Below are 144,179 nucleotides of genomic sequence, written 5' to 3'. Positions count from 1 at the left end.
TGAGAACAAGTCACAAGTTGAGTCTGACCGCGAGGGAGCTTGGGCCGGATACAATGATCTAATTAGGCCTGGTGAACAAAGTGCCTTCGCTCACACATAGAGAATGTTTTGCTCAGTGGTGGTTCCGAGGAGCTACAGGGCTGAAATGCGGAGTCCACCCTTGTCAAAGATGCCATCGATGAGGGGCTTGCGATGTGAAGGTCTGTGTTGGAGATGTACTGTGCACCGGTGGTTCCGAAGCGATGCAGGGCTGCAATACAGAGTACTATCTCGTGTTAAGGTTACCGTCGATGAAGGGCTTGCAATGTAAAGGCCTGATGCATCACACAGCTGTGGTTTTGAGGAGACTATGAGCTGCAATGTGAGGTTAGGGATGCAGCTTTCTGCTGCGGTTTCGCTGCGGGTGAGAGGAGATGCATTGCAGTGCAGCAGTTCTGCTTTACAGGATCATAGGTAGGCTGTCAAAGAACCTTCAGGCCCACTTCCACTAGTCCAGGACTGGGGTGGCACCAATTGGGGGGTAGGACTTAAAGCAGACAGAGTTCAGGTGCCGGGTTCAAGGTGGTTGCAGGGTTTTCTGTCCCTGTGCTCTGATCAAGAGGCCAGCCAACTAGCCCTTGGAGTCACTTTGGTGGTCCTAGGTTCAAGATGCAAATCCATTCCTTTCACTTAGGCAGCAGGGCAGCAGGGCAACATAGTAGCAGTCTTTCCTGTAGAGTCTCCACAGGTCCACAGGTGTACTAAAGATTTAGGTCAGAAGGTCTAATAATTATACCTGGGTCCTCATTTGAAGTAGGAGAAGCTTTTTGACGTTTTCACCCCTGAGGTGTCTGACACTTCCTGCCTCCTTGCCTTGCCTGGCCCCAGCTTGTCTGGGGCTCAAAATACTAGTGTCAACCCCTTGATGAGTGTGCTCAAGCAGAGCCTTAGTGATGTGCAGTTGAGAAAGGTGACATCCACCCCTCATCAAGTCAGAGATAGCCCACTCTGCTAACACCTAGCTCCCCTTTGTCTCACTGTCTAGCACCAATACACAAAGACCAACTGCCAGCTACACGTAGTCACATAACCCATGTTTTAGGCTGCAGGCGCCAAATGGTTCGGACAAGAAAATGCCAACTTTATAAAAGTGGTATTTTCAGAATTGAGACTTAACATCCACCTTTACAATTAAAGAGGATTTTAAATTACGGTTCAGTAGATACCAAACTATATTCCTACCTGCTCCCAATTGTATGTTACCACTTTATAAATGTAATGAGGAAACAGAATGTTATCCTTTAGGAGAGGTAGGCCTCACAATAGTGAAAAAATGAATTCAGGAGTTTTCACAACCAGGACATTTAAACTTAAATGTACACATCCAACCTTTCAAATACACTGCACACTGCCCTCTGGGCTGTGTATGGCCTACCCCTCAGGGTGACTTATACTTATAAAAAGGGTGGTTTGGGCTTGGACTAAGTTCTATCTTGCCAAGTCGAAATGGCAGTTTAAAACTGCATACAGGCTGCAATGGCAGGCCTGAGAAATGTTTAAATGGCTACCTAAGTTGGTGTCACAATGAGTGCTACAAGCCAACTAGTACCAATTAACTTACTGGTGCAGAGTGCATGTAGTACCATTTTAATAGGGACTTACAAGTACATTAAATAAGCTTAGTGGGTATCTGCCAATGCTACCAAGTTTAAAGGAGAGAGCACAAATAATTTAGCACTGGTCTTTAACCATGTTGCTGTATTGATTCCTCTCAACGTGGTCCCAATCATTACTTCTCCTTCAGAGCAGCATTTTCCTCATACAAGGGCAGTTCTTATGAACTTCATGTGTTGTCAGTCAGATTTCTCCATCAAATCAAAGCCAGGCAGTCCCTGCTGGCAAACACATCAACTTTCTCCAGCTTAATATTCCAAAATCTGGAATGGAGAGTTAGCTCAACAGAATCTCCCAGCCACCATTGGTGTGGGACCCAAGGTTTCTGATGATGAAGAAATGTCAACACACTGGCTGGAGGTTTCGGTGCCATTTTTATACTAAAGCTGCAGATGGCAGCTGTATATTTCAATTGTCACTTCTGAGTCTGATTCTATTCAGTTCTGCCCGTTTGCTTATTTCGTTCATACTGATGCAGCCAAGGTCTTTGTCACAATGTGTGAGCAGGAAGGTGTAGTGGAGCTGGAAGTTTCCTTTCAGGAGCATCCCAAAACAAGGGCACAAACACTAGAGAGGGTGCCCCACTTAACCAGCTGTTAAACGGTTGGATGTTGCTCTTCCAGAGCGCAATAAACCAGGAAAGTGAGAGAAACACCCTAGCTTCAAAAGAGCCTACTGTCTCCTCTCCTTTATAGTCCTTAGTCTGACCCACTACATATCAATATAGCGGAGCCCTGCAATTCACATATGCTGTCTGGCTGTCCTTCCAACCCTCCATCTTCGGTACCACCTGAAAACAGTGTGCACCACGTGGAACCCAGGGTTTATTTACATGGCCCTTGCGCCGCCCATACATCACTTTTTCCCATGTTCAAAGTGACGGACCTGTGGCGCAAGGGGCTTGTAAATAAGCCCTCCAGTGTGGTCAAAGCCACGTGTTATACATGCTCCACAGACACCCTCTGCACACAAAAATAGTGTATACAAATGCAGCATCCATATCCCAAGCAGATAAGCCAAGAACCCCTTTAATGGTAATGGCAGAACAATTTAGAAAAATACGAAATAGGCTAGTTGGACATTCTGTTTAGTAGGTACACCCACCTGCCCAATTATAACAAAATAGTATAGTGTGACCTTGGTGTTCTGCCTGGAAATGTCAATATTCCCTTTAATGTGAATTCACATGCAAAGTGTAACCTTTTACCAAGAGAGGGTGGGGTTTAAACACCCAAACAATTAAATAGACAGTTACAGGTCTTAGGATGTGTTTGAGATTTCAGAACTGAACTAGAAGGGCTCATCTTCCTAAAACTATCAAATGTATCTGTTGGCAAGGGAAAGTCCCCTGCTTGATAAACGAGCATGTAATACTGCCCTGAGTGACTGGAATGCATTTAAAACTGGTGCCTTACGTTTGTGTTTCCCATCTAACATGATATGGACGAGGCCTAGACTTGGAGGGGTGCATAAAGCCTTTTCTTTATTTTGACATGGGGCTACTGTCCATGACCTAGGTTATCGACATAAAGTGGCAGTGGCAGGAGTTGCTTTGGATGAAAATACTGAACAGATTTTTCTCCTATACTGGATCTGGTGGCTTAGTGGACTAATGCGTCCACTGTAAGAGCCTGCGTTCGACCTCATGGTTAGAAATTAAAATTCATGCTGGTTCACTCAGTCTTTCATCCTTCTGAGGTCGATAAAATGAGCACCATTGAGTTGGATAACAATAAACATCTTTATTTCAGTGCCAAGATACCCTTGGGTGAACGTGCACTTTACAAATGAACATTTTATTTCAAGTTGTGGTACGTTATGTCCTGATTCAGCAGACTCTTTTGGGTAGTGGTCCCACCCTTGTAACTTCCATACACCCAGACCCTTGTGCTGACATCCAGTGTGCAGGTTGAGTGTATGCATGTAAGCTACCTATGGTAGCAAGGCTCATTATTGTGGTGAGAGTATGGTTGCTTCGGCTAGCGGGATTCCATTTGGAGTACCCCTAGTTTGACATGGCACAAGATGGAGGATGAAGAAAAACTTCCTTCCCCAGACAGTGGAAGTACATAAATTGCCGACATTCCTGGAGTTGAAGGAAGAGGCACCAGACAGTGAGTGTGGAAGGATGTCGACAGGGCTAACGTTGGGACTGGAGTAGTCCCTACATAAAAAGCGGTTGACCGTGTGTGTCCCTGTCCTGAGTGACCCGGCTGGATGTAAAACTGGTATTCTGACTGTCATTTACCACTGTAATATGCCATTCCCACATGTGCGCTAAAGCCTATGCCTATCCATGGTAATATGAAGGTCCAGAATCTGTTCTGTGACTTAGAGGGATGCACCAACAGTGTTTTTTTATTGATATAGGCCTACTGCTCATTTCCTGGGTTGTAGACATGAAGAGGTGTGGCAGCATATTGATTTTAGTAAATCCAACGGAGCAGATCCTTTTCTCCTGTATCATGGAAGTGTGGCCTACCAGCCACACTCATGTAAAGCTTTGCTTTGATGTCAAACCCACACCTTAACCTGACATTCCATGCGCATGTCAAATGCATGTCTGCATTGTGTATGTGTGGCACATATATAGTAGTAAGATTCTATGTGTGGGGAGAATATAATTGATACCAGTAGCATTTTTTTTTCAGTAGAGTTTTATATGGCGCGAACTTGACCCAACTCGGGTATCAGAGCGCTTTACATATCACCAGTTACGTTACATGAGGACACACATTCATCATTTTTTGTTAGGCACGGGGGGATTAAGTGATTTGCCCAGAATCTCAGGATGTTTAGCGTCGTTACCGGGACTCGAACCCAGAGCCCCAGGTCGGAGGTCGAGCGCCCTAGCCAGGGGCGTAACACAGGCCCCCGCAGCCCACGCGGTGCGGGGGTCCCCTAGCTCCAAGGGGCCCCCTCGGCACTGCACTCTGTCCGGAGAGCTCCTGATTGAGCCCGGAGGGGGGCCCTCTAAGTACCGTGCAGGGAGGCCCCCTCACTTTTCGTTACGCCAGTGGCCCTAGCCGTTAGGCCAACTCTGTTGGATTAGCATGGCACAAGATGGAGGGTCGATACAGCTCCCCCTTGCAGTGGAAGTGTATTGCATGCCTTTTTTAGCTGGAGGTAGGAGACCCAGGCACTAAAGTAAGGGAGAATGGAGACGCAGATACCCTTAGATGTTCTATCAGGACTGCTTTACAAGGGATTGCTAATTTGTTTTTCCTGAGCACTAGTTGGTGGACGACAGGGGAGTGTCAGCAGATTATGTTGTTAAAGGTGAGAAAGGTTCAAAGTAGGGACTGCATTTTTGTCTGCCCATAATTTTTACTTGAGGAAGAAAAATATCAGGCCGGTGCAGTGTTTTCAGACTTGATGGTGTTCATGTTTTCGATATCCCTACTTTCACCATCATTAACAAAAACAAGAAAGGGTCCCTTTTGTGTCATTCACTCTCTCTGTCAATATCATACACCATAGTATGTTGTTTTTATGCAAGTCTATAGAAAATCACCCTTTCACTATCACACACTGCACTGTCTAGTCACTGAATACTGTTCTAAGTAAAAACGTATCTAATTTATTCAAGATTGGTAAATATTTGCAAATTCAAAGTAAAAATGTATTGCATACAATACTTTTTCACAATAGGTATAAAAAAAAATATTAAAACCAATATGCGTATTCTATCAAAAATATCATACCCAATACATCTCGGTATTCTGCAAAACCCATTTGTTTGTTATAACAATTAATCTGATTTGTAAAACTACAAGATTACAGGCATTACAAATCGATCTTTGTTAATGGCCTGGGATGCATTAAGACAGTTGTCACTTTCCAATTAGATGTCAAGTCAGGATGTACACAGAGATGCACTATTAATCCCACTGCCAGCACAAGTAAGCTGGTATTATCTATCACTGATCCACTACACCTGCAGCCCAGTGTGTTGGTGAACCAGTCTAAAGAACATGATTGGAACTATACCATACCAGAGAACCTCAGGAGAAATTGATCTTCTCCTGTCATCTCTATTATACCATACAGGGAAATTCCACAGAAAGGATTTGGGTGCAGCCTTTTCAAAAGTCAGTTTGGGCACCCAGATAGTGGCCCATGAACATCATTTAAGTCTCACCAGGGGTTTGCCCATTAAAACCCCTGGTTGAACGTCGGTTGGGAATTCACTCTATTTGTTATCTCACAGTTTGTCCCAGTTTTTTTGTACACTAACAGTCAATAATATGTCATTATTCACTAGTAGTGTAAAACAAAAAATGGAGTACTATTAACTGGAATGGCCTTCCTTGGCATCTGAGATAAGTAAAAACAAATGAGTGTTTACACGATAGAGAGAGTAAGTGTAAGTGTGAATGTGGGTGTATGTATAACCATGTGTTTGTGAGTGAAGTATGTGTAACCAGGGGTTTGTGAGTGAAATTGAAGGTCAAAGGGTATGTGATTTCACTTTTGCTACCCTTTGGAACTTTAGTGAATTGACAATAATGAGTGGCCCACTTGCCTTAGTCAGAGAAGGCTGTGAAACAACTTCCGAGTCTCCCCAGGAGGATGTGATAAACTGTATATAGGTCTCAAGAAGCTGATGACACAGTGCATGAGTTATGTGAAGAAAGTAACACTTTCAGTCAAACCAAGAGCTAAGGAAGGAATCATATGACCACAAGGTGACGCTGACTGGGTACCCGGAGGATCAAGCAACGTTGATGCATAGGTCCACTTATGTCCTTCGGATCACCTTATAAGCTGATGACACACTGTTGGACTCGGCCCTTTTTGCAGGACCTGTTGTGGCTATTTTATGACTCTGGGCACTTTACCACTGCTGATCAGTGCTAAAGTGCATATGCTCTCCCTACTGTAAATTAATGTATGTATTGATTAGTGGTTCCATGATTTGAAATTTTGTTCACTTGTCAGACCCTAGTACCGTGCACTGAGTGTGCCCAGGGCGTGTAAATCCAAATGCTGCTAGTGGCCTTGCAGCACTGGTTGTGCCACCCACAGAAGCGGCCTTGTAAAATGTGTCTATGGTCTGCCATTGCAGAACCTGCACGTAGTCTGGTACTGTCATGCTGACTGGGCAAGTGCACCCACTTGCCAGTCCCTAAACCTTTCCTTTTCTTCATATTAGTCACCCCTATGGTATGCCCAAGGGCAGGGTGCATTGTAAGTATAAGGTAGGACAAGCCCTGATGTGTGTGGCATGTCCTAATAGTGAATTACAGCCATTTTCGTTTTTCACTATTGCAAGGCTACCTGTTCTCCATAGGCCTGAATAGGCTGTTAGACTTATTACACTTTCTAATCCTAGCAGACTCAGAGAACATGGTAGAAATTCGAGTTTAGTATGCCTGGACTCAGAATAATAAAATACTTCTTTTAGTGAAGTTTATTTTAATATTCTGTGTTTGCAAATGCCACTTTTAGAAAGTAGGTATTTGCTTGCCTAACTGTTTGAGCCTGCCCCTGCGAGGTTGTGTATTCCTTTGCCTGGTTTTGTGAGTGACAGGGCTGGGGGATTCTAAGAGACAGGCTGGGGCAGCCCGGTGGTGAATAAGGAGATCTGCATCTAGATGGGAGGGAGGAGTTGCATCTGGGACCTGAATAGGTCTGGGCCTTCCCTCTACAATTCTGGCTCCACCCCCTGTGGTGCGTCTGATGTCTCTGCCCTGCACACTGAAAGAAGAGAAGGAAGACTGTCAACAACGTGCTCCAGGACTGTACTTGCCTTCCACAATGCTCCTGTGGGGCGTCTGATGTGCTTGCCCTGCGTTGTGAAAGGAAAGGTGAAGTCTGGTAAACAGAGTGCTTCAGAACTGGCTTGAACTGGGCACAGGCCCCTCTCCCCTCAGAGAACAAAGGATTTTAGGGTATAAATATTGGGACCCTGATCCCAAGAAATTAGATCACTTCTGGACTTACAAGGGGAAACCTCTGCTGAGGAGAAGGAACCTGGAGAAACTGAGGAGAGACTATTCCCAAGATGAAGTGCTGCTTGGGGGATTGGCCTGCAGTGGTTGCCTGACTGCCAAAGAGAGGAGAAAGAACTTTGTGGACTTTTCTTTCAACTTGTGCAAAGATCTCCAAGGGCTTGGAAGAGAGCTTGCCCCCTGACCGAAGTCCCAGGACCAGTGGACTTCGCCAGCCTTTGTGAATTGCTGCTGGAAACAAGCCCTTGGAGATCTTTGGACAAGTTGAAAGAAAAGTCCACAAAGTTCTTTCTCCTCTCTTTGGGGTTATTTTGAGAGAGTAATTCCCTTGCCCTGATTAGAGGAGAGGGTCCCGGCTTGTCACAAGTACCTACCTGGGCCAGCCAGAGACCCCCAATTCTAACACACACAAATTGTGTTATCAGCATTTAACAACATTGATAATATCAGAGCTAACTTTCATGATTGAATGCTTGCAATCAACTGTTGGATGAGCAGTCATTGCCTAAAACTGAACTCGGGTAAGACCAAGGTCATTCTGTTCAGGAACAATCCCTTGTTTTGCACAATGTCCAGCTGGCCACAGGAGATGTGTGCTCTTCCGGATCCAGTTAAAGGCAAAGAATCTGGGAGTTATAATTGAGGACAAATTGAATTACTCCGGTAAAAAAAATCCAGTCATTTCATCATCCTTTATTATTTTAAAACTGATCAGGAAAAAGTTGATTTTTATTCTCGCACTCAAGCCCAGAAGGCACACTGACTGTGTTAGATCCTCTCCAAACACCACCCAAGGACAGTTCTCATGCAGAAGCTGCCGCAGATCCTTCACCTTCGACAAGACCCCCACTTATGCACCAACACCCTGATGTGCATCCTCCTCAATGCACGCTCCCTCCGCCAACACGCCTTAGAGATCTGGGACCTGATGGACACAATCTCGCCCGATGTCACCTTCTTCACTGAAACCTGGACCAACGCCACCTCTGGCCCCGATATCGCGACTGCCATCCCCGACGGCTACAAGATCCAGAGAAAGGACCGACACCAACGCCCAGGAGGAGGACTCGCCATCACTCACAAGACCTCCCTCTGTCTGTCCACGTCAAGCACAAGCGACCCCCTCTCCAACACAGAACACCTGAACATCCAGTTCCAGACTAGCCCCAGGACCACGCTACAGGGCACCCTCATCTACAGACCACCGGGACCTCGCACCCAGTCCGCAACCACCATAGCCGAGCTCACTGCACCCCACGCAATCACATCCAAGGACTACATTCTACTCAGGGACCTAAACTTCCACCTTGACAACACCAACCATCCCGACTTCACCACTCTCATCGACAACCTCGCCAACCTCGGACTGAAGCAACTGGTCAACACACCCACACACAGAGCTAGACACACTCTCGACCCTATCTTCGCAGGGGAACAAACATCGGGTTCAGCCACACCACCCAGCCTCTCTGGACTGACCACCACTGCGTCCATTTCACCTTCAACACCACCACTGCACCCAAGCCCGCACCGCGACTGCCACAAAGAAACTCGGGCAAAGTCACAGAAGAACCCCTCACCACCACCCCCCTCCAAGACTCCACCCCAGCACCACAACCAACACCAACTCTGCGGCCACAGAACTTAACTGCTGGATCTCCCGCTGCGCCAACTCCCCGCCAAATAATGCCCGATGAAGGCTGCCTGGTTCACCACCGAACTACAGGAAGCCATAAGTTCTTGCAGACACCTAGAGAAAACCTGGCGTAACCAGAAAATGACGGAATCACAAAACAACCACAGGAGCGCCCTGAAGGAATACCACAGCGCATTAGAGACACCAAACTGACCTTCTTATGAGACAAAGTCCAGACCAACGCAACCAATGCCAAGGAACTGTTCAACATCATACAGCAGTTCACAAAACCCCCCTCCCAGCAACTCTGCAACAAGCTCAGCTCCTATTTCCACCTGAAGATCATGACCCTCTATGACAATTTCAACGTCTCAATGCCAGACAACACGTCCCCCCCAACGCTGCCGACAAGCCAACCATCATGACCTGGAATCCCGCTACCATCCCGCTACCATCAAACGCATCACCACTACCATGCAGAAAACCCACTCAGGAGCCCCTACAGACCCCTGCCCACTGCACATATGTCACAAGGCCACTGCCGCCATTGCACCTGATCTAGGACGGACCAGCAACACCTCCTTCATGTCTCGTACCATCCCTGACGACTGGAAACGGGCAGAGGTCAAACTCCTCTTCAAGACACCAACAGCCGACCCAACTGACCTGAAAAACTACCGGCCCATATTTCCCCTCCCTTTTGCGGCCAAAGTCACAGAGAGCCTAGCTGACCACCTTCGTCGAAGAGAACACCATCCTAGACGCCTCCCAGTCTCGATTTTGCAGCAACCACAGCTCTCTTTGCCGCCACTGACGACATCCGCATGCTGCTCGACCAAACACACTGCGACCCTCATCCTTCTAGACCTCTCCGCAGCCTTCAACGCTGTTTCTCATCGCACCTTTGCAGCCAGACTCCATGACGCAGGGATACAGGGAACCGCCCTCGACTGGATCCGTTCCTTTCTCTCTGGCAGAACCCAGAGGATCAGACTCCCTCCCTTCCTCTCCGAACCCACCAACATCAACTGCTGAGTACCCCAAGGCTCTTCTCTCACCCCACGCTCTTCAACATATACATGGCTCCCCTCGCCACCATTGTCAGACAGCATGTGCTCAGCATTGTATCCTACGCTGATGACACCCAACTCATTCTCTCACTCACGAAGGATCCCACAGACACCAGACTTCGCTTCCAGGAAGGAATAAAGAATGGGGCATCCTGGATGAAAGACAGCTGCCTAAAGCTCAACTCAGAGAAGACTGAGGTCCTCATCCTCGGACCCTGCAACTCCGCCTGGGACAACACCTGGTGGCCCTCTGCCCTCGGGACCCCACCCACTCCTACAGCCCACGCACGAAACCTCAGCATCACCCTCGACTCTTCCCTCTCCTTGAACCGCCAGATCAATGCTGTTACCTCCACTACCTTCAACTGCCTGCGCGTCCTCTGCAAAACGTACAAGTGGATCCCCCGACTGCAGAAGGACAGTCACCCACGCACTCATAACAAGCAGACTGGACTACGGCAATGCACTGTACGCCGGAATCAACAGATCTCTACTACACAGACTCCAGACCATCCAGAACGCCGCGGCCAGACTCATCCTCGGAACGCCACATCACATACACATGACCCAACACCTGCAAAACCTCCACTGGCTCCCCGTCGAGAAAAGGGTTACTTTCAAATTCTTCACCCACGCCTACAAGTCTCTCTACAACATCCGACCCAAATACCTCAACGAGAGAGTATCTTTCCACGTGTCCAACAGGAACCTCTGCTCCACTCCACCGACCTTGCTCTGGCAGAGGTCCCCCGCATCCGCAAGAACACAGCAGCTGGTAGAGCCTTCTCGTACATCGCTGCGAAGACCTGGAACGAGCTCCCAGTGAACATCAGATGCTCCCCAACCCTGCACATCTTCAGGAAGGACCTCAAGACCTGGCTCTTCGACTGATCCGGAGCTGCCCCCGCAGCGCTTTGAGACCCTCATGGGTGAGTAGTGCGCTTCATAAGCCCCTGGTTGATTGATTGATTTTCATTAGTGCAAACAAAACAGTTATTAACACCTCAGTGTTGTCTAAAATTGATTACGGTAATGATCTAAATCAGAATTTGCAAGAGCAATACTTAAATATATTATAGACTCTGCAAAATGCGGCTTTCTTAAGTTTTAATCCGTTTTTCAGGCCACTAAAGATCTACACTGGTTAAAGGTTAGAAATTGTATAAAATGTAAGGCACTTTGACTGGTCTCCAAGGTGTTTCATCAATCAATCAGGGGATTATAAGTGTGGTACTCACCTGTGAGGGTCTCAAGGTGCTGAGGGGGAGCTGGGGGTCTGCAGCTCTGTTCTGACGAAAAGCCAGGTCTTGAGGGTCTTCCTGAAAGTGTTCAGAGAGGGGGCGCGTCTGATTTCTGCCGGGAGCACGTTCCAGGTTTTGGCCGCAATGTGAGAGAAGGAACTTCCGCCTGCTCCGCTCTGTGTATGCGGGGGCTTTCGGCTAGTGAAAGGCTGGAAGATCAGAGGTTTCTTTTGGGTATGTGGAAGTTGACTCTGTCTTTGAGGTATTTGGGTCCGGTGTTATGTAGGTATTTGGAGGCGTGGGTGAGGATTTTGAAGGTGATTCTTTTTTCCACGGGGAGCCTTCATAGGTGTTGGCTGATGTGTTCTTGCCGAGCGATGCCGAGGGCGAGTCTGGCGTTTGCAGAGTAGGAACTTGTTCATGCCGGCGTAGAGTGCATTTCCATAATCCAGTCGGCTGGTGATGAGTGCGTGGGTGACTGTTTTTCTTGATTCAGAGGGGATCCATTTGAAGATCTTGCGGAGGATGCAGAGGGTGTTGCGGCAGCTGGAGGTGAGGTGACGGCGTTGACCTGTTGGTTCATTTTGAGGGATGAGTTGAGTATGATGCCGAGGTTTTGGGCATGGTCCACTGGGGTCAGTGGGCTTCCAAGGGCGGTAGGCCACCATGTGTTGTCCCATGCTGAAGGGGAGATTCCTAGGATGAGTACTTCTGTTTTATAGGGGTTGAGTTTTAGGCATCGGTTGGTCATCCAGACTGCGACGTCCTACATTCCCTTCTGGAAGTTTAGTCTGGCGCTGGTGGTGTCTTTGGTGAGGGAGAGGATGAGCTGGGTGTTGTCAGCGTAGGATACAATGTTGAGGCCGTGTTGTCGGACGATGGTGGTGAGGGGGACCATGTAGATGTTGAAGAGGGTCGGGCTCAGTGATGACACCTGTGGGACGCCGCAGAAGATTTTTGTGAGATCGGAGAGGAGAGGAAGGGTGGCAGTCGAATTCTTTGCCTTCTTCCGGTGAGGAATGATCAAATCCAGTCTAAGGCTGTTCCTTGCATGCCTGTGTCATGTAGTCTGGTGGTGAGTGTGCATGGGAGAGGGTGTTGAAGGCTGCTGGCGGTCGAGTAGCATGAGGGCTGCGGAGTGGCCTTGGTCAAGGAGGGTGCCGATAATGTCTGTGGTGGCAAGTAGGGAGGTCTCAGTGCTGTGGTTCGGAATATGGTTTGGGATGGGTCGAGGATGGCATTGTCTTCGATGAATCATGTCAGTTCCCTGTTGACTGTTTTCTCTGCGACTTTGGCTGTGAAAGGGAGGAGCGAGAATGGCCAGTCGTTTTTTAGGTTGGTGGGGTCGGTAGTGGATTTCTTGAGCAGGGACCCGACTTCTGTGCTTTTCTAGTCATCTGGGAGGGTGCCTGTTTTGAAGGTGGTGTTGATGGTGTGCTGTAGCTGGGGGGTGATGGTGGGCTGGCTGGAGGTCGAGCTGCCTGTGGCGTACGGTGGGTGATCGATGACGTTGTCATAGAGGTTCTTGATCTTGAGGTGGAAGTAGGTTCCAAGCTTATCGCAGAGGTCTTGGGAAGGGGTAATGTCTGTGGATTTACTGCGGGGTTTGTGAATTCTTAAATGTCACTGAAGAGTTCCTTGGAGTTAGTGGAGTTGGCAAAGATTTTGTTGTGGATAAAAGTCCTCTTGGTTGTACTGATTTGGTTGTGATATTCCGTCATGGCATCCTTGTAGATGGTGTATCTTTCGGGTGTCTTGGTGTTTCTCCAGTTCTTTTCCAGGTGTCTGCAGGTCTGTTGTGAACCATGTGGCTTTTCTGGGGCATTGCTTGTCGGGGTTGGAGATTTAAGTGTGGAGTTTTCTGGCTGCTATGTTGGCATTGGATGTTGGGGTGTGGAGATCTTGGGTGCGGGTGGCGTTGAGTTGCTCGTCGGTGACCTTGCTCTAGTTCCTCCATGGTGGGCGTGGGGATGGTTTGGGTGTCCGGGTCTGTTAACGGTGAAGTGTACGCAGTGGTGGTTGGTCCATGGCGGTTGGGTGGTGTGACTGAAGCGAACGCTGTTTCCTGCAGCGGAGACAGGGTCGAGGGTGTGTCCTGCCCTGTGGGATGGAGTGGAGACGAGTTGTCTGAGTTCGATGTTGGTGAGGTTGTCCGGTAGTGTGGTGGTGTTGGGGATGCTGACGTTGTCAAGGTGGAAGTTAGGTCTCCGATGGGTATGTAGTTCATTGAGGCGATGGCGTGTGGTACGATGAGGTAAGTGATAGTGGTGGCGAAAGGGTCCCATGGGTCTGTATAGGAGGGTTCCACAAAGTGTGGAGTTGGGGCTAGTCTGTATCTGGAAATACAGGTGTTCGGTGTAGGGGAATGTCTCTTTGGAGGTGGTGAGGCAGAGGATGTCTGTGTGTGATGGCGAGGTTCCCTCCCGGGCAGTTCGGGTGTTCCTTCCTCTGGACCTTGTACCCGTTTGGGATGGCGGTGTTGATGTCGGGAGGGGAGGCGGCGTTGGTCCAAGTCTCGGTGAAGAATGTGATATCGGGCGAGAGAGAGTCGAGCAGGGTCCAGATTTCAACAGCATGTTTGTGCATGGAGCACACGTTGAGGACGATGCATCTGAGGGTGTCGCTGGTGTTTGTGTCGGTGGTGATGGTAGCCGTGGTGGAGGTGAGGGCAGCAAGGCCTGATGGCAGACTCTGAGTCTTCCGGGGTTCAGTGCGTGGAGGGTGGTTGCGCTGTAGCAGTGGCTGGTCTGAGATGCAGGGTCCCTGGTGCTGCGGTCAGGTCACCGATAAGCGCAGACAGGCTTGCCTTGGGTGCATCTCTGGCACACGGCCGGCGCAACCGCGCAGCAACCACCATTAAGAAGGGGACGATCAGCTGGGAGGCGGGAATGGGTGGGAGCAGGGAGGAGGGGCAGCGGCGGTAGTGGGGAGCGGGAGAAGAAAACAACTGGCACAGAAGAAAACAATACAAATGCAATACAAAAAATATAATATAACTACCTATATGAACAATAAGGTGCAAGACAAGCAGGAGGCAGCAACGGGTGATCCACGGGCCTACAGTGGCCTAGAAAACCTCGCAGGAGGGGCCGGAGGGCTCAGCGGCAGGGAAAGTAGAGTGGAGCTGCTGGGAAGAGAGCAGGCCAGTGACCGAGGGTCAGTGGTCTTACTCGTGCTCCCCTGCAGCAGCTGCCATTAAGAAGGGGAGGGACGGTCAGCTGGGAGGCGGGAACGGGCAGGAGCAGGGGGGATGGGCCGCAGAGGCAGCAGCGGCGGGAGTGGTGAGCGGGAGAAGAAAACAGGCGCAGAAGAAAATAATACACATGCAATACAAAAAATACAATACAATTTCCTATGTAAACAATAAGGCGCAAGACAGGCAGGAGGCAGCAAAGGCCGGCCCACCGGGCCAACAGCAGCCTAGAACACCTCACAGGAGGGGCGGGAGGGCTCAGAGGCAGGGAAATTAGAGCAGAGCTGCTGGGGAGAGAGCAGGCCAGTGACCGAAGGTTTCATGGTACAGGCCCTCTTTTCCTAAAACAATCCTTAAAGTGGTACAAGCCCAGTAGAATTCTATGATCTCAAGGAGCAAAGAATTGTGTTTTTCCCAGATTCAAGAAGTCCAAGTGGGGTTAAAGCAGCTTCATCCTTGGAGCAACCAGAGGCTGGAACTTGCTCCCACTCCACATTAAGGCTGCTCCTCCACTGCTTGCATTTAGAAAACAAGTCAACACTAGGGTTTTTAATGACTACATTTAATGTAGGTTCATTCAGTTGTGATCATATTTCTGCTAGCGCCAAGACACTCCTGGATAATCACATGCTTTAAAAAACTGCTGAACATAGCATAACACTTACCCAAGTGTTTTGAAGAATAAATCGTGTGGACATAGAAGGTAGTGCAGCAATTTCTGAGGTGATCTACTTAGTACACACAGGTACCACATTGGACCAAAGACAGTGTTTCATGTGAATTGGCTGTAGCCAAATTTCCAAAGAGACTTTACCATGTGCATTCATGGAAATGACTGAACAGGTTGAGGAGGGCACTGATACACAATGATGAGAAGGCTACCTCTAAAGAAGGGGTACCTTTTAACCCTGACCTGGCTCCTAAGCAACAAGAAGAGTGTTGAGTGGTACTAGGATGATTTTCCCATTTCCTTTCTCTGACCCTAGGGTTGATACATGTCTATGTGCATGGCATAGACCCAGAGGATAGCGTGTCAGTGAGCTCCAAGTTCTACAGAATGTCCGCACAGGTCTAAAAATCATCAAAGCAGAGTTTACAAAGATGTTGCAATTAGAAGTGATTGAGCATTCGCATAGTCCTTGGATAGAGTTCAATATGTTTGGTTCTAAAGCAAGTTTTCACAGACCTGTGCTTTTGTGCAGACAATAGAGCCCTCAATGTGGTAATGAGATGACTATGACTGAGTCACACCCTGTCAACTTTAGTGGTCACTTCCTGTGATGTCATCCCTGTAAGAGGCTGTGAAATTCCATTTTAAGATGCCAGTGAGAGAAAAGTAAAATTACTTTAAGTCCTGTGATCTCATTGGGAGATCAAGTAGCGCATAATGTTACCTCTGCTACCTCTAGCAGTTAGGTGAATAGAAATCCTTGCTGCAAACTGCAGTTGATTTTCATTTCTATTTTTATGTTCTCACTTTTTTAGTTTGTTTGAATTTATACCAAATAAACGGTGTTACAACTATTTTTTATTTTTTGTTCAATCAGTATGTAGTCTCTTTCCCTGAGTCTCGATTCAATAGAGCATGCATCCGTCTTTATGGTATCACAAGTTTCATTTCTGAAGGACCAAGTGATTATACAATTTCCATTTAATTAATAAGCATGAGTCACTGTGCATTTTGTGAGATGTTTAGCACTGCTGGTTGTACAAATGTTTTCCGATTTTTATTGTATGTGAAACTACATTCCCCTTTAGTGCAGCCTGTGTAGAAAGCACTCCTAGAAGTATGCCTGGAAAGTTGCACCAGGCGTGGGTTTCCAGTTCCTCTACTGGGATTGACATGAGATGTATTGCCCTGTTTCATACTCCCTCTTTGCATAATTCTACATAGCATAGAATTGCACACGGGGAGAATGCAGCAACTATGTACCCACACGTTCTGTTTAGATTGGATTAGAGTTTGTGAATGCTCACAAACATACATTTGTGAGCCTTCTCAAACTTACATGGTAATCAGCGCCTTTTAATGCCCCAGGCCTGAGATTTACAACTGTGAATTCCACTCTTAAGACAGAGAAATCCTTTGTAGGAAATCTACTTATGCCTGCCAGATAACGTTATGTGAATTGCTGCCAAGAGTCGATAAAGTATTTGTGGCCATTAACAGACATTTAGACCCCCAAAACTCTTTTACAGCTCTGCAGCACACGTAGAACAAGGAACCGATAAGGAGAAATAAAGATATTGCTTCTTATTGCGCACCTATCACGAAGGAGTACAGTCTTGACGCATTCCCATTTACTACTCTTCGTAAATCTGGAAATGTGTCGAAAAGGATGGGTGGATGCATAGGAAAACCCACTCTTCGCCCTTGTATCACCTTACTGGCACAGAGTAGCCCAAGGCAGCAACTTGCACTGCCTTGCATTACCCCAGATTTACCAAGCAATGCAGCGGCCTGCAAGGTGGCTTTGAGTGGCTTGGTAAATAGTACATATGGATTGCATTTCCTTTGCATCACTTTGCGTGAAAAATCTGTCCGCAGTTTTATGTAAATTGCGACCCAAATTATTTCAGTGAATCTGAGATATGCTTGAGCTGCTTGCGGTCCTGTTCCTTTCTCTGCATGACAGTTTATTCCTTTGTATTCTGTGTTCCCGTATTGTTTTCCATTGCCTGTGGTGTCCCGAGTATTAGTATCATTTACTTTGGTGATCTAATCGAGAGGAATGGTTTTTATGTGTATATTTTGGTGAATACTCTTTTTTTTCAAACAGTTTTATACAAATAAATTACATTAAAAACATATTTTTGACTGTTAGAAAATAATAAACTTTTCAAACAATCAGATTGCTTTGTTAGACATTTTTCCAACTGATTTCATCTATTTGGGGCCCTGGAGAGCAGATGAAGAGAGAAAGGGTCAAAATAAATGACAGGAGGATATAGTGAGATTGACGAAAGAAGACGGATGGTATGTCACCATTCTGCTTGAAAGCTTGAGGGGTAAATGAGAAGAAAGGAGGGGACAGGAATTTAAGGATATAATCCGCATAAAGATAGCATTGTTTCACTGTGAAAGGCAACCTTACAAATATTACACATTTCATTGCAAGGTGTTGTTCAGGGCTGCTTTGCCCCTGAGCAAATACATGTAGTGTGAAATGCCATTATGTTTCAAACGCAAGGCTTTAATGCCCTGAGAAAAGATGATGCCATTTGATTCCTGAGAGCCACTGGCTGTGGAATATCTCAATCCTGAACAAGTGGTAACCTGCAGTAAATTACAATGCAGCTGATAGAGGACAAATTTACTGCTCAAAACAAGGGACTACAAGAATGAAATGCAATTATGGCACAGATATGTGGTCCCCTTGTGCCTCGCAATGTCATTTTAGGTCTAAATATTTCTTGTCACTTTATTTAGTTATTTTCCCATTTATTAACCTCCGGCATCCGCACATGCTTTTAGTGTTTCTACTCCTGAACTGTGCAGCACCTGGTAGCTCAATTTCCATCATAATATTGAGAATTTGGGGCCGGATAAACAACCTATCTGGGTGGTACCTATGGGCACCGAGGTGCTACCTATCACCATGTTATATGTTGTAAGAGAGTGCTAGTTTTTTATTAGCAGTTTTTTAGTTACAGCCTTACTGCAACAGAGCTTCAATACTCTTCAAAAGGACAAGAAGAGAATAACCAATTTGGAACAGGGTATTAAAAGGTAATTGCTCCCACTGAAAGTGAAATCTTCACTTTGGGACTTGAAAGAATTAGTGACCAGCAGCGGCACAGAAGTTGTGTTGTGGGCCTTAATGCAAGCCAGTAAAAGAGGACAATTAGCTGTGGTTGCATAGCAAAATACAATCAAAATTAGGGATGGGTGATTCTTACAACCACGGGCCCGGGAGCCACTGCACCTGCTACACTAATAAAATATCTATACCTCTATCTATTAGGTAAAGAATGAAGAAAATACAGTGATAAAAATAAATATTAGCTCAGAACTACTAGACTCATATTTGAATATTTCACTGCAGTGTTCTTCAATAGATAACTGTAAGACATTGGTTTATTAGTTGAAAGAAGTGGAAGCTCTTCTCCAATAATAAACACAATCCCTGTCAAGGTTAACCACAAAAGTCACTAAATTATCTTGTGCTTAACACTCTGGTAGTTTGACACAAAGCCGTCAGACTTTTATTTTTTTGAAAATTTGTTTATTTGCATATTAAGTAGAGCATAGCGCGGTACAGTTAACATACAAGCAATCGCATATTGATACGCCCTATGTTGGATAATAATGTCAGATGTTATATAAATTTTCTGTTTCGTTGTATTTGCAGTTAACCAAACAGAACCCCCAAGAAACCTCCCACCCATCACCCCTTTCAAGCCCACCCTAGGCACTCATAATTCGTAGCTGCGTATATACATTGGTATTTGGCTACTCCCAAAAACAGCTCTTGTCTAATACAGTAGTTTTTGCAATCAGTCAGAGACACAATCAAAAGATGTGTGGGTAACCCCAATGCTGTGTATCGTGGTGCACCATTCACGTCCGTGGCAATTTGTAATGTATTGTGGACAGGTTGCAATTCAAACAGCAGAGAGCGAGACATTAGATTCATCATCTCTCTCTGCCTCGAAAGCCCCTAGTATTGTAAACCAGTCTAGCGATATCAATGTCTTACTATGGCCCCTACGTTCCTCGCGTTGTAGCGCCTCCCCTTCTGCCCTGCCCCATCGTATAACCTCTGTCCTCCACATGTCATGGTCGGTTGGTTTGGGCGATTTCCATCGCATGGTTATCGCGCGTTTCGCAAGCAGCATAGCCATATCAGTGAAGCGTGTCGACACACTCCTTTTATGCGTTGCTGGCCCTAGCCCCAATAGTGTATGTTCCAAGGTAAGTGCTAAGTAGGGGCGCACCCGCTTTGGTGAGCGAATCGTGTACAGTGGTCCAATAGTAGCCCAGTTGTGGGCAGTCCCATAACATGTGTAGCAGTGAAGCATCATCCGTTCTGCATCGGGGACAGGTGTCTGCAGCGTTAGGGAACATAGTGTGTATACGGCGCGGCGTGAGATACGCCCTGTGCAATATCATCAATTGAATAAATTTTAGCTTCGGGTTTCTAGCCACTTTTTTGGGGTATTGTAGGATACGCTCCCATTCTTTATCGTCGAGCGGCCTTCCAATGTCGCCCTCCCATTTGGCCTTTAGGGGCAACAGTGATGTCGCCCTCCCCGCCCTGATGCCAGTAGTAAGCCATCTAGTCAGGTGGCTTCCTGTTCCCATGAGGTATTGCATTATTAGTAATGGGTTTATGGGTGGCTCTTCGCCATCCCGCGCCCATATCGTTGTCACGTAGTGACGTAAACCAGCATGTATGAGGAACGAACCTCCCGGTACATTATGTGTGGTTCTGAAGTCCTCAAAGGACAGTATGCGTCCATCCGCGAAGAGGTCCCCAATGTGTGTTACCCCTGCGTCGTGCCATGGTGTGAGTTTGTGGGCCGAGAGCGTTCCCGATTCCAGTGGGATACCTAGTAGTGGAATTGTAGGGGCGTATGAAGTCGTTGGAGTCGTGTACTTCACTGCCTTCCGCCAGTATTGCACTGCAAGTCGGAGAAGAGGGGGGGTGTCCCTAGGCAATTCCGCTCGGGGCAAGAGCAATACATGGATCTTCCCTTTGGAACGATCCTCCTCCGTCATGTCGATCTCATGTAGGTTCCGGCCTGCCAGCCAGTAAGCCAGCCATTGCAGTTGACAGGCAAAATTATAGGCCCGGAAGTCCGGCACCCCCAATCCTCCAGTCCCAGAGGTAAGCTGTAATTTAGCAAGTCCTATGCGTCTCCGCCCCGACCCCCATATTAGCTCTGTCAGTAGCGTATCCAGTGCCCTGAAAGTTGACGCTGGGATCAGGAATGGCAGGTTAGTGAAGAAGTAAATGAGTTGGGGGAGCACCACCATCTTGGAGACTGCTACTCTGTCCACCACCGACAAAGGCAGCGATAACCAGAATTGTATCTGCGATTTTAGCGCCCGTATTGCTCTGCCCAAGTTGCCGTCTATCATTTCCTCCGCACCTCTGTATATTTGAAGCAGTGATGTAGATGGTCCAGTGGCTTTAAAGCAATATCCATACGACTTGGGTTCGCTTATCGTGAGACCCGACAACAATCGGTATTCTTCGAATAGTGTGGGTATTGGGTCTAGATCACCCCGCAGGTCACGGAGGTACAGGATTATATCATCCGCATATGCGGACATCACGTGAGTCGTCCCGCCTCTTTGAATGCCACGGTGAGAAGTGTCCTTCCGGAGCCTACAGAGGAGCGGTTCGAGCGCCAGTATAAATAAGAGCGGGGAGAGAGGGCACCCCTGTCTGGTACCCTTGGAAATGGCCAAGGGTTCAGAGATACATCTAGACGTACGTACCCGCGCCGTAGGCCGGGTGTATAGCAGCCGGACCCATGCAACATATTCCGGAGGTAGCCCGAATTTTGCAAATGTTGCAAACATGAAATACCATCTAAGGGAGTCGAAGGCTTGTTTTAGGTCCAGCGAGATACAGCCCTCTGTGCCCACATCTTCTTGGTCTCGTAGCATCAGTTGGGCTAGTCGACGAAGGTTCATAGCTGTACTCCTACCAGTCACAAATCCGCATTGGTCGGGGTGGATCAATTGGGGGATGTACTGCGCTAGTCTAGTGGCCAATATCTTGCTCAGTATCTTGTAGTCAGTGTTAAGCAGGGACAAGGGCCTGTAGTTAGCCAGGTGCATTCCGTCTCTGCCCGGTTTCAATAGGGAAGTTATCAAGGCCTGGAGGGACGATTGTGGCAGGGAGTTAGTCCGTAGTACCTCTTGGTATACAATTTGCAGTCGTGGGGCGAGTAGGTCGGTAAATGCCTCATAAAATTCTACGGGTAAGCCGTCTGTCCCAGGAGTTTTATTCCTCGGAAGGGTGTGTATTGCTTGTTTAATCTCTGCTGTGGTGATATTACGTTTCAGGTCGTCTCTCTGCCTGCCAGTGAGCTGGGGCAGATCTAAGTCCCCCATGAAGTTCTCCAGTGCTGCTTGTGATAGGGGCTGGTGCTGGCCATATAGTGTAGTGTAGTAGTTCTTGAACGCAGTGTTGACTCCTAATTGAGTCGAGGCCAATGTGCCTTCTTAGTCTATAATTTCTAAGATTGGGAGGTATGTCGGGGAGTCCCGTATAATGCGAACTAATAGTGGGCCGGACCGATCAGCCTGCGTGTGCTGTCTGTTAGTGTATTCGCGATAATCCAGTAATCGTAAGTCCTCTAGGAGCTCAGCATGCCTAATGTGTGCTTCTTGTAGAGGTGTGAAGTGTAGGTTCGTGCCCACTGCTTCGTGCTCTAACATCGCCAGTTTACCCTCTATTTTTTTAAGGCCATCTATCACCTCCCTTTTCATGCCCACCCGGGTTGCCATCGCCTCCCCTCTCATGAAGATTTTGAACGCGTCCCACTCTATTCGTCTGGAGCTGGCAGTGTCAGTATTCGTAGCAAAGTAAGTCTCAATGGTGGTCCCCATTGATGATTTAAAGACAACGTCTTCCAGCAGTTCCGTGGGCAACCTCCAGGTCGGTATCGGTGTCTGTATCCTACCCCATTGTATCGTCAGTTCTACAGGGTTATGGTCTGAGAGTGTCTTCCCCATGTGTTGTGCCGTAAGAACCGCCCCCAGGAGAGGGCGGGAGCAGAACACTCGGTCGATTCTGGTGTGTAATTGGTGTGGTGGGGAGAAAAAGGTATATTCCTTGTCAAGTAGGTGTGTGCTGCGCCATGCATCCGCCAGATCCCACCCTTCCGCCCATTGCGTTAGCGCAGTTGCCTGTTTCCTGCTTTCGGTGGCGTGTAGTGGCGGGTGTGACCTGTCCAATGTAACATCCAACACAGCATTAAAATCCCCCCCAACAATCCAGTGATATCCTGCCCAATCCACTAATACACCATTAAGTCTAGTTAAAAAATCTGATTGACTCGAATTAGGTGCATACACACAGCCGAGCACAACAGTGGCACCATCCAGTATGCCCCTCACGAATACATATCTTCCCTCTTTATCAATTCTCTGTTCCACGGGCTTAAAGGGCACAGAATTGCGAAGCCAAATAGCCGCCCCCCTTGAGAATGCAGAGTAGGATGTAGCAAAGAGTTGACCCCTCCACTTCTTTAACAGTTTCGAGTTCTCAGCAGTGTTCAAATGTGTCTCCTGGAGGCAAGCTATCATGACTCCCCTGCGGTTGACTTGTGCCAGTATTCTGTGCCTTTTGTGGACCGAACCCATGCCCCTCACGTTCCAGGTGCACAAGTTGTAAACATTAAGTGGCCCCATAACTGATCGCATATTGCGGCAATGTTGGGCTCGTGGGTGAGCATGCCAAGTATACCCTGTAGTAGTAGTGGAGTGCCAAGTTAACAATTAACCCCTGAACATTGAGGTCCCCAGATGAACAGACCCGGGGTCCAAACCACGATACCCAACGTGGGTAACAGTCAAACACAACCATGTTCATATGATGGGGGTGTAGTCTAATCGGTTCCGATTCGTGCTGATCTGCGGTGACATAGCAAGCCCTGAGCACGTATAACCCCCCCAGGCCACCCACCTGCGTGTGGCTATTCATGCAGTTCATACATTACCACCCAGGTAGCGTTCAAGGCGCTTGTGTCAAAACTCTGCAGCCATTTGTGCCGTGATCTTAGGGAAGAGCTGTAGGCTGTCCGCCGATCCCGACACTTCGGTATGTGTGTCTGAAATGCTGGCGATGTCTCTCGCCGTGCCTGCGTCGTGAGCCGCCAGTGCTTCCTCCGTCAGTTGTACTACCTTTGTCCGCTCCTCCCAGCCGATCGCCATTTCTCGTCTAGTCGGAGAGTTCCGTGTTGCGGGGCCTTGACCAGTGTCAGTGGTAGGGCGTCGGCGGTCCGGCCGATTACGATGTCCGCCGCTCCCGCCATCGACAAATGGGTCCTGTGAGGTTGTCGGCATGAGTGTTACTTCCATCCATTCCTCCGCTTCCTCTGGTGAATCGAAAAAATGTGATCTGTTGCCATGCAGGATCTTGAGGCGGGCGGGAAATAGGAGGGCATACTTCAATTCTCGCTCGCGCAACTTGCGTTTCACCCCTATAAAGGTTGACCTGGCCCGCTGCACCGCCAGAGTGAAGTCTGGGTATCAAGATATAGTCTTGTCTTCATATCAGAGTGGCGCTTTTTCCCGGGCTGCGCGTAGCACTGTGTCGCGATCTTTGTAATGGAGGAGGTGTGCGATCAATGGGCATGGTGGTGCTCCTGGCTGCTGGGGTTTGGAGGGCATCCTATGCGCTCGTTCCACCATGTACAGAGCAGTTAGATCTTCCGGGCCTACCATCTGTTTGAGCCAGTCTTCTACAAATTGAGTAGGATTCCTCCCTTCGCTGCGCTCCGGAATGCCCAAAATGCGGACGTTGTTGCGTTGGGCTCGTCCTTCCGCATCCTCCACCTTGTCCCACAGCTGTCTGAGTTGTTTTTCCATGCCTTCCAGCTTCGTGGAATGTTCCGTCTGTTGGGGTATTAGATCATTGAGCGCTATTTTCTGCTCCGACACCCTCTCTGCCAGCTTGTTGTGATCTGCTCAGAGCAGGGAGAGGCCTGTCGCCATGCTGTCCATACGTGATTCAAGCGCCTCTCTTGTAGCCCTTATTTCATTCAGGATGAGATCCAGTTTGGCGTCCTGTGTTCCTTTCCCTGTCGGCGGGATAACGTCTATATTGGAGGAGGCCAGTGGGTCTTCCGAGCCGGTGGACTGCATATCCGTCGATGCGCCCTGTTCCTGGGCCTTGCCCCTGTGTCTCCCCATAGATCTAGTGTGCAGGGCGGCGCTGTGCCAGTCACATGCACCGTTCACAACCTCCACTGCACGGTGGCACACAATATCCTAAGTCCGGGCTTTCTTTGTAGCAGGTAATCCGCTAGGAGACGGGGCGCCAGCAGTACAGTAGCTCGTGAAGATTGAGGGGGGCCGTTGGTTCTGTGTCGACCGAAGCGCCTAAGGTGAATGCAGCGGCGCTATTAGTGGCGTCTTCCGTGTAGCAGTGGTGCGGGCTGAGGCGGCGGTAGCAGGTATTGTCCGCTTCGTTGCACAAGGGGTCAGTAATGGGGGGGGCCAGTAGCGCTGTGCAGCAGCCCCTGCAGAAGTGCTTCCAGGCGTGTCGTCCTCACCTATGTGCCTCGACCCAGAGGGGCTCCGAGGTCCGTCTCCATCAGGGTGTATGCAGGGACTCCACGGGTGTCTCGGCGTGCCCCCTATGTCGTGGCTCAGTGGTCGCGGCTCCGGGCTCCGCTCTTGGCAACACCCCACGCTGATGGTTTGGTGTTCCGGTGGCCCGGAAGACGAGGCAAGATGGCGTCCGCCAGTGTATCCGCGGAGTCGGCCCACGCCGTGTAGCCGCCGTCCGTCTCCGGTGCGGAGCAGTGGTCCTCCGGCCACCCCAGCACCCGTTAGTATTCGGCAGCCTTCGCGCAGTGTTCTGGCCCCCAGGGGTGTGCGGACCGCGTCGCGGAGGGGCCGCAGGCGGCCTGTCGTTCTGGGTGCGCCGCCGGCCTGGATCAGTCCCGGGAGGTCAGGGTCGGTCCCCCGAGGTGTCTCGGAGGGGGAGCACCTAGGCGGGGGGAGCAAGTGTAGGGGGTCGGGCGTGCGTTTGTGTCCCGTGTCACGAGGTACCTCCGGTATCCCCGCAGAGTTCCGCCGGCCTCATGCAGCGAGTCGGTCTGTCCACAAATCGAGGTCGCGGCTTCACTCGTGGCCACAGGCCCCGATAAGCACCGAGTCTTTCCAGGTCCCAGACGGCGTCGGAGGGTGGCTGTTCTTCGTCGCCGTTTCTCTTTCCTTTGTCGAGGCTCCTGGGGTTGATTTCAGGTGGGTGGTGTTACTGGGTAGCAGGATAAACAGCTAGTATCGTGGGCTACGGACGGAGCTCAACAACTACACGTCCGCCATGATCGGCTCGTAGCCACGCCCCCCAAAGGCATCAGACTTAACTCAGAGGTGTAAAGTATTTAAGCTGCACACAAACAGTAATAAAGTGAAAACACCACACAAGAAAATTCCCACACCAAACTAGATCAATAGAGTACATTTTAATAAATAGATTGACACCAAAAGGAACAAAAGCCAATCGGTAGAAAGGGTAAAATGTTGGGCAAAAATCAGAAAATGCCAACTGGGGTTGTCTAGTTGCATTGATCAGGATAAAGTCACAAGCTCAAGATGGCCACGATGGAGCAGGGGCCAGGTAGAGGACCATGTTCTGCCCGCTGGAATGTGTACTTGGTTGTATTTGTGATAAGATGTGAGGTCCTGCTTCCTCCTGCATCGAGTTGCGTCACACTGCATTGGCTTTGATGAAAATATTGATCAGGAGCTGAGAGGTGCCTCGATGCAACTTGACGCAGGACCTAGCATTGCACTGCGTCAGTTCCAAAGAGGCGGGCGATCAGGAGCTGCATGGTGCTGTGATGCGAGCTCCTACGTCAAGCTATATCGCTCTGTCTGCCCAGGTGGACAACCCTTAGATGGACAAGGAGAAGTACACTCTGATGTCAGGCAATGGTCCAGGACCTAATGGGGCACTTTTCGGCGATCAGGGCTCATTCTAGCAGAGGCCAGTAGAGGCCAGCAGCAGGGCACATGCAGGTCCAGTTGGGTCTGTAGAACAGAGACAAGTAGCACAACTGACATCCTGCCGAATACCCTACAAGTCGCAGTAAAGTCCCTAAATTGCCACTTGGCGAAGCTCGACACAGATCTTCCTTAAAGACACTCTTTTGCTGTTTGTCTCCAGTATTGATGAAAAATTAGGACAACTAAATTTGCTCATCGTCAGAGCCCAGTCCGAAAATGACCCCAATTATATTTCTTTCCCCCTGTTCGCCCAGCAAAGATAAATTGAGTGCCCTATCCAAGGTCTTAAATAGTTTGATGATGGAATTGAAGATAAAAAGGTGTGCCCAGATGCTCTCCAGTACAAGCAAGCCCAACTAGGAGTGAGGAGGAATGCCCTGCAAAGCTTGAAAGTCCATGGTGGATGATTCATCACCTGCAGGATGGCAATTGTATTGAAAGTCGAAGGTCTACACCTCAAATGTCATGGGCTAGAGTAATGAAATTTTTTTTAGTAATGTAGGGATGCACACCTCTTTGTCACCTTTTTCTTATTCCTCATTTTTAAATCTCTCCTTCGTATAATTGCGTGCAGAAAGGTAATAGGCATGCCCAACTGCCATAAGTTAAGAGTAAACTATATGTAGGATAGGACTCCAGAGCCCCAAAACCTCTCGCACAGCTTCATGCCGCCACTGGCGTGCATGTTTTTTCCATAATTTTATTTCTCTATGAATCTTTTCTCAAATGTTCCATCAATCCTCTTTAATCTTCCTTTTTGCTCGTGTTTCTCTTTTTTTCTCCCAAATCCACATCAAAGGTATATTGCCATTTTTCAAATTTCTAATATTCAATCTGTGCCAATCCAGGCCTCTTCAAAGAATACGAATGATGCAAAAGTTCATCTCAAGCAGTCTTTTATTTTGCTTAAAAACCCAATGCATTTCGGGCTGTGTGCCCTTCGTCGGGGGTTACTACAATTAAAATGAACACAAGAATTAATGCTATAAATCATCAAAAATGCGTCATCTGCAACATGATTTCATTAACATATCTTTTTTGTAAAAAGTAAAACATTGCGATTACGTGCATTACATCATCCTCTGTTTTAACTCCACCCCGCAACAGTCTATTCAAACCCAACCACAGTCAAACACAACTCCAACAGCCTATTTCAACCCACTGCAATTGTCTAATGGTTTCGGAATCTCTCCCTCCCTTCCACGTGTTGTTGCTAAATACCTCCGTCCTATGTTCAAAAACGTCAGAGGAAGCCCATTTTTTACTTTTAACATATTCCGATGTAAAGACTTTATTTATGCTTCAAACCACCCGTGGTGCTGTGTTCTTTTCACCCTATTACAATAGCGTGTCTGCCTAAAATGTTCCAAGGCCTACCGAAGCTCTCAAGTACAAGTAATACGTATCTTGCATCCCACCCTTAGGCATACCTGCTATGAAGTTAAAAGCCTGCCGTCCTCATCCTCTTCCTCAACCAGTTAGCTGCTCCTCTTCCCTCCTGCGCTCTTAAATCCCTCCACCTGTGAGCCCATAAACCCTCATGATAGGCTGTAACCCACCCCTTCCCACCTGTTGCGCACCCCGTGCGTCGTGCAAACTACATTGCCCAACAAACACTTCGTTCGAATAATATGCAATTTTCTTTCGTAGAAATAGAAACATGCCGCTGAACTTTTCTGTGTTCATTTTCCTATGAATGTGTGCTTATCCGCTTGCGATGAACTGAGATATCCCGCCAACCATGTGGATCTGAACGTTTGCTTCAGTTTCCTTATTTATCAGTCTCTTTTTTCTCCGCGGGTGCAGTCCCTATAAGTAGGGCTATAGTTATGAACATTTTTTTAGTAATGTAGGGAAGCACACCTCTTTGTCACCTTTTTCTTATTCCTCATTTTTAAATCTCTTCTTCGTATAATTGCGTGCAGAAAGGTAATAGGCATGCCCAACTGCCATAAGTTAAGAGTAAACTATATGTAGGATGGGACTCCAGAGCCCCAAAACCTCTCGCACAGCTTCATGCCGCCACTGGCGTGCATGTTTTTTCCATAATTTTATTTCTCTATGAATCTTTTCTCAAATGTTCCATCAATCCTCTTTAATCTTCCTTTTTGCTCGTGTTTCTCTTTTTTTCTCCCAAATCCACATCAAAGGTATATTGCCATTTTTCAAATTTCTAATATTCAATCTGTGCCAATCCAGGCCTCTTCAAAGAATACGAATGATGCAAAAGTTCATCTCAAGCAGTCTTTTATTTTGCTTAAAAACCCAATGCATTTCGGGCTGTGTGCCCTTCCACGTGTTGTTGCTAAATACCTCCGTCCTATGTTCAAAAACGTCAGAGGAAGCCCATTTTTTACTTTTAACATATTCCGATGTAAAGACTTTATTTATGCTTCAAACCACCCGTGGTGCTGTGTTCTTTTCACCCTATTACAATAGCGTGTCTGCCTAAAATGTTCCAAGGCCTACCGAAGCTCTCACGTACAAGTAATACGTACGGGATGCAAGATACGTATTACTTGCAATGGAAGGGAGGGAGAGATTCCGAAACCATTAGACAATTGCAGTGGGTTGAAATAGGCTGTTGGAGTTGTGTTTGACTGTGGTTGGGTTTGAATAGACTGTTGCGGGGTGGAGTTAAAACAGAGGATGATGTAATGCACGTAATCGCAATGTTTTACTTTTTACAAAAAAGATATGTTAATGAAATCATGTTGCAGATGACGCATTTTTGATGATTTATAGCATTAATTCTTGTGTTCATTTTAATTGTAGTAACCCCCGACGAAGGGCACACAGCCCGAAATGCATTGGGTTTTTAAGCAAAATAAAAGACTGCTTGAGATGAACTTTTGCATCATTCGTATTCTTTGAAGAGGCCTGGATTGGCACAGATTGAATATTAGAAATTTGAAAAATGGCAATATACCTTTGATGTGGATTTGGGAGAAAAAAAGAGAAACACGAGCAAAAAAGAAGATTAAAGAGGATTGATGGAACATTTGAGAAAAGATTCATAGAGAAATAAAATTATGGAAAAAACATGCACGCCAGTGGCGGCATGAAGCTGTGCGAGAGGTTTTGTGGCTCTGGAGTCCCATCCTACATATAGTTTACTCTTAACTTATGGCAGTTGGGCATGCCTATTACCTTTCTGCACGCAATTATACGAAGGAGAGATTTAAAAATAAGGAATAAGAAAAAGGTGACAAAGAGGTGTGCATCCCTACATTACTAAAAAAATGTTCATAACTATAGCCCTACTTATAGGGACTGCACCCGCGGAGAAAAAAGAGACTGATAAATAAGGAAACTGAAGCAAACGTTCAGATCCACATGGTTGGCGGAATATCTCAGTTCATCGCAAGCGGATAAGCACACATTCATAGGAAAATGAACACAGAAAAGTTCAGCGGCATGTTTCTATTTCTACGAAAGAAAATTGCATATTATTCGAACGAAGTGTTTGTTGGGCAATGTAGTTTGCACGACGCACGGGGTGCGCAACAGGTGGGAAGGGATGGGTTACAGCCTATCATGAGGGTTTATGGGCTCACAGGTGGAGGGATTTAAGAGCGCGGGAGGGAAGAGGAGCAGCTAACTGGTTGAGGAAGAGGATGAGGACGGCAGGCTTTTAACTTCATAGCAGGTATGCCTAAGGGTGGGATGCAAGATACGTATTACTTGTACTTGAGAGCTTCGGTAGGCCTTGGAACATTTTAGGCAGACACGCTATTGTAATAGGGTGAAAAGAACACAGCACCACGGGTGGTTTGAAGCATAAATAAAGTCTTTACATCGGAATATGTTAAAAGTAAAAAATGGGCTTCCTCTGACGTTTTTGAACATAGGACGGAGGTATTTAGCAACAACACGTGGAAGGGAGGGAGAGATTCCGAAACCATTAGACAATTGCAGTGGGTTGAAATAGGCTGTTGGAGTTGTGTTTGACTGTGGTTGGGTTTGAATAGACAGTTGCGGGGTGGAGTTAAAACAGAGGATGATGTAATGCACGTAATCGCAATGTTTTACTTTTTACCAAAAAGATATGTTAATGAAATCATGTTGCAGATGACGCATTTTTGATGATTTATAGCATTAATTCTTGTGTTCATTTTAATTGTAGTAACCCCCGACGAAGGGCACACAGCCCGAAATGCATTGGGTTTTTAAGCAAAATAAAAGACTGCTTGAGATGAACTTTTGCATCATTCGTATTCTTTGAAGAGGCCTGGATTGGCACAGATTGAATATTAGAAATTTGAAAAATGGCAATATACCTTTGATGTGGATTTGGGAGAAAAAAAGAGAAACACGAGCAAAAAGGAAGATTAAAGAGGATTGATGGAACATTTGAGAAAAGATTCATAGAGAAATAAAATTATGGAAAAAACATGCACGCCAGTGGCGGCATGAAGCTGTGCGAGAGGTTTTGGGGCTCTGGAGTCCCATCCTACATATGGGCTAGAGTATGGCAGGAAGCTTAAATTGGAATTCACCACCCAAAAATGTATTTTTACCGGAGAGGACAGCAGCCATCAAGGTTTCTCCCTGACTGCTCCGGGACACAACCATGATCAGGGAAAGGACAGACAGGAAAGGCTAAAAGCCACTCTCCTTATATAGCAAATACACTACTGGTACTTTAGCAGCGAGCAGCTTACTGTGCTCTCCTCATCAATATGGACTAAAGAGATGCAGGACGCCACTGCTTTGGGACAAAAATCCTCACCAGGAAAGCAAAATAATGAGGAGTGTCGAAATCAATAAAAAAAAGCCTCCCAGCAATCAAAGAACTCGTAAGAAACTGCATTGAGGGCAAAAGAATTGCTTTTAGCTGCCACTACGGCAAACAGCAAACACCAGTCGATCAAACAAAGAAACAGGATATCTTGGAACATTATAAGATGTTCCATGCTCTGCCAAACAGATATAATTTCAGCATTGAAGTAATAGCTCTTTGTGGTCACTCACAGATAGACAACCGTCTACTCAAATAGACCAGGTGGACGTACCATAGTCAACAGTAGGAGCACTCAGATGTTAAAAAAGGCACAAGGCAAAATAGAGACGGTAATCCAAACCAAATAAAAATGGAACAAAGTTCTCCAAGTGTGGAGGCAAGAATACTAGCAACCCCTGCATCCAAATATAGTGACTCATTCCAGGATGCGCCCTAAAATTCTGAAGAGTATCTAGAACTTTATGTAGAAAAAAGTAAAGTGGCTAGTATGGTTATCTTGCACTCAGAAAGAAGGTATTGAGACAGAGTTAACCTGCACTAGATCCTCAACAGGCACACAAACTACATCTTGGCTGTACGAAGATAAACACTCAACAATGGAGTATATTCAAAGCACTTTCATGCCAATTTTTCAACCTGAATACAAGTCGAGAAGTAGACAAGATATTTTAAACTGTGACAACATAGAGAATTTTAAGGGGATTGCATGATCTGATGGCAATCAAATTCTCACACATACAGTCAATTGAATCCTTATCATCTAGGGAATTTCAGTGTTTGGCGCCCACCCTGGTCACATTTGTCTCAAGCTTTCTTGCAAAGACTGCCCATAGTCTAAAGGATAAACTTAGGGACTGGGAGGGCTAAAGCTCACACAATTTTGCTCCTACGCATATCCACCTGCGTTGGCTATCAAGCTAAGGAACGAACCTTATGGCCTAAACAGTCCCGAGAGACTAGTAGGTGATCGCAAATAACAAGGAAAAAAGAGAAGCCCGATTCCATCAAACGAAATCCAACAGAAGCCAAACTGACTACTGGTAAAAGTGAGCACATGTCAGCATCACACAATACATTGACTCGGCCCACTACCACGAAAACATTGATAACGGACATTGATAATGGCCGAGACTGGCTTGGCTGCCTGCTGCTCTGGCTTCCAGTGTCTCACCTGATTGAGCCCCCCAGCACCTCCTGCAATGGAAACTGGAGACTGAAGTCTTGCTAAACATCTGTTTTTAGAATGTGGTGGGTTTGCGTCAGTAGTTAGAAGGGCACATATCTCCATGTACCTGTTCCGATTCCATATCGTCATATTGCAAGAAACCTGGTTGGACGACCCACTCCTCTAGTCGGCCTCCTAGAATTATTCATCCCAGCAAGTACGTTGGCCACAAATGGAAGGACAAAGTGCACACTATCCAGTTATTTCAGTGCTGACATATCTCTGACATCAAAGTGTTAGATGCACAAGAACCTTGGCTATGGGCTATGAAGATCATTAGATGGACCAATAGCCAAAACGTGCCCTTAATCATAGTAAACGTTTAAATAAAGCAGTCACAGACAGAAGAAACCAACACTGTAAATTACAGTGTCCTGTGGCAGATTTAGAATCCTTTCACCCAGATATCCATATGTTAATCACCGGGGACCTCAATTTAAACAGAACCCATAGGAACATATCAACGTCAGGTACACCTGGATCATTCCCTACCTGGTGCTTTCTCAAAATAGGAGCAGATAAAATGAGTGGGAAAAAAAACGAATCACCACCTGGAATTAATTTCTTGAAGAGGATCTTAGCAGCTTGCCCCAACAAACCCTGGCAAAAACATCATGCTGAGGGTACAAAGTATAATACCCCATGCCTTCCAGACACACGTGGGCAAATAAAGAGTATGGGGCCGATTCAAAGAACTAATCTGAGATAAAATCCTAAACATACTACTTTTGGTAGTCAGAGAAGGCATTTAGTAGTAGTAAAGTTAGGACTCCTACCTTTACTACTACTAAACTGAGATAAAATCCAAAACATACTACTTTTGGTATTCACAGAAGGCATTTCGTAGTAGTAAAGTTAGGACTAACTTTACTACTACTAAATGCCTTTTGTGAACACCGAAAGTCATAAAGTTAGAATTTTGTCTCAGTTTATTAGTAGTGAATGAATGAATGAGTACGGATTTGTATAGCGATGGCTACCCGGGGGCATCCCAGCGCTTCGACCCATAACAAAACAACATCACTCAGCAGAACAGGAAAGTCTTCAGCCGCTTTCTAAACAATAGATGATTAGGTTCAAGCCGTAGGTTATCGGGCAGTTGAAAAGTAGTAGTAGTAAAGTTAGGAGTCCTAACTTTACTACTACTGAATTCTTTCTGTGAATATCAAAATTAGTAAGTTAAGGATTTTATCTCAGATTAGTTCTGTGAATTGGCCCCAATGTTATTAAACAACTGCACTGCTTAAAGATGATGCCCCAAAATCTCAGTCATAAAGCTAACTTCATAATCCTTTAGAAACAGGACAAAAAGGAAATCTGGACTGTCAACAAACTATCAGGATGACTTCTGGGCTAGATTGTTCTGGAAAATTGTAAACTCGTTAGAGAATGGGAGACGGACAGCATGTAATTCTAATATAGATGAACTGGACTAGGTATCGTACCTACATACCCATTGTACAGTCAGATGCCGGATAGGTCCAAGGCCACATTGGAATTCCTGAATTCAAACTCTCCGACTACAGAAGTGCCTACCCCAAAGGAAACAGTAAATAATGAGGTGATCAAGGCTGAGTAAGTTAAACGGTGAGGATGTGTCCGCCAAACTGATAAACTCAAAAGAACAACTACTGAAGGTGACTGAAAAAGCTAAAGCTTATGGGACTGCAGGCCCAAAAGTTTTACCCCTAGCCTTATTCAGAGTTAATGCTGTATTCTTGGAAACTAAAATATGTTCTGTGTATGATGAGGCAGCTGTGAGCCAGGGTGAAGTTCCCACCTCATGGAGCCTGGTTGGTAGCCGGGGTCAATCATACACCCTATTTACAAGGGAGGTGACAAAAGTTATCCTGAAAATTTCCGCTCGATAAAAGTGGGCAAGCAACAATGATGCTGTCCCATGGAATCAGGTTTTCGCTCTGGATCAGGTCTATGAAAAATGTCACTGTGCTTTCTACATGCATGGAAAACATTCAAGTGCAAAGCAGTATTATAAACTTGCTTTGATGACTTTAAAACCACCTTTGATAGCGTGCCAAGAGACAACTAATCGGCTGGGGCATCACAACTAAATTACTGGAGGCAATACACATTCTGTACACAGACACTTGGGTACAGGTCAAACTAGGCAATGGAAACAAGCTATCAAGGAACAATTATAATTCATCAGGCTTGAAGCAGGGGTGCGTTTAAATCCTCTTCTGTTTATCCTTTTTTTCTCCCACCTTTTGAAAATCTTGGACCTGGTGAATGCACATCCACCCAAATTGGGATGTAAAACTAATTCAGACCCTTTATACGCTGATGACCTACTATTGATGAGTAAGTCGAGGATAGGTCTCCAAAGACTGCTGAACGAACTTTATGCCTTCAAAATAAAAATAACAAGCTAGAAATCAGTCTGAACAAGACCAAATTGGGAACAATATTAAAAACCTGGCAACCGGAGTATAAATGGGAAACCCATAGCTAATAAAAATATGTACAAGTATCTTAGGGTGATTGTAGATAGCAGAGGTACATTCAATCAGCATTAAACACCAAATGAAGGCCGAAGCAGGGGCTCTCAACTTTGCTTTTGAATTACTATCATGGTCAATGAAAGATCCGATATACGGCCCTTTGCTAAATAACCTTAGTGCAAAGCTGGGAATGAAACTGTGAGCAGAAGAAATTATAATTCTTTAGACCGATTACCATACCAACTCACTTTCTGCTTACCAAAATTTGCTTGGCAAGTGCTGCTAGAGTTTGGTCTCCCAAAGCAGACTCTTTCCAGACAAGGAACCTTCCTTAAAGCTGTCCATCGATTCAAAGATGTACAGCATGTAATGTTGGACCACCTGATCTGGCAAGAACGAAGTACCCCTTTGGGAGCCTCACCAAATTGAGACTATATGGACTCCTCCCTACAGTCACTATGAGTATCAGACGTTTTTGGCTGTATTCTACAGAGGGAAAAAATGTAAAAGGATTTTAAATAAGCACATCAATCAATCAATCAGGGCACTTCTAAAGCGCACTACATACCCGTGAGGGTCTCAAAGCGCTGGGGGGGGGAGGGCAGGGTGCTGCTACTGATCGAACAGCCAGGTCTTGAGGAGTCTTCTGAAGGCCAGTAGGTCTTGGGTCTGCCGTTGGTGGGGAGGGTGTTCCAGGTCTTGACGGTGAGGTGGGAGACGGATCTGCCGCCGGCAGTCGTTCAACGGTGGCGAGGGCGGTGCCGGCAGAGCAGAGATGGTGAGAGGGGGTGTAGAAGCTGAGTCATGTTTTGAGGTATGTTGGGCCGGTGTTGTGGAGAGCTTTGTGTGCGTGGATGAGGAGCTTGACGGTTATCCTCTTGCTGACGGGGAGCCAGTGCAGGTTCCTCAGGTGGGGTGTGATGTGGCTGCGGTGGGGATGTCGAGGATCAGACGTGCCGAGGCATTCTGGATGCGTTGCAGTCGTCTCAGGAGTTTGGCTGATGTTTCTGCGTAGAGGGCGTTTCCGTAGTCCAATCTGCTAGTGATGAGGGCTTGGGTGACTGTTTTTCTAGTTTCGATGGAGATCTATTTGAAGATCCTGTGGAGCATGCGGAGGGTGTTGAAGCAGGATAAGGAGACGGCATTGACCTGCTTAGTCATGGAGAGGGTGGAGTCGAGGATGATCTCTAGGTTGTGTGTGTGGTCGGTGGGTGTTGGAGCTGTTCCCAGTGTGGTCGGCCACCAGTAGTCGTCCCAGGCCGAAGGGGTGGGTCTGAGGATGAGGACCTCCATCTTGTCTGAGTTCAGCTTCATTCGGCTGTTCTTCATCCATTCGGGGACGGCCTTCATTCCTTCGTGGAGGTTGGTCTTTGCGGTGTGAGGGTCTTTGGTGAGGGAGAGGATCAGCTGGGTGTCGTCGGCTTAGGAGATGATGTTGATGTCGTGCTGTCTGGCGACGTGGGCGAGGGGTGCCATATAAATGTTGAGCAACGTCGGGCTGAGGGAAGAGCCCTGGGGTACGCCGCAGATGATCTCAGTGGCATTTGAGCGGAAGGGGGGGGAGCGGACGCTCTGAGTTCTGCCGGATAGGAAGGAGGTGGTCCAGTTCAGGTCCTTCTCTTGGATCACAGCGTCGTGGAGGCTTGTTCGTAGTGTGTGGTGGCAGACCATGTTGAAGGCGGCTGACAGGTCTAGGAGGATGAGGGCCGCTGTTTCTCCGTTGTCAAGCAGGGTCCTGATGGTGGCAACGAGGGCGGTTTCGGTGTAGTGATTGCTGCGGAGCCCGGACTAGAACGGGTATAGAATGCTGTTTTCCTCGAGGTAACGGTGCAGTTGTTTGCTGACGATTTTCTCAGTGACCTTTGCCGGGAACGGAGCAGGGAGATGGGTTGGAAATTTTTGAGGTCCTTGGGGTCCGCCTTGAGTAAGGCATTGATTTTGGCGTGCTTCCAGCTTTCCGGGAAGGTTGCTGTCTCAAAGGAGATGTTGATTATTTCCCAGAGTTGAGGTGCGATGGCTGTGCCGGCTTTGTTCAAGATGTGGTGAGGGCATGGGTCTAGCGGTGATTCGGAGTGGATGGTGTTAATGATCTTGCTGGTGTCTTTGTGGCTGATCTTGGTCCAGGAGAGCAGGCGGTGGGTGCGGGTGGTGGACGTGGGGGCGGTAGGTGCTGGGGGGTTTGTGGTGTTGAAGCTGTCATGGATGTTGGCGATCTTGCGGTGGAAAAAGGTTGCTAGTGAGTCACACAGGTCTTATAAATGAGGGATGTCATTGTTGTTGGAGCTGGGGTTGGAGAGCTCCTTCACGATGTTGAAGAGCTCTTTGCTGTTGTGTGCGCTGTTATCTAGGCAGTCTTTGAATGAAGTCCTCTTGGCGGTTCTGATGAGTTGATGATGTCTGCGAGTGGCGTTCTTGTGGGCTGCGAGGCTGTCTGGAGTACGTTTGTGGAGCCAGTTCTTCTCCAGTTTTTGGCATGTTCATTTGGAGGCTTGGAGGTCTTCGGTGAACCAGGTAGCCTTCTTGCTGTTGTGGCTGTTGGAAGGTGTCTTGAGTGTGGCAAGGGTGTCGGCGCAGTTGTTGATCCATTGACTGAAGATGCGGGCGGTGGTGTTTGGGTCGTTGGGGTCAGCGGGTAGGCTCTGGGCGAGGGTGGTGGTTAGCTGGTCTTGGGTGACCTTGCTCCAGCGGTGTAGAGGAATCTGCTGGGTGCAGTGGTGCGTGGTGGGCTTCCTGAAGGTGAAGTGGATGCAGTGGTGGTCGGTCCAGTGGGGTTCGGTGGTGTGGGTGAAGGTGATGTGGGGGCTTGCTGTGAAGATGGGGTCAAGCGTGTGGCCAGCGGCGTGGGTGGGTGTTGTTACGAGCTGTCTGAGTCACAGGTTGGCTAGGTTGTCGATCAGGGTGGTGGAGTTGGTGTCATTATTGTTCTCGAGATGGAAGTTCAGGTCCCCGAGGAGGATGTAGTCCGTGGAGGCGAGGGCGTGTGTGCTGATGAGGTCGGTGATGGAGTTGCTGAACTGTGGTCGTGGTCCAGGGGGTCTGTAGACGAGGGTTCCTCTGAGGGTGGTGTTTGCGTCGGTGTGAATCTGGAAGTGCATGTGTTCGGCGGTGCTGAGGGTGTCGTCTGTGTTGATCGAGACTCTGAGAGTGTTTCTGTGGACGATGGCAATTCCTCCTCCAATGTCGTTGGTGTGGTCCTTGCGGGTGATCTTGTAGTCTTCCGGGATGGCTATGGCGATATCAGGTGCCGAGGAGGGGTTCAGGCAGGTCTCTGTCAGGAAGGCGACATCTGGGAATATAGAGTCAAGGAGGTCCCAGAGTTTGACTGCGTGTTTGCGGGTATAGAGAGTGTTGAAGAGGATGCATCTGAGGGAGTTGGCTTCTTTTGTTGGTGGTATGGTGGGCCGGATGCTGGTGAAGCAGCAGGTCTGGCAGGTGAAGGGTCCATGGGTGCGCTTCGGAGTGGCTCGGTAGCATGTGTGTTCTGTTGAGTGCGTGGAGGGTGCTGACATCGTAGCGTAGTCGGGCAACGCGGGGGCCCGGGGTTCTGGCGCTGGGCAGGTCCAGGCGCAGACGGGATTGCCTTAGACGCGCCTTCGGCGCTGCACGCGTCTGCCTTTTATGAGGTGGGTGGGAGGGAGAAGCAGCTGGGAGGCGGGAGTGGGGAGGCCAATGCAGGGCGAGGTGGTCGGGCTGCAGGGGACGCAGCGGCGGAAGCCGGGGACAGGTGGGGGTTGTGAGGGAGTACATAAGGCAAGAAGGGGGGGCAGTGGGGCCCAAAATCGGGGTCAGCTGAGGGCACAATAACTGTAGGAGTCCAAATGATGAGTACAGCAAAAATAGGAGATGTAATAGCACAGATCAAAAGCAGAGGGCAGTTGGGGCCAAAATGGGGTCAGCTGAGGGCACAAAAACAGTAGGAGTCCAAATGATGAGTACAGCAAAAATAGGAGATGCAATAGCACAGATCAAGAGCAGATATGAAACAGACCAAATGACGAGCAGGTCCTAAGCGGGCCTCGAACCCTGGCAACAGCGGCAGAGGCTGGCTGGGAGCACTGGCACGATCAGGTGGAGCTGCGCCGGGAGTGGAGCAACCTGCCTGGCCGAAGGGGTGGGTCTGAGGATGAGGACCTCCATCTTGTCTGAGTTCAGCTTCATTCGGCTGTTCTTCATCCATTCGGGGACGGCCTTCATTCCTTCGTGGAGGTTGGTCTTTGCGGTGTGAGGGTCTTTGGTGAGGGAGAGGATCAGCTGGGTGTCGTCGGCTTAGGAGATGATGTTGAGGTCGTGCTGTCTGGCGACGTGGGCGAGGGGTGCCATATAAATGTTGAGCAACGTCGGGCTGAGGGAAGAGCCGTGGGGTACGCCGCAGATGATCTCAGTGGCATTTGAGCGGAAGGGGGGGGAGCGGACACTCTGAGTTCTGCCGGATAGGAAGGAGGTGGTCCAGTTCAGGTCCTTCTCTTGGATCACAGCGTCGTGGAGGCTTGTTCGTAGTGTGTGGTGGCAGACCATGTTGAAGGCGGCTGACAGGTCTAGGAGGATGAGGGCCGCTGTTTCTCCGTTGTCAAGCAGGGTCCTGATGGTGGCAACGAGGGCGGTTTCGGTGTTGTGATTGCTGCGGAGCCCGGACTAGAACGGGTATAGAATGCTGTTTTCCTCGAGGTAACGGTGCAGTTGTTTGCTGACGATTTTCTCAGTGACCTTTGCCGGGAACGGAGCAGGGAGATGGGTTGGAAATTTTTGAGGTCCTTGGGGTCCGCCTTGAGTAAGGCATTGATTTTGGCGTGCTTCCAGCTTTCCGGGAAGGTTGCTGTCTCAAAGGAGATGTTGATTATTTCCCAGAGTTGAGGTGCGATGGCTGTGCCGGCTTTGTTCAAGATGTGGTGAGGGCATGGGTCTAGCGGTGATTCGGAGTGGATGGTGTTAATGATCTTGCTGGTGTCTTTGTGGCTGATCTTGGTCCAGGAGAGCAGGCGGTGGGTGCGGGTGGTGGACGTGGGGGCGGTAGGTGCTGGGGGGTTTGTGGTGTTGAAGCTGTCATGGATGTTGGCGATCTTGCGGTGGAAAAAGGTTGCTAGTGAGTCACACAGGTCTTATAAATGAGGGATGTCATTGTTGTTGGAGCTGGGGTTGGAGAGCTCCTTCACGATGTTGAAGAGCTCTTTGCTGTTTTGTGCGCTGTTATCTAGGCAGTCTTTGAATGAAGTCCTCTTGGCGGTTCTGATGAGTTGATGATGTCTGCGAGTGGCGTTCTTGTGGGCTGCGAGGCTGTCTGGAGTACGTTTGTGGAGCCAGTTCTTCTCCAGTTTTTGGCATGTTCATTTGGAGGCTTGGAGGTCTTCGGTGAACCAGGTAGCCTTCTTGCTGTTGTGGCTGTTGGAAGGTGTCTTGAGTGTGGCAAGGGTGTCGGCGCAGTTGTTGATCCATTGACTGAAGATGCGGGCGGTGGTGTTTGGGTCGTTGGGGTCAGCGGGTAGGCTCTGGGCGAGGGTGGTGGTTAGCTGGTCTTGGGTGACCTTGCTCCAGCGGTGTAGAGGAATCTGCTGGGTGCAGTGGTGCGTGGTGGGCTTCCTGAAGGTGAAGTGGATGCAGTGGTGGTCGGTCCAGTGGGGTTCGGTGGTGTGGGTGAAGGTGATGTGGGGGCTTGCTGTGAAGATGGGGTCAAGCGTGTGGCCGGCGGCGTGGGTGGGTGTTGTTACGAGCTGTCTGAGTCACAGGTTGGCTAGGTTGTCGATCAGGGTGGTGGAGTTGGTGTCATTATTGTTCTCGAGATGGAAGTTCAGGTCCCCGAGGAGGATGTAGTCCGTGGAGGCGAGGGCGTGTGTGCTGATGAGGTCGGTGATGGAGTTGCTGAACTGTGGTCGTGGTCCAGGGGGTCTGTAGACGAGGGTTCCTCTGAGGGTGGTGTTTGCGTCGGTGTGAATCTGGAAGTGCATGTGTTCGGCGGTGCTGAGGGTGTCGTCTGTGTTGATCGAGACTCTGAGAGTGTTTCTGTGGACGATGGCAATTCCTCCTCCAATGTCGTTGGTGTGGTCCTTGCGGGTGATCTTGTAGTCTTCCGGGATGGCTATGGCGATATCAGGTGCCGAGGAGGGGTTTAGGCAGGTCTCTGTCAGGAAGGCGACATCTGGGAAGATAGAGTCAAGGAGGTCCCAGAGTTTGACTGCGTGTTTGCGGGTATAGAGGGTGTTGAAGAGGATGCATCTGAGGGAGTTGGCTTCTTTTGTTGGTGGTATGGTGGGCCGGATGCTGGTGAAGCAGCAGGTCTGGCAGGTGAAGGGTCCATGGGTGCGCTTCGGAGTGGCTCGGTAGCATGTGTGTTCTGTTGAGTGCGTGGAGGGTGCTGACATCGTAGCGTAGTCGGGCAACGCGGGGGCCCGGGGTTCTGGCGCTGGGCAGGTCCAGGCGCAGACGGGATTGCCTTAGACGCGCCTTCGCGCGCTGCACGCGTCTGCCTTTTATGAGGTGGGTGGGAGGGAGAAGCAGCTGGGAGGCGGGAGTGGGGAGGCCAATGCAGGGCGAGGTGGTCGGGCTGCAGGGGACGCAGCGGCGGAAGCCGGGGACAGGTGGGGGTTGTGAGGGAGTACATAAGGCAAGAAGGGGGGGCAGTGGGGCCCAAAATTGGGGTCAGCTGAGGGCACAATAACTGTAGGAGTCCAAATGATGAGTACAGCAAAAATAGGAGATGTAATAGCACAGATCAAAAGCAGAGGGCAGTTGGGGCCAAAATGGGGTCAGCTGAGGGCACAAAAACAGTAGGAGTCCAAATGATGAGTACAGCAAAAATAGGAGATGCAATAGCACAGATCAAGAGCAGATATGAAACAGACCAAATGACGAGCAGGTCCTAAGCGGGCCTCGAACCCTGGCAACAGCGGCAGAGGCTGGCTGGGAGCACTGGCACGATCAGGTGGAGCTGCGCCGGGAGTGGAGCAACCTGCCTGGAGGCATCTGTCTAATTTTGTTGCTGGAGGACAAAAGAGAGTTGGGCAACTAGATCATTCCTGGCAAAGTATAAATAACTGTCCCTCCTTGGTCCCACTCCCACAGCCTTACCTGCTTGCTTGTTTCGCAGTTTTTAAAATGTAGGTTCAAATTGTATCACTCTACCAAGACTGGATGACTTACCCCCATTTCAAAACATCAGATAGTACTTTGTGACGATTGTGTGACAAGGAGAAAACACTAATACATATAATATACTTTCATAGGCACTGGAAGCTAGGGTGCTGCAGCACCCCTAGAAATAAGTATGCTGGAGTTCAGAAGGTGAATGAACAATAAAGATGCCTTTAAATGTTACCTTTCCACATTTGCTGTGTGTGCAAAGACAGAGGTCATACGCCTATAGACAAATTGTTGCTTATTTTTTTAACCTAACATGTCGCATAACATATATTTGTAATGCGCATGTTCACCCAGAAGGGTACCTTGGTCCTGAATAACAGATGTTTATTGTTACCCAACTCAATAGTCAATTTATCAGCCTTAGAAGGATGAAAGGCTGAGTGGACCCGCTGGGATTTGAAGCTGTGACCGTGAGGTCAAACACAGGCTCTAAAGTGGACTCATTAGTTCATTAGGTCACCAGACCTGGCACAAGGAGAATGGTATTTACTTTTCGTTCTCTTAATGCAAGTGAGAGCAACATTTAAATATCTTCAAATAGTCTGTATAAATATTTTAAAAAAAGAATGAGCAGAAGAAAGTATACATTAAGCATTTTTTTTGTTCTTAGGTGTTGTATTATGATCAAAACAAATCAAGACACTTTACTTAGTGATGTGAAATGATAATTAGTGGGAAACATCCTTTACAACGCAACTTTTACCACGCAGTGCCTTTACGACGCAACTTTTACAACGCAAACCATTACAACGCATTGCGCTGGGGGGCGCTCTAGGATAGGGAATTGGTTTAATTTACTATCCAACACCTTCCCTACTCTCCACGGGGACTGGAGTTGGAATAGTAAATTAAACTATTCACTATCCAGCGCCCAAAAGCACTATGCGTTGTAAAGGTATGCGTTGTAAAAGCATGCGTTGTAATGTCATACATCCATAATTAGTTGCTGAAACCCTTATAAGCAATATACAGTTTTACTAGCAAATGTTGTGGTCATTTCAATGAAAAATGTGCTGTCTGTAAATGACAGTACCCTACAACCACACCACACCACACCACACTAGTAATATATTAGCGACTGTGTGCTACAAAGTTAATACCAGCTAGCTGCATACCACACCTTTACCACTCTTGCTTAGGTCCCTTGGGTGGTGTAGAATTTTTGGAAGCACCTCCAATTTGAAGATTGTTCCATCACCAATGTATACATCTGTCCAAACCACAGGCCGAACAAAGACGCCTCTTTAGGAAGCATTTAATAACCCTTGGGGTCCTCACCTGTAGACGTGCGATTACTGAGTGCATGAAACCAAAAGACATGGCACTCAACGCAGGATTCGTAAAACTCCTGATGTCTGCTGACCAGGCTGAGGCTGAACGCCCCAATCACATCCAGACATGCCATCTGGTTACAGGCTGTTGGGGAAATGGCATCATTACCTCCTCGTCCTGTCTCCCCGTCCCATTCCTGACAAGTGAGCAGCTAGTCTGCTCTACAGAAACCCCTACCTAGCTGAGCTGTTTGCACTTCCCCCTAGGATGACGTCGCCATCACGTGACTACAAAAGGGGGAAGTGCACCAAGAAACATCCTGATCTTTTTTTTCTGCACTACGTTCCGGTCTGCCTGGCTGTGCTGTTCGGGGTTGCCTGGATGTGGGTGAGTTTCCCTGTTGTTGTTTTTTTGCTGTTTCTCCGGTGGCCTGCTTTAGCGGCCGCCTTTGTTTCCGATGTCATTTCCCACGCGCTGCCTCTGTATTCAGGTATTTGGATTATACGCGGTTCGCGTAAGCGGCCGTCTCCGATCACTTTCACTCACCGGGTGTGTTGGCCTGCATCAGCGGCCGTTCCTGGGTGGTCTCCGGTCCCGTTTTCGCCCTGCATTAGCGGGCTGGGGCTTTGTGGAGCTTGTGATGGGGAGCGCTTGTGTTCTTGTGCTTTTGGGGGCGATTTTGGCGGCCGGCTGGGCTTTTTATGCCGGCCCACATTTTCCTCTGCCCCCGGGTGCTCGGTTCCTCGGGCCTATATCTGGGGTCCCTCAGGGCTGTTTTTTGTCCTTGTCTGTGCCCGTTTTGACTTTTTGGACTTGGCTGCTGTGCACTCTGTCTTTGGTTGTCTCATGGCTTCTGAGGCTTCTTCTTCTGTGGCCCCTCTGGATGCCCTGCGCCTGCTTATACACAAGGCTGTGGCTGCTGCTTTCCTGGCTAGGGATGCGGCTGGGCCTCCTCCCAAGTTGCCTCGTGTTTCTCTGGATCCGCAGGCTGCTCCTGAGGATGACGTTGGTCCTGATGATGATGAGGGTGTCCGTGGTCGTTTTGTTCAGGGTGCTGAGCTCGCTGAACTATTCACCCATGTGCGGTCCAATCTGGGCTTCTCTCCTCCTGCGGATGCTGTTGTGGAGGATGACTTTTTTACGCAGTATGTCCAGCCTGCTCCGGACTCTTTTCCTTTGCATGGGGCGGTGGGCAATGTGCTGTCTCACGAATGGAAGGAGGTGGACAAGTCTACTTTTCCTCGTTGCCTGTCCAGGCGTTACCCTCTTGAGGGTTTTGCTGCTGAGTTCCCTCAGGCTGTGAAAGTTGAGAATTTGATGGCTGGCCTTTCCTCTCAGGGTTTGGTCGTTTCTGAGGACGCCCTTCCTGCGGACGCTGTGGATAAACGTGTTGAAGGGGCGGTGAAGCGTTCCTATGCTGCTTCCAATTTTTCTGTCCGGGTGACTGCGTATTCTAACTATATGGTTCAGTCGCTCCTTAAGGATTTCCAGTCCCTGTCGGTTCTGCTGAACGACGGCGAGGATGCCACACCTCTTCTTTCTCTGATGGAGTTGCAGGTGCGTTACCTGTCGGATCTTTCCTTCGACAATTTGGGGGCGGCGGCGTCTGCTTCTGGAGCTTCCATTGCTGCCCGTCATCATATTTGGATGCGTTCCTGGAAGGCGGACTCTTCCCAGAAGTCGGTCCTCCTTAAGTTGCCCTTTGAAGGTTCCAAGGTGTTCGGTCCTCAGCTGGAGGGTATGGTCAAGCAGTCTGCTGAGAACCGCAAGCTGGTGGCTCCTGTCCGCCCCCCTTCTCGGGGCCGTGGGTTTGGTTACCGTCGCACTTTTGGGCCTCCTGCTCGTGGCGCCTCTCAGCCCTTTCGTGGCAGGGGTCGTGGCCGGGGGGCTCCTGGAAGTGCCAAGCCCCGGGCCGCTGCCGGTGTTGCCACCCCCGCTTCCTCCTCTTCTCAATGACTGTCTGCCTTTGCCGGTTGCTGGTCGCCTCCAGTCCTTCCGCGCCCAGTGGTTGTCGGTTCCGGATGCCTGGGTGGTTCAGACTGTTTCGGAGGGTTGCCGGATCGAGTTTTCCTCTCCTCCTCCTCTGGGTTTTGTTCGGACTCCCCTGCCCCGTCTTCCTCTGCGAAGCGATGCTTTGTTGGCAGGTGTGCAGCTCCTGTTGGAGAAAAGGGCTATTGTGGCGGTTCCTCCGCTGGAAAGGGGCCAGGGTTGCTATTCAATTCTCTTTCTGGTCTCCAAGAAAGACACGTCGGATCTTCGTCCTATTTTGGATCCGAAGCGGGTCAATCGCTTCGTCCTCCATCGTCCTTTCAAGATGGTGACTCTCCAGTCCATCCTGCCTCTGGTTCTTCCCGGTGGCTTCCTGGCGTCCCTGGATCTGATGGATGCGTATCTGCACATTCCTGTCCATCCGGAGGACCAGCAGTTTCTCCATTTTGCTGTGGGGGCCATTCACTATCAGTTCTGGGGGCTCCGTTTCGGCCTGTCATCGGCACCCAGGGTGTTCACCAAGCTCTTGGCCCCTCTGGTGGGTATCCTTGATTCCAGGGGTCTGCTGGTGTTTCCTTATTTGGATGACTGGTTGATTGTCTCTCCTTCTTTTTCACAGGCTCTGTCGGATGTAGACCAGGTGTGTCTTCTGCTGGGTTCCTTTGGGTTCCTTATCAACCACAGGAAATCCTCCCTGGTGCCCTCCCAGTCCCTGAAGTTCCTGGGGGCTCTCTTCCGCATGGACATAGACATGGTTTTTCTCTCGCAAGAACGCCAGTTGACTTTGTTTCGTCACCTTTCCTGGCTTCTGTCCCAGTCCCGGGTGTCTGCCCGTCTCTGGTTGCAGAGTCAGGGGGAGATGGCGTCCACTCTGCATCTCCTTCCTTGGTCCAGGCTACATCTGTACCCCCTGTTGCATCATGTCCTGTCGCACTGGGATCCTGCATCCTTGGACTACGAGACTCTGATCCCTGTCACTCCGGGGATTCGGGTGGATCTCCAGTGGTGGTTGTCCCCTCTCTCTCTTTCCCGGGGGTTCGATCTCCTTCCTCCTCAGTCTGTGGTCGTGTTGTCCACGGATGCCAGTGCTTTGGGGTGGGGTGCCGTTCTGGGTGCCTCCAAGGCTCAGGGTCGGTGGTCCAGTTTCGAATCCCTCCAGTCCTCGAACTGGAAGGAGTTGAGAGCGGTTTGGTTGGCTCTTCTTTGGTTCGCTCCTCTCCTTCGGGGTCGGGCGGTCTCTGTGCAGACGGACAATCAGGTGGTTCGTTCTTATGTGAATCACCAGGGGGGCATGTGTCGTGCTCTGTTTCTCCTCTCCCGGGAGATCGGCCTTTGGGCTGAGTCGTGTCTCCTGTCTCTGACGGCGGTCTATCTTCCGGGGAAGGAGAATGGGCCTGCAGATTCTTTGAGCAGGGTGTTCCCCTCCTCGGTGTCCCTCTGTCTGTCCCCGGATCTGTTCGATCCGATTGTCCTCCGGTTCCGCCTTCCTTGGCTGGATCTTTTTGCCTCGGAGGTGTCCGCCCTTCTTCCTCGGTTTTGCAGCATAGTTCCCTCTCCGTTGGCGTGGGTTACCGATGCTTTCTCGATTCCTTGGTCGAGGGGTCTGCTCTTTGCCTTCCTTCCATTTGCCTTAATTCCGAGGGTCCTCCGGAAGATTCGTTTAGATCAGGCGGAGGTTCTCCTGGTGCTTCCGGAATGGTCTCGGCAGTCTTGGTTCCCCCTTCTGCTGACCTTTTCTGTTTGCCCGCATTGGTGGTTTCCCCTGTCTCCCTCTCCGCTGTGGGCTCCTCTTCTCGGAGTTGCCTTCCTGCGTCGCCTCCGGCTGGGGGTTTGGCACTTGAGAGGTTGAGTTTGCTGGGTCTGGGTTGCTCGGTTGAGGTTGCCCGATGCCTTCAGCTTTCTCGGCGTCCTTCCACCTTGAAGTCGTATGGCCGTCACTGGAAGAATTTCTCCTCCTGGTGTCTTGTGAGGGGTCTCTCTTCTGCCTCGTGTGAGGCCGTGAAGGTTTTGGACTTCTTGCAGGATGGTTTCATCTTGGGGCTTGCGGTTTCTTCCCTGCGGGCCCAGTGGGCTGCCATTCTTGCTTTTCGGGGTTCCTCTGTTTCCTCTGTCTCCCCGTTGGTGGCACGCCTTCTACGGAGTTTCTTGCTTCAGCGTCCTGTCTCTCGTTCTCCTGTGCCTCCTTGGGATCTTTCCTTGGTTCTCCAGGCTTTGACGGGTCCTCCTTTCGAGCCTTTGGACTCCGTGCCCCTGAAGTTCCTTTCTGCTAAGGTTATTTTCCTGGTGGCCATTACTTCTGGGCGGAGGGTTGGTGAGATTGGGGCGCTGATGGCTTCCCCCCCCTTCTTGCGCTTTTGCGATGATAAGGTCATTCTCCGTCCGAGTCAGTTCTTTCTTCCTAAGGTGGTGTCTTCTTTTCACTGTCAGGAGGATATTGTTCTCCCGGTGTTTTTTCCGGCTCCTGCCTCTCCTGAGGAGGTGCTCCTCCATTCGTTGGATGTGCTGAGGGCTCTCCGCATCTACTTGGAGCGTACGGCTGGTTTCCGTAAGGTGGATTCCCTGTTTGTCACCTATGGCCTCTCGGGGCTGGGGCTTCGGCCTTCTTTGTCCACCTTGTCTCGTTGGGTCAGGGGCGCTGTGGTTTCTGCTTATGATTCTGTCCACTGTCCTCTGCCTTCTTCTGTTCAGGGTCGGTCGACTCAGAACGTGTCTTCCTCCTGGGCCATGTTCAAGGGGGCCTCTTTGAGGGACATTTGCAATGCTGCCACGTGGGCTTCTCCCCATACGTTTGTTGCCCATTATCGGCTTCAGTTGGGGATGGCGGCCTCTGCTGCTTTTGGGGCTAGTGTCCTTTCTGCGGTACATGATTTGTGATCTGTACTTTTTCTGTTGATTAAAACTGGACCTGTTTTTTCTCAAACTGTTTGGTCTGTTTTTTTCTTACAATCACCGTGTGCTTGGGTATGGGCTCACTTGTCAGGAATGGGACGGGGAGAAGGGACGAGGAGGTAATGCCCGGTTACTCACGGTAATATCCATTACTCCGAGTCCTGGTCTCCCCGTCCCATTCCTGAGCCCTTCCCTCCCTCCCTGGTTTGGGTTTTCTTTGGGTGATTGTCTGTTTTTTGTTCTGGTTTCTTTGGTATTATCAGGATGTTTCTTGGTGCACTTCCCCCTTTTGTAGTCACATGATGGTGACGTCATCCTAGGGGGAAGTGCAATCAGCTCAGCTAGGTAGGGGTTTCTGTAGAGCAGACTAGCTGCTCACTTGTCAGGAATGGGACGGGGAGACCAGGACTCGGAGTAATGGATATTACCGGTGAGTAACCGGGCATTGCTGTGAACTAACTGACAGAACTGAAATTAGAACCCGTCGATTCACAACTAGATTCACATTGTTTTTGCTCTGAATTGTTAGCCCCATTCCCTAGTAAAGAAGTTTTAAGATTGCTCAACACGCATTTTAAGTTCTCTAGGATTGTACAGCACTTCACGCATTTTATTTGCTTCATGACTGCACAGATTCCAAAGAGAAACATGAGAAGTGACCCCGCCCTCGGCAGGAGTAACACTAAGTGCACAATATTTATTACCACTGCCCTTGGCACTGGAAGCGTTAAAGCCTCATTGCAAGCGGTAATTGGGATTTTTTTAAGCTTTTTACTTGTCGCTATTTTTTACTGCACAACATAAATATATGGCTTGAAATGTTTACATGATTGAATGTTGCTCCTTGGAGATCAGGTACCGACATTACCAGGAGATTGCATGGAAGAACGAGTACTGCCCTTTAAATCTAAGCTTTGCAAAATGTATACATGTGATCAATGTATTTTATTTTAGAACAACTAAGGCATTTTAAAATAAGTTAGGCGCATGCCTGGAAAGCAGCTTCCACATCTTCCCAAGGGTGCTCACACATTTAAACATTTTTGCTTTGGAAAATTTAGCATGTATTAAATTGCGTAACTCAAATGTAATGCTGAAGTTCTGTGGTAGAATAGCGAGGGAGTTCTGTTATGTTGTTTTGTATAGCGCACTAATCACCCGAGAATGTATCCAGGAGCTTGGGCAAGTGTAAATGTGTGGCCCCACAAGTGCTTGCCTATATGACGAGCCAGGTCTCGAGCTTCTCGCGGACCTCAATAAGTGAGGAGGATTTGAAATGTCGCTCTTATAACACGATCCCTTGAAATATTCAAGAGACTCTCCCTTGTAGTGGGTACCTGCACTTCTTAAATGTTCTCAGGAGGACGGCAATACTTTTAATAGGTGAATACTGGCACTGCTCAGTAGTTCTATACTTCCATTTAAATAATTGAACTGATGAATACACTCACGTTTTGTTATTCTGTAACATGCTGCCGTTCGATCTCACCATTTGCAGATTAGGATCATGTAGAACAAATGTTACAAGAGCATTAAGGTGTTCAGAATATACTAAGACTCAACCCACAACTCATCATCGCTCCTTATTGTTTTTTTAAAGGGGATTCCCGCACACTCACGCACACGTGACTAGCAGGAAGAGAGTTTGGTTAATGCATTTGCTTTTTTCCTGCTTCGGGCATTTGCACGAAAACATTTATTAGCACCACAGAAAGAAAAACGAAGTGACAGACGTTTGTGATATGATACAAACCCAAGCACACATGCGACCTTCAGAAAAACCGATGAAGGCATGAAAAAAAAGGCTGAGCCCCGACCACCATGCATGTCCCTTCCTTGGACAGCCTCAGAGTGGAACTATGGTTTCGTTTATGGGCCGCAAACACTTCCTATTGAAGATGTTGGCCAGGATGGGGAGCCCTTCCAGACAGCTAACATTCACCATAGCTAATAAGACAGAGTACGCTGACAAGACCCCAGCAGCGCCATTCCCAATAGCAATAATTTCAAAAAGGGGGTGGTGATCAAGCCCTGATCTTTTGACTGGGTAGGAGTGTCCTGCTTAATTCTGATACTCTGTCCATCACCACCCCCTTTTGAATCGTTTTGGCCACCACAAGTGTGGAAGTGTATGCTCAGATGTGAGTCCCTTGATCACTGCACCATCAGGATTCAAGCAAGCCGGGCCGAAGACGGCTGTAATGCCAGAAACCGGTCCCCGGAAGCTTGTTTCCTTTCCAGTAAAGAATTGGCTTGGTAGTTTGGTCTGCCCTGTTCCCATGATGCACTGGGCCAGGGACAGACTAATTTGCATGTAGCCAGGTTCTGAACTGGGATGGTGCAGTGAGCTAAAAAACGGTGATGGATCAAGCCCTGATCTTTTGACTGGGTAGGAGTGTCCTGCTTAATTCTCATACTCTGTCCATCACCACCCCCTTTTGAATCGTTTGGCCACCACAAGTGTGAAAGGGTATGCTCAGATGTGAGTCCCTTGATCACTGCACCATCAGGATTCAAGCAAGCCGGGCCGAAGACGGCTGTAATGCCAGAAACCGGTCCCCGGAAGCTTGTTTCCTTTCCAGTAAAGAATTGGCTTGGTAGTTTGGTCTGCCCTGTTCCCATGATGCACTGGGCCAGGGACAGACTAATTTGCATGTAGCCAGGTTCTGAACTGGGATGGTGCAGTGAGCTAAAAAACGGTGATGGATCAAGCCCTGATCTTTTGACTGGGTAGGAATGTCCTGCTTAATTCTGATACTCTGTCCATCACCACCCCCTTTTGAATCATTCCCAATAACAGGCATCCACTGAAGCCATCCCTGCGATCGGCATCGGAGACGCCTAGGGACACGGAAAGCCGTGCTTGCCATCCGTCAGTGGCGGTGCTCTAGCCTTAGATGCTCTTGTCCTTCTACAATAGCCCCTCGTGCTCTAGTCAACAAACGCCACTCAGTTTCGCTTTCTCCCATGGAGGTCCATGGGAAATTTCGGCAAGGCGGGTTCCTCAGTATCCACTAAGAACCCAAGACGTCTGCTAAGCAGCGGCGGAAGTGTATTAATAACAAGCACTGACAAGTGGCAGTGAAGTTGGAAAGTAAACATTATAAAATAATATTTGCAATGCTATAGGTCTTGCATTTAAATGCTAGACCTACGGCTTTGGAAACAAACGGCTGCCATTGTCCCGGCTGCTGCAAAGTGAATGTAAGCAAAGCGCGTGGTCATCGTGCATGAAGTAGGAGAAACTCAATAACGATAAATAGAACACAGACTGTGTAACAACCAAGTAAAGGGGCCAGTAACCAGGGGATGTTACAAATGACGACATGGCCCTGCCCCCACAACAAGGTCAATGCACCAGTCCTGCCACACACAGACTGAAGATGCATCAATTTCTCTGGAGTAAGGATCTGGGTCCACTTACAATAGACCAGGCAACGGAGTAGGAGGGAAGACCTTGATATCCCTGAGTCTGAAGCATAAGGGGGCAAGACAGGAAGCCCTAGGAGATCACTTTGGGTTCAAGGAAGAATCCTTCAGCAGGTCAGAGAGAAGCTGCAGCAGGGCAGCAGGGCATCACAGCAGAAAGCAGTTCTTCCAGAGCAGCAGTCCAGCAGAGTGACAGTCCTTGTAGAAGCACAGCAGTTATAAGTTTTCTCTGACAGAGGTTCTTTACAGGTCCAGAAGTGTCTGCTTTGGTGGAGTCAGAGACACGGTACTTATACCCAGTTGTGCCTGTGAAATGGGGGTGACTTCAAAGAAGGGTCTTTGAAGTGCACAGAGATACTTTCTTTTCAGCCCTGACTCCAGACTCACTGCAGGTGCATAATCAACCCTTTGTGTGGGGACAGGACACTGCCTCTTCAGGTGCAAATGTCAGCTCGTCCCTCCCGTTGTGCCCAGGATGAGCCATCAGAATGCAGCTCGGCACTCACAATCTCTGGTGAGTGGCTGTCCATAGGGAATGTACACAGTCAAGCTGTCACCCACCCCAGATGTGTGTTGGAGACTGCAGGCACACAGAGCTTTAAAAGCAGAGAAATGACCACTTTCTAAAAGTTGAAAAACAACAATACCGGGTTGGGCCCTTACCTGCAACCACAATGCACCTGTATTTATAATTTTTTAAAAACAGTTGGTGGTTGTGTTTCTTTCTGGTTTTTTACTTTTCACACAAGATGATTCTATTTAATTAACATGACCTGTAAATCAATTATAAAATGTCATCATCCTAACATAACATTGCTCAATATTTAAGAACAGACAGTGATAACAAAAAGAATCGCAAACCTATACAAACTTTATCCATATCTCAAAATAAATCACACATTAATAAACTAGATGACACAAATCAAAAATAGCACCAATCAGTGTTCAACCAGTCCAAAGTTATAAACCAGAGCAACCCCAGAGGTATTATCACATTCCAAAGATATAAAACACAATAGAGATACCCTTTTCAAATCGGGAACTACAGCTTAAAGGTGTAATAAGGAATCCCCAATGTTAAGCTATGGGAGGAGTAGGCCTCACAGTAGTGAAAAGCAAATGTATGTGTTTTTCACTACCAGGACATGCAAAACTTAAAAATACATGTCCTAACTTTTACTTACACAGCACCCTGCCTTATGGGATACCTGGGGCCTACCTTAGGGGTGACGTGTGTAATAAAAGGGGAGTATAAGCCTTGGCACAGGTTTGTAAATGGCAGTAAAACTGCACACACAGGCTCTGCCGTGGCAGGCCTGAGACATGTTTAAAGGGCTACTTGTGTGGGTGACACAATCAGTGTTGTAGGCCCATTAGTAGCATTTAATTTACAGGCCCTGGTCACAGGTAGTGCACTTTACTAGTGACTTACAGATAAATTAAATCTCCCAATTATGGATAAGTGAATGGAACCATTTGTCAGAGAAACTACAATTTGGAATGATCCCTGTGCCCTAAACCTGCTGATATCCTAAACCTTCTCTGATACTGTTAATTTCTCATGAAGGTTTAATGTTTCCGCTATGCTGTGGAATTGCTCTTTCCCACTGTCCATAATAATTCTCCCTCGCTTCAGCTACTGGCACTCTCATTCCTTCTGCCATCTGTCCATCAGCACGTTGTAAGACCAACTTAAAGACAGTTTATTAACACTTGGTTTTTGAAGAGGGCTGCCTGCATTAGTTACATTTCTAGATGATGCAAGCATTTTTCTAAGTGTATTTCTGTAATATTATTATAAGTGCATTTTTTTGGAATATTCTGGCCATTTGTCCGTTGCTGAAGCATTTTTGAAAGCTATGCGGCTTTTACGTTTCTGTACTACTCATTCATTGGAGTCAATGTGGTCTATTAACATTGAAATCTAGTGTGTTTTTTGTTGTGCTGCATACGTGTGGTTTTGAAGTAAGTTGTACCAGGCAGTTGGGCAATATATCAACACCAGATTGTAACATACAAACTAGACTTTGTAGTCCCTCTGGGCCGGTCACCCCACGCACCGTGCGCACTCCCCGTGAGTGAGCCCGTTCCCGCCTAGTGCCGCCACTGCTCGCAGCTGTGATCGGCCCCGCCCGCCGGAGCTGCTCCCGCCCTATTTGTATTCTTGTTCTCTTGCTAACCTCGCATCTTGCCTCCGTGTATCTGTGCTTTGCTCTCCCCTCCTGTTGTGCTGCATTTTGCCCTGTGCAACCTTTGCTTGCTCTCTGTGACTCCTCCTGCTCTCCCCTTTCATTGTGCTGCATTTACCTCTGTGTTTTTCTCTGCCTTGCTCTCTGTGACTCTCCTCCTGCTCCCCCCTTGTTATTGTTACTGGTATTGTGCCTGGCCCCACCGCGTCATCCCCGTGCGCATTTTGTACTTCCGCCTACTTTGCCTCTCCACCGTGTGTACTTAGTTTCCTTCTTCCTCCGTCCGCTGTTTACCCCTTGTTTTGCTGTGCCCAGCCCCTGCCGCGTTTCCCGCCACCTCCCCGCCGCTGACCCCCCTGCGGCCCAGCCCCCTTCCCTCGCTCGTCCTTCCCATTCGCCACCCCGCTCCCGCCTCCCTGCTGACCCTCCCTCGCTCCGCCCCCCCCACTCTTCACGTATGGCAGAGTGGCAAACGCGCAGCGTTGACGCGCAGCGGGCGCGCCAACTGAGCGACGAAGGTGCGCCAAAGATAAGCCCGTCTGCGCCCATCCGCGCCTGGCCCGCGCCCAGTGCCAGGACCCTTGGCCCCCACCGACAGAAGCCGACCCGACTGACCTACGACACCACCGAACTCATCGCTCTCAACACCGGCCGAACCCCGGGCTGCTACCGAGCCACACCGAGACGCACCCACGGACCCTTCAGCTGCCACTCCTGCAAGTTCACCTGCAACCGGACCCACGCCACACCAGCACCCACCAAGCCGAACTCCAGCAGCACCCACCTGAAGTGCATCCTCCTCAACACCCGCTCCGTCCACAGACACGCCGTCGAGCTCTGGAACCTGCTCGACACCACAGCCCCAGATGTCGCCTTCCTCACGGAAACCTGGATGAACGCCTCCTCAGCGCCCGACATCGCCATCGCCATCCCGGACGGCTACAAGATCATCCGGAGGGACCGCGTCAACCAGACAGGAGGAGGCATCGCCATCATCCACAGGAACACCATCCGCATCACGACCTACACCGACGACACCCTCGCACCCGCCGAACACCTGCACTTCCAGATCCACCTCAATCCCAAGACCACCCTCAGAGGCACCCTCATCTACAGACCCCCGGGACCACGCACACAATTCAGCGAGGACATCGCCGACTTCGTCAGTCCACACGCCCTCCCCTCCGCCGACTACATCCTCCTCGGGGACTTCAACTTCCACCTGGAGAACAACAACGACCGCAACACCACCACCCTGCTGGACAACCTCGCCAACCTCGGACTCAAGCAGCTGGTGACCACCCCCACCCACTACGCCGGACACACACTCGACCCCGTCTTCTCATCCAGCAAGGACATCGCCTTCAGCCACGCCACGGGACTCCACTGGACGGACCACAGCTGCGTCCACTTCAGCTTCAGAAGGACCACGCTCCACCACCACCAGCAACAGGTTCCCCGCAGAAGCTGGAACAAGATCACTGCAGACCAGCTCGTTACCTCCCTGAGCAAGAACCCTCCCACCAGCACAACGAACCCCAGCCAAGCGGCCACCAACCTCACGAAATGGATCAGCGACTGCGCAGACGACCTCGCCCCTCTGAAGACCCAGCCGAGCAGACCCGGCAGCAAGAAAGCCCCATGGTTTAACGACGAACTCAAGAGCTCCAAGAAGAACTGCAGAGCACTCGAGAAAACCTGGCGCAGAGACCCAACACCGGACAACATGACTGCCCTCAAGCTCGCCACCCGAAAACACCACCAACTGATCCGCGCCACCAAGAAAACCGCATTCAAGAAACGACTGGACAACAACGCACACAACAGCAAGGAACTCTTCAACATCGTCAAAGAGCTCTCCAACCCCAACGCCGGAAACAACGACATCACCCCTTCGCAAGACCTCTGCAACTCCCTCGCCTCCTACTTCCACAACAAGATCGCGGACATACACAACAGCTTCAGCACTCAACCAACGCTTGCCGCGACCGAACCACCGCCCCCCACCACCACCCTCCGCGCCTGGACCCTGATCAGCACCAAAGACACCATCCGCACGATGAACTCCATCCACTCTGGATCTCCGACAGACCCATGCCCTCACCACGTCTTCAACAAAGCCGACGCTGCCATCGCACCCCACCTGCGGGACATCATCAACACCTCCTTCGTCATCGCCACCTTCCCGGAGAGCTGGAAGCACGCCGAACTCAGCGCTCTACTAAAGAAACCATCAGCCGACCCCACCGACCTCAAGAATTACCGCCCCATCTCACTACTCCCGTTTCCGGCAAAAGTCATCGAGAAGACCGTCAACAAGCAACTGGCCGCCTTCCTCGAGACGAACGGTTCCCTCGACCTCTCGCAGTCTGGCTCACGGGCCAACCACAGCACCGAGACCGCCCTGATCGCAGCTACCGATGACATCCGGGACCTGCTCGACAACGGAGAAACAGCGGCCCTCATCCTCCTGGACCTCTCTGCGGCCTTCGACACTGTCTGCCACCGTACCCTAGTACAGCGCCTCAGCAACGTCGGAATCCAGGAGAAGGCACTTGAGTGGATCATCTCCTTCCTCGCCGGGAAGGACACAGAGAGTCCGCCTCCCCCCGTTCAGATCGGAGGCCACCGAAGTCATCTGCGGCGTTCCTCAAGGATCCTCGCTCAGCCCAACACTCTTCAACGTATACATGAGCCCCCTCGCAGCCATCGCACGCCAGCACAACCTCAACATCATCTCCTACGCCGACGACACCCAGCTGATCCTCTCCCTCACCAACGACCCCGCCACCGCCAGAGCCAACCTGCACGAAGGGATGACAGACGTAGCCAAATGGATGTCGAACAGCCTCCTGAAACTGAACTCGGACAAGACGAGAGTCCTCATCCTGGGATCCTCACCCTCCGCCTGGGACGACTCCTGGTGGCCCCCCGCCCTGGGCAGCGCACCCAAACCAACATACCACGCACGCAACCTGGGCTTCATCCTGGACTCCTCCCTCTCCATGACCAGACAAGTCAACGCCGTCTCCTCGTCATGCTTCAACATCCTGCGCATGCTTCGTAAGATCTTCTGATGGATCCCCACCGAGACCAGGAAGACGGTCACCCAGGCCCTCGTCACCAGCCGTCTGGACTACGGCAACTCCCTCTACGCCGGAACCACCGCCAAACTCCAGAAGAGACTCCAGCGGATCCAGAACACCTCAGCACGACTCATCCTGGACATCCCCCGCCGAAGCCACATCTCCGGACACCTAAGAGACCTGCACTGGCTCCCAGTCAACAAGAGAATCACCTTCCGGCTCCTCACCCACGTACACAAAGCCCTACACAACCAAGGCCCAGGATACCTCAACAGCCGCCTCAACTTCTACGCTCCCAAACGCCAGCTTCGATCGACTAGCCACGCTCTCGCCGCCGTCCCCCGCATCCGAAAAGCCACCACAGGAGGAAGGTCCTTCTCCTACCTGGCCGCCAAGACCTGGAACTCCCTTCCGACCCACCTCCGCCTGACCCAAGACCACCTCACCTTCAGGAAGCTGCTCAAGACCTGGCTGTTCGAGCAGTAGCGGACCCCCCCACCCCCAGCGCCTTGAGACCCTCCGGGTGAGTAGTGCGCTATATAAATACTATGATTGATGATTGATAGTGAGACGTCTGGAGATGTTGATGTGCCAAGGTCATTTGATGTCACTTCCTATTATATCCCAAGTTCAAATGTCATGTGATGACACTTCCTGTGATGTCACCAGGGCCAAACACTATGGGGCCTATTACGATGTCGGTCATTATGCCTCCGACCTCCGGTCAGAGGTCTTATGACCGACATTGTCGGTTTCAATTCTGGTGGAATTGATACCGGCCGGTCTTTCCGGCTGGTTTCCGACGGCCAGTCAGAACCGGCACCCAATCCAAATGGATGGCGGGTTATGCTGTCCGGATTACGTTGCTCAGGTTCCGGCAGGTTTTTCATGCTGGCCTATCCCTAGCAGGGCCCCCTTTTCCTTGAGGCCGTCGGTTGGTGGCCAAGGGGGCACCTATGCTACCTCCATGTTAATCTTTGCATCCCTGCAACCCTGCATCTTGTGCCTGCCACGGGGTGCAGGGATTAACACCACCTCACATTTCCCTATGTGAGCATGTCCTACGGCTAGTTTACGGCCAAAACACATGCTCCTATAGGGAAATGTCGGGATGCGGTTGCATCATAATGGGGCGGTCGGGACCGGAGGTTGGTCATCCCGCTTCTGATTCGGTATCAGGCAGACGCAAGTCTGCACGGCATTGTAATAGGCCCCTATGTGATGTCCCCAGTACCACTGAGGCCTTTCACCCTTTAATGGCCATCATTTGCAGACTCTTAGGGCAGTACGCCTGATGTACAGGTGTAGCCATCTCCTTTAGTCTCTCTTTGCTTTTTTCATTCTCAGATTCAGCCACCACCCTCCGAACTGAGCAGTAGAGAGACCATCTGTGCCGTTCATAGTTAAATTGTTCCTATTTGCATGCACTTTCCATGAGAAAGACATGATTAAGACGTCACCTAAAGCACATATAGTGGTAGATAGGCGAGGAGTTAAATGGGTCAATGAAACATATACAGTTTAATACTCTGCATTATCAATTCCTACAGCCAATTAGGCAAACTATTGGAAAAAGCTGAAATGCCTACATGTTTGTGATATTGGTGCAATTCAAGCCAACTAGCGTTAAAAGGCGGCCCTCCGCTGCCCCTGACAGATGTTTGAACTTGTTTTGGTGTTTATCCAAGCTCATCTTTCCAGCCTGCCAAGATCGAACATGCTTTCCCGGAGCCGCTGAGCAAACGAAGGACACTCAGCTAAATATATTTAAAGACGCACTGCTATTCTTTTTTTTATGACATTGAACTGTTAGTATTAACAGGCGAGTTTGTTATGCAATATCATTGTGACTGGGCTCCTGTACATCCATCAATCTTGCCCCTAGGACGCCTGACTCACCAGCAGTGGGGCTCTTTAGAAAGAATAGACGCGCGAGGCTGGCGTGCTGTCAGACCGTGCTTGCTTTGATTTCCCTCTAAATGCTTCAAGGCCACCCAGGAAGCTGGGACTTGACAAGTGCTTCTGTGCAGATAGGTAGCCCGCATCGGCCTTGCAGCACCTCTTGTCGTACTGTGACTCAAGGAGGTCCCGGAAGAAGGAGATGGCATTCAGTCAGCGACCTAGAAAACATGTAAATTGAAGAATGGAACGCTCCTATCTTCGTCATCATTTCCTGCGATGTAAAGTGCTTCGACAAGTCCTTAGCGTATCTACTGTGAAACATAAGGCACTTAATTAAGTCTGCATTCCTGCGATTGTTCTCGCTCCGCGCAGTGACGCACTGAGGCATCTTTGGGTTGGCGGGCTGTGCTCCGTTGCACCTGATCAATGGAGGGGCAGACTGAGCAGACAAGGCGGAAAACCGCCTGCCATATTTAATGTACTGATCAGAGATATCTTTGCCTTCAGCACATGTAAACAAATGTACACATACACAGTGTTTTGTCTTTTCAAAAACAAACTCCCCTAGCGGGAATTTGCTTTGGAAAAACAAAAGAAAGAACGTTCTAGACACACAGGAAGTTTTCTCCCATTAAGTAACGGTCATTTTGTTAAAAAAAGAACGTTATAGACACACAGGAAGTTTTCTCCCATTATGTAAAGGTCATTTAAAAAAAAAGAACGTTCTAGACACACAGGAAGTTTTCTCCCATTATGTAAGGGTCATTTTCTTGTTGTCTGTGTTTTGGACCCCCAGACTTCCCCTAACAGGCCGGGACAGGTAAAAATGACATCCAAAAGTTCTACCTCAATAGGGCGGGAGGTCTACTACCTCCATTGGCTAACAGCCCATGGTCAGATGTGCAGGCGGTCAAGGGATTCTGCTGGAAGGCCAGGAAGGATCGACTGTTGGAAACAAAGCTGTTCATCCAACTTTAAATAGAGCGAAGGAACCACAAGTCTGGCAGACACCGTTCTGTTTTACATTTTTAGCTTAAGAACCTGTCTGCCCAAACTCTGAGTAAGCCCATTTGAATGGTACCAGGCTCCTTCAGGTCTACAAAAGCCTTCCTCTGCACATTTGTTTATCAACTCATTACTTGTTTCATGTTCTTTTCTGGCATCAATTTTGGGCTGAGTACTGTTTGTACTCTCTTACCTCAAAACCCATCAGATTGGCAACTAATCAAATAGCACTTATTTCACATAAGGACTGCATTGTGCATCAGGTATTCCCCCAAAACATTGAAGAAAAGATATTGTGATATGAGAATATTGTGTAAAAAATATAGTAAACTCAAAAAAAGCTTGGGACACAATAAGGAAGGTATGGATATTCAGCTAGATTCATCAAGCTTAATTGCGCTCGCAAAGGGCCAGATTCTGAGAATCTGGTACTTTGCGAGTGCAATTTTTGCATTTGGGATTCATCATCCCAAATGCAAAATTCGCTAATAAAGAATTCGCACATTTGCGCGGAATTGCATTTAAGGAATCTCTATTTGAGATTCCTTAAATGCAATTCATGAACCATTTTGAAATTGCGAAATCGCAATTTAGGACCGCTATTTATCACAAAGTCAAACCTCGTGGTAAATAGCTAAAACTTAGAAAAATGTATTTAAATGCATTTTTTGCTAAGTTGCATGTTACACACACACATGTCCTTTGGACATGTGTGTGCACAACATCAGTGTAAATTCACATTTCAGGGGTGCTACAGGGTGTCCTTTGGACACCCCTGCACCCTTGAAATGGCATCCTTATTTGCGATTAGCAAATTGCTAATCGCAAATAAGGAATATTTCTTTCTTTCTTTGGGATTCAGACCGCCCTCGGCCGAGCATTGACGCCGAGGGCTGGGATCTGACTTTGGCGGCCATCTTGGGGGTAGGACTCGCCGCCCTCGCGCTCTAGCAGCGCTATAAAAAGGGAAATTCAATGTTTGCTTAGTGATTACGATCTGATTCGACCTTTTCCCTCCTGAGGCGGAAGCCGGGAGGTCTCCATTCTATTCTGGCACCTTTTATTTCTGTGTGTTGTGACCTGTCTGATTAGACATTTTTATACTGTGCATTTTTGACTCGCGCTTTGCGCTTGAATAATAAGCGCTTGTGTTGAGCCAGAGACTTCCCAGCGCTCCTAGGCGCTTCGTTTGCTCCCTCACCCTTTCTTTGGGATTCAGACCGCCCTCGGCCGAGCATTGACGCCGAGGGCTGGGATCTGACTTTGGCGGCCATCTTGGGGGTAGGACTCGCCGCCCTCGCGCTCTAGCAGCGCTATAAAAAGGGAAATTCAATGTTTGCTTAGTGATTACCATCTGATTCGACCTTTTCCCTCCTGAGGCGGAAGCCGGGAGGTCTCCTTTCTATTCTGGCACCTTTTATTTCTGTGTGTTGTGACCTGTCTGATTAGACATTTTTATACTGTGCATGTTTGACTCGCGCTTTGCGCTTGAATAATAAGCGCTTGTGTTGAGCCAGAGACTTCCCAGCTCTCCTAGGCGCTTCGTTTGCTCCCTCACCCTTTCTTTGGGATTCAGACCGCCCTCGGCCGAGCATTGACGCCGAGGGCTGGGATCTGACTTTGGCGGCCATCTTGGGGGTAGGACTCGCCGCCCTCGCGCTCTAGCAGCGCTATAAAAAGCACGCATCCTTCTCCGCGCAGCGGACGCGTACAGCGGACGCGCCGGACCTGCGCCGGCGTCCCGGAGGCGTACGGCGCGGCAGATTGTCTCTCCCCCCACACATTGTACCGCTGTGGTATTATGCTATCTTACTCGTCCCAGGAGCTCCGCTCTCTTAATAAACCTGCCGATCTCTGTCATGCGGTATTTCCTGGCCGGTATAAGGGTAAGCGTAAATGTCCGGGCTGTAATTGGCATCTCACAAGCGTCCACCACCCATTTCTAGCAGGGAGGAGAGAAATGTTAAACATCCCTGCTTACTCCTTAACACCAGATCAGTCCACAGACATGCCCAGGAGATCTTTGATCTGCTGGATACTGAAAAACCTGCCTGTCTGATGTTGACTGAGACATGGCTGAGTGAGTCCTCACACCCCGACATTGTATCCGCTATACCCCCTGAGTATAATGTCTTCAGGCAAGACAGAGGGAAGGGCAGAGGGGGGGCGTGGCTCTCGTGGTGAATAAAACCTATACGTGTTCTGTCATTCACACGGAGGTCATCCCGGGCACCGAATCCCTTGCTTTTTCCTTGTCCCTGTCTCCCCAACAATCTCTCAAGGGGCTTTTAGTGTACAGACCTCCTGGTCCTTCAGGATCCTTTTTTGAGGAACTTCAGTCTGTTATTTCTACACTAGCCTTAAGAGCTGAGCACTGTGTACTGGCTGGAGATTTCAATTTCCATATGGAAGATTGCTCCAACCCGGACACCATCAAGATGATCGATATTACGGCCTCTTTGGGCTTGCTCCCTTATCTTTCTGGACCCACCCATGATAAAGGCCACACATTAGACCAGGTTTTTTCTACTCTCCCGGTTGAGGTGACCGCTCTCCTGCCAGTATTATGGTCCGACCATCGACTAGCCCATTTTCTAATACTAGGCACTGAGAAACCAGCAACTACTGCTATGAGACAGCAGGGATGTGCCTTTAGGGCATTTCATCGGGTGACCCCGGATCTGTTAGCCCAGGCCCTCCTGAACCATCCCATCTCCTTCACCGGTGACCTGGATAACGATCTTGAAATCCTGCAGACCTGGCTCTTAGATAGACTGAATGAGCTTGCTCCTGTGCTGCCTCCTCGTACTGCCATGAAACGGATTTCGGCACCATGGTTTACTGAAGTGTTGGCACACTCCCGTAGGCAGTGCAAAGTTGCCGAACGGACATGGAGGGCCCAGTATGATGCCGAGGCGAAGCTGACCTACAGATCTATGATTAAATCTTACCATAGACAAGTATTCCAGGAAAAAAAATGCTACTTCGCCAGGAGAATCGAGGAAGCAGCAAACTCCTGCAAGGAGATTTTCTCGATTGTCAGGGAATTTACAACCTTGCGCTCTAACTCAGCACAGGAATCTCCGTTTGACACCTGGGCTGCCACTATAGCTAATTTTTTTACTACAAAAATCAGGCAGATACAGGATTCTTTCCCCACTAGACTGAGGGTCGATTCTATGACCTTTTTCGAGGGACCAGCTTATCCACTCTCTTCTGGTCCTGTTTTGGCAGTTTTTCCGCCTCTTACGATTTCTTCGTCGTTATCTCTTATGACGAATCTCAAATCCGGATCGCCACGTGACCCCCGCCCGGCTAAATTTTTAGCTAAAATGGCAGCTATTGTAAACCCTCTAGCCAACCCTATCCTGAATCTTTCCCTGAGTAAGGGAGCTATTCCGCAGGGTCATGCACCGTTACATCGCAACTTTTACAACGGGAGTCTTTTACAACGGAACTTTTACAACGCAGGATCCATTACATCGGATGCCATTACAACGCATGGCATTACATAGCAGATGCTATTACAACGCATGACATTACATCGTAAGTATAGGTAAGTATTTAATTTTTTTAAATTGTATTAATATTACTTATAATTAAATATATTTATTTATGTTTTTTAATATTATTAATTTATTATTTATTATATTAATTAAAGTAATTTTTAAAATAAGTACAGGTGTACAGGGGTGTTTTTAGGTTTCAGGGTAGGGTTTGGGTTTTGGGGTACAGGGGTGTTTTTAGGTTTCAGGGTAGGGTTTGGGTTTTGGGGTACAAGGGTGTTTTTAGGTTTCAGGGTAGGGTTTGGGTTTTGGGGTACAGGGGTGTTTTTAGGTTTCAGGGTAGGGTTTGGGTTTTGGGGTACAGGGGTGTTTTTAGGTTTCAGGGTAGGGTTTGGGTTTTGGGGTACAGGGGTGTTTTTAGGTTTCAGGGTAGGGTTTGGGTTTTGGGGTACAGGGGTGTTTTTAGGTTTCAGGGCAGGGTTTGGGTTTTGGGGTACAGGGGTGTTTTTAGGTTTCAGGGTAGGGTTTGGGTTTTGGGGTACAGGGGTGTTTTTAGGTGTCAGGGTAGGGTTTGGATTTTGGGGTACAGGGGTGTTTTAGAGTTCAGGGTTGGGTTTGTGCTTAGGGCTAATTAAATTATATTTACCATTTATAAATTAATTAAAATATATTTATTAAATTAAATTAATTATATTATATTAATTACATTTTTTAATTAAATTAATTAAATTAAATAATCTATTTTAATTAATTTAATTTAATTACAATTTTAAAAATATTTAAATTAAATTAATTTCATTATATTAATTAATTAAAATTAATTACAATTTTTATTAAAATTAAATTAAATAAATAGATTTAAATCTATTAAATTAAATTAATTACTATTTTAAAATGTATTTTAATTAAATTAATTTAATTAAATTAATTAAATTAACTTAATTACATTTTTTTTAAAAAGGTATACTTACCTATACTTACGATGTAATGCCATGCGTTGTAATAGCATCTGCTATGTAATGCCATGCGTTGTAATGGCATCCGATGTAATGGATCCTGCGTTGTAAAAATTCCGATGTAACGGAATGCGTTGTAAAAAACCGCGTTGTAGTGACACCAATCCACTATAGGCCCATATCGCTCCTTCCGGCCCTTACTAAAATTCTTGAGAAGCATGTGCACGGCGTGCTCTCCAATTTTTTGGAGTCCAATGAGCTATTGCATGCCTCTCAATCAGGCTTCCGCCCCAATTTAAGCATAGAAACAGCGCTATTGGAGGTTTCGGAAGTCGTTAAGGAGACGCTGGATGTTGGAGGCAGAGTGATGCTAGTCATGTTGGACTTGTCGGCGGCTTTCGACACCGTCCCCCACGAGGATCTCCTCGTAAGACTCCACGACATCGGTCTGAGGGGGACGGTGCTCAGTTGGTTTCGTTCTTTTCTAGCCAACCGCCGACAAACGGTCGGGGTCTCCCCTGGATCCGCTGAGATGTCGCCTTTGGGAGTCGGAGTTTCTCAGGGCTCGGTATTGAGCCCCACTCTATTTAACATCTTTATGACCCCTTTGGCGGCATTGGCGGAGTCCTTCGGGGCCCAGATCGTTTCATACGCCGATGACACCCAGCTTCTCTTTACCTGCCGGAAGGGTGAAGAATTTGATGGTGAAAGTATCCGGGATTGCCTTGGGGCTGTTTTTAATTGGTTTCAATTGAACAGCCTCAAGTGCAACTCAGACAAATCGGAGATACTTTTCTTCGGATGTCCATCTGTTCCGGATTGGCACGGGTGGTGGCCTGCCGACGTGTTCCCCCCAGCTCATCCATCCCAGTCAGCCAAGAACCTGGGAGTTAAAATTGATAATGGGTTGACACTTAAACCCCGGGTGCTGGCTCTTACTGGAACATGTTTTGGCATCCTCAAGATGCTCCGAAAGTTCTTTCCGTTACTTTCGGAGGAACATAGAAGAACAACAGTTCAGGTCCTCATTGGATCCTGATTGGATTATGCTAACATCTTATACCTGGGCCTCCCGGAGTACCTCCTACAACGCCTACAGGTGGCCCAGAATGCGGCCGCGGGAGCCATCTTCGGCCTTCATAGGCGAGCCAGTGCCTCGAGCTTATTGCAAGTTCTTCATTGGCTCCCCATCCGGAAGCGGATAATATTCAAGGCTATGACGCTGGCCCACAAAGCCATGCATGCCACGGGAGCTCAATACTTGCAAAGGAGGATGGCTTTTTACCATCCAGCACGATCCTTGAGATCGGAGTCCCTTTCATTTGCGGTAGTTCCCCGTATAAAAAAAGCCCGCATTGGAGGACGGTCATTTAGGCTGTTGGCCCCTCAGCTGTGGAACTCCCTACCTCTGACCCTGCATTCTACGCCTAACTTATTAGCGTTCAGGAAGGGTTTAAAGACCTGGCTCTTTACCTGTTAGAGACTACCCGCCTTGATCTAGGATTTGCGACTGCTGGTCTCTATTTTCATTGTTCTATTTTCATTGTTATGTTTTGTCTGCTCCTTTCTAGGTCTGATAGTACAAAGTGCCGGGACACTCCTTGGAGTAGCCGTGCGCTATAGAAGCCCTATAATAACATATAATAACATAACAATAACTCCCCATTCATTCCTATGGGCCTAAGGAGTTATTCCTTATTTGCGATTAGCAATTTGCTAATCGCAAATAAGGAATGTGTAGGAATCGCAATTTATTTAGCAATTCCTACATGAATCACGTTTTGCAAGTCCTTAATAGCGATTCCTTATGAATCGCTATTATTGTCTTTTAGTTATATACTATTGCTTTATTTAAAAATAATTTTGTTTAATCTTGTTCCCATTAATTTAGTTGTATGAAATATTGTTTTTAGTTAGTTTCATATACATACATTATTTTATTATTAGGTAATAGTCAGTGCTTTAAATGGTCCAATACTGTTTGGCATTTTTTTTATTTTGAGAGGGAGAGTATTGGCACTTCACAAGAATAATGCAATACTTTTAATTAGAGAGTACCGGCACTTTTCATAAACAAGCAGGTACTCTGATACAGAGTACATGCACTTCTATTTTTCCATTTCAAGCACTAGTAATAGTATTGTGATGGTTTTGGTGTATTCGCCTTGAGCATTTGCTTTTTATGCTCGTGTTTGGCTGGTGTTGACTGCAGCTTTCTTTTACTTTCTCTCTTGTATTTTGTTGAGTCTCGGGGTACATAATTCTTTATACTGGTGTTTCTTGGGACTCAGTACATCCTGGCTGGTTGATGTCACTGTATCTTTGATCTTTTCCCACTGAATTTCTATTGGGTCTCTGTCATCCTCTAGTTCTTGGAGGGCTTGGAACTTGTTACAGAGGGTGACTGAGTATTCACTCCATTTCTGCACATCTTTGAGAAGGGTGGTATTTTATAGCTGGTGTTGGTTTGTCCATTCCATCCATCTTTGTTCAGCTTCAGCTTTCGCTGGCCCTGACAAGGTGATTGTCTGACACCATGTCTACTCCTCTTATCACTCTCACATCCTGCAGGGACGCCCGGAACTTCTTGGCAATGCAGACATGGTGGATCTCATTCTCTGTTGAATAGTCTAGTGTCACCGACTTTGCCTTGCATACTCTTATGTGTGGAGATACACTATAGCCTACCACCAGACTGTTCAGAACACAGAGATCTGCAACGATTCCTGTTATTGTCGTCCATGACTCGTATCCAGCGGCAATTGCAAAAAACAACAAGTGATGGACTGAATGTGGATCAATGTCACACACTCCCCCAGTCAAAAGATCTGGGCCCAAATCCATCATTTTTTTGCACTCCACACCACCCTGGGTCAGATAATGGCATCACTTCCAGTCTTCACATTGGGTCCCGCATCAGTATGCTGATGTCTCTCTCATGGCGTTTCTCCAGGATGGAATGGAGTCTGTTGTAAAACTTTTCTTTTTCCTCTTCTTTGCTGTCAATTGTAGGTGCATAGCACTGGATAACTGTCATGCTGGTCCTCTTTTTCTTTGTGTGGAAAAAGACCAATGAGAATACACAAAAAACAACAAGGAAGCAAAGAGAAGCTTAAGAGTAGACATGTGATGATTCATTGGGATTCACAGAAGCCTAGGAAGCAGCAAGCCATGGAGACTGTATAGAACTCTACAACATAACAAGGAAGCTCTCTGGAAGATACATGAAGCCAGACAGACCAACTAAAGACAAAGCTGGAAAGACTATCATTTTAATGAAGGTCAACAACGAAGATGGGTGGAGCTCTTTAAAGAACTGCTGAACCGGCCTGTGCAACAGTCTCCACCAAACAATCAAACAGCTAACAAGAATTTGCCAATCGACTGCAGAAGACCAACCAAGGAAAAAGAATGGCAAGTCTTCAAACATCTGAGAAATGGGAAGACAGCAGAATCTGACAGCATTCCTATAGAGACACTGAAGGCACACATTGAAAGATCAGTAAACATGCTCAACCCCGTGTTTGGCAGAATCTTGGAATTTGAATATCTCATCAAGATCCCCAAGATAAGTGACCAGAGTAACTGCACAAACTACATAGAGATAACTCTTCTATCTACCCCAGGCAAAGTGTTCAACAGAGTCACCCGGAACAGAATGAACGAACAAGTCGATGTTCAGTTACAAGAACAGCAAGCTTCCACAAAGGTAGATCCTGCACAGACCAGATTGCAACACTGCGCATCATCATTGAGGGGTTGATGGAATGGAACTCCCCACCGTATGTCAATTACATTGACGATGAGAGGCTTTCAACAGCGTGGACAGACAGCCCCTTTGGAAACTCCTCCATCACTACAGTGTGCCAGATAAACTTGTAAGAATAATTAAAAACTCTGAAACCGAAATGACCTGCAAGATAGTTCATGGAGGACAACTCACAGAAGCCTTCCAAGTGAGGACCGTAGTCCACCGGTGTTGTTTGGTCACACCTTTTCTCTTCCTGCTGGCTATGAAGACATTCACAGCAAGGAAAAGAGATGGGATACACTGGACACCTTGGATGCAGATCAATGACATGGACTTTTCATGTGACCTGGCCCTACTCTCCCATGCCTATCTGTAGGTGCAAGAGAATACCAAGAATGTGGCAGCCACGTCAGCACAAATTGGCCTCCACATCCACAGGGGAAAAACCAAGGGGCACATTCTCCAGGAGCTATCGCTGAGTTAACGGCACTTTATCGCAGCCAAAGTCGCAATAAATGTATCACCCCATTCACAAGCTGGTGCTAACAGCCCATAGGACCAGTTTACCTGCGATAGCAGCCGCAAAAAACATCGCCACAGATGACCCGCGCAGGAGTAGGCGTTCCTGAGTAAAAAGCCACAACAACACCACTCCGCAACATTCTCAACGGCCAGCCAGATTGGCGATAAGATCATAAAACAAACTATAAGGTGCGTTAGCAGCAGGAAATTAAAACCTGCTCTGACCTGGAAAAAGTCAGACCACAGCCTGCACCACAAACGGTAGCCCAGCCCAGAGCCACACCTGAAAAACAACCGATGCCATGGAGCCACTGATCATGCAGCCCGGAAACACAAGAGGGCCGGAACACCAACCGCTACCACCCCCAGGACCACCCCTCCTCGGGCCCCCCTGGACACAGACATGCCACATCAACTACACAGAATCATGAAACAAATATTCCACCTGATGTTGCACAATCAAATCTGGTTACATGCATGTGTCGACACAAAAATGAGCATCACACATTCAACTTCGAAGCAACAAATGAAAATGTATTAAAACAAACACAGAACAGAAATTAAGACACATGGCGGCACCCCTCGGACACTCCGTAGGTCACAGCCTGCAAGACAAAATCATGATGAGAAGGTGTGTCCTGCACACATCAAAGGACAGAGAGAGTGAAGGAGAGAGAGAGAGAGAGAGAGATAGATAGATGGGCAGAGAGGGGGAGAGAGAGATATACGGACAGAGAGGGGAGAGAGATATATGGACAGAGAGGGAGAGAGAGAGATAGACCGACCGAGAGGGAGCGAAGGAGAGAGAGAGAGAAAGAGAGGGAGAGAGCTAGATGGACAGAGAGGGGGAGAGAGACACAGATAGCAGAAGAGACGGACAGGGAGAGAGAGTGATGACAATGCGCAACTAGGCCACACTGCTCACACGCTGCCACCGGTGTGTCTCCAACCACGTGCCTGTATGTAGTGCAGTTCACAGGTCCCACATCTGAGACAGACCTGTCATCTGAAACAGAGTCCAGATACAGGAATGGCAAAGTACATACAATTGCATGTGACATCATCGCCTGTCCGCCCCTGCGCACCCAGAGAGCTGCACCCCAGACCCTCCCGTTGCCCAGCAGTGCATGCCCGCCCCTGCACACCCAGGCAGCTGCACCCCAGCCCCTCCAGACGCCCAGCATTGCATGCCCGCCCCTGCGCACCCAGGCCTCACTGCTCACCAGCAGCCACCGGTATATAGAAAGGAGGGCCCACCGCTGAAAGCCACAAGCCTGGGGCCCGCGGACATGGCACCCTCCACATCATGTAGCCCTGCTCCGCAGGCCACCAGGTCTCAAATTTGGTGCTGGGTCTTGATTTCGCCATGGCAGATGACATACCAGTGCACCCAACATCATCGCAGGCTGCACACCCGCTCAGCCTCATAGGTGCCACTAACTCTGTGCTCCAAGAAGGTGACGCCACATGACGGTAGGTCCGTGCTGCCCGCTGGCTCAGGCCTACACTCTGGTCCAGCAGGGCACACAAAACCTGAGCCGTCCGGATCGCCGGATGGTGCAATATAATTGGCTGCACACCCGCTCAGCACTTAAGGTGCCCCTACCTCAGTGCACCGAAAGTCACTGTCCTGTGGCGGTGTGCCTGTGCCGGCTGCCGTGTATCTGGTGCCACCAAATCTGTGCCCCACTAGTCATGGACCCTCTATGATTGAGTATCATGGTGCAGACTCCATCATGTCACCTCTGGGCCTGCGGAATGTTATGTCGCAGGTCTCTGGGCCCCCATGCCTACATGCACACCACACAGACACACCCCAAGAGAGGTTGAAAATGGCGTTGTGCACGTGCTCCCGACCCTTTTTATTGGCTGGGTCTCATTTTCTGTGATGCATGTGCTGGATGGGTGTGGTGTGGGTGTACACAAGCCGTGAGGGAGTGGCTGTGGCATGCTGAGAACTAGGCGTAATAAATGATTGGTGGAGGGTCTAAGGGGAGAAATATATTTAAAGACCAGGGAGACAGATTAAACCCCCATTCACAATATGACAAAACAAATGAAGATTGTCACTGGTCTATAAAACTAATGTGGGCAAAGAAAAATGCAAAAACGCTCTGTGTCTACCTGTAGAGTGTGTACGACAAAAAGGAAATGAATCCCATCAGCCCACCCAAATGGCAGAGCATCATCATCTGGGATAACTCCAAAGATGGTCCGGCTAAGGAGCCACACACCTGGTGGTATTGTGTGCTTCTCCAAACCAAAGGAACCACCAGTGATGGATCATACCAAAAGAAAAGTGTATTCGTAATGGTTTGGGATCTCAATTGCAGTGAAAATATGTGAAAAGAAATCAAAAGTGCAATGTAAAATTGGCTACCATGACATAAAGGGAATTTTAATGGGGAGATATCATGGTGTCAATATTAAAAACAAGTGTATGACAGTTTGAAATTATAACTGTCTGCTAAAGATGGTGCTCGGTCAACATGTTTCAGCCATTGTAGGGAAAGATGACCTACCCGGCTTTTATCAGGACCTCTGAAACACTACTGCAATACGGCAAATAATAAGCTACTGTGAAAGAAGAAATTAGCACATAACAATGATACCAAACATCCTACCGTGCGCTGAGGTATCCATACGGGGGATGTCTGTTTCACAAAAAATATATAGGATTCTTTCCTAAAAAGGGGAGATACACATATACATAAAAACAACAAATAGGTAGAACACAGACACATTTTTTATAATAGCGCCACATATTTCTTTTTGCCTAACGGTCATTCTTCAAAGCGATAGGTTTTATTTATTTGTCGTTTTTACTCACCCAAATATGCTTGGGAGAAAGCCTCGCCTCTTCTGGCCACTGCTCAAGGATGGAGGCCCGCTCTATTTGTGAAATTAAAATAATAATGGATGCCCAGTTAGGTCAAACCCATAGAATCATTTCACTGGAATAAGAAACCTAGGCATTGGTTCTGAGCATGTAAGAGGCAGTACGCAACAGGGCCGTCATGAGACTAAGACAGGAGCGATAATATTCTCCAATTCCATCAGTATTTCACTTAAATGTGCAGTAAAAGAGACTCTTCAAAACTGGTAGAAAGCTCCATGTTCATTCAGTAAATAAGTAAAGAGCAGAATCAAATTGAGCTCAGCATCTGAATCGTGGTCCTTGAAGGAAAAGCAAGAAGAGCTTTGCTGGGTCTATGGTAGAAAAAGAGCTTCGCTGAAAAATGCTGTGGTGAAGAGGGATCTTCGCTGAGAATGCTTCCTCACCTGTCCATCTGTACCCCTGGACTGATCCTGAGCCGAGGGAGAGGTACCGACCGGGACCAGGGAGGAAGTTAATATATGCCACATTAACCAATGAACAGCAAAGCTCCAGGCGGACTGCAGTAAAAACTGCAGTTCCAGCCAATGGAATGCCTTCCTGAATCGGAAAATAGTGAAAATGCTGGACTAATTAGCAGCATATAACTGTGCAAGTTCAGTTATAACTTTGTCTCAGTTTCGCCGCTTTAACATACCTAGCGGACCTAAGAGAGCGCTGCGGCTGGGCCCTAGTCAAAAACGCGCATGTGCGGCTCAGAGAGGTACGGAGATGCTATGTTAAAGAGGGTTTAGTCTGAAGCCGAAATACGCCTGCGCCGATCATCAGTGGCAAAGGGCGTTACAGGCGGCTGCCTTGGCGGACCAGAAAGGGCGCGGCTGTATAATCTTAATGCGCCTGCGCACCTCCTGGATTTGCAAAAAGTGCGCTAAGTGTCAAAAGAAAGTTAACCACTGGAGAGCTTCGCGCCTGCATGGAACCAAATGATATTTCCCTACGGCATCTCCCAATTTCGAGTGTTACTACAATACAGGAAAAATTGTAAAGAAGTATAACGTTGGCACGCCGTCAACGCTATAGTTAAAACAAAAAGCAGAGCTCAAATTATCATATACCACACGCACACTAAGTGTTATAAAGTGTGTTGATTGGTTACTATAAGATCACATGTCTAAAAAGAGGACACAGTATATTTACCAAGAGGCAATGGCATAACTGTCCACAACCCTGCACAGGTGTAAATTGACACAGGACTGGGCCACCTCCTTTTGGTGTAGTATGGAAGACTGGGGGCTCAGTCCATTTACCACCTAGAGGGTACTCGAAGGGAGGGAGCATATGTCCCAGAACTCAATGTGGGATGATCTAATATCACAAAAAGGAATACAAAGAGTCGGTAGAGGAGGTGATTTAACCGATTACAGGAAATAAGGCTGTAAAACAGAACTTATGCATACGGGGTAAAAAAGGGGGGGGGGCGTTGGTTTTACCCATTCTGATTTTAATACCAGGACAGTGTTGATAATTACACACCGGTAAAGTCAGTAAAACTGCAAGAAAAGGGATAGGCCATATGTTCCTGTACCTGGGCTTCATCCTGGACTCCTCCCTCTCCATGACCAGACAAGTCAACGCCGTCTCCGCGTCCTGTTTCAACATCCTGCGCATGCTACGGAAGATCTTCCGGTGGATCCCCACCGAGACCAGGAAGACGGTCACCCAGGCCCTCGTCACCAGCCGACTAGACTACGGCAACGCCCTCTACGCCGGAACCACCGCCAAGCTCCAGAAGAGACTCCAACGGATCCAGAACGCCTCAGCCAGACTCATCCTCGACATCCCCCGACGCAGCCACATCTCCGGACATCTGAGAGACCTGCACTGGCTCCCCGTCAACAAGAGAATCACCTTCCGTCTCCTCACCCACGCACACAAAGCCCTACACGACCAAGGCCCGAGCTACCTCAACAACCGCCTCAACTTCTACGCTCCCAAACGCCACCTCCGATCGACCAACCACGCCCTCGCCGCCGTCCCCCGCATCCGAAGAGCGACAACAGGAGGAAGGTCCTTCTCCTACCTGGCCGCCAAGACCTGGAACACCCTCCCTACCGACCTCCGCCTGACCCAAGACCACCTCTCCTTCAGGAAGAAGCTCAAGACCTGGCTGTTCGAGCTGTAGCGGCACCCCCCCGCCCCCCAGCGCCTTGAGACCCTCTGGGTGAGTAGTGTGCTCTATAAATGCCTTGATTGATTGATTGATTGTGTGTTGGTAGAAGTATGGCAGAACCCATTAGAGATGGAAATGAGTGATATATATCCAAATCTGTGAGTCCAATCAAAGGTAGACTTAAATGGTCACCCACGGAATGTCATCATTGAGACCTTCTGTGTCACTCCTCAATTTTTGTTGGGGCACAAAAGGCTGATCTAAAACTGTCCAGCTCATTTCTTCTGCTCTATGTTTCATCTGTAGGAAATGATTGGTCAGTCGGGTAGCTTGTTTATTGCACCGAATAGTGCTTTTGTGCTCATTTATTCTTACTTTGACTTTTCTTGTAGTCATACCTACATAGCATAGGGAGCAAGGACACGTGATGAGGTAAATAACTTTTTCGCTGTTGCAGTTGATGTGATTCTTGAGTACCCAAGGTCAAGTACCCAATATCAATAGTCAAAGTCTTCTTTGTCTGTGGACAAGCAGTACATGAACCGCATGGATAATTTCCCTGTGCAGCCGGCAAGTTCCACAAAGTATTGGTGGATTCTTTTCTTTCTTGTATGGGTCTGGTGTGTACCAGGCTGTCCCTTAGGCTGGATCCTCTCTTAAATGAAAATAAAAGAGTAGGAATGTTTGATCCTGCAACATTCAGGAACTTCCAGTTTTTTCGCACAGTTTTCTGTACTCTATTAGATAAAGTACTGAAAGTAGTGACGAAGGTCAATCTATCCAAGGGTGGGCCCAGCCGCAGCGCTCTCTTAGGTCCGCTAGGGATGTGAAAGCGGCGAAACGGAGACAAAGTTATAACTGAACTTGCACAGAGGTGGCATGCTGCTAATTAGTCCACCATTTTCACTATTTTCTGATTCAGGAAGGCATTCCATTGGCTGGAACTGCAGTTTTTACTGCAGTCCGCCCGGAGCCTTGCTGTTTATTTGACATTGTGACTTTGTGATAACGAAGTGGAACTTGCAAATAGGCGGTATGTGGCTAATTGGTCCACCGTTTTCCGAATCAGGAAGGCATTTTATTGGCTGGAAATGCAGTTTCCACTGCAGTCCGCCTGGAGCTTTGCTGTTCATTCGTTAATGAGGCATATATTAACTTCCTCCTTGGTTCCGGTCGGTACCTCCCCCTCGGCTCAGGATCAGTCCAGGGGTATCGACAGACAGGTGAAGAAGCATTCTCAGCGAAGATCCCTCTTCACCACAGCATTTTTCAGCGAAGCTCTTTTTCTACCATAGACCCAGCGAAGCTCTTCTTGCTTTTCCTTCAAGGACCACGATTCAGATGCTGAGCTCAATTTGATTCTGCTCTTGTTTATTTACTAAATGAACATGGAGCTTTCTACCAGTTTTGAAGAGTCTCTTTTACTGCACATTTAAGTGAAATACTGATAGAATTGGAGAATATTATCGCTCCTGTCTTAGTCTCATGGCAGCCCTGTTGGGTACTGCCTCTTACATGCTCAGAACCAATGCCTAGGTTTCTTATGCCAGGGAAATGATCCTATGGGTTTGACCTAACTGGGCGCCCATTATTATTTTTATTTCACAAATAGAGCGGGGCCTCCATCCCTGAGCAGTGGCCAGGAGAGGCGAGGCTTTCTCCCAAGCATATTTGGGTGAGTAAAAACGATAAATAAATAAAACCTATCGCTTTGAAGAATGACCGTTAGGCAAAAAGAAATATGTGGTGCTATAAAAAAAAATGTATCTGTGTTCTACCTATTTGTTGTTTTTATGTATATGTGTATCTCCCCTTTTTAGGAAAGAATCCTATATATTTTTTGTGAAACAGACATCCCCCGTATGGATACCTCAGCGTAAGGTAGGATGTTTGGTATCATTTTTATGTGCTAATTTCTTCTTTCACATGAGCTTATTATTTGCCGTATTGCAGCAGTGTTTCAGAGGTCCTGATGAAAGCCGGGTAGGTCATCTTTCCCTACAATGGCTGAAACATGTTGACCGAGCACCATCGTTAGCAGACAGTTATAATTTCAAACTGTCATACACTTGTTTTTAATATTGACACCATGATATCGCCCCAATAAAATTCCCTTTATGTCATGGTAGCCAATTTTACATTGCACTTTTGATTTCTTTTCACATATTTTCACTGCAATTGACATCCCACACCATTACGAATACACTTTTGTTTTGGTATGATCCATCACTGGTGGTTCCTTTGGTTTGGAGAAGCACACAATACCAACAGGTGTGGCTGCTTAGCCGGACCATCTTTGGAGTTATCCCAGATGATGATGCTCTGCCATTTGGGTGGGCTGATGGGATTCATGTCCTTTTTGTCGTACACACTCTACAGGTAGACACAGAGCGTTTCGCATTTTTCTTCGCCCACATTAGTTTTATAGACCAGTGACAGTCTTCATTTGTTTTGTCATGCTGAGAGCTAGACCTGTGATCAGCAGATCACTACAGGGAAGTCCTGGCACATGTAGCGTTGTTGTTGTCCCTGGAGTGTAAGAGTAGTGGGCTGGCGTGGCATATGCCAGTACACCGTAAGGGTTTGAACAATGACCCCAGGGCTCTGGGCATGGTACTGTATGGGGCTGGACAAGGAAGTAACAAATGCGTGTGTCGCTGTTGTTGGGTCGGCGCCACCCGGACAACATTCGGCAATGTGTCACCCTGTGACCCAAGTACACCGACATGAGCCACATGGACATAGGGGGAATTCACTGACCTTACATTCATCAATACTATCTCACATGAAAGACAATAGATACAACATATCTGTGTGATTCAGAATGTTTAATGCACATTCAGTGGAATGTTGCATCTGGAGCAGTACAGGGCCATGCAAACCCCTCTTTACAATGTTGGCTTGTGGAGGGCCAGCCAGAGTCCTTCAGGGAATGACATTCATCAATACTATCTCACATGAAAGACAATAGATACAACATATCTGTGTGATTCAGAATGTTTAATGCACATTCAGTGGAATGTTGCATCTGGAGCAGTACAGGGCCATGCAAACCCCTCTTTACAATGTTGGCTTGTGGAGGGCCAGCCAGAGTCCTTCAGGGAATGACAAATCCAAAGGAAGAGGAAGAGTTCAGTCCGCAGTCTGTTTGCTGTGTCATTGGAGTTCAAACAGAATATGGCAGTCCATTGCAAGGTTTAAGGTGAGTGTCGCAGAGTGCATCGGGGGACAGTGGAAGGTGATGATGCAGAGGGCAAAACCAAGCTAAAACCGGCCAAATGTCGGAGATGAATGCTACTGAGTCCTTCTCACCACAATGGCGCTTTCATCCGCCTCTTCGTCCTCTGCTGTTCCATGTGCCTCACGTGTGGGTGGTGCTGGCCTTTCTCTAGCACTGTGTGGCAGTGACACCTCAGGGGCCGGAGGTGGAATGTCTGCTGCACTGTTTGGCACTGACACTTCAGGGGGCGGAGATGTGGATGTAGTGGTAGCAGCAGCATGCATCAGTGCCAGGCCTTGTGGCAGCAATGCCATGAGGATGGTAAAGAGGTCACTGAGGAACCCAGCTACCACTCGCTGGTGTGCAGCAGTGGCAGCCGCTCTTTCCGCATTGGCCCGCTCCATGGTATCCATGAGCCTCCGCATGTTTCCCACCTCCCGGGCGAGCTTGCTGGAGCAACTCTGACTAGTCAGTCGTTCTTGTCTCTGAGTCAGGACTCTGGCGATGTTAGCCATGGTTTGTTGGAGAGCATGGAGTGGACTGTGGGTGTCTGTTAGGGACTGTGAGTGGTCCCTGAGGGGACTTAGACACGCATGTATGGCATCTAGTTTGTCTGCCATGCGGTCGAAACCCACCCACACCTGTTCAGTCAGCTGCATTGGAAGGCCATGTGTTCTTCGTGGAGGTCCTGGGAGGCAGCCGTGGTGGTGGGTGTTGCCTGCTATGTGGTCTGTGCAGGGGGTGGGTGTCATCGTTGCAGCTGGGCTGCCCTGCTCCTGGAGGTGGGATGCAGAGGCTGTCAATGAACTCTTGGAGGGCATTGGAGTCAAAGCTGTGGTGGTCCTCTTTGTCATCAGAGAAGAGAGGGTGGGGCTGCTCTGCAGGAGGTGTTGATTTCTCTGCAATGTGAAGGGGAGATGCAGTTTAACAATGTGTTCACATGTGTATTGTCGCATTGTACATGTTTACATACAGACTGCATGACTCTGTACATTGAGGCTGTTTGGGAGGAGCTGCCCATTTGATGGGGGACAGTGGACATTTGAACAACAGAAGTGTGTGTTTGTACTTAGACATTGTCATCTCACATTTCCCTGAAATGCCACTTGTGATTGGCAAGTGTCTACACCCAGTAAGCACCAGTTGTGTCCTGTGTTCTGTAGGGACATGTTGTGGTTTGTGCCACATTGTTGTCAGTGTTGCTGTGCTCTGCATGTTATGTGTGTGTGCTGCAATTCAGGAGGGTGGCCCCTGCTGATCTGTTTTGCCGCCCCTTATCCTTTTTCTGCGATGTGCCTTTGACTTCTGAGCTTATACAGTGCTTAGATGCATACTTGGGTACATTGGTCTCTTGGTGGGAGTTGGGGTCTGGCGCACGGTTTGTCTGCAGATGTGCTCAGCTCAATTGTGCATGTGTGCCATTGTGGCCATCTCACCCGTCCCCCGGTCCCGGGTCGTTACTCACCCTGTTGCTGTTGTGTCCGGTCATGTTGAGGAGTGTCCAGTCCCCCGACTCCAGTCACCGTCTCCCCACTGCTGTCTGTTGACACCATTTCCTCCATATCGTCCAGCTCCTCCTGTGGCGCAGGACTCCCACCTCCAGTCTGCATTGCTGCCTTCCGGTTGTTGGCAAGTTTCAGTTTGGTTTTGCGCTTGATGTCATTCCAGCGCCTCTTGACCCCTTTCATTGTCCTCTTCAGCAATCCCACTGCATTCACCTTGTCCACGATGGACTGCCATAGTCCATTTTTGGTTGCCAATGACACAGTGGAGGTGACGAACAGTTGTTGATGGTGTTCGACCACCTCCATTATCTGGATCTTGTTTCCTGCGGACTGAAATGCGTCTTCCTACTCTTCTTCTCCTTGGCCTTCCCTGACCCCGAGGTCCCAAGCAGGTCCTCCGGGGGGCTTGTGGTGTTCTCCTCCCTACTTGCTCCGGCAACATCCATTGTGGTGCTTTGCTGTTGTTTGGCATTTGTTTGTCAGGTTTTTGTCTACTTTTATGGTGATTTTTCCCGCATGACGCTTGCGAATTGCAGGCCTGTGGCAGGTTTTCGCTGATTTTAGTATCACAATTGGCCTCATTGCAGCTTATTTTGCGTTTGTTTTCGCATTTTTGCAGCGTGGCGCTGATTTTAATGCGGTCAGTTGACGCGTTATCTGGAGACTATCGCATGATACCGCCGTGTTGAGAATGCTTGGTTAACATGGCGTAATTTTCCCACGATACACTGCGATGTTGGAAGTTGCGTTAAGTTACTTTGCGATGGTTATCACACGTTCTTGAGAATATGCCCCCAAAATTCTGAAGGCTAACATGGCCAGCACAACTGCAGGCGATGTACTGGAAGAGATTTTGGCCTTCACCTACCTGGGCAGTGTCATAGACAAGCAGGACAGCACAGACACCGGGGAAAAGGCAAGAATTAGCAAAGCAAGGGCTACCTTCATTCAGCTGAAGAAGATCTGGAGCTCCAAGGACCTAAAGCTGAAAACCAAGACCAGGCTTTTTTAACACCAATGTAAAATCGGCCATTCTGTGTGGAGCAGAAATTTGGATTCTAACAGTGACAATTACCAACAAAGTCCAGATATTCATTAACACTGGTCTAAGGGAAATCAACCGGCCAAACATCAAAATCAACAATGACATATGATAGAAGACTTTCCAACTCCCTGCTCCTGAAGGAATAATAATTCCACATTTATAAAGCGCCAACATATCACCCCGAAGGGTATATAGGTGCTTCGAGTTGTCAGGGAGATTAAGTGAGCTATTGGCCATAGTCGCATAATGCTGAGCTGTGCTGCCGCTGGCAACCAAACTGTGAGCCCAGCGCTCTGGAGTCAGCTGCTCTGGCCGCTGCGCCACACCTCTCCTATCCTCATTATGAATCATGAAAACACACTGGCGCTGGGTAGATCACAATTTCTGCAAGCCTGCATCAAACACCACCAGGCAAGTCCTGACCTGGATCCCTCAAGGGAAAAGAAAAAGAAGGCTAAGAAACACCTAGCACCAAGGCCTCGAAGCCCTCCGTTGTCTAACACGTTCCCTGCTTCTACTTATATTGGAGTAGTAATGGTAAATCTAACCATTTCAATGCCAATACTTTCCCTGTTTTGCTTAAGTTGTAGTGGCATTAGTAAACGTGACTCCCCTCAAAGCCCAGCACTTTCTCTACTGTTGCTTACATTGGAGTTAGAGTGGTAAATCTGACTCCTTATAAGTCCAACATTTTGTTTTTTGGTTTGAATTGGTAATGTATATTTTTTTAAATATTATTTGTAAAAAACGAATCTTTTGTAATTAAGTACATATATATTTTTGTTGGTTTTGTATTAACGTAATATATTTTTTGAAAGTATATATATATATATATATATATATATATATATATATATATATATATATATATATATATATATATGTTATATTTTTTGTTACATTAATGATTAGAACTATTATTTTGTAATTATTTTAAACTTTAATATGTTGAATTAAATACATATATTGATATATATATATATATATATATTCACTGAAAAAACCATAGGTTATAGACCATATATAGTTAGGAATTAGCATTTACAAAACCTTGAAAATTCACTGAAAAAACCATAGGTTATAGACCATATATAGTTAGGAATTAGCATTTAAAAAACCTTATTTTACTCACACAAAACCATTGAAATTCCATATATAGTTAGTTGCACTAACTATATATCGCGCACCCGCAATCCACTGCTGATCATGTCACATATTACATCATTCATGACAAGGTCAGTGACATCACTGATGACATCACTGATGACATCTCAAATGACATCACTGATGACATCACTGATGACAACATCCAGTGACTGTATGTTTCTGTAAAGTTAAAATATGTCTTACATATTGAAGAATGAGTGGATGTATAAGTGTCTAGATGAAGGATTTAGTAGGTGCGTGACTGACTGTATGAGTGAGTGATTAAATGTGTCTCACTGAATGCATGGGTTAGTGACTAAACTGTCTTAATTTGTGCATCATTATGTCTGTTGTTCTGTAAACTGCTGCATGTGTTGATCATTAGCTATACGAGAGGCTATATGTGTTATTAATTGGTTGCCCAAGTATTTCTATGGGAGATTGAGTTTGTGTGGGGGTGGCTGGAAGGTGTGTGACTATGCATAGATGTGTGAGCAGTTTATTCACTAGGTGTATGAGTTCAAGAGTGCATGTGGAAACAGCTACATGGGCAGTTGACTGTGTGCATGAGTGTATTGATGAGTGAATGGATATCTCAATGCTACATGTCATAGTAAGTACATATGTAAAACACAGTACATGTGAGAGTTGGCATATATAAATAACTGTGCATGAGAGCCACTGAAAGAGTGAGTGGTTGTATCGATCATTGTGAACTTGTATCAGGGATTGTATAAGAGAGTAAATATGTGTTAGTATATGTTTCAATAAGTAAGGTGTGTTTAACTGTATAGTTGAAGAAATGGAGGTGAGATTGTTTCTTTGCATGACTGACTGGGTGTGTGAGTAACTCCATGGATGAGTGGCAGTGTGTGAGTGTCTGTATACACTGAGTGTATCTAAGGTTATATTAGAGTTTGAAGAGGTTTATCGTATTAGCACAAGAATGATGTCAAATGAGATGTCATCAGTGATGTCATTTGAGATGTCATCAGTGATGTCATCAGTGATGTCACTGACCATGTCATGAATGATGTAATATGTGACATGATCAGCAGTGGATTGCGGGTGCGCGATATATAGTTAGTGCAACTAACTATATATGGAATTTCAATGGTTTTGTGTGAGTAAAATAAGGTTTTTTAAATGCTAATTCCTAACTATATATGGTCTATAACCTATGGTTTTTTCAGTGAATTTTCAAGGTTTTGTAAATGCTAATTCCTAACTATATATGGTCTATAACCTATGGTTTTTTCAGTGAATTTCAATGGTTTTTTAATAGCAAATATCATAAGCTGTCGAATGTCAAGTACGTGGTAAGTGAAAACATTTTCGTGTTTATGCACACTGATCTGCTTTGAATGGTGCCCCCTCCCCCCTCATTTCTATTAGGAGTACTCTCTCTTTGCAGATAGTGAAAGGTAGTTAACGCAGGCCTTTGCCCCCGTTGTAATCCGTCGTGCCTGCTTCTCTCTCCATTTGATTGATTGTTATCCAAGTATTTACTGTTTTAGAATTAGTTCTCTTTGGTTCATTCTCTATTTACAAACAAACACAGAGTCGCAATACTCTGTTTAGTCTTTGCAGATAACGAAAAATCGTGTAAAAAAAAAAGAAAAGGAATCGAGCAAAATCAGTAGGCCACTAATGGGATCTCTTTTTGACCTCGCTAAAATAGAAACATTAGGAACAACCCCTCATGACAAATACAAAACTAGTGAGATCAACTGAACTCCACACAATGATGGCTGCAAAACAGCTCGGCTCCGCCACCCACCCCGCCCAAAATAACGATAAAGAACGGCTGCCATGATTGGTTGCGGAATGACCACGACGGAGCTACGAAATGGTGCTGCTCTCATGCTAACCCCAGCTTCAGTCTGAAACATCCAGAAACACTGTAGACTACCAATTCGATCAGTTCCGGTAGCGCCCCAATGTAACCCGGTAGAGAAGAACTAGCCCTCCCCTCTTTGACTGATGGTTCTTGTTGCCTGTCCCTTCTGTTGTCATTTAACAGAACTATTTAGCCTGCTGAAAGGGGTTGTGTTCCGACCGCTGGTTGGTGGAGACATTTTGACTATATTCTGTACCTGCGTTGTCGCGTAATGCGTCATATGACGCGCCGCGTTAGCGCATCCGGAAGTCATCCGGGGCGCGTAACGTAAGCATAACAAGTCATGTGACTTGTTAATAAAACTTTTCATTGGTTCATTTTACTTTTCTTATTGTAATGATGAAAGGCTTGGTCATATGACCTAAAAATTACGCTTTTCATTACTTCCGAACATTATTTTTTCTTAAATATATGTTATAATGTTCCAGGCTAATGTACTTTCCCGGAAATTTTACAACTGTCCTGCAAGTAAAATATATTCTTTTTTCGAGAAAAAGAGCGTTTCTTCGTCCCATGACGGAGCCGTTGAGCAAAAGAGGGTCGACCTGCTGTCTTAGTCGCCGATACGCCTGAATATGAGATTCTTATCGATCACTTTATGTTGCAGGAATAGAAAACACAACAGCCCTTGACCATTTATCTTTACTGCGTTCCTTCGTATTATACCTTTTACCCTTCATGTAATTGGTCTGCTTTATTTCACTTGCCTTTTAATGATTCTAAAACAGTCACTATTATTAAAAACTTTACCAATGTATATACTACTACCATGTTTTCTTTTAAAAACCTTTATTGTGAAAATTTCATTATACAAATACGAGCCTATAACCACGTGGGCCTGCCACAGAGCAAACTGTAATCGTATATGATGAATAGACATTTACACTGTAGAGGAACGTAACGGGCGGGCCATTAGGTTGCAAGAACTAAGGTGTCTAACAGTTACGGAATCGGTGGACGTACATTTTATAATTAAAATACGACAGGGCCAGTTACAATAAAATTATCTAGATATACATTTGCGGGCAAGTACCATGGGTGACGTTAATTCGAACTTTCAACAGTACAGTAATCAATAACACATCAGAACTTAATATCAATAGGGATGTCGAAATAGTCAATCAATTCTCGTCCCCGCCCGCCATGTGCTTCAAAACTGCATACGTATCTCGTGATTTCAAGGTTCTGCAACCAGTACACAACAAGGAGTTACGAGTCCCATTTATTCCGGCGCCATTTTGGGCGAGGACGGGCAGGTCCAGGATATAGTCAAAATGTCTCTACCAACCATCGACTATGATGATGTTCATATGCTGTATTTATTAGAGTAACACTCATCTGTCCACATGAAATTAATTTGCCACAATCTAAACATGTCATTTTAATCTTTCCAAAGTTCTTCTAAATATTTGGGACCGTTTCCCTTGCCTCTGAAGCTCTCAGTGCCACTTCTTTGATGAATGTACTAGCAGGTCAGGGGTTCTCCTCCAAATCTCTCTTTTATGCAGCACTATAATTAATTGGTGCCACCTCTCCATATGACGATGCATGGTATAGTTACCACAACTATATTTTTTTTCGGTTCCTCTGGAGAGTTCATCGTGGCAGATGAAGCGTGTAACGTACCGGGCATTTACCTTTTTTTGCATGTACAGGAAAGGAAAAAAAAATCGAGCGTCCGAGTTCTAAGGTGTCCCAGGGCCATTTTAGTGGACCAGGCCCAAATCCAAAGAACAGGCCGCCATTTTGAGAGTCCTCTTGCAGCCGCCTGTCGCTGTAGCATCAAGAGCAGCCGAAACTCAGCTGAATGGCAACTGAAACGGTAAAGGGGCGCCCCACTACAGCAGACGAGCCTCCACCTAGGAAGGCCCGTTCACGCCGCCTCCCCCCCTCCCCCTTCGGGCACCCCACGCCGTTATTCGGAGCAGTATTGTAGGATGGCCACACCAGTGCGGCAACTTGCTAGACATCACCTCGGTGGTAACCGAATCTCAACGCCTTGTGGTGTCTTCTATTCAGAAAACATTGTTATGCTGCCTTCGACCTATTCGCCGCAAGTGCGCACACAACTCAACTGCATAGCTTGCTAGACACCACCTCGGTGCCATCCGGATCTTGGAATGTCAGCACCTTTTGGTGTCTTCTCTTCAGAAAATATTGTTGCGCTGCCTTTGGCCCCATTCGCACATCAGTCCGCTACTGACGCCATCTCACAGGCTAACGGGGCGCCCCACGCCGACTTTCAGCATTGTAGAATGACCACACCAGTACAGCAACTTGCTAGACATCACCTCGGTGCCATCCGGATCTCGGCGCCCCACTGCAGATGAAGTGCCTCTCAACTATGAAACCACCACGGTGACATCCGGATCTTGGCGCGTTGTGCTGCCTTCGGCCTATTCGCACATCGGTCCGCTACTGACGCCATCTCACAGGCTAATGGGGCGACCCACGCCGAGTTTCAGCATTGTAGGATGACCACACCAGTACAGCAACTTGCTAGACATCACCTCGGTGCCATCCGAATCTTGGCATCTCAACGCCTAGTGGTATCTTCCATACAAAAAATATTGTTGCGCTGCCTTTGGCCCCATTCGCACATCGGTCCGCTACTGACGCCATCTCACAGGCCAACGGGGCGCCCCACGCCGACTTTCAACATTGTAGGATGGCCACAGAAGTGCGACAACTTACTAGACACCACCTCGGTGCCATCCGGATCTTGGCGCGTTGTGCTGCCTTCGGCCTATTCGCACATCGGTCCGCTACTGACGCAATCTCACAGGCCCACGGGGCGCCCCACGCCGACTTTCAGCATTGTTGGATGGCCACACCAGTGCGGCAACTTACTAGACACCACCTCGGTGCCATCCGGATCTTGGCGCGTTGTGCTGCCTTCGGCCTATTCGCACATCGGTCCGCTACTGACGCAAACTCACAGGCCAACGGGGCGCCCCACGCCGACTTTCAGCATTGTAGGATGGCCACACCAGTGCTGCAACTTGCTGGACACCACCTCGGTGCCATCCGGATCTTGGCGCGTTGTATTGCCTTCGGCCTATTCGCACATCGGTCCGCTACTGACGCCGCCTCACGTGCCAACGTATTTTCTCCGCATTTTATACCCTATGCCGCATAACAGGTCATGTGACTTGTTTATAAAACTTTTCATTGGTTCATTTTACTTTTGGTTTCCTAATGATGGAAGGCTTGATCATATGACCTAAAAACAACACTTTTCATTGGATGAAAACTTTTTTTTTTTCCCAAACGATGAAAGCCCCACCTTGTTTCTGGATGTTTCAGACTAAACTGGCGTCAGCATGAGAGCACCACCATCTCGTAGCTCCGTCGTGGTCATTCCACGAGCAATCATGGCAGCCGCTCCCCACCAGAAGCCTGCAGGAGTCGGGGCCCCCAAAACTTTTGATGAATTCTCAAGGCGGTGGGGACGCTTTCGAGAATGGGGTCCAAGACCTAGCAGACAAGCGTCCGATTTCCAAGGTGTCCCAGGGCCATTTCAGTGGACCAGGCCCAAAAAGGAAAGAGCCTGCCGCCATTTTGAGAGTCCTGTGACAGCCGCCTATCGCTGCACCGCAAGAGTGGGCGCAACTCAGCTGAATTGCGGCTTTTGACACAGTGGACCAAAAACGGACGGAATGGCAACTGAAACGGTAAAGGGGCGCCCCACTACAACAGATGACACTCCACCTGGAGAGGCCCGTTCACGCCGCCTCCCCCGGGGCGCCCCACGCCGTTATTCGGAACAGCATTGTAGGATACCAAAACCAGTGCGGCAACTTACTGGACATCACCTTGGTGCCATCGTTCTGCTGCCTTGGAACTATTCGCACAACAGTTTGCTACTGATGACCCACCCCCCGCGACGCCCCACGCCGTTATTTGCTGGGTGGCAACTTACTAGACATCACTTTCGTGTCATCTAGATTTTGGCGCGTTCTGCTGCCTTGGAACTATTCGCACAACAGTTTGCTACTGATGACCCACCCCCCCGCGACGCCCCACGCCGGAAATCTGGACGTTGTGCTGCGTTGGGACTATTCGCACAGCCGACCGCTACTTCGTTGTTTTTCCCTAAAAATGTTTATATGTTATTACTATTTTTGTTTTCTTGTATATATTTATAAATTATTAAAGTTTTATAATCTTACTACTTTGTCGGAGTGCTATATATTTTTAATGTGACACATAATTGTAAAAACTTTGATGTACAAAGAGTCATCCCTGGAATCTTCCGCTTCACGCTCGGTCCCCTCCCCAATCACAATACAGGATGGTTTTCAGATAATAGCAACACTTCTGCTGTGACGGATCTCATCGAGTGTGGGCCTTGATCTACTATAACTCCTTTGAAGAGGGGCGATTCTTTACAGCTGTGGCCATAAACTACATCTGCAGGGCTAGCTGATAACCTAGGACCGGCCTGGACAATCGGACACAGAGGAAAAGGAGTGTCAGAGGGTGCGGTAGTGAATAGGGCGAAAGGGAGGTGTCGGGCGGGCACAGGGTGTGATTCTCAGGGAAGAGCAGCGCAGATGGGGGGAGGTTTATTACCCATGCATAAGACAGAGAGCGGGGGTGACCACTGCCTGGGTGAGATGCTTGCGAGGGTGGGGAGCCATGCTAAGGATCGACAGCGTGCACAGAGTGGGTCTGGTCAAGGCATCTAAAATGGCTGCCGTGCACGACAAAAGTGTGGCATTTGAAAAAAGACAAGATGGCGCAGACAATGTTTTTCAACACTTCCTGATTTCCTTCGAATCGAACGTTAACAGACGTTGGGGCATATTACCAAAGTTAAGCGATATTTATCCCTAACGATGCATTGCAAAGATTTTTTTACCGTCAGAAATTATCGCAGATAAACCTTGCTATTATCAAGGTTTATCGCAAATACGATAAAAAACGACCGCAATGCATTAATATCGCTGAAAACTCAGCGATATTCATGCATTACCGAGCTAATGCTCTTAGCCATGCTATCCACCTCCCATTGGATAACATGGCTAAGAACTGCTCAGGGCAGCTGTTACTTTTTGGAGATATTCGCGCTTATCTCGAATATTTCCAAAAGTTGATAATAGGAGATAGCGATGTTAGCGACTGTTTCCAGTCGCTAACATCTTGGCATGCCCACTTTGCATGTCATTAGTGATAAATATCACTCACATGCAAAGTGGGGCCCAAGATGGTCGCTATCTCCTACTAGCCGTCGCTAACTGGTGTTAGCAACAGCTAGGTAATACAGATATAATTTTATCTCCGCGAAGCGGAGCGCTGTTACAGATATATATCTTCTTTTTGAACGTTAATTTCTCAAAATGCACTGAAGCACATATATTGAGACCTAGCAAAGGCACATCGGGCTACCAGTCCCTAATATTTTACCAAGTTTCGTGCAAATCCATTCAGCCGTTCGATTATTATTATTATTATTTTTTTTTGCCCCGCGGGGCCCTTTTAAAACCTCCACATCAAACCTAGGGGGTCAGCGAGGATCTACTATGCCCCCTTATGGTCATTTGCCCCTTCGCTTTGGCCTCCTCTTGTCTCTCGATCCTACCGAGAGACAAGATGGCGGCCGCTACGTACTGTTTGGAATGTTTACAGACACCGGAGAGCCAATCAGCTGCGCCTCGCAAAGCTCCGTAACGCGAAAAGTACGCGAAGCGGTGCGCTGTTACAGATATATATCTTTTTTTGAACGTTAATTTCTCAAAATCCACTGAAGCACATATATTGAGACCTAGCAAAGGCACATCGGGCTACCAGTCCCTACAATTTTGCCAAGTTTCGTGCAAATCCATTCAGCCGTTCGATTATTATTATTATTATTTTTTTTTGCCCCGCGGGGCCCTTTTAAAACCTCCACATCAAACCTAGGGGGTCAGCGAGGATCTACTATTCCCCCTTATGGTCATTTGCCCCTTCGCTTTGGCCTCCTCTTGTCTCTCGATCCTACCGAGAGACAAGATGGCGGCCGCTACGGACTGTTTGGAATGTTGACAGACGCCGGAGAACCAATCAGCTTCGCTTCACAAAGCTCCGTTGCGCGAAAAGTACGCGTCCTGGAGCGCTGCCCGGTCCGCTGTTACAGATATATATCTTTTTTTAAACGTTAATTTCTCAAAATCCACTGGAGCACATATATTGAGACCTACAAAAGGCACATCGGGCTACCAGTCCCTACAATTTTGCCAAGTTTCGTGCAAATCCATTCAGCCGTTCGGGCTAAAAGTGAGGCCAACCGCCCTATGGAAAACTCAATGTTAAAAACACGTTTTGGGACCCCCCTTTTTTCTCGACCCCCCCTGGACGAACCCCCCCCAATTTTCAGGGGCTGCTCAGAAACAAAATGTGCCATTTTCCTGAAAATTTCAGCCAATTCCGTCCACAAACGCCAAAGTTATTAGACATAGAATTTTCAAAAAACCCATAGAGAAAAAATCCTAACTATATATACCTACTGGCGACCGCCAGTAGGTAATATATATATATATATATATATATATATATATATATATATATATATGCACACAAACAGCCAGAACTGCAAACTGGCTCAAAGAACCAGAACAGATGACCAAACGAATCCTCAATAAGGCAAGATGTAGTATTTTATTAAGGCAAACTGAGCAGCAAAACTGACAAGTTTCGGGCGGATGCCCTTGCTCACAGTCAAACGTTTACCCACAATGCCTGTATTTTTCAAATGCTTGTGCAAATCATGTGACACATCACGTGACATAAATGAATAGGGAAAAGGTACTGTTTGCATATATATAGAACAAATGCACAACGAGGGAAAGTATAATATTCCCATTAACATGTCAACGTTGAAGTACACTAATAAAAATGACCGAGTAAATTCAATTTTTAGATAGCAATATACATATATATATACATACACACATACACATACATACATACAAGTTAACTCCTTCCGACTCAGCCAATTTTCTCCAGGCAAAAGTAAGAGCGTCGACCACAGTGGCTTGTCAGCTGCAGTTTATCCAACCTCCACGAATAGTGCTGCATATATATATATACATTTACATATATATAATATAAAAGTATATTCAAATATATATTTATTGATTTATTTCAGAGATTTATACAGCGCTAACTAGGCCTGAAGGTATCAGAACGCTTTACAGCATAGGTGGTAAAGAAATCACAGAAGAAAACAGTAGTGTACATGTTGACTCTAGGCCGGTCTAAAGTCTCGGCTCAGAATATGCATTGCATGGCAGGAAACCATCACACAGAGAGAGAAACAAACAAAAAAGAAAAACAGTAGTATACATGTTGAATTATTGTAGAATCAAACAACTCAGATATACATTGAATAGTAGGAGATCCCAGCGTTTAGGGGTGATATATACATAGTCAGAAGGAGGGTGAGGTAGAAGTCTTAATATTAAAGTGGCTGCGTTTTTCAATTTACAGGATTCTGGATTCTATCCATTTGGACGGGAGCGATTGAGGAAGAGGTCTTTAAGCTGCCTTTTGAATTGCCCAAAGGAGGGGTTAGTCCTGATATGAACTGGGATGGAGTTCCAGATTTTCGGCGCATTTCCAGAGAAGGATCGAGTTGAGGTTTTTTGTTTGCAGGTTTTCGGGGGGTGAGGAGTAGAGTGTTGGTGCTCCTGTGGCTCCTTGTTTGGCCAGCTTTCTTGAGTTTGGTGGCTAAGTAGGAGGGTTTCCAGGTATAGAGCTTTGTGCGTGAGACAAGTAGTTCTGAAATTGGCACGCATTTCGATCGGGAGCCATTTTAGCTCCCTGAGTGCCAGCGAAATGTGCTCAAATTTCTTCACTCCGGTGAACATTCTGGCTGCTGCATTAAGAGTTGATCTAAGGGGCGCTGGGTGAGAGTTTGCCGTTCCTGTGAGGGTTGCAATCCCATAGTCCAGCCTGGACAGCACCGGGCATTGATTGGCTTGTTTGAGATCGCTGGGAGGGATGAAGGGTTTTATTTTGGTAAGCAGTTTAAGGTTAAGGAAGGCGCTCCTAGCTGCGTTCTTGATGTTTATGGCCATGTCTAATTTTGGGTCGAGGGTTAACTCTAGTGATTTTATGGAGTTGGTCAGGGTGCCATTGCAGTTGAGCGCATCAATAGCTTTTTAGCCATTCTGAGACTTGGGTGTTTTGCTACTTATTGGAGATGAGTAGGATTTCTATCTTGTCTTGGTTGAGTTTCAGGTGGTTGAGTGATAGCCAGTGTTGGACTACCCTTGTTGTTCAGTCTGTGAATGTCGTCAATGGAGGAGGTTTCGAGATAGATCTGGGTGTCATCCGCATAAAGGTGGAAGAGATTGTTGTTTTTTTAAGAATGGAGGTGAGGGGTTCCATGTAGATGTTGAAAAGTTGTGGTGAGGGAACTGATTCTTGGGGTACCCCTCTGCTGACGGAGTGTAGATCTGACCAGAAGTTATTGATTTTTATTCTTTGTGTGCGGTTCTGTAGAAAGGAGGTGAACCACTGTAGGACCACTTTATCCACTCCTAACCTTTCTTGTAGTACCCTAATGAGGAATTTGTGGTCTACCGTATCGAAGGCTGCGGATAGGTCTAAGAGAATGAGCAGACTATATATATATCGCTTGGGGTCGAGGGAGACCCAGGAAAATGAAGGTGCCTGTTGGACCCGGCCCTTTTTGGCAGGTTTACCCCGAAACTTTTTGCTTTTGCCTAGCCTGTTTTTGCGCACTTTGTCACTGTGGTACAGTGTAAAGTGCGTGAGCTCTCTGTGTATGTGTGGTGAGTGACCTGCACTCCCATAGGAATGCATGGGGAATCTGTGTGACCATGGTAGTTCCTGATGTGTGGGGAGTGCAGGGTCAAGTTTGGTATGTGCGAACTCGTGAGATTAAATGCTGCGTAATGATGTATGTGGCATGAATGTGTCTAGTGTGGATGGGTGTGCGTGTGTAGTGAGTCTGCTGCCACGTGATTGGCTGGAGCCTGGCTCCAGGAGTGTGCCTGGGCCTGCTTGTGGATTGACTGTCTGGTTTGAGGGTGACAGGGTCTGGGGAGCCCCCAGGAGGTTGTCTGAGTCAGCCCTTGGTTGAATGACTGCATCTGCAACTAGAGTGGTGGGAGGAGATAGCACCTGGGAGTGAATAGGGCTGTGCCTGCCTGCCACAATGCTGGCTCCACCCCCTGGGGTGCGTCTGATGTCCCCAGCCTGGCCAGTGAAAGGAGTTCCCTATAACCAGTTGTAGCTGGTTCTCACATTGCCTACACCCTGCTAGACAAAGGATGTTATGGTATAAAAAGGGGCTGTGTCCCCTTACAAAATGTTCTTGTTTCTGACTTGAATCCTGCCAGGGGCGTGCTGCTGCTTGGGCCCAGGGCAAGGCTTGCCTCCCTGGGCCCTGCCCAGCCCCTGGATACCTGATGGACTGCTTGAGGCTGGGACCCCTTTGCTATGGGAGTCTTTGCCTTGGGGGCTTGATGGACTCTGCCCCCCTTAGCCCCTGGGAAGTGCTTTATTTCAGGAAGGACCTTGTTACTGGACCTTGCAGCGCTTTGGAGCGCTATATTCCCCCCTGAAGTGCCTGGAAGCGCTTTATCTTTTCATAGAGCTTGGGAGCGCTTTTTGCTTTATTGTGAGCATTTCTCCGCCCCACATTTTGCGTGAGGAATAGCAGGTGCCCGCTCTGCGTGTTGTGCAGTTTTTTTATTTGTCTCAGCCGGTGCCCACCCGGCATTGCCCCAGAGATTGCCACGCCCTGGACGGGAGCTCACCCTGTTTATTATTTAACTCAAGGGAGCCCACCCCTCGGTTAATTCAGCCCCTGCCTACAGTGCCTGGACGGGCCACCGCGCTGCCCGCGATGACCCGGAAGTAGCTTGCTGGCCGGCCAATCACGGCCCGGGAGAAGGAACGGAAGGCCCACCCGCCGGCCTGAGAAGGAAGCCTTGGCGACGTTGCCGTTCTCCCATGCAATGGAGGGAGACCGGAGATGTGCCCGGGGTGTTGCGGCCTGTAGCGGGGCTCCCCTGTGCTGAGGGAGCCCCGGAGAAGAATAGAAGGAGCTGAGCAGTGGCGGAGGGGGCGCGGGGCACTTTGCCGGTGCCGGCCCCCGCCGCAAGTCAAGACCTGGGTGAAGAGGAGGACGGGGCGCTCTTCCGGTGAGAGAGTGCCCCGCCAGCATGGCGCGTCCCGACCAGCAGCCGCACCGGACGACGAGGAGTCCCCCGAGAAGCCCGGTGAGTGAGGAAGGGCTGGGGGAGACGCCGTGAGGCCAAGTGGTGGCTGTGCAAGTGCAGGCAGAGTCAGAGCGGCCCTGTTTGCTCAGTGGGCCGCTCCAACGATTGGGCATTATTGTTTAAGAGCCAGAGAGGCTCAGGGGCATTGTTTGTTTTGAGCGCTGCAAGGCTCCAACGGCGGGCCATTTTGTGTTTAGAGCCACGGAGGCTCTAGGGGGCACATTGTTGTTTTAGAGCCCAGAGAGGCTCCCCGCCCACATGGTTGTTTAGGGCCCAGAGAGGCTCTTGAGGGCCACATTCTTTTCTACAAGCCCAGCGAGGCTCCCACATCGGCCCCTCATTGCTACAGCTGCCCAGCACTTAGTGGGCAGCTGCTACGTTTAGGCCCCTGACATTGGGACACAGGGCGTCCTAGCCCCAACAAGGCCAGTTGGCCTAGGGACTGCCACAGGTGGTGGCTTATGTGTTTTTGCGCTATTGAGTTTTTCTTACACCTCTGAATGTGTTGGTTATACATCATGTGTTTTTCCTGTGTTGCACCTCTGAATGTTTTAGGCATCATGTGTTTTCCTTCCCTGCACCTCTGAATGTGTTTTTGATGCATCATGTGCCTTTTCCCTACACCTCTGAATGTTTTTATGCATCATGTGTAATGTGTTCTTGCCTATACCCCTAAATGTATTTTTATTCTTAGGTGGTTGTGTCCTAGTATAGTTTATACTAGAGAGGTTATGTGTCCATGCGTGATCTAGGCCTATTGTTATTAGTATTGCGTAGTGTGTACCTACCTTAGACCAGTGGTTACTGGTTGTGATCTGGAATTGTTATTTTATGTTATATCTTATGTTCTATGCTCTAGAAGTGCTGATTCTGACAGTGGCCCACGTGACCCTGTCCTGTGTAAATAATCCCATGTGAATATTGCCCGTGCCAGTTGGCACAATGTATATGTGTGATTTTTATCTGATGTGTTTTTACAATACAAAAGTTATTTTTATATAGCCTTTTGTGGAGTTCCTTTTGTGGTGTGCCTGGAATGTTGTTGCTGTGAGGGTGCGCAAATGCTTTACACATTGCCTCTGGGATAAGCCTGTCTGCTCGTGCCAAGCTACCAAGGGGGTGAGCAGGGGTTATCTTGGCGTGTGACTCCCTTACCCTGACTAGAATGGTGGTTTCTGCCTGGCTTTGGCCTCAGCCTTAGCCTACCAGAAATCCCAGTTCTAACAGTGCCTTATTCCAGCAGCTTTCGTGTATGTACCTTCTTCTCTGAGAGTAGGATTGTTTGTTCATATATATATATATATGACGTATCAGTTACCTCCCAAAAGAAGAACTCAGAGGCCAGAGGGAGTTCAGGGCAGACAGCTCATTTATTTCTTAGGTTCCCGGTGGCGGCGTATGCATTTCGGCGTTATTGGCCTCCTCAGCGCCCAAACACCGTGACATGTCCTCCCAAATGGCTCCTTCCTGTCAAAATACTCTGCAGCGCCTGAAACTCCTCCCCCTTATGTGATCGACACACCCACTGCAGTTCGTGCAGAATGTAGAACCACAGATCCCAGAATGCACTGTGGCGGGCATTTCGGGCGGGTGGCGTGGAGGAGTGAGTCTAACTGTGGGTTCGCGCTGGCAAGCAGGTAGGTGTGGAAGGCGTGCAGTCATGGAGCCGCTGAAAGTTCACGGCCGTTGCCCTTAGTCCCTCATACCGCTACAGCCAGAGGTAACACACAAACGGTCCACTGGGCAGAGGCAGTCAATGCGGACTGGAATCCCAATTAGGTGTACCTTCTTCTCTGAGAGTAGGATTGTTTGTTCATATATATATATATATATATTACCTACTGGCGGTCGCCAGTAGGTATATATAGTTAGGATTTTTTCTCTATGGGTTTTTTGAAAATTCTATGTCTAATAACTTTGGCGTTTGTGGACGGAATCGGCTGAAATTTTCAGGAAAATGGCACATTTTGTTTCTGAGCAGCCCTTGAAAATTTGGGGGGGGTTCGTCCAGTGGGGGCCGAGAAAAAAGGGGGGTCCCAAAACGTGTTTTTAACATTGAGTTTTCCATAGGGCGGTTGGCCTCACTTTTAGCCCGAACGGCTGAATGGATTTGCACGAAACTTGGCAAAATTGTAGGGACTGGTAGCCCGATGTGCCTTTTGTAGGTCTCAATATATGTGCTCCAGTGGATTTTGAGAAATTAACGTTTAAAAAAAGATATATATCTGTAACAGCGGACCGGTTAGCGCTCTGGTTCGCGGACTTTTCGCGCAACGGAGCTTTGTGAAGCGAAGCTGATTGGTTCTCCGGCGTCTGTCAACATTCCAAACAGTCCGTAGCGGCCGCCATCTTGTCTCTCGGTAGGATCGAGAGACAAGAGGAGGTCAAAACAAAGGGGGAAATAACTATAAGGGGGCATAGTAGATCCTCGCTGACCCCCTAGGTTTGATGTGGAGGTTTTAAAAGGGCCCCGCGGGGCAAAAAAAAACCAAAATAATAATAATCGAACGGCTGAATGGATTTGCACGAAACTTGGCAAAATATTAGGGACTGGTAGCCCGATGTGCCTTTGCTAGGTCTCAATATATGTGCTCCAGTGGATTTTGAGAAATTAACGTTGAAAAAAAGATATATATCTGTAACAGCGCTCCGCTTCGCGTACTTTTCGCGTTACGGAGCTTTGCGAAGCTGATTGGTTCTCCGGCGTCTGTCAACATTCCAAACAGTCCGTAGCGGCCGCCATCTTGTCCCTCGGTAGGATTGAGAGACAAGAGGAGGCCAAAGCGAAGGGGGAAATGACCATAAGGGGGCATAGTAGATCCTTCCTGACCTCTTAGGTTTGATGTACCATTTTGCCAAGTTTGGTGTAATTCCGTTCAGCCATTCAGGCTGTAGACGTATGTAAATGTCCTATGGAAAATTGCATGGGGAAAACACATTTGAAAGTGTTGAAATTTAGAACCAATTAAAATGTTACTTTGGTTTTGTATTTGTGTGTGATGAAAGTTAATTGGTTATGTATATATGTCAAATGAGAGGAAACCACAGCCATTTTGTGATACTACTGTCTGAGGTACATTTGTGAGGAATTTTTGGTGGTGAATTTCTGGTGTTTGATTTACACAGTACTAACACTTCTGCTACTTTTAAAAAGGTGAGTTGTTAATTTGTAAGGGGAACTATGTTGTACACTTGAAGATAATTTGAAAAATGTTTTCTGTTATTTATTTGCTGTCCTTCTGTTATACTAAATACTTGATGAAGTTAGTTTTATATTATGTATTACTAAAAACGATAAATGAAAGTGATTATTTTTTTCTGCAATTTACAGCAAGCAATTTCAAAATAAAATGGCTCACAATGAAGAGACCGTGGCAATTTCTTTTGAATTGTCCACTACATTGATTGAAATTGAGAGCACCAATAATGAAATATTGTCACAAGGAGGACATGACTTGTATGATTCCATTAGATTGATTGAAATGGACAGCACCAAGAATGAAATATTGTCACAAGGAGATGACTTGAATGATTCCACTACATTGATTGAAATTGAGAGCACCAATAATGAAATATTGTCACAAGGAGGAGATGGCTTGTATGATTCCATTAGATTGATTGAAATGGACAGCACCAATAATGAAATATTGTCACAAGGAGGAGATGACTTGAATGATTCCACTACATTGATTGAAATTGAGAGCACCAATAATGAAATATTGTCACGAGGAGATGACTTGAATGATTCCACTACATTGATTGAAATTGACAGCACCAATAATGAAATATTGTCAGAAGGAGGAGATGACTTGAATGATTTTTTTGATCAATCTCTTGATGGCGAATTTATCGAGTGTTTGGAGACCATAGAGTTACAAGAATCATCATTGCAGACTTTTAATGAGGAGATTCCAGATGAGATGATTGAAGAGGAAATTACTGATGAGGACATGTTAGTAGTTGTTTCAAATTTAGAAAATTCTGAAGAATAAATTTATATTTAGAAATCAAAAATTGTTTGAGACATTATTTATTTTTAATTTATGAGGTTGTAGCGAAGTGATTGTAGTATAAAATGAGACTTATAGTATAGAGTGCAACATTTTTATGTTACATGGTAAGTTTACTCATATTTACTTCCCTTCTGCCACTATATTATCTCCAATGTGTATTTGACATGTCTTCTTCATCTCCGGCCTCCTTTCTCTCACTGTGTGTCTCCGATGCATCTTATCGCTGCTATTTTGTGTAATTACAGAAGAGAGTAAAATAAAATAGTTCGGAACGTGAAAAGGGGGCAAAGTAGAGTACTCCTCACCCCCTAGGCCTTTTTAGGCGGTTCCAAAAGGATCAGTTTCTGCTTTCCTGAGAGATTATGGTATGAGTTCCATATACCACAATAACTTGCATTACAACATGCAAGATATCTATCTCCTATTACCAACTTTTGGAGATATTCGCGCTAAGCGCGAATATCTCCAAAAAGTAACACCTGCCCTGAGCAGTTCTTAGCCATGTTATCCAATGGGAGGTGGATAACATGGCTAAGAGCATTAGCTCGGTAATGCATGAATATCGCTGAGTTTTTAGCGATATTCATGCATTGCGGCCGTTTATTATCGCATTTGCGATAAACCTTGATAATAGTAAGGTTTATCTTCGATAATTTCTGACGATGCTTAGTGGTAAAAAATTGGTTGGTAAGCATCGTTAGCGATAAATATCGCTTAACTTTGGTAATATGCCCCAACGTCTGTTAACGTTCGATTCGAAGGAAATGAGGAAGTGTTGAAAAACATTGTCTGCGCCATCTTGCCTTTTTTGAAATGCCACACTTTTGTCGTGCACGGCAGCCATTTTAGATGTCTTGACCAGACCCACTCTCTGCACGCTGTCGATTCGTAGCATGGCTCCTCACCCTCGTAAGCATCTCCCCCAGGCACTGGTCACCACCGCTCTCTGTCTTATGCATGGGCAATAAACCTTCCCCTATCTGCGCTGCTCTTCCCTGAGAATCACACTCTGTGCCCGCCCGACACCTCCCTTTCGCCCTATTCACTACCGCACCCTCTGACACTCCTCTTCCTCTGTGTCCGAATGTCCAGGCCGGTCCTAGGCTATCAGCTAGCCCTGCAGATGTAGTTTATGGCCCCAGCTGTAAAGAATCACCCCTCTTCAAAGGAGTTATAGTAGATCAAGGCCCACACCCGATGTGATCCGTCACAGCACACGCGTTCCTACTATCTGAAAACCATCCTGTATTGTGATTGGGGAGAGGACCGAGCCTGAAGCGGAAGATTCCAGGAATGACTCTTTGTACATCAAAGTTTTTACAATTATGTGTCACATTAAAAATATATAGCACTCCAACAAAGTAGTAGGAATATAAAACTTTAATAACATATAAATATATACAACAAAACAAAAACAGTAAAAACATTTAAACAACGAAGAGACCGTGGCAATTTCTTTTTAATTATCCAATAGATTTATTGAAATTGACAGGACCAATAATGAAATATTCTTGTCAGTAGCGGTCTGTTGTGCGAATAGTTCCAAGGCAGCAGAACGCGCTGAAATCTAGATGGCACGAAAGTGATGTCTAGCAAGTTGCCGACCAGCAAATAACGGCGTGGGGCGCCGCGGGGGTGAGTGAGTCCAGTAGGCACCACAGCTATTCTTACCGGCATTGCAGAATTACTGCTGGGGACAATGCCTGTGCTGTAGCAGGGTCACAGCAGAAACAAAAAGGATTCTGTTGAAGATGTTGTTGGTTTTCAATTTGAAAACAGTTCTGGTGTCAACTGCTATGCTAATGTAGTGGTTAATGTTTTGTTTTCTCTAGAAAATGTAAAAGAGGGGGAGGCAGTCCAAAGTTCCGTTAAAAGGGCAAAGGAAAGGATCGGTGGTTTGAACTATCAGTCAAAAAGGGGAGGGGGTGCAATAATTTTTCCTACCGGGTCACACTGTGCTTTCACCGGAAGTGAGGTCTGCAGGATTGTAGTAATTCAAAGTGAGGCTGGCGCCAGCATGGGAGCGCCGACGTCCCGCGGATACAGTTTCGTCACTCCACGGGCGATCATGGCAGTCATTCCCCATCGGGGGTCGGAGACTCCCGCGGCTCCTCTAGAATCTTCAAGGTCGTGGAGGACTACGGTGGTGGAGTCAACCAGTGACCGGGCCATTTCTTTATGTTGGGCCCGCTCTTGCCAGGTCGACCGCCATTTTGAGAGTTCGGCAGCTACCGGCGATCGCGGGGTCACATGAGCGGACGGGCTCCACCCTGCCGGGCGAGACGTTGCAGCATGGCCACAGTGGAAGAACCGTTATCTAGGTCGTTCCGAAACTGTGCAGCACTGGAGTTGTTAGGATGCCACCGCCTGGAGCGCTGAGGGTGCAGCTGGGAAGCCTCCACCTGGGGAGGCGGGAGAGGCCTGTTCGCACCGTCTCTCCCTCCCAGTGCACCCCACGGCGTCTCGCTTGAGATTTGTTATGGCCGGACCAGGCGATGAGGACGAGGGGGGGGTCGGAGGCATGTGCAAGACATCCCCCTCCAGTGTTGTCGCAGCCATTATAAAAGAAAGAAGTGTCCCGTCCGTCTTCGGGCCGGGCTTCCGGTGGATGTCGGCCGGACGCCCCTGGCTCTGGCCCCATGAACGGGTTTCTTGGTTTATCGGCTGCAGCCGGATCCCGTCGGCCTCGGCCCCCCGACCGTTGGTGGTCGGACCGGAAGAGCATGTGGCGGGACTACCTGCAACTCTCAAGGGCCACCGCGGCCGGACTGGGAGAGAGAGGGGAGGGTCGAGGAGACATTCCCCCCCCCTGCAACTGTTCAGCGTTGTAAAGGCAATCCCCTGGCCGGGTCCCGCTGGTCTCGGCCTCTCCTCCGGCTACACCCTACGTTAGGATCTCCTGGCCGAGGCGTGGCAGCAGGACCTGCCTTATATGGGCTGCTCCCGGCTGGGCGTAGCCGGAACCCTGCCCCACCTTGGAAGTTTCCAGAGTGGGGGTGGATGTTCTACTCCCTAGTCTATCGATTTTTTTGGCGTGGCAGGCGGTGGGACAGCGAGGGGTGATTTGGTTTCTCTTACTGTTTTTCTGGTCTCTCACCACTGGCATATTTTAACGTTTTCTTGTTTCTAGGACATTAATAGGTTTTATCATTACGTTATGTTATCGTTTCTTTGTTCGTTGTTTAATAAAAGTTCATGTTCATCAGTGGCCTACTGATTTTCGTTTTCCTATTTTTTTCTTTCCAGGTTGTTTCATGGTAAAGTTTCTGTTAACAGGATACAGTGATCACTTCGTTATTATTGCATATGTCCTTTTCACTAGGGGTGCTCTCTGGTCGGGCCAGATGACGTATCTCTAGTAAATGGTCCGGGTGAAAAAGGTGCATCAATCAGTGGGGAGTAGATAGGCATGACAGATTACAACGGGGGAGAACGGTCCGCATTACGTACCCTTTCACTACTTGCAAAGATTTTCCTACGTTTATTTGCAAACAGGGAATACCTCCAAAAAGAACTAATTCCCAAACAGTCAATGTTCGGACAATCAATCAATCAATGAGGAATGAAATAGGTACGACGTGTTAAAGGCTTGCGTTACCTACCCTTCACTATCTGCAAAGGGAGATAGAATATTCCTATTCTTCCTCGTTTGCAGGTAGAGAAGATCGTTAAGAGAATTAACTTCGAACAATTCAATGCTCGATTGAAACAATCAACAAGGGGTACTGTGAACACAAATGAACGCCGCTTATATACATACGCATTGCTATTTTCAACAGGTTGTTCCTAATGTTTCTATTTTAGCGAGGTCAAAAGAGATCCCATTAGTGGCCTACTGATTTTGCTCGATTCCTTTTGTTTTTTTACACGATTTTTCGCTATCTGCAAAGACTAAACAGAGTATTGCGACTCTGTGCTTGTTTGTAAATAGAGAATGAACCAAAGAGAACAATCAATCAAATGGAGAGAGAAGCAGGCACGACGGATTACAAAGGGGGAAAGGGCTGCGTTAACTACCCTTCACTATCTGCAAAGAGAGAGTACTCCTAATAGAAATGAGGGGTGGGGGGCAGCAATCAAAGCAGATCAGTGTGCATAAACACGAAAAAAAAAATTCTTACCACGTACTTGACATTCGACAGCTTATGATATTTGCTATTAAAAAACCATTGAAATTCACTGAAAAAACCATAGGTTATAGACCATATATAGTTAGGAATTAGCATTTACAAAACCTTGAAAATTCACTGAAAAAACCATAGGTTATAGACCATATATAGTTAGGAATTAGCATTTAAAAAACCTTATTTTACTCACACAAAACCATTGAAATTCCATATATAGTTAGTTGCACTAACTATATATTGCGCACCCGCAATCCACTGCTGATGATGTCACATATTACATCATTCATGACATGGTCAGTGACATCACTGATGACATCACTGATGACATCTCAAATGACATCACTGATGACATCTCACTTGACATCAATGATCACATCACTGATGATATCATTCATGTGACAATACAATGCATCTCCTCACATTTTAATATAACCTCTGTTTCACCCAGTGTTAAAAACAGAGTATAATTTTTGAAACCATTGACACACCAATACTAGTTACTACATACGTACTCACTGATTCCTACGTCTACACACACATTCACTCATTCACCCATACAATCATTCATACATACAATCACTCATGTTTACAACACAATCATATGCACTCATACACCTATACAGACACTCACACTCTGCCACTCATCCATGGAGTTACTCACACACCTAGTCAGTCCTGTAAAGAATCAATCACACTTCCATTTTCTACTCTATACAGTTAAACATAGAGCACCTTACGTTTTCAACCATATACTAACACATACTTACTCTCTTATACAATCATTGATACAAGTACACATTGATCTGTACAGAGTCACACACCTCCCATCCAGCCACACACACACTCAGTCTCCCATGCAAATACTTGGGCAATCAATCAATAACCCATATAGTTACTCATATAGCTACTGATCAACACATGCAGCAGTTTACAGAACAACAGACATAATGATGCACAAATTAAGACAGTTTAGTCACTAACCCATGCACTCAGTGAGACACATTTAATCACTCACTCATACATTCAGTCATGCACCTACTAAATCCTTCGTCCAGACACTTATACATCCACTCATTCTTCAATATGTAAGACATATTTTAACTTTACAGAAACATAGTCACTGGATGTTGTCATCAGTGATGTCATTTGAGATGTCATCAGTGATGTCATCAGTGATGTCACTGACCATGTCATGAATGATGTAATATGTGACATCATCAGCAGTGGATTGCGGGTGCGCAATATATAGTTAGTGCAACTAACTATATATGGAATTTCAATGGTTTTGTGTGAGTAAAATAAGGTTTTTTAAATGCTAATTCCTAACTATATATGGTCTATAACCTATGGTTTTTTCAGTGAATATACATATATATATATATCTATATATATATATACATATATATATAGATATATATATATTACCTACTGGCGGTCGCCAGTAGGTATATATAGTTAGGATTTTTTCTCTATGGGATTTTTGAAAATTCTATGTCTAATAACTTTGGCGTTTGTGGACGGAATCGGCTGAAATTTTCAGGAAAATGGCACATTTTGTTTCTGAGCAGCCCCTGAAAATTTGGGGGGGGTTCGTCAAGGGGGGGCCGAGAAAAAAGGGGGGTCCCAAAACGTGTTTTTAACATTGAGTTTTCCATAGGGCGGTTGGCCTCACTTTTAGCCCGAACGGCTGAATGGATTTGCACGAAACTTGGCAAAATTGTAGGGACTGGTAGCCCGATGTGCCTTTTGTAGGTCTCAATATATGTGCTTCAGTGGATTTTGAGAAATTAACGTTCAAAAAAAGATATATATCTGTAACAGCGGACCGGGCAGCGCTCCGGTTCGCGGACTTTACGCGGTACGGAGCTTTGTGAAGCGAAGCTGATTGGTTCTCCGGCGTCTGTAAACATTCCAAACAGTCCGTAGCGGCCGCCATCTTGTCTCTCGGTAGGATCGAGAGACAAGCGGAGGCCAAACCGAAGGGGCAAATGACCATAAGGGGGCATAGTAGATCCTCCCTGACCCTCTAGGTTTGATGTGGAGGTTTTAAAAGGGCCCCGCGGGGCAAAAAAAAAAAAAATAATAATAATGGAACGGCTGAATGGATTTGCACGAAACTTGGCAAAATTGTAGGGACTGGTAGCCCGATGTGCCTTTGCTAGGTCTCAATATATGTGCTCCAGTGGATTTTGAGAAATTAATGTTCAAACAAAGATATATATCTGTAACAGCGCTCCGCTTCGCGTACTTTTCGCGTTACGGAGCTTTGCGAAGCTGATTAGTTCTTCGGCGTCTGTAAACATTCCAAACAGTCCGTAGCGGCCAAAGCGAAGGGGCAAATGACCATAAGGGGGCATAGTAGATCCTCCCTGACCCCCTAGGTTTGATGTGGAGGCTTTAAAAGGGTCTCGCAGGGCAAAAAAAAAATATATCGTTTTTTTAGTTTTTTTGCGTGGAGTGCGCCCGGTTCGCGAACCGGGAAGCGTTCTGGGGAGCGTACTTTCTTGAAAATTAGTGAAAAAAGTTAGAGTAAAATAATAATTGTGAGTGATCAGATGTAGGGTAGCTCTGAGAAGAGCTTTTGGATTTATGGTACATTTAGGTACTTATAAGTAGGTACCAATGCACAGTCTTAAATTCAGAGTGAAAATTCTGTTGCCCTCATCTGAGAAGTGAACTCCATCTCCTCTGTAGATATCTTGCATGTAGTAACGCAAGTTATTGTTGTACAGGGAGCCCATTCCATGGTCTCTCATGTAAGCTGAAACAGATTTGTTTACATGCTTCCTCGATTTCTCAATTTGTGGACAAAATTGGTTCGACCACCTCCATTTTTGTCTTTGGCATATATTTGAATATACCAAGGCAGTCTGAGGAAAAAGTGCCATCAATTGCTCAAAGGTGTCCTTTAAAAGCATTTCCAGACCTACCCCAGTCCAAGTGCCCAAATCATTACCTCCACAGTGCACAATTAACAGGTCAGGTTTTGGCAAATGCATAAAGGTTTTCACCAATGGTATCAATTGGTGACATTTTAATCCTCTGTGGCCAAACCACTTAATTTCCACATCTTGTAAATTGAGGTTAGGTAAATTCCTGTTTTCAGCGTACCTCTGAGCCCAATAGATGTAACTATGTCCAACAATCCAGACAGAAAACATGGCGAGAGAAGGTTCTCCTGCAGTCAGATGAAGTGTGGCAATGAAATGGCAGTTGAAAAAATGAGAGTGTAAAATGAAAAAAACTGAGGAGTTTCTGTGTTAATGAAGCAGTAAGAGTGATTGGTGGATTTTGATTGCTGAAAACAGAAAGTTAGGGTGCATGGATGAGTTCGTTGAAAGATGTATTTTGAGTGGCGAAGAAAAAATCATTAAATGAAAGATTGCACTGGATATGCAGGTGCACTGAGAGTTCAGAGTTCAATTGCAACATTGTTGTGTGAACTTGGAAACACCAGAGGTCTTGCAAGAGGTGGTTGCTATGCAGAAAAAGCAGAGAGGGGCAGAGGGGGGAAGGGTTTTGATTTGAAAAAAAGTGAGGGAAGAGTTTTGATTGGGTGACATGAGAGATATGTGTGAAGAATTACAGCATTTCTGTGCTTTTGATAGCTGCAGACTCTGGAGTGCATACCTTTTGCTCTGCTGAAGACAAATTGGTGTGTTTCTGAGACTGTTTTGAAACTCAAAGTATTTGCTAAGGTGAGAAAAGATTTCTTTAATTTAGATAGAAAATAGTGTGCTTTAAGGAGAAAATTATGAAGAAAGTTGTGTTTTTCAAATGTTGCTTTGTCTCAAGTGTTTTACAAATAGATTTTGTTTCTTTGAGAAATTGTAATTGGAGAAAATGTGAAGTATTAGTACTGACAGGGTTTTTATGTGCATAGGAGCTGTGGAGTGTTTTCAAATTATGACTTGTAAATCGTTTTTGAGGAAAAGCAATGGTTTTAATATTGATGACAAGGACATAATGGTGTCTGCTTCTTTATAAGGTAATTGAGAGTCTCTGATGTTATTTTTCCCATTTCAATGTAAGAAGTTTGTCTGTGGAGCAAATTGCTTGTAAATATGCTCCCACCTGTGCATGGCAAATTTAGATTTTGAATGTTTGCGTTACATAGGCATGTTAAAGGTGACTGAAACATGCTGCAAAGGCAATCAAAAAACGCTTTTATGTGTCTTAAGGACATTTTAAGTCATTTCCCCATGTGCAGTGTTTTCAAATTATGAGTTGAAAATCGTTTTTGAGGTAAAGGAATGTTTTCAAAATTTATGTGCGCCATATGCCCCCAAATTTCTTTTTCAGGGGTGCAGCAGGGTGTTCTTGAGACACCCCTGTACCCTCGGAAAAATTCGTAATTTGCGATGAGGTAATTGCTAATCGCAAATTGCACCTTCATTCCTATGGGCCTCCTGCTGCATGGAAATGAATGGGTAATTTGTAATTAGCAAATAGCTCATCGCAAACTAGGAATGGTAAAGAATCGCTATTTATTCCTTAAAGTTCGCTATTTAGGAAATGCAAAAAACTTTGATGATACATATGGCGGTTCATCTCTAACAAGATAAGAAGCATAGGGATAGATTTATGATGACTGGCGCATCACCAGGGATGTGTTAGACATTCTGTGACGCTGTTCCGCCACCTATGGTGTGCTGCATTTACAATGCGGCGCATCATGGGGCAAAAACAGCACAGATGCGTGACGTATCTGTGCCGTAAAGGTGGCGCATTGCTGGAGTTGTATCGCAAGTGTGATGAAGCTCCAGCAAGGCTCAGGGGTGCCCCTGTCGCAGGGTTTCTGTTCTCACACAGAACTGTGGACAGAGGATTGGAACCTCAGTGAATTAGGGTGCCCCAAAACTCACCTTAGTAATCAAAAACCCCTTAGCAAGCTAGGTACAGTGTCACATTGGATATAACAAACTCTTAATGTTTAGACAATCCAGAATATGAACTTATAGTACCTCAGGATACGTGGAACTCATGAACACTCGGTCGTTATATATTTCTTAGAAACCAGAACATGGAGTTAAGAAGAACACATGTGTATTTGAAATGTTTATTTACTAATGCCGTCTTCTCAGGCGTAGTATCTTAGATAATACAAGTACACATATTATCAGTAGCAAAATTACCAGCATAGTTACTAGTACATAAAAAGCGAATGGTGACAGTATGTTAACATGCTGTAAATGAATAAGAGTTAGCAACACTTATAAGCAGCCGCGGGCCGTGGAGGGAGTTACGGTGGGGCAGGGAGGCGGGGAGGGGGAGGGGCAGGGTGGAGAGGGCTCCACCCTGCCCCTCCCCCTCCCCGCCTCCCTGCCCCACCGTAACTCCCTCCACGGCCCGCGGCTGCTTATATCTCACCCTCCCTAATACACATATTATATTATTTGCTAAGAAGGTCTCTTTGTGTTGGTTTAGGGCGTGCCCATACTTTAGTGTCTTAGATTTGAAGGAATCACATCAGCATACACCAGCTCTCTTCATGTGAACCGCATCAAGTGTTGTGTATGTGTGTTCGGCAAAGCAATATAAAACCCGCCTCATGCCCAGAATTGGCAGAAGCTGCACTTATGTTATGAGTATGAAGTCGTGGAGATCAGACCTCATAACAATTCTGTATCGTGTTGTTCTTGAAACTTCAGCACTCGCTGTACAGATATAGTTTAACAAGTAAAGCAGATAGTAGAGCAATAACATATTATTCTCATGTAAATCACGATGAACTATTAGGTTGAAAGCTAAAGCAACAACTAAGTGTCGTGTGCAGAAGTTGCAAAAAAGGAAAAATAGCGTTTAAACCGGTAATGAGCCCATGCTAACTTAACACGGTGTAAAGATATCCAGGATCTAGATGACACCTCCCCATGATCCGGAAACGAACTGAATAAGATAATAGAAGTGCCATGTCATGAGAGCAGATTGCAACTTTATATGTGGACGGTCCGCAAGGTAAAACATTAAAAACTAGGAAAATTTAATGCTAAAGAAAAATAAAACAGCCAACTACTTTATCGAGGCTTAAGCCAATAGGCAAGCTAAATAATAAAAAATTGACAAATAAGTCAATGAATTGTCAATGAAATGCTAGTACTCAGCATATCAAACATGAAAAAGGTCTATGACATAACTGTGTATGCAAAATAAGCTGCAACAGCCTCTAATAGGAAGTCACCGTCTTCATCCGAAAAGAGTTCAGCCATCCAATTTAAAAGCGGAAAAGAACATACGTGCTCTCCCAGCACCGGATCCTCTATCACCATCAGAGGACAGCTCGGTGGGTTTTCAAGTAAGCTGTGTTCCAAGAAAGACTGTGTTGCCGCCAGTAAATTCCAGGGACCAATTAGTCCATGCATCAATGCCACAGCCATAATCCTTTCGCCAGGACAAACCAACTCGTGAGTAATGATAGGACTCATCAGCTGATTAAAGTCGACGTCAGGAGAAACCGGTCCGCAGAGACACAAATCAATGGCCCAATCGAAATCACAGGTCAGGCAGTGAAATACAGGCTGGACACAGGTGAAGTAGGAGAATCGAAAAGATAATCCATATGCCGTGCTTAATATCGCCAACGGCATTGTGCCATAATATTCAAGCATGCGATTGCGGAACAGCGTCAGCAGCTGCAGGGCGGGAGCTTGCACAGGAGGGACATCCATATTTAAAAATGTAAAAAAGCACAAGAGCGTCCGCTGGTAATGCAAGTAAAAATGGGAATCCACCAAGCACAGTGGAAAAAATAGAATGAAAGAAAGCAGGGATGACTCCAAAGATTTTCTCAAATGAAGTCACGAGACCACTGGTAACAACTTTAAAAAAGTGTGCCAGGCCCTTTGTGGAGGACGCGTTAAAGATAGTCCGAACCATGTCGCTGAAATGCAAAGGCGAATCAGTATTTAAAAGGGTCTGCACCTCTGTACGGGTGTTCGCTATGTGAAGCACGAAAGTTTCACGGGCCGAACTCAAGGCCACCTCTCTCTGAGAGAAAAGAGCTCTTATTCTTGCCATGCCGTTGAAATCTGTTCCCAAGGTTGGTATTTGTGGCCAGATTGAAAACTCCCTATGTTCATGTGTGGGAGGAAATAGAACATTTCTGCAGCAAATAACCCGTTCACTTACTGTTACGATAAAAGGAATACTTTTAATTAACCCAGAACAATCTTCATTATTGAGCATCAAATAACTACCATTTTCCAACAACTTGAACGTGGGGATGATAGCAGGAACTGGCGTGCCTTGCAACACGCAAGCCATATTTGGTCGGTGTTTGTTGCATGAACCGTGTAACTGTATGTGCCTACACATTAGTGAATGATCTGGCGTCTTAGTGCATTCCTCTCCATTCAGATAAACTTCTTGATCATCTTTGAAAATCTGTATGTGTATGGAAGCGACCAGACCTCATGAAGAAAAGCACTACCTAAAGGTTCATAACGACCTATTGGTATATATTTCATACAATTTGAAAACTTATATAAAGCAAAAGGCAGCGTTATTAAACCGTGGATAAGGCACGTTGCCAAAGCAGCCAACCTTTTGGATTTATACTGGAAATGTTAAAGGAAGAATTACGGAGTAGGGCCTGTAAATCTTTAATGGACAACCGAGTAAAATTACTCCAACCATCATATTTTTCTAACTCCGGGATAGTAGGGGTGTTTAATTTTTTAGAAGTAGGCAATCCAAAGCATTTGGTCTGGGAAATTGTTTCATTCACAAACAACATATGATTTGGGATGAGACATGCACGGTGCAAAGCCTCAGTGCCTTGTACCTGCCAGGTTCGTGAACCCCAAACTGATGTAGATCCTGGATATCTTTACACTGTGTTAAGTTAGCATGGGTTCATTACTGGTTTAAACGCCATTTTTCCTTTTTTGCAACTTCTGCACACGACACTTAGTTGTTGCTTTAGCTTTCAGCCTACCTGCGTCAAGATCTATGCCTGCTTCAAGCAGGCGCAGGGTTTTGATGCAGCTTTGTCCTATCTGATTGTAAATGCGGCACACCGTGGGTGGCAGAGCAGCGGTGCACGTTAACTGGTGCATCCCTGGGGATGTGCTAGTTAATATAAATCTGCCCCTTTACATTTAATTATGTGCAGGGGACACAGAGTCGGTGAGGTTTATCCAAGGTTAAGAAGAGATGAGTCCTGTTCAGTGAAAAATTGGAGATAGGCTTCACCTCCTAGGCTCCTCAGCATCGTTGGACATGGTTAAATATTAGCTGCAAAATGTTACTCTTGTTAAACAATTTTACTATTATAATCTCTGAGATTTGTCTCTTACTCTGCAACATCTCATTGTTGTTATCTTTCTTTAAAGATAAAGACAACATCAACATGAGCGACAATCAGAAATCAGTTGATTTCGACCTCATCATTGAACTCGTAATTGAAACATCAGTGGATGTTGATCCCTTGGATGATTTCAATCCTGAGGATGAAGAAGAACGTGATGAGGATGCAGATTTGTCAGAATTGTATGACATAGGATGGGAAGCTGACGTGCTTGAGCCTATGGAACTATAAACATTTATTTTATAAATTTATAATAAATAAAAAGTAAATATTTAAACCGTTTAATTTAAAAATAAAGGCACCTTCAAAAACAGGTTATGTGTAGTGTCTTCAATAAAATATTAAAATATGGTCATAAAATTAGATCAAATTCATATATAAAACAGCACAGGTAAAATGAATATAAATTCCATTTCTTTTCTGCTATTTCTGTATTCTAAATTTGCCATGTACAAAAAAATGTTCTATGTAAAAATGTTAAGTAATGTGTTAAGTTTTTGATGACTGTTATTAATTTACTGTTGGGTAATAGTGGTTAATAACATTTTTTATTATATTTTACCACAGATTCAACTGCAGATTATTTCAAGATTTTAGGATGCCAAGCAAAGAAAGAGTGAGAAAGGCTGCAAAACGTCAAAGACAGCAGGTGAATGAAAAAAAGCAGCAGTCCTCTAACAAAAAGATTTGTCAAGTCACCAAGAAAGCACCGGGTAAGAGTACAAAAACATTCATAAGAAATATCTGTAGTAAAAAAAATATTACTACAGAAAATGTTTCAGTCCAGAAAAGGAGAAGCAATTCAAACGGTAAGGAAAGGCCAATGAAAAATGTTACTGCTAGAGTAAGAGATAACTCTATGCATGAAAGTAGAAGGAAACAACAGTTTAGGGACATTCGTAAACGAATGTTCCGCAACAGGATAATTGGCAATTTGTTAAAAAATATTAAGAAAGGTCAACAGAAAGTGGTTTTTTATAAGAGAAAAAAAATAGTTGAGAAAGTTATTGATCAGGCATTTGAAATTAAACGTAAGTTATTTATTTTGACAATCAATAGAATTAGGAAGCTAAACAAGGCAATTTATGATTTCAAAAGAAATAGTAGATGGAAGAGAATAGTTAATCGTAGTAATTTTTGTGAAGTTTTTTCTGGAGAATGGATGCATAGTTCAAGCTCTGAGGCATTTTTTAATGAGGAGAGTTATTTCCAGGATAATGATTTGGTGCATGCAGTTGACACCAGTGGTCGAGCTTATGAAGTGAAAGATGGTTGTCCAGTTGAAAAAGAAAAACTTGTGACAACAGAGGCAGAAGAGGTGTTAGGTAATGAGGTTTTAGGGAGACGTCCTAAGGGTCCTGTGTACACCTGGAAGTGTAGTAGTATTTGCAGTGTACGACAGGATTCCATCAATTTGCTTTGTGATTTTATACGGTCATTTAATAAGAAAAGTTTGAAGCAGAAAATGAAGTTGTTGCAAGAATTAGATCCTTGCAGAGTGAGAGAAGTGATAGGTTTGCATGGTCATTCACTGGCTTGTCTTTCCAGGAGAGTATGCCAGAGTGTTTTTCATCATTTCAGGATGCTAGCAGTGCATCATAATAAAGTGAGGAAATTAGTTAGAATGTTGATTTATGCTAAGAGTCCAGCAATTATGCTTAAACAATTATGCGCTGCTCTTTTGCATGGTTCTGAAATAGATGTGAAGAATATATGTGAAGAAATTGAGTTTTGTTACTTTGGAAGTAAAGAGGAGAATGTTGAAATTGACCAAGAAGAAGAGAGTAATGTGGAAGATAGTGTACAGGTTTCCAGTACTGATAATTTCCAGAGGGAAATTGCGACGTTTGAGGTGAAATCAAGTGAGAGGCCAAATTTCACTTGTGTGTGTTGTCGACGCACTTATTATAAGAATCAGACTAAGTTAGTGGATTTATATGGAAAAAGTGAAAGGGAAAATAATAGTGAATGGAAGGATTTTACAACATACTTGATGGTAGAAAATTGTTTTGATTTGGGATTGGATCAACGTGTGTGTACTTATTGTTGTAACAAATTAAATCAAAACCAGATGCCTGCTAGAGCAGTTCATAATAATCTGGAATTGGTTGAGATTCCTTCTGAATTGAAGGATTTAAATACTTATGAATCTATTTTGATTCAAAGTATCCATCCCTTTCAGGCTATTGTAAGAATGGAGCCAAAGACAGGGAAATTGCCTCCATCAGATTTACAGAGAGGATTAAAGGGAAGAGTTGTTTATTTGCCTCTAGATTTGAAGAAAAACATTAACACAATTGGAGTAGAAAAAGTGGAAGAGGAACCTCTTGTTATCTTAGTTAATGGGGTTCCGACAAAGAATAAGAAAATATGGCAAGATTTAGTAGATGTTAGGAAAGTCAAAAGGGCAACATTGTATTTGAAAAAATATAATAAATACTATAAAAATGTATATGTTGCAGAAGAGGAAGTAAGTGAGGAAGAGGATAGCGATTTGTGTGCTGGTCAAATTGAGAAAGTAGAACCCTGTACTAGTGAAGAAATATATGAACATTATAGTGTTCATCCTTTGCATTCCAAGGAAGTCATGGGGAATGCTATTGAGTTGTTTCAAATGAAACAAGCGAAAGGGAGTCCCATTAGTGTTTGGGAGGAAAGTTTGGAAGCTCGGTGTTTCCCACAGCTTTTTCCAACAGGTCAGGGAGGAAGATATGATGAGCGACCTCATCAAATTCCTGCTTCTGAATACCGGACTTTGCGATTGTATGCAGGAGATCCTAGGTTTCGACAATGCATTCCTTATTTGTTTCATCTCCTGTTTGAAAGCGATCTGTCTGGACTGTCATATGCAGTGAACCACATCTTGAAAAGTGGTATACACATGCAAAACATCTCGGCAAGTGACTTTATGGATAAAGTCAATGTCCAAGACAGTATTTTGGATTCTCACCTGATTAATCTCATGGCGTGTCAGCGTGGTACTAATGAGTACTGGTACCGTCGTCATGGTGATTTAAAATGTATGCTGAGGAACTTAGGAACTCCCACATGGTTCCTCACTTTGAGCTGTGCTGAGTATGGCTGGGAAGACTTACTTGAATTTCTACGAGAGGCAAATGCTAACGTAGAAAACATCGAATTCAAGACACCCGGAGAACTGTGCTCTTTGGATCCAGTCAATGTATGTAGGTACTTCAATCATAGATTTGAAGGTATGATGTCTTTCATCATGAATAAGAAGAATCCACCTCTTGGAGAGGTGTTGGATTTCTTCTGGAGGAAGGAGTACCAAGCAAGAGGTGCTCCTCATATACATATGTTGTTGTGGATCAAGGATGCACCTAAATTTGGAACGGATGCAGAAGACTCAGTGATGAGTTTCATAGAACAGTATTCTACGTGTGCTGTTCCAAACGCAAAGGAGAAAAAAAGCCTAAGAGAAAAAGTTCTACGTTTCCAAAGCCATCGATGTGGAAAGTACTGTCGTCGTAAATTCCGGAACAAAGACAAGTTCTACACCAAATGTCGTTTCGGCTTTCCAGGACCGGTGATTTCTAAAGGAAGAGTGAACAGTTTGATGTCTTCGCTGCGACATAATGTGATGAAGAAATCACCTAAAAACACATACAATTTGAAGAGGAACGAAGAGTCTAAGTACATCAACGACTACAACCCGGTGATTTTGTCCATGTGGAATGCTAACATGGATATACAGTTTGTGGCTGATAACTGTATGGCTGTGGCTCGGTATGTGACATCTTACATCACCAAAAAAGAGAAGACAGAATTGAAGGATATGTGGGAGGACATTTCCCATGAAAAGAGCCTCAGCAAGAAGTTGTACAGTTTCAGTCTGAAGATGTTGTCGCATCGAGAAATTGGAGCTTACGAATGTTCTGACCGGTTGTCTTCAGCAAGTCTGTATGCCAAGTCCAGGAGTATCGTTTGGGCGAGTGTTGGTCTTGCTGCAACGCGTAATCGAGTTCTCAAACCTGTGCGGGAAATTGAGTATTTGGCGGAAAAGGAGCCAAACAGTACCGACATTTTGAAGAGCAACATGTTGGATACATATTATCCAAATCGAAGCAGTCACCTCGAGAATGTTTGTCTGTATGAGGTTCTGCAAAATTACATATTCAAGAGGAACATCAAAGAAGATACTGAGAAAGGAGTGTATGCTGTAATAGGAAGTGAGGGATGTCTGGTCAAGCAAAGAAAATGCCACTTGATAAACCATCGAAAATTGAGTGGCGAATCTCCTGAAAAAAAGGAGTTTTTCTATTTAGCACTTTTGCAACTTTTTAAGCCTTGGCGTGCAGAAGAGGAACTGCTTGGAGATTTCCTTTGTTACGAAGACTCATTCAATGCTGCCAAGGAGACCATAGAATGTCCTGCTTTTCCCAAATATGTAGAAATGTTGAATGTGGAAATTGAGCAGGAAGCAACGATTGCAGCCGAGATTGCCAGAGACAGTTCTCAGGACAGTCAGAGTTCTGCTTCATTGAGTCAGGATCCACTAGGAGGACCTCTTATCGAAAATGAAGCTGCCACTGCTATGAATGAAGTGGAAAGAGCCATGGCACATGCTCAGGAGGATGCGGTTAACTTAGAAGAGTTGGAAAGACAACTCAACGTTGAGCAGAGGAAAATATATGACGAACTTACCATGCAAATTGATCATGGATTAAGTCATGACAAGAAAGAGTGCTCATGTACGTCGTTGAAGCCTGTCCGACTGTACGTGAGTGGAGAAGCGGGAACTGGAAAAAGTTTCCTTATTAAAGCAATTTCATGTTATTTGCAGGAAAAGACAGAGTCATCGCTGTCTTGTGTTGTCACCGCTCCAACTGGACTGGCAGCACATAACATTAAAGGGATTACTTTACATCGTTTACTGATGCTGCCAGTGGAGCATGACAACAAATTAGAATATCACAAGCTATCTGGAGATGCTTGTTTTGAAGTTTCAAGAGTCTTGAGGAAAATGAAACTTCTTATCATTGACGAAGTAAGCATGGTTTCCAATGTCATGCTTGCCTTTGTGCATTTGAGAATGCAAGAAGTTCTCAAAACAGAGTATGATGTGTTATTTGGTGGCAAACACATCATTGTTTTCGGAGATCTTCTGCAGCTGACACCAGTGAAAGGGCAACCTGTGTTCAAAATGCTCACGCATGAAGATACCAGGAAGTGCTTAGGGAGCATTGGCAACGTCAATATATGGTTAAACTTCAATTATGCTGAACTGCATGAAAATATGCGTCAGGCAAAGGATGAAGTTTACAAGACTATTCTACAAGATGTTAGAATTGGAAAAGTGACCGAGCATGGGAAAGAAGCTTTACATGCACGATTACTGACAAATTTATATCCAGACGAAGATGTTGTGCCTGAGAATATTTTTCAGAAAATTACTGAGAAAAAATCTGGAATATGTTTGATGCCAACTCTTGCAGAATGTGCCAAATTCAACAACAAAATGTTGCATTTAGAAAAGCAAGAGATTGTGAAACTGGAAGCTATTGACAGAGTAGAGCATATGGGATCAACAATTATTTTGTCTGAGAATCTGAAAACAAAATTGGATTCATTAGAGAAGAGTATATCTAAAACTGCGGGTTTTGAAAAGACTCTGAATGTGTGCTTGAACTGCCGTATAATTTTAAGAAGGAATTTACATGTTGAAAGAGGTCTGGTAAATGGATCAATGGGTAATGTTGTTGATTTTGTGAAATACAGAAATAGAGATGGAATTGAATTTTTAAAAATTAAATTTGATGGCATTGAGGAAGTACAGCTAATTGGTCGTTGTTCTGCTAGATTTTTGCTTGTAAAAGACTTATATGTTCGTCGTAAGCAGTTTCCTGTTTGCTTGGCATATGCGGTGACAATCCATAAATCGCAAGGTTTAAGTGTAGACTGTGCATTGGTGAATATTGGCAGTTCTGTGTTCAAGGAGGGTATGGCATATGTGGCATTGTCACGAGTTAGAACTTTATCGGGATTGTACTTGATTGAGTGTGATGTCACAAACATTTGTGCGGATCTAGATTGTGTTAAGGAATACAATAGGTTAAGAAGAGAGTATGCGCCACATTTGCCTCAGTATCCTTTGTTTGAGAAACGTGTGGTAGGCCGGAAACGAAGAAATGTGACCAATACTGGGGAGGTTGTAGCAAAAAGACGAAAAGTCGATGAACCTGAAATTATAAGCAGAAACAAAAAGGATTCTGTTGAAGATGTTGTTGGTTTTCAATTTGAAAACAGTTCTGGTGTCAACTGCTATGCTAATGTAGTGGTTAATGTTTTGTTTTCTCTAGAAAATGTAAAAGAAGAGATTGTGGTCAATTCTGATCAAAGATTTTGCAGTTTGTTAAATTCTGTGTTAGAGAAATTTAGCACTGATAGAAGAAACATAGAAAGTGTGTCTGAAATTCGAAATCTGTTAGACAGATGTTCAGGCCAAACACAATTCTCTCAAAATAGTCAGCAAGATTGTCAGGAGTTTTTAATGTATATGCTTGATGTATTGCATGATGAAGGTGTAGATGTAGATCACCTGTTTGGGCTTTCTTATCAATGGCAGCATGACTGCGAGAACTGTAGGGTATCAAGTACTACTAGTGTAGACTCAGAAAGATTTATATATTTAACTTTGCCAGACAGTAAATCAGTCTCTTTTAATAAGCTAGTAAAAGCAGCTGATCACAACATGGAGTGTAGCCAATGTAAATCTGAAATGATGTCCACATTATTTATACGAACATATGGCCAGTATGTCATTTTAATGTTCCAACGATGTAGGCCTGATGGAACAAAATTGACAACTTTAATTAAAAATTTTGTGGCTTCACAGTTGTCAATATCAGGAAGGACTTTTGTAACTGTAGCAATTATATATCATGATGGTCCTTCAATAACATCAGGACATTATACAGCTTATTTAAAGTGTAGAAATGGCTGGTCATTCTGCAATGATTCTGTTTTAATTTTCAAAAAAAAATTGCCGTATGACCTTAAAAACTCTTACCTGGTGTTTTTAAAACCAAAATTTTAGGGAAAGAATCTCGGGATGTGCTCTGAGGAATTTCAAGAAGTTCTAATGGCTCCTACACGATTTGGCCTTGAGGATAAGTGTAGTACAGAGACATAACTTCTTACCATAACACTGGACGTCATGGAGAAATACGTGCACTTTGAATGAGTTCAGAAAAACTGTTTCTTTTTATAAGCTAATTGAAGCAGCCAATCAAAACATGGAGTAGAGGGAATGTAAGTCTGCAATGCTGTCTACTGTTTTACATTGCTTTGTGATTAAAAGTGATGTAGAGAATTAAATAATTGTACTAGTCATAAAGGTAGTGTAAGTCTGCTTCATAGTAAGCAGTATCAGTGTGATAGGAAATGTAGAACATGATTGAGCAAGAAGGGGAAGATATTAGTAGTCCAGGATTGTGAAAATGATCTTCAACATTTTAATTGTGAAAGTTGCGGAAATACAACATGACGGGATTGGCTTAAAAGAATTCTAAGAGTTATAAATGGCTCAGACACGATTTGGCCTTGTGGAAACGTGTGGTAGAGAGCGAGAAGTCATTTATTGTATGTAACATGTTTTTGAAAACGATGGAGGTTTTCTTTCAGAAAGTGGCGGGTTGAAAGTAATAACAGCACAACAGAGTGTAAGCTGTTCATAGGACATCCTTGGCCGTCATGGAAAGTAAGTTAACTTTAAGGAGTTCTGAATTCTGATTTGTTATGTTGTATGGGTTTTTTAAACACAATCATTTTGATTGTGTTTTTTTTTCCCCGCTGTTATATGATGAATACCTTCAAGTCACTGTTTTAGTGAAATTTGATACATTCTGAGAACAGCAAAAATAAACCATTTAACATGTATAATTAATTCTGTTCTGTTTGCATTTATGATGTACATGTAGAACTGTGTAGGAGGCATGGAGAAGGTGAGGCTTCTGTAAGTGTCAAAGTTGTTGCATACAGTGCTCATATTCTACGTAGTCTTTTATATTTCATTACTTTCACTGTTTCTGACTGATCTAAAAATTGTTTTTTAAAAAGAACAGTAAGTATAAGGGAAGGAAACAGACAGTTATGTTAAAAGAAAGACAGCTATAGGGAATAAACTAGGGATACTGTTACCCGCAATCCTCTGCTGATGATGTCACTGAGCATGTCATGAATGATGTAATATGTGACATCATCAGCAGTGGATTACGGGTAATAGTATCGCTAGTTTACTCCCCTATAGCTGTCTTTCTTTTAACATAACTGTCTGTTTCCTTCCCTTATACTTACTGTTCTTTTTTTAAAAAAAAAAAAATTGGTTCGCTTCCGGTTCGCGTACCGGCGAGCGAACTGGGAAGCGAACTAAGAGAAATAGAGGTTGGCACAGTTCCAAATATTGTACCAATTTTTTAATAACGGGGAGGTAGTTCTGAAAAGAACTTTTTTTTTTATTGTTTTTGTTGTTTTATATATTTTTTATTATTTTTCTGAACATTTTTTAACTTTTTTTGAATTTTTCTGAACAGTTTTATATTTCTTTTTGTTTTTTTTCGGAGGGGGCAACGAAAACGATTCATTGTAAAGGGCTCAACAGGAGCAAAAAAAAAAAAAAAGAATTTATTATTTGGGGCGTTTCGTACAAACTTGCATATGATAGTCAATAGCTCTGTTGATCAGAGTGATGCTACTTTCTCCGTAGCAAATGAATCCACTGCAATGTACGCAGACTTGTTTTACTTCACGAAATCTCGTTTGTATATTTGGCACCATCTCCCTGCCCTCTGGTCCCGTTACTTCCGGTACAACAGATCTTCTGGCCATAATAGGGAGATTATCTAGGTCGTTACGAAACTGTGCAGCACTGTAGTTGTTAGGATGCCACCTAGTCATATGGCGATGCATTGTGTAGTTTCCGAAACTGTATTTTTTGTCGGTCCCTCTGGACAGTCTATCTTGACATATAAGGCAAGTTACGTATCTTGCATTTACTTTTTTCTGACCTTTGGGAATTTTAAAAAATTGCCAAATGAAGTTTTCTTTCCGGTGAGACGTCCTGGGCTCCTCAGGCAAAAAGTGCCTCTCTTCGTGCTCTTCCTCCTGTTCCTCTTCTTCCTCTTCTTGCTGAATTATAACTTCAGCAGGTGGTCCACTCTTCCTTGGATGTGGTGGAGGTGGTGGGGAAGCACCAGCTGAAGCTACTAAAGAAGCCATTGCTCACTGGTAACAAAGGGTCTTTCTCTCACAATGATGAAAGTCAGAGTGAGGAAAGAAGGAGGGATTTTCATCATTTGGGAAAAACAATAGTTCTCAACCAATGAAAAGTGTTCATTTTAGATTATATGACCTAGTCTTACATCATTAGGAAACCAAAAGTGAAATGAACCAATGAAAAGTGTTATTACCAAGTCACATGACCTGCTGTGTTTACGTTACGCGCTTTGCAGGGCCTCCCGGTTTGCTTCCAGAAACCTGCGCTTTGCGCCTCGGTAAGCGTACCAGTTCGCTAACGTAGCACGTCATATGACGTATCACGCGACAACGCGAAACGTCATGCGGACGGGAGGCGTCACGATGTTGTTTTCTAACGCGGCAGTTGCGGTAAAGGAACGTTTACCGGCTCGCGGTCTATTTCGCGGCATCAAGGTCAGCTAACGGGAAGCTTCCCGATTCGCGAAGCGGGAACGAAGAAAAAAAAATATTTTAAAAAAAAATTATTAATAAACATATAAAATATATTTTTGGATTTAAAGAAGAATACATTTTACAGCTACAGATATTAGCTGTTAAAAAACCAATGAAATTCACTGAAAAAACCATAGGTTATAGACCATATATAGTTAGGAATTAGCATTTACAAAACCTTGAAAATTCACTGAAAAAACCATAGGTTATAGACCATATATAGTTAGGAATTAGCATTTAAAAAACCTTATTTTACTCACACAAAACCATTGAAATTCCATATAAAGTTAGTTGCACTAACTATATATAGCGCACCCGCAATCCACTGCTGATGATGTCACATATTACATCATTCATGACATGGTCAGTGACATCACTGATGACATCTCAAATGACATCACTGATGACATCACTGATGACATCTCAAATGACATCACTGATGACATCATGACACACCAATACCAGTTACTACATACGCACTCACTGATTCCTACGTCTACACACACATTCACTCATTCACCCATACAATCACTCATACATACAGTCACTCATTATTACAACACTATCATATGCACTCATACACCTATGCAGACAGTCACACACTGCCACTCATCCATGGAGTTACTCACACACCAAGTCAGTCCTCTAAAGAATCAATCACACTTCCATTTCCTCATCTATACAGTTAAACACAGAACACCATACTTCAGTGACATCACTGATGACATCACTAATGACATATCAAATGACATCACTGATGACATCTCAAATGACATCACTGATGACATCATGACACACCAATACCAGTTACTACATACGCACTCACTGATTCCTACGTCTACACACACATTCACTCATTCACCCATACAATCACTCATACATACAGTCACTCATTATTACAACACTATCATATGCACTCATACACCTAGTCAGTCCTGTGAAGAATCAATCACACTTCGATTTCCTCATCTATAGTTAAACACAGAACACCATACTTTTCACACATATACTAACACATACTTACTCTCTTATACAATCACTGATACAAGTACACATTGATATGCACAGAGTCACACACCTCCCAGCCAGCCACACACACACTCAGTCTTCCATACATCCACTCATTCTTCAATATGTAAAACGTATTTAAACTTTACATAAACACACAGACACTAGATGATGTCATCAGTGATGTCATTTGAGATGTCATCAGTGATGTCATCAGTGATGTCACTGACCATGTCATGAATTATGTAATATGTGACATCATCAGCAGTGGATTGCGGGTGCGCGATATATAGTTAGTGCAACTAACTATATATGGAATTTCAATGGTTTTGTGTGAGTAAAATAAGGTTTTTTAAATGCTAATTCCTAACTATATATGGTCTATAACCTATGGTTTTTTCAGTGAATTTTCAAGGTTTTTTAAATGCTAATTCCTAACTATATATGGTCTATAACCTATGGTTTTTTCAGTGAATATATATATATATATATATATATATATATATATATATATTCACTGAAAAAACCATAGGTTATAGACCATATATAGTTAGGAATTAGCATTTAAAAAACCTTATTTTACTCACACAAAACCATTGAAATTCCATATATAGTTAGTTGCACTAACTATATATCGCGCACCCGCAATCCACTGCTGATGATGTCACATATTACATCATTCATGACATGGTCAGTGACATCACTGATGACATCACTGATGACATCTCAAATGACATCACTGATGACATCACTGATAACAACATCCAGTGATTTTATGTTTCTGTAAAGTTTAAATATGTCTTACATATTGAAGAATGAGTGGATGTATAAGTGTCTGGACGAAGGATTTAGTAGGTGCATGACTGACTGTATGAGTGAGTGATTAAATGTGTCTCACTGAGTGCATGGGTTAGTGACTAAACTGTCTTAATTTGTGCATCATTATGTCTGTTGTTCTGTAAACTGCTGCATGTGTTGATCAGTAGCTATATGAGTAACTATATGGGTTATTGATTGATTGTCCAAGTATTTGTATGGGAGACTGAGTGTGTGTGTGGCTGGCTGGGAGGTGTGTGACTCTGTGCAGATCAATGTGTACTTATATCAATGATTGTATAACAAGGAAAATATGTGTTAGTATATGTTTGAAAATGTAAGGTGCTCTATGTTTAACTGTATAGACAAGAAAATGGAAGTGTGATTGATTCTTTACAGGACTGACTAGGTGTGTGAGTAACTCCATGGATGAGTGGCAGAGTGTGAGTGTCTGTATAGGTGTATGAGTGCATATGATAGTGTTGTAAAGATGAGTGATTGTATGTATGAATGATTGTATGGGTGAATGAGTGAATGTGTGTGTAGACGTAGGAATCAGTGAGTACATATGTAGTAACTACTATTGGTGTGTCAATGGTTTCAAAAATTATACTCTGTATTTAACACTGGGTGAAACAGAGGTTATATTAAAATGTGAGGAGATGCATTGTATTGTCACATGAATGATATCATCAGGGATGTGGTCATTGATGTCAAATGAGATGTCATCAGTGATGTCATCAGTGATGTCATTTGAGATGTCATCAGTGATGTCATCAGTGATGTCACTGACCATGTCATGAATGATGTAATATGTGACATCATCAGCAGTGGATTGCGGGTGCGCGATATATAGTTAGTGCAACTAACTATATATGGAATTTCAATGGTTTTGTGTGAGTAAAATAAGGTTTTTTAAATGCTAATTCCTAACTATATATGGTCTATAACCTATGGTTTTTTCAGTGAATTTTCAAGGTTTTGTAAATGCTAATTCCTAACTATATATGGTCTATAACCTATGGTTTTTTCAGTGAATTTCAATGGTTTTTTAATAGCAAATATCATAAGCTGTCGAATGTCAAGTACGTGGTAAGTGAAAACATTTTCGTGTTTATGCACACTGATCTGCTTTGAATGGTGCCCCCCCCCCTCATTTCTATTAGGAGTACTCTCTCTTTGCACATAGTGAAGGGTAGTTAACGCAGGCCTTTGCCCCCGTTGTAATACGTCGTGCCTGCTTCTCTCTCCATTTGATTGATTGTTATCCAAGTATTTACTGTTTTAGAATTGGTTCTCTTTGGTTCATTCTCTATTTACAAACAAACACAGAGTCGCAATACTCTGTTTAGTCTTTGCAGATAACGAAAAATCGTGTAAAAAAAAAAGAAAAGGAATCGAGCAAAATCAGTAGGCCACTAATGGGATCTCTTTTTGACCTCGCTAAAATAGAAACATTAGGAACAACCCCTCATGACAAATACAAAACTAGTGAAATGAACTGAACTCCACACAATGATGGCTGCAAAACAGCTCGGCTCCGCCACCCACCCCGCCCAAAATAACGATAAAGAGCGGCTGCCATGATTGGTTGCGGAATGGCCACGACGGAGCTACGAAATGGTACTGCTCTAATGCTAACCCCAGCTTCAGTCTGAAACATCCAGAAACACTGTAGACTACCAATTCGATCAGTTCCGGTAGCGCCCCAATGTAACCCGGTAGAGAAGAACAAGCCTTCCCCTCTTTGACTGATGGTTCTTGTTGCCTGTCCCTTCTGTTGTCATTTAACAGAACTATTTAGCCTGCTGAAAGGGGTTGTGTTCCGACCGCTGGTTGGTGGAGACATTTTGACTATATTCTGGACCTGCGTTGTCGCGTAATGCGTCATATGACGCGCCGCGTTAGCGCATCCGGAAGTCATCCGGGGCGCGCAGCGCGTAACGTAAGCATAACAAGTCATGTGACTTGTTAATAAAACTTTTCATTGGTTCATTTTACTTTTCTTATTCTAATGATTAAAGGCTTGGTCATATGACCTAAAAATTACGCTTTTTATTACTTCCGAACATTATTTTTTCTTAAATATATGTTATAATGTTCCAGGCTAATGTACTTTCCCGGAAAATTTACAACTGTCCTGCAAGTAAAATATATTCTTTTTTCGAGAAAAAGAGCGTTTCTTCGTCCCATGACGGAGCCGTTGAGCAAAAGAGGGTCGACCTGCTGTCTTAGTCGCCGATACGCCTGAATATGAGATTCTTATCGATCACTTTATGTTGCAGGAATAGAAAACACAACAGCCCTTGACCATTTATCTTTACTGCGTTCCTTCGTATTATACCTTTTACCCTTCATGTAATTGGTCTGCTTTATTTCACTTGCCTTTTAATGATTCTAAAACAGTGACTATTATTAAAAACTTTACCAATGTATATACTACTACCATGTTTTCTTTTAAAAACCTTTATTGTGAAAATTTCATTATACAAATACGAGCCTATAACCACGTGGTCCGGCCACGGAGCAAACTGTAATCGTATATGATGAGTAGACATTTACACTGTAGAGGAACGTAACGGGCGGGCCATTAGGTTGCAAGAACTAAGGTGTCTAACAGTTACGGAATCGGTGGACGTACATTTTATAATTAAAATACGACAGGGCCAGTTACAATAAAATTATCTAGATATACATTTGTGGGCAAGTACCATGGGTGACGTTAATTCGAACTTTCAATAGTACAGTAATCAATAACACATCAGAACTTAATATCAATAGGGATGTCGAAATATTCAATCAATTCTCGTCCCCGCCCGCCATGTGCTTCAAAACTGCATACGTATCTCGTGATTTCAAGGTTCTGCAACCAGTACACAACAAGGAGTTACGAGTCCCATTTATTCCGGCGCCATTTTGGGCGAGGACGGGCAGGTCCAGGATATAGTCAAAATGTCTCTACCAACCATCGACTATGATGATGTTCATATGCTGTATTTATTAGAGTAACACTCATCTGTCCACATGAAATTAATTTGCCACAATCTAAACATGTCATTTTAATCTTTCCAAAGTTCTTCTAAATATTTGGGACCGTTTCCCTTGCCTCTGATGCTGTCAGTGCCACTTCTTTGATGAATGTACTAGCAGGTCAGGGGTTCTCCTCCAAATCTCTCTTTTATGCAGCACTATAATTAATTGGTGCCACCTCTCCATATGACGATGCATGGTATAGTTACCATAACTATATTTTTTTCCGGTTCCTCTGGAGAGTTCATCGTGGCAGATGAAGCGTGTAACGTACCGGGCATTTACCTTTTTTTGCATGTACAGGAAAGGAAAAAAAAATCGAGCGTCCGAGTTCTAAGGTGTCCCAGGGCCATTTTAGTGGACCAGGCCCAAATCCAAAAACAGGCCGCCATTTTGAGAGTCCTGTTGCAGCCGCCTGTCGCTGTAGCATCAAGAGCAGCCGAAACTCAACTGAATGGCAACTGAAACGGTAAAGGGGCGCCCCACTACAGCAGACGAGCCTCCACCTAGGAAGGCCCGTTCACGCCGCCTCCCCCCCTCCCTTCGGGCCCCCCACGCCGTTATTCGGAGCAGTATTGTAGGATGGCCACACCAGTGCGGCAACTTGCTAGACATCACCTCGGTGGTAACCGAATCTCAACGCCTTGTGGTGTCTTCTATTCAGAAAACATTGTTATGCTGCCTTCGACCTATTCGCCGCAAGTGCGCACACAACTCAACTGCATAGCTTGCTAGACACCACCTCGGTGCCATCCGGATCTTGGAATCTCAGCGCCTTTTGGTGTCTACTCTTCAGAAAATATTGTTGCGCTGGCTTTGGCCCCATTCGCACATCGGTCCGCTACTGACGCCATCTCACAGGCTAATGTGGCGCCCCACGCCGAGTTTCAGCATTGTAGGATGACCGCACCAGTACAGCAACTTGCTAGACATCACCTCGGTGCCATCCGGATCTCGGCGCCCCACTGCAGATGAAGTGCCTCTCAACTATGAAACCACGACGGTGACATCCGGATCTTGGCGCGTTGTGCTGCCTTCGGCCTATTCGCACATCGGTCCGCTACTGACGCCATCTCACAAGCTAATGGGGCGCCCCACGCCGAGTTTCAGCATTGTAGGATGACCACACCAGTACAGCAACTTGCTAGACATCACCTCGGTGCCATCCGGATCTCGGCGCCCCACTGCAGATGAAGTGCCTCTCAACTATGAAACCACCACGGTGACATCCGGATCTTGGCGCGTTGTGCTGCCTTCGGCCTATTCGCACATCGGTCCGCTACTGACGCCATCTCACAGGCTAATGGGGCGCCCCACGCGGAGTTTCAGCATTGTAGGATGACCACACCAGTACAGCAACTTGCTAGACATCACCTCGGTGCCATCCGGATCTCGGCGCCCCACTGCAGATGAAGTGCCTCTCAATTATGAAACCACCACGGTGACATCCGGATCTTGGCGCGTTGTGCTGCCTTCGGCCTATTCGCACATCGGTCCGCTACTGACGCCATCTCACAGACTAATGGGGCGCCCCACGCCGAGTTTCAGCATTGTAGGATGACCACACCAGTGCACCTTACTAGACACCACCTCGGTGCCATCCGGATCTTGGCATCTCAGCGCCTTGTGGTGTCTTCTATTCAGAAAATATTCTTGCGCTACCTTTGCCCCATTCACACATCGGTCCGCTACTGACGCCATCTCACAGGCTAATAGGGCGCCCCACGCCGAGTTTCACCATTGTAGGATGACCACACCAGTACAGCAACTTGCTAGACATCACCTCGGTGCCATCCGGATCTCGGCGCCCCACTGCAGATGAAGTGCCTCTCAACTATGAAACCACCACGGTGACATCCGGATCTTGGCGCCTTGTGCTGGTTCCGGCCTATTCACACATCGGTCCGCTACTGACGCCATCTCACAGGCTAATGGGGCGCCCCACGCCGAGTTTCAGCATTGTAGGATGACCACACCAGTACAGCAACTTGCTAGACATCACCTCGGTGCCATCCGGATCTTGGCATCTCAACGCCTAGTGGTATCTTCCATACAGAAAATATTGTTGCGCTGCCTTTGGCCCCATTCGCACATCGGTCCGCAACTGACACCATCTCACAGGCCAACAGGGCGCCCCACGCCGACTTTTACCATTGTAGGATGGCCACACCAGTACAGCAACTTGCTAGACATCACCTCGGTGCCATCCGGATCTTGGCATCTCAGCGCCTTGTGGTGTCAGTCAGAAAATATTGTTGCGCTGCCTTTGGCCCCATTCGCACATCAGTCCGCTACTGACACCATCTCACAGGCCAACAGGGCGCCCCACGCCGACTTTTACCATTGTAGGATGGCCACACCAGTGCCACAACTTGCTAGACACCACCTCGGTGCCATCCGGATCTTGGCATCTCACCGCCTTGTGGTGTCTTCTATTCCGAAAATATTGTTGCGCTACCTTTGGCCCCATTCGCACATCGGTCCGCTACTGCCGCCATCTCACAGGCCAACGGGGCGCCCCACGCCGACTTTCAACATTGTAGGATGGCCACACCAGTGCGGCAACTTACTAGACACCACCTCGGTGCCATCCGGATCTTGGCGCGTTGTGCTGCCTTCGGCCTATTCGCACATCGGTCCGCTACTGACGCAAACTCACAGGCCAACGGGGCGCCCCACGCCGACTTTCAGCATTGTAGGATGGCCACACCAGTGCTGCAACTTGCTGGACACCACCTCGGTGCCATCCGGATCTTGGCGCGTTCTGTTGCCTTCGGCCTATTCGCACATCGGTCCGCTACTGACGCCGCCTCACGTGCCATCGTATTTTCTCCGCATTTTATACCCTATGCCGCATAACAGGTCATGTGACTTGTTTATAAAACTTTTCATTGGTTCATTTTACTTTTGGTTTCATAATGATGGAAGGCTTGATCATATGACCTAAAAACAACACTTTTCATTGGATGAAAACTTTTTTTTTTCCCCAAACGATGAAAGCCCCACCTTGTTTCTGGATGTTTCAGACTGAAGCTGGCGTCAGCATGAGAGCACCACCATCTCGTAGCTCCGTCGTGGTCATTCCGCGAGCAATCATGGCAATCGCTCCCCACCAGAAGCCTACAGGAGTCGGGGGCCCCCAAAACTTTTGATGAATCCTCAAGGCGGAGGGGACGCTTTCGAGAATGGGGTCCAAGACCTAGCAGACAAGCGTCCGATTTCCAAGGTGTCCCAGGGCCATTTCAGTGGACCAGGCCCAAAAAGGAAACAGCCTGCCGCCATTTTGAGAGTCCTGTGACAGCCGCCTATCGCTGCACCGCAAGAGTGGGCGCAACTCAGCTGAATTGCGGCTTTTGACACAGTGGACCAAAAACGGACCGAATGGCAACTGAAACGGTAAAGGGGCGCCCCACTACAACAGATGACACTCCACCTGGAGAGGCCCGTTCACGCCGCCACCCCCGGGGCGCCCCACGCCGTTATTCGGAGCAGCATTGTAGGATACCAAAACCAGTGCGGCAACTTACTGGACATCACCTTGGTGCCATCGTTCTGCTGCCTTGGAACTATTCGCACAACAGTTTGCTACTGATGACCCACCCCCCGCGACGCCCCACGCCGGAAATCTGGACGTTGTGCTGCGTTGGGACTATTCGCACAGCCGACCGCTACTTCGTTGTTTTTCCCTAAAAATGTTTATATGTTATTACTGTTTTTGTTTTCTTGTATATATTTATAAGTTATTAAAGTTTTATAATCTTACTACTTTGTCGGAGTGCTATATATTTTTAATGTGACACATAATTGTAAAAACTTTGATGTACAAAGAGTCATCCCTGGAATCTTCCGCTTCAGGCTCGGTCCCCTCCCCAATCACAATACAGGATGGTTTTCAGATAATAGGAACGCGTCTGCTGTGACGGATCTCATCGAGTGTGGGCCTTGATCTACTATAACTCCTTTGAAGAGGGGTGATTCTTTACAGCTGGGGCCATAAACTACATCTGCAGGGCTAGCTGATACCCTAGGACCGGCCTGGACAATCGGACACAGAGGAAAAGGAGTGTCAGAGGGTGCGGTAGTGAATAGGGCGAAAGGGAGGTGTCGGGCGGGCACAGGGTGTGATTCTCAGGGAAGAGCAGCGCAGATGGGGGGAGGTTTATTACCCATGCATAAGACAGAGAGCGGGGGTGACCACTGCCTGGGGGAGATGCTTGCGAGGGTGGGGAGCCATGCTAAGGATCGACAGCGTGCACAGAGTGGGTCTGGTCAAGGCATCTAAAATGGCTGCCGTGCACGACAAAAGTGTGGCATTTGAAAAAAGACAAGATGGCGCAGACAATGTTTTTCAACACTTCCTGATTTCCTTCGAATCGAACGTTAACAGACGTTGGGGCATATTACCAAAGTTAAGCGATATTTATCCCTAACGATGCTTAGCAACGATTTTTTTACCGCTAAGCATCGTCAGAAATTATCGCAGATAAACCTTGCTATTATCAAGGTTTATCGCAAATACGATAAAAAACGACCGCAATGCATTAATATCGCTGAAAACTCAGCGATATTCATGCATTACCGAGCTAATGCTCTTAGCCATGTTATCCACCTCCCATTGGATAACATGGCTAAGAACTGCTCAGGGCAGGTGCTAGCTTTTGGAGATATTCGCGCTTATCGCGAATATTTCCAAAAGTTGATAATAGGAGATAGCGATGTGAGCGACTGTTTCCAGTCGCTAACATCTTGGCATGCCCACTTTGCATGTCATTAGTGATAAATATCACTCACATGCAAAGTGGGGCCCAAGATGGTCGCTATCTCCTACTAGCCGTCGCTAACTGGTGTTAGCAACAGCTAGGTAATACAGATATAATTTTATCTCCGCGAAGCGGAGCGCTGTTACAGATATATATCTTGTTTTTGAACGTTAATTTCTCAAAATCCACTGAAGCACATATATTGAGACCTAGCAAAGGCACATCGAGCTACCAGTCCCTACAATTTTGCCAAGTTACGTGCAAATCCATTTAGCCGTTCGATTATTATTATTATTTTTTTTTTTGCCCCGCGGGGCCCTTTTAAAACCTCCACATCAAACCTAAGAGGTCAAGGAGGATCTACTATGCCCCCTTATGGTCATTTGCCCCTTCGCTTTGGCCTCCTCTTGTCTCTCGATCCTACCGAGAGACAAGATGGCGGCCGCTACGGACAGTTTGCAATGTTTACAGACGCCGGAGAACCAATCAGCTTCGCAAACCTCCGTTACGCGAAGCGGAGCGCTGTTACAGATATATATCTTTTTTTGAACGTTAATTTCTCAAAATCCACTGGAGCACATATATTGAGACCTAGCAAAGGCACATCGGGCTACCAGTCCCTAATATTTTACCAAGTTTCGTGCAAATCCATTCAGCCGTTCGATTATTATTATTATTTATTTTTTTTGCCCCGCGGGACCCTTTTAAAACCTCCACATCAAACCTAGGGGGTCAGCGAGGATCTACTATGCCCCCTTATGGTCATTTGCCCCTTCGCTTTGGCCTCCTCTTGTCTCTCGATCCTACCGAGAGACAAGATGGCGGCCGCTACGGACTGTTTGGAATGTTTACAGACGCCGGAGAACCAATCAGCTTCGCTTCACAAAGCTCCGTAACGCGTAAAGTCCGCGAACCGGAGCGCTGCCCGGTCCGCTGTTACAGATATATATCTTTTTTTGAACGTTAATTTCTCAAAATCCACTGGAGCACATATATTGAGACCTAGCAAAGGCACATCGGGCTACCAGTCCCTACAATTTTGCCAAGTTTCGTGCAAATCCATTCAGCCGTTCGGGCTAAAAGTGAGGCCAACCGCCCTATGGAAAACTCAATGTTAAAAACACGTTTTGGGACCCCCCTTTTTTCTCGGCCCCCCCTTGACGAACCCCCCCCAAATTTTCAAGGGCTGCTCAGAAACAAAATGTGCCATTTTCCTGAAAATTTCAGCCAATTCCGTCCACAAACGCCAAAGTTATTAGACATAGAATTTTCAAAAATCCCATAGAGAAAAAATCCTAACTATATATACCTACTGGCGACCGCCAGTAGGTAATATATATGGATATATATATATATAGATATATATATATATATCTCTTAAAATCTGGTGGGAGTCAGTAGGTAGTTATTGTTAGGGCCTACTTTCCGTAGGGAAAGCGTTTGTTGTTTTGCCAATAACTTAGACGCCGTGTGACGAATCTTCACAACATTTTTAAAACAAATACAACGCTCACTTCAGCTGCTATCTTGAAACTTTAGAGGTGATCTGTTAAGTGGGGGCTAAGAAACAGGGTGTACTTAAAAGCGTGTTTCCCCATGTTAATTACCATAGGACATTTGACACAGCTTCAGCCCAAACTGCTGAACGGAATTACACCAAATTTAGAAGGAAGGTAGATATTGGTTTAACCCCTTCCGCGCTCATGACGAGCTGAGCTCGTCATGAGTTACACCGCTCGCACGCTGATGACGAGCTCAGCTCGTCATGTAACGCGGCTTTTTTAAAAACGCAGCGCGCAGTGGGAAAACCGCTAGCGCGCATGCGGTTAAGGAACTGCCTTTTTGTGATTTGGTGTAAATCCGTTCAGTAGTTGATGATACATAGGGACGCGTAGGATCCGCAACCCCTCCCGGTCTCGTTTTGAGATCTGATTGGCTGCTAACACTTTAAGCCAGGAAGTGTTGGCAGCAATAGAAAAGGGGTGGGCCTCTAAGGGGGAAGTCTTACAGAGACCCCCCAGGCCCAAAAAAGCATTTTATTAAAAAAAAAAATCAGCAGTAGTCACGCTGGATCTGTAGCTCCTACCAATTTTTTTTACCAAATGCGGCACTTCATTTAATATAGGCCTTTGTGTGGGCCAGGTCCAAGGGACAAGGGGGCTTATTATTAAGGAGGGCGATAAGAGATCATCGCCGCTTTAGCGGCCGTTTTCAGCCGCTAAGCGGCGATAATTCTATTGCCCTATTAGCAAGCTGTCGCTAACAGCAGGCGATAGCGAGCAGTTTGGGGCCCGCTTTGCATGTCAGCGATATTTATCGCTAATGACATGCAAAGTGGGCATACCCAACCTGTCAGCGACTAAAAACAGTCACTTACATCGCTATCGCCTATTATCAACGCAAGCGTAGCGATGGAAATATTTGCGCTAAGCGCGAATATCTCCAAAAGCTAACGCCTTTTCAGACCAGTTCTGAGCCATTATATTCAATGGGAGATGGATATTAGGGCTAAGACCCTATTGGCGTTCATGCGTGAATATCGCTGTATTCTCAGCGATATTCACACATTTCGGCGCTATCCCCGGATATTTTATCACTTTAGAGATAAACATTGCTAATAGCACGTTATCTCTGAAATAATATCCGGCGATGCTTGGCGATAAAAAATACTCGCTAAGCCCATTTAGCTATAAATATCGCTAGTTGTTGGTAATATGCCCCAAGATTTTATAGTAATGTAGGGGGTTCCCATGAGGTGCCCACGTGCCCCAGGGACCACCACCTCCCCGGGCCAAACATATTCCAACTGATATAGAGGGTCTGCACGGCCCCCCACCACCTCCCCGGGGCTATTGAATTAAATGAATGCAGAAGAGGCCCTTATGGTCTCCCCGCAGACCTGGGGACTGCCAAATCCCCGGGGCTAAATGCGGCTCCTCGGGGGACAGCCACCTCCCGAGGCAAATATATTTTAACTGATGCAGGGGTCCTGCACGGCCCACATAGGGGGACCGCCACCTCCCTGGGGCTATTAAATTAAATGAATGCATTGGAGGCACTAATGGCCTCCCAGCAGCCCCAAGGACCTCCACTTCCTTGGGACTAAATTAAATATTAATGCATGGAGGGGGCGCCAGTCCCTCCATGCAGACTTGGGTACTGCCACTTCCCAGGGGCAAGTCTCTAAAATTACAAACGGGCTGCATGGCCCCCGGGGACCACCACCACACCCGGGCTTAATTACATTGAAGAGGGGCTGCGCGGCTCCCCTCGTGGAGCCCTAAATGGCCCTGGGGAACGCCACCCCCCAGGGCTGGCTCTAGCAATGTCCTGGGGTGCCCACCCCCAGGACATTGCAGTTTGCTATGGCCCGCCATGCCGTAGCAAACAGTGCTCTGCTTTCAGCATGTGAGTGCAGAAAATGCTCTCGCTTGCTGAAAGCAGAGCATGTCTGTTTCAAGTGTGCAGGGAAACATACACATTGCTCGGAGATCCTGGGAGCTACATGCTAACAGGTACTTGGGTCTCAAAGCAATGCCAGCTCCTGCAGGAGGCGGAGAGGTGGCAGGGGGCATGGGGGCCCTCAGTCTCCCCCCAGTCTTTAACTAAGTGGCCAGACGCCAGGGGATCGGGTCCTGGGGCCCATACTCACCCATGTAGGGGGTCTACTTGGCCCGCGCCCCTATTTAAAACATTATATAAAGGCCTGGCTCCAAGGTTTAAGGTCCCCAGGGCCAAAATCGGCCAACGGAGTGGGCCCCCTGGCCGCCACCCCTTTGTAAGGTTCAGCCTAGCACAGCGTTTATGCGCTGCTCTAGGAAAACGACCTCTTGGAATCACTCTGGACTTGGCAAAGGTGGGTGCATATCCCACCTTTCCCATGAAATGTATCCGCCTATGGTTACGAGCAGGGGCGCCATCTGTTCGTGGTCATGTCACCACCTTTTTTTTTAATTAGCATGTTTGCGTTCACCGTGCTGCAGTACTCACTCGCCTCTGCTTCTCTCTCGCGCCATTCTTTTTAACCAACCTTCACATGCACACGCACAACCCTGCCAATTGTCTGTTTGTAATGAGAAACTCGTGCATTTGCCGTCATGCTAGGCCCATTGCTGTTGACTTGTAGAAGGAGGAAGGCAGCAGAAGAGGGGTGAAGAGTATGATGTGATCGGGGTCACGTGACCCTCTGTAAGCGCCCCCTGCCTGTTCCCCGCAGGCACCATGCTGATCAGTGACGAGTGTGGAGCTGCATCGGGAGTGGCAGGGCAAAGCAGCAGGTGGCGCAAGCAGTATATTAGATCTGCTTAGACCTGCACCATCTGCCTTCAGTACAGCCCCGCTGCCGCCTTCTATCAACTGAGCAGCAGGTAGGCCTCTCGGAGGTGTTAACACGGATGTGTAATAACTTTTCATTCATACCTAGTGATAATTGTTCCTGTTACGCGATGCAGTGTTAAGTTTTAAATGAGTGAGTGTTGCGCCCCAAAGCTCTGTTCCGGTGGTGGTGCTTTAGGCTGGATATTTGTTCCCGAAGAGGGGCTTGGGGGGGCAGCCGACCGCAGGGAGGTCCCCCCCGGGGCGGTTTGGGAGGGGCGGGTGGGGCTGATTAGCAGCCCTGCCTGCGAGTTTTTTCATAATTGGGCTCCTTTTGCCTACAAAGGGAGCCCAACAATAAATTCTTTAGGCTCCTCCTCCCGGCCACCAATTTAGGCTTGGTGACCTGGTGGCCGAGAGGTTCTTAAGGAAAGTTTTTTGTCATTTGTGTGGCGTTTATTGAATTCCAAGAGCTTTGTAATGGCGACTGAAGATTACAGGGTGCTAGAAGCCATTCGGCTTCTTAGCGAAGTGGGAGGTTTGGACCTGGTTATTGGGGATGCAGCTGGGCCGTCGCGTCCTCAGCGGCAGGCCTCAGCTGGTGTTGCGGCAGTGGTGGCGGCCTGCGTGACGCCTAAGCGCCCACGACGTGAAGGGGTAAGTGACCGGGGCCGTTCTCGCTTTAAGAAGGCGGCCCCGGAGAGTGCATTGCTACGTGCTGTCGTGTGTGGGCCGCCGGGTGGGGTGGGCCGAGGTGAGGAGCGGAGGGAGCGTGCCTTTGATCTGGCACTTGAAGTGGAGGGGCCGCCGGCGTTTCCCCTTCAGCCAGCGGCTCCCATGAGAGCTGTGTCAGCCCCCGCCCAGCGGGGGAAGCGAGTCGGTAAACGCGGAGGCAAGAAGCGGTCTGTTTCTGCTTTTGCGCTCAGTGCGAAGGAGGTACAGTTGGGAGGGGGGGCGGGATCTGCGTGGGCGTTTGAACGGAATGAGTTGGTTCCGCCTCAGGCAGGTTCTTTTTTGGAACCGAGTCAGGATATTTTCGTCATCCCTCCTTTTCGCGAGGCTCCGGAGGTGGGAAGGGGTGTGAGGGAGGAGGGGGGGCTACTTTTGTAACGCCGGTTTGTCCTCCCCGGGGCCAACAGGAGTCAGAAATGAGGGTTGAGGCTATGCAGGAGATGGGGGAAGGTGTTGTTGGAGGGCAGTTTGTGCCTTTTAGCCCTCTTTTGTTTTCACCTCCAGTTTCTGTTAGAGGGGAGGTGGTTTCTGTGCATAGTGGCTCAGTGGGGGAGGGGGAGTGGGCACAGGTTGGGGGTGGGGGGAGGAGTGGTCAAGGGTTGGGTCCAGCGTCCACGATAGTTCAGGCAAGGTTGCATTGGAGTAGTGGAGAGTAAGAGATTGAACCTTCTCCCCCTCCTCGTAGTATACCTGTTTTGTCATCGGGGGCAGTTTTTCCAGCGTGGTGGTCAGCAGGAGGTGCAGAGGTCTAGGGGTAGTGTGGCAGGTGGGGTTGAGGAGTTTAGAGTTTTTGGTAGTAAGGGACCCGGCACATCAGTCCAGCCTTTTTCTTTGCAGGTCAGGGAGAGTCATGGAGCTGCGGACTCGGTAAGGCGAAGTGCGGCCCAATGGCGCCGAGGAGAAGGGAGGGTGGAGCCTGGCGCGGCACATTCTGTACCGTCGGGGAATCCCGGCGCGGTCAGCAAATGCAGGTCCGGCGCGACCTCGCTGGCCCCAACATCTTTTCAGCATCATCGGATGGGCACGACAGCTGCTAATTTGCTTAAATCTGGTCAGCGTTTAGGGGAGTACCGGCGTGTACAGTCGGCTCCACCGCCATGTGTACAGAAAAGGGTTGGTAAGGCCCAGGCAGGTCGGCAAAGTTATGAGTTGGTTTCAGGCCCTCCCCAGATGGAGGAGTCTTTGGTTTTGGACTACGATGACGAGAGTCCGGAAGAAGGTGAATTACGTGATAATGTGTCCAGGGGGGGGGAAATTCATGTTTCTGATAGTGTTTTGCAGGCACCGGTGGTGGTGCGCCCAAAGAAAGCAGTGTCTGGACCAGGTCGAGAGCGCGGCCCCTCTGGAAGGGTTCCTCGGATGGTGGACAATGTGGAGCACATGGCATGGAGATTGGGGCCGGGTCAAGCCCCCTTGTTAAACCCAGGTGAGCTTTTTGAACCACGGGCCAAACCAAAAATGGTGTCTGTGGGGACGGTTTGGGAGGCAATGTCTGAGGGGACTGGCTTTAAGCTACATAAAGGTCGTTATGTTAAGGATCAAGGGGTGGGTACGAGTGATGGGGAGGCAGGTGCGGGCAATAAGGCTGAGAGGGCTTGAGCAGCGAGGTGGTTGAAGTGGGTAAAGACACGCTTCATAGTAAAGAGCTCAAAATAAAGAAGTTACCCTATATGGGTGTTAACAAGCCTCTAGGAGCTCACTTAATGTTATCCACAAAAGAGAGGATTTGGAAGGGTGAGTATGTGGAAATTTTGAAATTGCTACACAGGGAAGTCCATTCTAAGGAAGGTTCAAAGGAGGAGGAATATGAGTTGGCCAAACGCCCAAAAGTTCCCCTTACAATTGAAAATTGGACGGCAGCATTTTTGATGTACGCTAGCGTGTATTGCGAAAAGTTTCCTGAGCGCTGCGTAGACATTTTTAAGTATATGGATGCTATCAGGAAAGCGCAGATAACGGGTAGTGGCTATGCATGGGCCCAGTATGATGAGGAGTTTAGAGCAAGGATGGCATGGGATTCTGAGGCCAAGTGGGGAGAATTAGACACAGATCTATGGCAGCATACGATGGGTGCCTCTGCCGGTGCTAAGACAATTTTTACTGCTAGTGGCTTACCGTTAGTTTATCGGCCCTTTCAGGGGAAACCCACGAGGGGAGGGGTGGGAAGTGCAACAACAGCGCAGTCTGGAATGGGAGCATGTTGGGATTTCAACAAGGGCCTCTGTACTAGGGAATACTGTAGATTCCGTCACAAATGTTCCCAGTGCGGCAGGAAACACCCATTGCTCAAGTGCTGGGGGCCTCGTCTTTCAGGCAGCCAGCAGTGGTCACAGCAGAATTCCAGTGCTTCAGGTTCCTCACAACAACCTCAGTCAAACAGGGGGGGAAAGACTAATGCAGGGGTTGAGCCCAAAGGCTCGTACTCCGATTAATGTAGAACAGCTTGCTGAAAGTTTGAAGGGCTATGAGGATGCTGGGACACGACAATTGTTGCTGACAGGTTTTCAGGAAGGATTCCGTCTTGGATATTCGGGGCCGCGGCTGCGGCGCTGGTCCAAGAATTTGAAATCAGCTGAGGAGCATTAAGCAGAAGTGCAGGATAAACTGGATAAGGAAGTGCGGGAGGGTAGAATTGCAGGTCCATTTGACGATTGGTCTTTGGATAATCTGATTGTTTCGCCCATTGGTGTGGTTCCTAAGAAAGAGGCTGGGCAATACCGATTAATACAACACTTGTCATGGCCGGAGGGGTCCTCTGTTAATGACTTTATTGACAAAGAAGCAGCTTCTGTGTCTTATTCTTCAGTGGATGTAGCTATGTCCTTAGTAGTGACTGCGGGCCCTGCGGCAGAAATGGCAAAATGCGATATAAAATCCGCATTTCTACTGCTTCCAGTCCATCCTGAAGATTGGAATCTTCTGGGGATCCATTTCCATGGGAAGTGGTACGTGGACAAAGCATTGCCAATGGGCTGTTCAATGTCTTGTGCCCTCTTTGAAACCTTTAGCACTTTTTTGCAATGGTTTTTCACGCAACATTCTGGACATACGTTGGTGACACACTATTTGGACAACTTCTTTTTTGTGGGCTCACCGGATTCTTCTCAATGTCAGACAGCTTTGGTTACATTTCAGAAGCTTATGGACCTTTTGGGAGTCCCATTGGCACCAGAAAAGACAATGGGTCCTTGCGCGACCATGTCTTTTTTAGGGATTGAGATAGATTCACATGCAATGCAGGCACCCTTACCAGTTGAGAAAAAAGACAAAATGTTGGAGCTTTTGGAGTCAATGTTGATGAAAACAAAGGTCACTGTCAAAGAGGTGCAAGTTTTGTTGGGCCATCTTAATTTTGCATGTAGGGTGGTCAGAGCAGGTAGAACTTTCTGCAGGCGCCTGGGTAGGGCTCTATCCGGGCATCACTTGCCTCATCATCATGTACGTTTATCAGCATGAGACAGGGAGGATCTGCGCATGTGGATGGCTTTCTTGCACTCATTCAATGGTGTTCCTTTGTACAGGGAGGAGGACTGGGTGTGGGACGTTCAGATTTTCTCCGATGCAGCAGGCCTTGATGGTTTTGGTTTGTATTGGCAAGGCAGGTGGTGTGCGGAGCAGTGGCCAGATCGTTGGAAGAATGGGGGCAGGAGTATTGCCTTCTTAGAACTGTTTCCAGTGGTCGTAGCGTTGACGCTTTGGGGCCGTGAGTTGCAATTTGGCTGTGGTAAAAATCATCAATAGGCAGTCAGCCAGGGACATGCAAATTTTGAAACTGTTACTAGTCTTTGTGTTAGGTTGCCTTAGGTATGATATCAGTTTTAAGGCCCTACATATTCCTGGTGTGGACAATGACATTCCGGATGCTTTGTCTCGTTCGCAGTGGGAGAGATTCCATGGGCTAGCTTCGGAGGCAGACAGGACACCGACCCCCATGCCGGAGCATCTTTTGAATGTAGGCGACACAGGGTCTTACAGTTGGTGGTAGGTTCGCTGTCTGTGTCTACTAGAGCGGCTAATGAATTAGCTTGGAGAGAATTTCTGTCGTCTGGGACTTGCAAGCGGGAACATGGCTGGAGACGGTCTGAAGATGTAGTTCAGTTTATCCTTGATTTAATGGTTAAAGGCCTTTCCAAAGTCACCATAGCAGGAAAATTAGCTGGTATTTCCTTCATGGGCAAGTTGTTTTGGGGTTATTCTCCTTCTGCTGGGGAGGTAGGGAAGAGGATGTTGGAAGGTTGGTCCCGGGAGCGGGGAAGGGTGCATTTGGTTAGGAGCCCCTTGTCTTGGCAGAATTTGGCCCGGGTATTGGAGGTCTTGCCATGTATTTGTAGGGATGATTTTGAAGTGTGTCTTTTTGCAACGCTTATGGTTTGGATGTTTTTTGGTGCTTTTAGAGTTTCGGAATTGTTGGGTTCCAAATCGTTTAAGGGGGTGGGGTGGGGGATGTTCATTTGTCTGACAGAGGTGTGCATATCTGGCTATCTCGTTCGAAAACCGATCAAAGGGGGAAGGGCAAGGGGATTTGGTTGGAAGCGTCTTCTCCTTCTGTGACATGTCCTTTGCTGTGGGCTCGGCGTTGGTGGGTGGTTTCTGGGGGAGCCTTGGCAGCTTGTGTATTTCCACATGCAGATGGTTCAAATGTTTCAGAATACCAATTGCGCATGGTGCTGCGAAAAGCTTTGCGCTATATCGGCCTGGATGACAAGAAATATGGTACTCATTCCTTTAGGATTGGTGCAGCAACTGAAGCCAATAACAGGAGTTGGTCAACGCAGGACATTATGCGCTTAGGGCGTTGGTCGTCTAATTGTTTTCAGCGCTATGTAAGGACTGAAGGAAGGAAGGCGCTTGCGTCATCCTCTTTATCTTAAAATCTGATACTGCTTTTCTTTTGAAGGTTCCGTGGCGGGCCCTCGTTCCACGGCTATGACCATATGGATTGTGGGGCACTCCTTCGTGAAACGTGCTAATCTTCAAGCGTGTAATAGCTATTTTGGTCATATGCTGGGTTTTAATGATCGTCTGTTCAATATTGTGTGGAAGAGGAAAGGGGGCATGCTTTGGAAAGAGATAATTCCTGCTTTGAATTCTTGGTTGGTGGGGGGAATTTGCCCTGATGTGTTGGTTATTCATCTAGGTGAAAACGATTTGTGCAGGGTTAAGGGTGTGGTTCTTTTGAGAGCTATGAAGAAAGATCTTTCCCTTTTAAAACAGCAGTGGTCTGGTTGCCATGTCTTGTGGCCGGAGGTGGTTCCGCGGAGGTCTTGGAGAGGTGCGATCAAGCCCAAGGCGATCGATAAGGAACGTAAGAAGGTTAATCTGGAGGTTTCACGTTTCTGCAGGGGTTTGGCTTTTGGTCGGATATCTCATAGCGATATTCGGTATGACACTTTGGAATTTGTCCGTGGTGACGGTGTTCACCTCTCTAAGATTGGCATGGATTTGTATCTTTTAGAGTTGAGAGAGGTTTTGTCTCGATGTTTGAAAATTCAGGGATTTACTGGTTAAGTTTTATCTTGAGGTGGTTCAGATGGTTTCTGTTTTGGGGGGCAGAAAGGGGGGGGGTTGTTTTCCCCCCCGCTTTCCTTTCTGGGTGGCGGAAATTGGTGTTTTTTGCCAGGCTTGGCATGATTGTAGTTGGCATTTGTTGAATTGGGGTATTGTCAGGGGAAGCTGGCCAGGATGATTTGTTGGGGCGGTTTTATAGGTTGGGGCACCAAGAGGTGTTGGAGTGCAAACGGGGGAGTTTGTGTTATGCTTTGGGGGATTGGATAAGTTGAAATGATTATGCAGGGTTTTTGCATTGTTGAATTTGTAATAATGTTATGTACGGGCGGGGGCGGGGTTGATGACGTTTTAGGGGCGGGGTCTGTGATTGGGTGTTAAGGAAATATGATAATTAGTGAGGACTAGTTTTGTAAGGCGATTGGCAGAGGTTTTATTGTGTAAATGTGCACCTGTTTCAATAAAGCGGCCTTTTTCACACAAACATTTTGTCTGGTGGTCTGCTCACCCCCCCACCCCTCCCTCCCAATACCAAGGCTGGGTGGTGTTGAAATGAATCCACCCTGCCTCGGATCGGCAAGGCGGGCCTTCAGCTGAGGCCAGTTGGTGGGCCGTGGTTTTTTTTGTCTGCTCCATCTGTCCCAGCACGAGGTGTCTGCGCCCTTGGCTCCCTCCAGGTGTGACAGGCCAGAAGGAGCTGCTGATGAGGCTTCTTGGTCAGGCGAGTGGGACAGAGGGCAGAAGGGCACAAAAAACGAGTGGGACAGAGGGCAGAAGGGCACAAAAAAACGGTTGCACAGAGGGCAGAAGGGCACAAAAAAACGAGTGGGACAGAGGGCAGAAGGGCACAAAAAACAGTGGCACAGAGGGCAGAAGGGCACAAAAAAACGAGTGGGACAGAGGGCAGAAGGGCACAAAAAACAAGTGGAACAGAAGGCAAAAGGGGCACAAAAATGAGGGGAAAACAAGTGGCGCAGAAGGCAGAAGGGCACAGAAATACCGGAAAAACGAGTGGCACAGAAGGTAAAAAGGGCACAGAAATACCGGGAGAGAAACGGGGGCAGCGAGGGGTACAGAAGGAAAGACCGGGCAGAGAGAGCAAGGGGCCAGCAAGGGGAACAGAGAGAAGAAAAATGGTCACAGACCACGTACAGGCAGCGGGGGAAGACAGACAACAGCAGTCACAGACACAACAATGAAAATACAGGCAATAAAAGCAATAAAGCAGAGGATGAACAAACCTACCTACGGCCTACCACTGGCCACCAGGGATGAGGCGCAGTTGGTAGCCTGCAGGTGGTGGAGTGCCTCGAGCTTCCTCAGCAGCAGCAGCTGGGGCAAGGAGGCACAGGCGGTGCTGTGCAGTGGGGAACGACCTACGTGGTGGGGTCAAGTGTCGCTCCTTGTGTCCTGCGCACAATGCTCAAATGATCGCTTTTAGCGTGGTAGCGTTGCTGGCCCCGACTCCTTTGGCACAGATGTTGACCTGGGACTCGTAGTTCCCAACAATGCAGAGTTCTTGTGTCATAGTCATTTGATTTAATACCCATTCTGCACTTCCCTCACCCCGAGGGGATTGTGGGTGAACTATCCCAATATTGTTCAATATTGTTCAGACATAATCGCTTCATTTGATTATGATTAGCACTTGCTTTGCTGGAGACTGCAGCAGTGGAGAGGGCTGGAGGGGTGGTGGTGGGTTGGCGAGGGGCAGCGAAGGAGCTCCTCAGTTTGTCTCCCCCTCCACACAAGAGGCGGTGATATATCAATCTCTGCTCTTCTTCGTCTGCTCTGCCAGATATGAATTACTCTGCAATCAACAGGGACAGGTTGTGCGTAGGCCAGGGTGAAAAGAGTCTGTAATGGCGTTCACAGAGTTGTAACCCAGGCATACCTGCCAAAACTACTGTCTTTTTTCAGCAACACAACCTAACTACCGTTTTGTGAGTCATTCATCTTGATTTGCACTTTTGCAGTATTTGTATGGTGTTGTCGATTTGGTGATCTCAATGTGAAAATATGCCTTGCATTGTGCATCACACATATTATTTATTAACCACAGTATGGTGGACTCGGAACAAAATAGGTTTTTTAACCTTAACGTCAATGAAACTGGGCGTGGGAGGTTTCTCGGAAAAAAGCGCGAGTTGCATGGGGTGTGGTAGCTCATGAAAATTTTCACTGACCAGAAGTAGCTCTCACTACACAAAAGGTTGGAGACCCCTGCTCTAAAATACGCAGGCCCCAACATAAAACTTCAAAGACTCAAACCCTAAATCTGATTTGGTGTCAGAAAAAGGAGTGTAAGGAGGGGAGCAAGGTCCAGTGGGAAGCCCTGTCGAGAGGACTCCCTAAGCAAGGTGCTGAGAGCATGTCTTCTGGAACTTAGGACGGAAGCCGATGTTTCACAAATTGTTATGCATTTGCCCCTTCCACTTCTTCGAGTATATTTGTAGTTCATAGGTTGTTGCAACCTGTGCACCTCACTGCGTCTTCTACCATTTCGTCAAGGCATTTTATTATGACCAACAAGAATTTTATAGTGGCTCCAAGAGTCCTTTAGAATGATTGCTGCAATTTAAAAGCATTTGAATTAATAAACCCCATTGCAATGTATTATAGATCCTCTACTCTGTCTCTTAAGCTCTGCCTAAGATGGAAAGACCATCCCTGAATAACTACCAGATTTAAACAGTAGTATATGAGGAAACAATGTCCATGCCATAATCTTGGGTGTAAAGCAATCTATTTATTGGATAACTGACAACTATGTACACAACTCTCATCTGTAGAAATTCCACTCTTTCAACTTGATACCGTGTCCTTTGATTGTTATGGCACAAAAATTCAGAATAGAGTCTCAATAGACTTTGTATCAGTCACCTACATGACAGGTATTAGCGAAGGATGAATATCATTTTATTCCTAGGGAAATGGAAAGGATGAAATGCTTTCCTAAAAGAGAAGGTACCACAGGGTTAAGTATAGTTGTCTCTTCAGGTCTGTGGTTCTGGCAAAATGGTGTTAACCCTTGGTTAAAACATTGCTGCGGTGCAATTAACAATGTTTTTCACATTGGTGAGCAATGGTGCCTGGCTCTGGATCGGACAATATTCCAGACTGACATTAGCACACATGTCTGTAGCTTATAACAAGCTTCTGAACACTTTCAAAAACATAATTTTCCTGGTTAGTGTTTAGCTTTCGCTTAAAGTGTCAGAGAATCCTTCTGTGATTCTGTGAAGGTTAAGATTGAAATTTGCTTTAAGAGTGACACCCTGATCTTACCCCAGCAAGGGTTCCCATTGCCTTTTCTTCTGAAGTGAACTTGCTTAAGAAAGGGGTTCCCAAAATTGCCAGTCTATGAGCGGCTACCTAGATCTGTCTCCTCTAGAAACCATGACCATTTTATTCATCTTGAGGAGTTCATCAATCCACCCAATGCATACTACCACAAGCAACCTTAAAAGTGTACTCTACTAGTGCAGTTCTCCCATTAACACCTTAGAAGTGCAAGCACTCTATGAATGTGCCAAAGGCCAAGCAGTTTTGAAACCTCTGTTCACTCGGCCCTCATTCTTTTTACTTGAATATTTGTTTTGGTGGCCATTTTGAGAGGAGATCCATCACACATTGTTTTCACTATTTAGTACAGAAAAGGACCATGGGTCCTTACACAGTGTATTGACTCCCAACAGTTGACCAAGTTTTAATAACAGCATCAGACACATTGACAACAATCATAAAAACACATACAAGACAGCCATGAGATGTGACCACCACCTAATCAAATAAGTATTAAAGAAGGCCCTAGTGGAACACACAGACAAAAGCTCCAACAGGCGAATATAAATCTTTGTGATAATCAAAGACTTCTCCTCACCAGCCACCACCACCAACTGCATTGCCCCCTCACAGGAACTATGTGACAACCTCTCGGACTTCTTTAGCTACAAACATAAACAACAATTTGACCCTCACTGAACCCCTGCACCAACCCCTCCAGCCTTCCATCAAACACCCACAGAAAGAACATAGTCTGGGAAACTGTTACTAGAGAAGAAACAGCCTACATCACGAGAACCAGCCACTCCGTGGAACCTGCATGCCCCTCCCCTCATTACATTTACAACATGGGAGCTGTTATCATCAGCAAAGTCATCACCCACCTCATGAACACTCCATTGTCCAAGATGTTCCTGGATGCCTGGAAACACTTGATGGTCAATGAACTACTAAAGAAACCCTCTGCATAGCTTGTGCAACTAGCAAACCACCACCCAACCTACCTTTAACACTACCCGGCAAAAAAAATGAAAACAGCCATTAACAAACAACTCTCCTAACAATTAAACACACACCAGCTCCTAGACACTACACAATCAGGTTTCCGGCCAAACCACAGCACTGAAACTATGCTCATCGCAGCAACTGACAACATCAGAATGATCCTAGACAGTGGAGACACAGCAACGCTTATACTATTCAACTTCTCTGCTGTCTTTGGCACAGTCTCCCACCCTACCCTGATCAGAAGACTACTTGAGACAGGCATAGAATGACCCACCCTCAACTAGGTTTGTTCCTTCCTCACGGAAAGAACTCCACGGATCAAACTGCCACCCTAAATATCTAAGACCTCATCTGTTGAGTACCCCGAGTATAATCCCTCAGCCCAGTGCTATTCAACATTTACATGACTCCATTAGCGGACCTCATCATGCAAAATCAACCTAATCTCCTACTCAAACGATATCCAACTGATACTCTCACTATTGGACAAGACACCCCCAGCATGAAAAACAACTTTTCCACATGCATGACAGCAATCAACTCCTGGATAAAAACCAGCTTCCTCAAACTAAACACTTACAAAAATTATGTAGGAATCTTTGGTACGAAAGCATCTGCCTGGGACTCCACCTGCTGGGCAACCAGGGGCAGATTCTTCCTTAAGTCTCTGGGTCTACACCTGCCTGGAATTACTTCATATTTACCTAAAAAATTATTAAATAGCTCGATTTATTTTGAGATACGATTGTATATCTAAACAAATCGATGTATTTAAGTCTGGGCTGTCTGTCTCATGCTGCTTGCCCCGCCTCACTCTGACGCAGGAGATGGAACCCAGGCAGCAACTCAACTTTCTGCAATGTGACGCATGATGCAGGGCTTACCTTTCTAAACCTTTCATTGCCATTGTATTCGATGGTGGTATCCACTTTAGGCCATGGAACCTGTAAGTGTCAGAGCTTTAGGTGTCGGAGCCTGCATCCCTTCATGAGGTCAGACATCCAT

This window comes from Lissotriton helveticus, chromosome 6, assembly GCF_964261635.1.
Source record: "Lissotriton helveticus chromosome 6, aLisHel1.1, whole genome shotgun sequence".
NCBI classification, from domain to species: domain Eukaryota; kingdom Metazoa; phylum Chordata; class Amphibia; order Caudata; family Salamandridae; genus Lissotriton; species Lissotriton helveticus.
Note: the sequence above shows the minus strand (reverse complement) of the source record.